The 144,179-nt window shown below is 38.7% G+C and overlaps 2 protein-coding genes and 1 pseudogene across 2 annotated transcripts; 2 read left to right on the top strand and 1 right to left on the bottom strand.

Moving 5' to 3' along the window:
- Positions 1-26,760: 26,760 nt before the first annotated feature.
- Positions 26,761-29,845, bottom strand: LOC149255754 (pyrophosphate--fructose 6-phosphate 1-phosphotransferase subunit beta-like; annotated as a pseudogene).
- Positions 29,846-33,757: 3,912 nt separating this feature from the next.
- Positions 33,758-34,504, top strand: LOC149255753 (uncharacterized). The gene has a single exon (XM_089455127.1). The coding sequence runs from the start codon at positions 33,758-33,760 to the stop codon at positions 34,502-34,504; it is 747 nt and encodes a 248-aa protein (XP_089311253.1).
- A 10,815-nt stretch (positions 34,505-45,319) lies between these two features.
- PGSIP6 (plant glycogenin-like starch initiation protein 6) lies at positions 45,320-137,772 on the top strand. Its single transcript, XM_089460561.1, has 11 exons — positions 45,320-46,132; positions 49,983-50,103; positions 50,269-50,454; positions 63,745-63,908; positions 94,935-95,042; positions 95,365-95,502; positions 95,815-95,949; positions 125,309-125,440; positions 125,594-125,759; positions 125,916-126,039; positions 137,401-137,772. Exons 1-11 carry the CDS (start codon positions 45,851-45,853, stop codon positions 137,540-137,542), a joined length of 1,698 nt encoding a protein of 565 aa, XP_089316687.1. The 5' UTR covers positions 45,320-45,850; the 3' UTR covers positions 137,543-137,772.
- Positions 137,773-144,179: the final 6,407 nt, after the last annotated feature.

The following is a 144,179-nucleotide window of genomic DNA, read 5'->3' as shown; positions in this document are numbered from 1 at the left end:
GACATACCGGAACTCCGAGAGCAATTTTGACAGGCTGGTTGGGAGTAATTTTGTTTCAGATGCGATGAGTATCACAATGGGGGTGATGCAAGCATTTTCAGAAGGTTTCGATGGGGAAAATGTAAGCCTGGCTGACATTTCTTTCCTGATTAGGGTAGAGTATTTCAGATCCAACTGACATGCATATTTATGGGGAACATTGATTTAAGAACAAAGCCCTCTTTGGCGTTGATATTCCTTTCTTCCTAAAGAATGAGCATAAAGATAAGCCATGGTGGTTGGGTGTACAAAGATCCTGGCTCAAAAGGGAAAGACATGAAATATTGATAGTAATATTTTACCCGTGAAGATCACTACCACATAATGGGTATGTAAAGTGTTTCAACTGTGGCAAATGGGTAATTATTCATCGAGATGTCCGATGAAGAAGAAGGGAGATGATGAGAAAAGGAAAGGAAAGAAGGTCGCCAGTGTTGCCACTTCAGCTGAGATAAATGATCTCACTAAGAGATTGGAAGAGGAGGACTTTGCCATGATTTCTAATTTCTCGTAGGGTATTGTTAATGAGGATGGATGGTACGTGGACAGTGGAACGACGAAGCATATGACAGGATCACATGAGGTTTTTGAGACTCTACTTGAATGGGACTCAAAGTTGCACATGGTGTTGGGTGACAAGAGTTAGTTGGAGATCCGAGGATTTGGAGTTGTGTCAATTAGAATGGAGATAGGACGTGTGATGTGGGTCCAGGATGTATTGTTTGTACCAGGATTTAGATATAACATGATTTCTCTCAACCATCGAGAAGAAGGGGTTTGAGGTGTTGTTCCAAGATGGGAAGACAAGACTTAGGCCTAGAGGCTATAAGTTTGATGGGATTGTACTCATAGTTAGAGAGCATGGTCTCTACAGGTTGACGGGCAAGCCTATGGATCATGGAAAGAATCAGGTGGAGCAGGGGTTGGTTCCAGAGAAAGAGCAGCATGTGCAAGCTTCAAAGGAGAAGGTACAGGTTCCCGAGAAGAAGATACACCTTCCCGAGAAGAAAGTCCAGGTTCTAGAGACTCAGAGGGAGTTGAGTACAAGAGGGACCTAGCAGATTCAGAGGGATACTCTGCAATCCAAGAAGAGTGTGTGGTCAGTGGGGAGCAAGGGTGCTCTTACAAATGCCAATAAGGAATCATGGAGAGAGTGGAAGATGTTAAAGGATAAGAAGAAGAAGAAGAAGGGTGCTTCCAGCAATGACAACGACACTTCCGAGAAGGGCGTAATTCACCGTACATGGATTGTTGCAATTGTGAGCGCCAGGAGTTGGGAAAGTGTTGGGAGGAGTGATGGTGATGATGAGATACTTCCTAGTCTTGGAAGTACCTCCCTCACTAAGAGGAAGTGTTGATTTGTGTATCTTGAGAGGTACTCCAAGCCCTAGGGTTTAGTGTTTGGAGGGAAAAGCACCACAAGGGTCACTAGTGGGCTTGGAACCAAAGGATGGGGTTTTGTACCTAATCGTGTTTGGGGCGCTTTCAGGAGCACATTTCTACATCTGATGACATGAGACAATAGAGGGCGGAAAGGAGAATCCAAAACTTCGAGAATCGTCAGATTCCGAGTTGTAGAAGTGGAGAAATGAATTTTTGAAGTTGACAATTAATTATTGGTATTCAAGTCATGTAGGCTTGAAGTAAAATTGTCCAATAGATGTGTCTCTTCATGAATTCATGGAGCCCCTTTATTGGTGTATAAATAAAGGGTGAATGAGATTCATTTTAGCATCCATCTTGTGCAATGCAAGGTAGAAAGAGAGCTTAAGAAACTTAGCATACCTTCCTTTGATTAGGCCGCAGATAAGAGACATTCCAGTGCGAAAGTGTGGAGGATTACTACTGTTTGGATGCAGGAATAGAAGCAGACCAACGAGGAGTTAAAGGACTATTTGGGCATCCTTTTGTGGTTGCGTGGGTTTGTTTTCTTCTTGTAGGAGGGCCGAGTTAGAGGAGCTAAGGAACAAGTCTGTTGGGTCATCGTTGAAGGGACAAGGAACAAGGTTTATGCTTCCTGGAAGCTATAGGAAGATTGTGTGTTAGGCTATAGGCCATAACACCACAGTCAAGGGTTGCGTAGGGGTGTTTGAGGGCTTATATATGTCGAGATCATTTACATAACTAAGGAGTTGTCTTGTGAGGTAATGCCGCAGAGTTTAAGGGTTAAGAAAATGTTTTCGGTAGTAATCACATAGGAAAAAGATTTGCCGACGCGTTTCGAACCATCCAGTGTGGTTCATTGTCAAGACAAGATGAAGAGGCTAATCATGGCATCAGATTAAATAGAGAGAAATGTGTTATCTCCCCAATTGGGAAGTTGGACATGATGAAGATGTAGTCCTACCTAGCTTACAAAAAAAAATATTGTGTTATCCCGCCCTCGATCAGGAAGTTGGACATGGTGAAGATGTAGTCATGCCAAGCTTACACAAAAAAATATTATTATAGAAGTTATCTTGGCTTAGGATCTCTACATTGCTCTCTATTTAAACTAATGCCATGATTAACCTCTTCAACTTGTCTTGACGATGAACCACACTGGATGGTTCGAAACGCGTTGACAAGTCTTTTTCCTATGTGATTACTACCAAAAACATTTTCTTAACATTCAATATGGATCACAGAAGCCTAAATTCAGAAAAACGTTTAAGGGTTGTTTTGATGATTGGTTGACGGATGTTACAACATTGTTTAGTGCCCTAACTAGTCACTGTGATGACATCAAAAAAGTAGACATGGTGTAGCATTGTTTGGTGCCCTAACTAGTCACTGTGATGACAGCAACAAAGCATACTTGTTGTAGTAGTTGAACTTCTGTTGGATTAAGGATTTTAACCAATTTTGGATCAGAGTATTGCAGCCTATGGAAGCTATGTATTAGAGTTGGCTTGGTTGTTGTGAAGACTTCAATTAGGAGCAGATTCCACAGTGGAGCATTGGGCATATTTGGACGGTTGGAGGGCATATGTGATATACTACTTTATATTTTCGCTTTGTAAATTAGTTTATGGTTGAGATTCTTGGTTTGGTAGCATCAATGATTTTAAGACTCTAACTTAGACCCAAGGTCGAGGAAATTCAACATGGTATCAGAGTGTGTTTAAGCTACTTTGGAAGTAAGTAAATTAGAGTTGTGAGTAGCGAAGTACAGCATGAGAGGGAGCAACTCTTTGGTATGAGGATAGGTTGGAGGGGTTGTCCAACCATAGTCCTTGGAAGGAAAGGATCAAGTTGGTCTTGCAGGTCAATAGGATCTGGGAGTTCACCGAGAAAGGGATCAAAAAGCCAACCGACCCTAAGGAGCTGGAAATATATGAAGATTTGGATGCGAGGGCGAGATTGATCATCCTAGATGGTGTGAAGGATGCCCTAATACCTCATTTATTTGAGAAGAACATGCACATGAGATGTTGATGGCTCTTCAAAATTTGTTTCAGAATAAGAAAGAGAACTGGGTACGAGTATTGGAGGATAAGTTGAAGTCCTCCAAGATGATAAAGGGTGAAAGCGTGACCTCATATCTCACGAGATTGTCTTAAGTCAAAGATGAGCTTGTTGCCATCGGTGTGACTATCTCAAATGGAGATATGATAAGGATTTCCTTAAAAGGGTTCATAGAGGAATGGAAGCCCTTCATCAAAGTAATTATTACGAGCGAGAAGCTACCAGACTGGGATAAGCTATGGGATGATTCATTCATGAAGGGTTGCACGATGAGGATCTTCATCCAAAAAATAAGCCTTTTAATGATGACGTGGCACTTTGCAGCATGAATGAAGGGTAAGAAAAAGAAGGACTTGAGTAAAGACAAGTGTTTCAATTGTGGCGGGATGGGTCATTATTCGTAAAGATGTCCAATGAAGAAGAAGGGAGATGATGAGAAAATGAAAGGAAAGTAGGTCACCGGTGTTGCCACTTCAGTTGAGATAGATGATCTCACCAGGAGATTAGAAGAGGAGGACTTTACCATGATTTATCATTTCTCGCAGGGCATTGTCATTGAGGTTGGATGGTACATGGACAATGGTGTAACGAAGAATATGACAGTGTCATAGGAGGTTTTGAGACTTTAGCTGAATGGGACTTGAAGTTGCACATGGTGTTGGGTGACAAGAGTCAGTTGGAGATCCGAGGATCGAGAGTTGTGCCATTCAGGATGGAGATAGGACGTGTGGCCCAGGTCAAGGATGTATTATTTGTACCAGGACTGAGATATAGCATGATTTCTGTCTCGATGATCGAGAGGAAGGTGTTTGAGGTCTTGTTCCAGTATGGGAAGGCAAGAATCAAGCCCAGAGGCTCTAAGTCTGATGGGACTCTACTCAGAGTTAGAGAGCATGGTCTCTACAGGTTGATGGGCAAGCCTATGGATCATGGAAAGAAGCAGGTGGAGTAGGTGTAGGTGCAGGCTTTAGAGGAGCGGGTACAGGTTCTCGAGAAGAAGGTACACCTTCTCGATAAGAAGGTACATCTTCTCAAGAAGAAGTTCTAGGTTCCATAGACTCAGAGGGAGTCGAGTTCAAGAGGAAGCTTGCAAATTCAGAGGGAGACTCTGTAGTCCAAGAAGAGCATGTGGTCAGTGGGGAGCAAGTGTGCTCCTGCAACTGCCAAGAAGGAATCATGGAGAGAGTGGAAGACATTACATGATAAGAAGAAGAAGCAGGGTGCTTCCAGTAGTGACAAGGACACTTTTGAGAAGGGCGTAGTTCACCGTACAGGGATTGTTGTGACTGTGAGCGCCAATAGTTGGGGAAGTGTTGTGAGCAGTGATGATGACAACGATATAATTCCTAGTCTTGGAAGTACCTACCTCGCTAAGAGGGAGTGTTGATTTGTGTAGCTTGAGAGGTACTCCAAGCCCTAGGGTTATGGGTTTGGATGGCAAAGCACCACAACGGTCACTTGTGGGCTTGGAAACCAAGAATGGGGTTTTCCACCCAATCATCTTTGGGGCATTTCTGGGAGCACATTTCTACATGTGATTACATTAGACGATAGAGGGCAGAAAGGAGAATCCAACGCTTCGAGAATCGTCAAATTCCGAGTTGTAGAAGGGGAGAAACGAATTTTTGAAGCTGACAATTAATTATTGGTATTCAAGTCATGTAGGCTTGAAGTAAAAATGTCCAATAGATGTGTCTCTTCGTGAATTCATGGAGCCCCTTTATTGGTGTATAAATAAAGGGTGAATGAGATTCATTTTAACATCCATCTTGTGCAATGCAAGGTAGAAAGAGAGCTTAAGAAACTCGACATACCTTCCTTTTATTGGGCCGCAGATAGGAGACATTCCAGCGTGAAAGTGTGGAGGGTTACTACTGTTTGGATGTAGGAATAGAAGCAGACCACCCATGAGTTAAAGGATTGTTTATGGTATACTTTTGTGACTGTGTGGGGTTGTTTTCTTCTTGTAGGAGGGTCGAGTTAGAGGAGCTAAGGAACATGTCTATTGGAGTATCATTGGAGGGATAAGGAACAAGGTTTATGTTGCCTGGAAGCTACAAGAAGACTGTGTGTTATGCCGCAGGACATAACACCACAGTCAAGGGTTGCGTAGGGGTGTTTGAGGGCTTGTATATGCCCAGATCAACAACATAACCAAGGAGTTTTCCTGTGAGGTAGTGTTGCATAGTTTAAGGGCTATTTTGATAACTGGTTGAGACTTGTTACAACATTTTTTGGTGCCCTAACTAGTCATTGTGATGACAACACCAAAGCAAGCTTGTTGTAGCAGTTGAACCTGTGTTGGGTCAAGGATTTTGACCAAATTTGGATTAGAGTATTGCAGCCTGTCAAAGCCATGTATTGGAGTTGACTTGGGTGTCGTGAAGACTTCAATTAGGATTAGATTCTGCAGTGGAGGATTGGGTATCTTTGAACTGTTGGAGGAAAGCATGTGGATGTCTAAAGTAGCCCTAGACTAGCAGTCTTGAAGTGACGAAGATAACTGAAGATTGGGTGAAGTTTGCAACCTTATGAGTAGCTCTTTGATGGATGAAAGGGGCTACTTGAATGTAGATTGGAGGTCGGGAATTAGGCCTACCTAGAGAGTAGATTTATGAGCTTGTGTACACTCTACAGAAGTGACTCGATGTGTTGTCCTTTGAAGGACTAAGGGGTAGCTAGTGAGTAGTACGGAAGCAAAGGACTGGGAGGAAAAGATACAACATAGAAGATGCAACGACGTTTGTCATTGAATCTTGTATACCATAGACTGTTGTATTATTCAGATTTGGTTTAATATAACAAAGATTGGGGTTGTACAATTTGTTTAAAAACGTGTATGTTTGTGCATATGTCATTTACAGCTTTATATTTATGTTGTGTAAAGTAGTTTATGGTTGAGATTCTTGGTTTGGTAGCGTCAGAGATTTTAAGACTCTAACGTAGACCCAAGGTCGTGGAAATTTTACAATAGTCGGATGGGACTCCTACACCAAACAGTGTGAGGTCTAATTGGGACCTCACATCGGGGAGATCCCTTGTATGTTGGTGGTATCTAGCAACATCAACAAGTAGCAAATGCAATGACAACACATGTGTGACTAATAACAAGAGATGGATCTTTATTCCCACAAACAAAGGCATCAAAACAACACAATCTCCATTTGGTTACTTTTGGGTTTATATTTATACATGGTACAACTTAGTGACAACAACGCAAGGTTAAAAAAGGTGATAAATACAAATTTGAAGAAAAAGTTGTGATTGAATCCTACCCTTCTTTTTCTCAACAACAAAACACTAAGGTTTGAGGTTTGAATCTCTTAATAATAACGTTCACTTAGCTATAACTGCCTTAGAATAATTGCTTCATCGACAAATAGGCTACCCAATATTTGAATCCCATGTAACAACAATTGTTTACCTACTACTTGAGATGGAACAAGCTAGGAGTGAGACTACCTGCCTACCTGCTTGCCTCGTATTATCTAGCCTCCAATGGAAAAAACATGGTCCTTTACTTGAAGACAAAGTGGACGAAGATAATTTTAATTTGACATTATTTATCATATATATACAACCGTGATCCTTAGTTTCAATTTTATTTAAATTAGTCTATCTTTATTCATGTTATTCTTTCCTTTCATTCTTGAAATAATGTCATGCAAAGGTAGAATAATGCACAAAAAGTTCCCCTTGACATACAATGGGATTCTCCACCTTTGGAAATTATTTTTATTAATCCCTCACAAGTATTTTTGGATGTATGTAGATTTGTGTGAATATTAATGAAATATAGTTTTAAGAAAAAACCACTGTGGAACATATCGTTTAACTCTTCATGGTTATAGTTTTCCTTATATGTATGTTTTAATATGGGTTACTAGAACAAATTTTCATTGTCAAATGTTGAAGTATGGGCAATCAATATAGTTAGATCGACGAGAATCATCATGACGAACATGCAAGTGATGTCTGATAAATTTTATTTCTAGATTGTCCTAATAAATGTTATAGCTTCATATTCAATGAACAATTTTATACTAATTTTAATTAAAATATTTTGCAACATTTGATAATATCTCTTAATGGGATTATATGATTTCTCTAAACTCATATACGGATGTTGAATTATTAGTGTTTGTTGTTTTTTAAGTTACATTTGCGCTCCATAACATTTATTCTCCTATTATCTTCATACTTTTATAATCCAAATATAAGAGGCCATAAACCATTTAATTACATTCATGTCTTGAATATTCTAAATTGAATTATGTGGATATATTGATTACAAGGAGAAATCATATGGAGATTGTTTGGTGCTTAATAGTTATCTCAAGTGGAAGGTTTTTCTTCATTCATCTATGGGTGAATTTGTAAGAACTTTAGATGGAACTCCATTCTCTAGAACTTGTCATTTGGAGTCAATGAGTCATTAGTACTGCAAATTGTTGGAGTGATGGCTTTCTAACACGCTTTGGACTATGTTGCTCATTTCAATTAGTGATTTCCAACCTCTACTTAAATTGTAATAGTGAACCATGAAAATGTCATGATACAATTGGGGTTGACCTAATGGTAAAATTAAATCTTGGGACCCCCCACATCACATTCTTTCATTGTATGTGCATTCACATTGAGCCCCGCTAGAAGACCTTTTTAAGTATTCATTTCACCAAAGAGACACATCTTCCAAACATTGAATAACATAATCACCACAATTCACTTATGTGTTTCCCTTCCCATGCTTTAAGGGTTGCCAATTTAAAATAGGTTAAAAGACATATCATTATAATCCTATGTAAATAATTTATATCGATGCAACAAATTCAATGCATATATGTTTTTTTTAACATTGATGAAGTATTTAAAAATGGAATTACATAAATAGGTAAATTCTATATATTTCATAAACATTAATGAGAGATTCGTAAATTCAATAAAAATAAAAATAATTATTTATTACATGTTCAAACATGTGGGTGATGAGCAGTGGTGTCCTCCTTTAATATTTTTGTCTTGGTGTTTTTTTTTGTGTGGAATGTTTAGTGTGAATGGTGGTGAGGGAAGGCCCTTTACCACCTTCAGTTGGTGCTTCTCCATTGCTTTATGCGTATGTTGTCATTCCTCATTCGATGCTTCGTTGTTGAAGATGACGTGCAGTGATACTTCTTTTCAGGGGAGCGGTCATAGCTATATTGGTGCATTGTTTTATTTCCAACCAACTTTTGAGCTATAGAGTTATTCTTTGGGGTGAAAGGGGTCTTGTCCTTTTGCATATGATTGTGTGGTTTCCACTTTCAATGTTTTTCCTCCTCAGGTAAGGAAATAAATCCATGTTTTTGACACTCAAGATGAAGGAGAGCGTTTATATCATTCTTATTCAGATCTAGTAGGTGTTGATTTGAAATGGAAAGGCATTTCCTATCTTGGAAATTCCAAGAGTAGGAAGTTTCATCTTTTAAATTATCTTGCTTTAAATCTTCAAATGTCTACTCTTTTGCGAATGGTATTCAAAGATAGGTAGGTGGACAACTACAATGTGTTCTCATCTTTGGAGGATATCAAACACATGTTATGAAATCACAAGTTTTGTATGGATAGCTTGGGTTCTCGTTTGGCTCGCATGGAGGAATTTTTTGTGAGTGACTTTGCCTCTGGGGACCTTACGGATCCTCCGGGATCTCGTACTTAGGCGTCAACTACAATCTCTTCTTTTGACCATGGTTAAAGATGGAAAATTTCAAAGTTTTTGACGACAAATTTGGGTAATCTTCAATGAGATTGACAAGGTATGGCCTTTTCAATCCTTGGACTCTTGGTTTGTACCGTCAATATGTTTCAATACTAGTGTGATTTGGTTGAAGAATTCCTCATGGATGATATGTGGCATAGTAATGATGAGGGATGCTTTTATTCTTAGCTTTTGGTTAGGCCATGGTTATACAATATTATTATGGCTTTGTGTGTTTATGAGGGTTCTCAATCAAGGTGTTTCTTCCTGATCACTTCAATTGAATATTGTGGATCTGGTTCCCTTATATATTTTGCAATGGCGGTGGACTGCATGTGTATTAAGGACATTTCCTATATGTTTTCTTTGCATTGTCTTGGTACCTCATGTCATCTGCTTTGTATCCTAGACAAAACAACTTCATACTCTGATGGCGGTGATACATCTTCTCGTAGTTTTGTTGGTTTAACGAGTGACGGGTATTGCCTAGATGGTGATGACATATCTTCTTGTTGTTTGTTGTTTTTGCTGGAGCTAGTATTTTATGCTATGGATATTAAATTTTGAAGTTTTACGAACGTTATATAGGTGTTGTGCTTGGCGAGTTTCGATACCAAGCATTGGGTATTCCCTGAAAAAATATCATTTATTATGTAGAAATCAACTTTTGGTGTTTCTGAGGTGCAGGAAGGGATATTTTGCTATGATATGTTGTTAATTGGCTTTTGGTTTTGCTGGTGAAATCCTGATCTTGTTGGTTTACTAGGGTTGGTATACTCTATTTCTTCTTGAGGAACTTGATGGATTTTTTTATTACTGCATTGTAACTTTGTAACTAGGGTTAAGGAGTTCTTATGGACCTGGTCTCATTTAGTCTTATTTGTTCCCATTTTGGAAATGATTAGTATAATTATGTCTAGATGTGCTAGATTGAGCTTTTGTCTCTCTGGCTTTGGACGTATTTGTGATTTTGGGTTATCTTGGTTTTTTGGTATACTGGATGGATCTAAATGACAACCTTTGTAATCTCCTTTTTCTCAATGAAATATAAGTTCAATTTACAATATATATATATATATATATATATATATATATATATATATATATATATATATATATATATATTCAAACATATTAAAACTACATACATTTTAAACTCATGCTTTCTCACATTTTCATTTAATATGTAAATAATTTAGAGTGAAAAAACACATACAATATATATACAAACTTTACTCTCATAAAAAATTACATGACCCCCAAAAAAAACTATGCATATACATCACTATCAACATTAGTTTTAACCCCCCACCATGGCTAGTGAACACATCTGCCATGCGTCTTAATCATGACATGGCCGAGTGATTTTTAAGCCTTTTGGCACATAACATCTCCCTCTCAGTAGGTTGGCATGAATGTATTAATGTGGGGGCAAGCACAATAACGACCAATATTTGGTTCATGTACTTCGTCTTTCCCATAGTCTACAACTTCATGATGCAAGCTCATCATTATTCGAAGCAACTTCTGCCGGAGTTGTCCAACGATGGAATCTTGACTGCCATACTTCATTCCTTAAGTCTGCCTATAGACATATTGTCTCACAAGAAAAATTGGTCCACTCTGTAAATAATACACAACACCCTGGGGTATTTGATTCATGACCACCATGCTAGTGATCTTTGTTATGTCCTCACTCCCATTGGTTGGCCCGTACTTTGGTTTCCATTAGTACACACATAATTGGAAGGTTTCCTTGGTCATCCTCCCATGGCTCAACAATATTCATCAACATGGATTTGTATAATGGAGCTTCAACTAGCCACCAAGAGTTAAAATGGTTGTTCGTCTCTTATAGAAGTCATTTTTACTATCAATCAATTGAAGATGGTAATTTTCTCTCAGGATCTTATGTCCATGGATGTAATGGTCTCTAGATGGCAACTGGGGGCATCATTTGGCTTGGCTGGTCATGAGATGCACTAAGGTGGTCAGCGTCTGGAAGCAGTCTTGTCTATTCCTATGGTCAAGTTTGGTAATTAGATTTGTGGAGAAACTTTTTTTTCTAGGTCATTGCCTTGTTTTGTAGCTCAACATCGTGGCACAAAGAGGGTTCCTAGTAATATTTGTTTCATTGAGGAAGTGCAACAGGAAGGAGTCATGACAACTCTCATTAGTTGTGTGGTGGAACACCCAAGGCCAACTCAAAATATGTTCTCGCAACTAAGGACCGTGGCCCAGGAATGGTTATTTGTGATCATGGTCTCATCAGGGAAGCGCTACAAGAACACTGTTACAATGTCTCATGCTGGCTACAATGGAAAGGTTGGGCACCTGTGTCCGACTCTAAAGATTCTTCAGGTCATTAGGTTTAATAATTAGTATGCTTTATCTATAATGTTCAATGCTCTTTTGTTTTGTCTAAGTTGTATCAGCTCTGACAAACAGAGCTCTCGTATTCATGCTCCTTGGAGCAATTTTTGGTTTTTATCTGTAAAAGTGTTAAAGTGGGACACTTTTAATCTCAAGACTTTATACCTGCATTACTGGTCTAGTTTCCCGATGGGCATACCAGTAACATAGAAAGCCACAACATGTAAAACTCTTCTTCAATTGATACATGGATCTTTTTCTTATAGATGTATGAAAATAATCACATGTGAAAATTGCAGCGTAACACATAAATCTAATGTGCACACATAAAAGAAGAAGGAACACATAAAGGCATGACAAGAAGACAACAAGACTCGATAACGAAGTTCGTCCAACTTGGACTACGTCTCCGGGCCCTGCTCAATCAATGGGGAGGCCTTCATTCATTAATGGCATGAAAAGAAGAGGATTACAATCATTAGTTTACATAAAAGGTGGCTTATACCTCCATTCTAGAAAACGCCTATGAAATGGAGACCTCAGATGGAGAAATGGACAACACCACTGCGTCCATGGCATTGAGAGGGGCTGAAAACATATAAGGTTTGTCCAATTTAGACAAAATGCACTATTGGCCCTCCTGTAAGCTTTCCTACCTCGAACTGCGTGTTGAAAATCCTTCTCCCCGTACTTTTTCCAAACATTGGGCTTTTATAATGTCTCTTCTGGCTACAGGCGCGCTTGAATTGGAGGTTGTCTGTTTATAATTGAAGTTGTTTCCTTGAAAGGGTCGGTGGGCCGACCGTCCGACCTTTCTATGCGACAAACCCCTTAAAAATGGCCATTTTCCGTCTACACGGATAACACATGCAAAACCACTAAAAAACTGAAATCCCGGACTTCAAATTTCCTTAAATCAAGCTTATTTTCCTGTCGGGTCTGTGTTGATCACAAATCGCAATGGCCCAAGGGTCTTTCCCTTGACTATGTCGATCGTTGATCGTCGATCGCCGATATCAGCGTATCGCATCGGCCCTTTCGCATTGGCATATCGCATTGCTGCTTACAGGGGTCCTGGTCTGGTCCTTTGGGTTTCGCCGACCCAATATCGCCGATTTATTTCCCCCGACTCCGATTAATCGGAGATCATTGATCGTGGGTTCCATTGCGCCTCCTTAAGTCCGCCCCTTTGGACCCTTCAATTGCGATTTTTCCCTTTAAAGGCTTAAAGCCACTTTTTAGGAAAAAAAGCCTCATTTTCTAAAGGAACAAGGCAACCTTCTTTCTGCCACAACTTCATCATCCATATTTGGATTGGAGTGTCATTCACACCATTGGAATTAGGGCGACGATCACTTCGATATGATGTCAGGATACTTGCTTTTTTGCCACTTTGAGTTTTGAGATTTTCCATGCCACTTTGTCCAAAGATCCACCTAGATTACTGGTCTTGCTTTTCTGCCACTTTGAATTCTGATATTTTCCATGCCACTTTTTCTGAAGATCCACCTGGATTACTGGTCTTGCTTTTCTACCACTTTGAATTTTGAGATTTTCTGCCACTTTGTCTAAAGATCCACCTGGATTCTTTGTGGGACACTTTTAATCTCAAGACTTTATACCTGCATTACTGTTCTAGTTTCTCTATGGGCAAACCAGTAACATAGAAATCCACAACATGTAAAACTCTTCTTCAATAATAGAAAGTCGAATTCAACAAGAAAAACATCAATTTTAACCATAAATAAATAAATTATGTAATAGTTAAGGTTTACTATACATATACACTTGAACATGTACATACTTTTATTTTTATTTTTGTCAAGTTGTTTGTGATCGTCAAGGCTTTTCCTGTGGCTTTAGAAACTGTGACCGAAGGGTATCTATTCCGTCAAAGTCACTCACGGATCACACCCACCCTGGGCCACACCAACCCTAAGCTGGCTCTATTTTTTAGCATGTCTCCTCCCCCTAGCATAGGCACAACCAACCATGTGAGGTTTGATCTTGGGTCGCCTTGCTAACGAGGTCCATCCTCAACCGGTTGTGCTAGTGGAACTTGAAAAACATGTACATACTTTTAAATATTGTAAAAAATGCAATAGTTTTGGCCATTAAAGAAATATGTTGTCATTACTTTAGTATTGTTAATATAGAATTATCTTAATCATGAATATATTAATCATATATATAAATTAATTTTCTTATATGCAAACTTTTTTTGAAGTGTAAAATTTGGAAAAAAATAAAAATAACATTTCAAAATTTTTACATATATGCATAGTTGACATTGAAATATTTTACTTAACATAGGCATTAAATACTATATTTATGAGCGCATTGTCCACAATATTTTCCCTCGGTAAGTGGACAGATAAATGCAAGGAATTTGAACTTCAAATCTTATGGTACATAACACTTCTTCATTGTCATGGAGATTGCCAATTGAGCGACCTCCCGAGGGCTTATGTTTTAGAGAAGGACATAGGGGGTGGGCTTTGCTCCACTTATGTGTGCATGAGTCATGAAACCATTTTTAATATAGTTTATCTAGGTACAACCACACATTCAACCACTACCTCAAGGTGCTCCCATGGCTCCAAGGTTAGGCCCTTAAGGGAATTGAACCTTGCCCAACTATGAAAAGCTTCTTGCTTTCCACCATTGCATCCAATCTCTTTGGGTTAAATACACCTTAATATATATGTTTTTTGTTAATTGCAATTTCTATTGCCTCAAAATATCATATTACAAAACAAGAGATGTCTGTTTAGACCGAGTCTTGTCGCAGTCTGCCACGAGGGAAACTATAATTGCTGACAATTAACAAAGGTCTAGGTCTATCAAAATGCAAATACTTGTTATTGCTAAATGCATAACTATTAAAATAAACTATTCTATTGAAAGTAAAAGGCATGATCCAAGAGGCTGAATGAAACATTACATGCTCGATGAAGTGATTGGGGTCAGAACTTAGGCACTTGTGCCTATTGGAGCTAGAGGCTTCAAGGAAAACCGAAGATGACCCTATATGTGGGTCAAACATGCATCCAAACTGATGAGACAAGAGCATTGACAGTGTTAGACTCACTCAATTTCATTTGGAAAGGAGATGATATCATTGTGGTCCTTGTCCTTATCCTTTAGGACCCTGCCCATGAGTGTCTTCATTTTCTAGTGAAGGGTAATATAATTAAGATATTGGCTTTGTCATCCCTTAGTATGCCTAGGGCCAGGAACCCAATTGGCTTCTTCGGCTTCAATTTTAGAATCAGAGTATGCTTGGTGGCCATTAGTAGTCAAGACTTTTAATTGGTGAATTTCCTCTTAGATTTATGGAGGAGTGGAAGAATGGAGTACAACCACAGTGTTGTGAGCTTGGGATTGAGCTCGCATTTGGTCTTGAAGGCCCTTGCGTCCAAATCCCTAGTGACAATTCATTTTAGATATCATTTTTTGGGATTCAATTGCGTTAAGTAAGTCATTCATCTATGGCCATTTCCATGAGAGGAAGTTGTAACTGACTAATTTCTCATGATTTTTGAATAGTCCACTTAGTACCCATTGAATCGGGTGATGCTAAAAGGGATGAATAAGTGGGTTGAAACTAGTGAAATGAATCACATATCGTCAATCATCGCTTCCGGGGCTTGCACCCGGTAACTAGGACTTCCCGGGAGGTCACCCATCCCAGATAGCCTTTAGCTCAAGCGCGCTTAATTGTGGAGTTTTCCCCACAAGCAAGCCCACTTAGCTTCCTACTCTATTTGCAAAACCTTAGCAAGTATTGTGCCTCATGAACCATTCAAGTAGAGTTCCCTTCACTCTTTTTTGTATTTAAGTATTGAGGGGTTTCGCAATGCATTATATTAGATATCATTTTTTGGGATTCAACTGTGTCAAGTAAGTCATTCATCTATGACCATTTCCATGAGAGGTAGTTGTAACTGACTAATTTCTCCTGATTTTTTAATAGACCACTTAGCACTCATTGGTGAGGCATGGTATTCTGAGATACAAAAGGGCATATTAAGGACGATCCCCAGTAGACAGAGAAACTAGTAAACCAGGATGAAGCTATCTCAATGGAATGGACGAAAAATCAACACTCAACTACTAGGAAGGTCTAAAGCATAATCCAGCAAGTTGTAACAAAGGATAAACAGGGAGAGAAGAGTTGTGGGCAGGGTCCAACAACCATAGGAATCCAGTGAAACCAATAACGATACACACCACCAAGACACTTTGTACACTATGAATCAGAGTTTGCCATGCAAAGACTAGCAAACTAAAAGAGTCGTAGAAATTAAACATAGAACAAACATAATGGTCAGCCCACTGGGCTTGGAAATGTTCTAGGTAGAGGATGAATCTTTGCCAGTCGCCTCTTGCCCTAACTCTATCCTCTTGTGTTGTCGTTGTTAACATCCTAGAGGTCACCTCTTCGTCTATTGTCACCTTGCTCTTCACACAATGGTCAACACTAGGTGCATGCACTAAAGACCAACTTCCCAAGAGCCCAGACCATCATTCAATACAATTCTCACAAAACTAGCACAATTGGAGAGGTATTCCCCTTGTACCAAAGACAAGCCACAAGGATTACCACAAAACACAAGTCCTCAACAGACGATTATGTACTCTAAAAAGCCAATGTCGTGGTGAAAACATCCTACCTACAATGAGAGAACGTCACAGGGGTTGCAAAAGAACATGGAGCCGAGGTCACCTAACCAAGAGCTTATAAACATAATATAAGTTACCATCTTAATGTGAAGGGAATGAATACTAGTTAACATGTGCGGCTCCATGGAGTGGGATAGCCATCCCATCGCCCCTATTAAATGTGATGGGAGGGAGCAAGGTGGCAGGTTCCCCCAACATCCTCCGTTGACACAACTTCCAAATCTCGATCGATGATAAATACACTTTAATATTACTTAACCTTGCACATTGAAATATTTTATTTATGACCACATTGAATATTTTTTATTATCATTAATATTTTTCCTTTACTTTTAATTACTTTAGCTCTCTCGAGTTGATATAAAATTATATTACTTGTTGGGTGGATCATTGCCCTTTTAAATAAGAAGAACCAATCTAACTCACACATAAATTTTCAATCTCGATAGATTTTTTCTTTCAAGGATATCATGCAAAATACATGCAAGAACATATGGGAACTAGCACTAATGGAATCTCAAAACCAATCATTATAATGTCACTCTTAACACTTAAAGTGCACTAACTGTCACACCCCAAACCTTGTTCATACTTGTAGAAAGAAAAGGCACACATTTGCAAAATAAATCACACTTTGTCATGCTATCACTCTTATTCAAAAGAAACAACACTCCTTGATACCACTCAACACTCAGGCAATTGTTAAAACACTCATTCAATGAAATAAACAAGCCAAGGAACTATAACAATAATCAAATAACTATCAAACAAATGAAGGGACCGATCCAATATATATGTTGTTAAACAATGACAGAGGTTATAATTATGCAACTACCCATTGCATGAATGAGATCTGTAACAATAACAAAACAATACACATGAATAATAATTGAGAGAAAATAAATACATAGCTACAATACCTCTCTAACCAATGATCCCTGCTATGAAGGACGGCCCTTCCTCCTTAACAGGGGTTGGTGATTCACACAACACGCAAGCTAATCAAGAGATATATATGGACCCACGAATGGTAGAGGTTTGCATTAATGAAAAGTTGCAGCATAGGATTACAATGTTTGTATTCCCCTTCTGGTCTTATCCATGCATGCCTCGCAAGCGAGGAGTACATTTTTTTATAATTTCAGAGTACAAGCCTATTTTAGAAAAGCAAGATCATGATGAGTACCTCTTGATTCTCATGTGATTTAAATCAAGAATATACAATAATTGTCTTACAACAAATCATCCTAGTTGAAATAGAGCTCTAACAACTTTTCTAAATTATAGTGATTTATCAATTAGGAATCCTACCTAATTAAACTGAGTCAGTTCCACTGTCCATGATTTCCTCCTTTCAATGATCAAGCTAGCTCTGATGAGTGTTTGTACAAATCAATCTTCATTATTAAACATAGGAGAGTAGAGCATCAAATGTGTATCAATAACGAAAACATAGCCTTGTCCCATCCTTGGCGGGGAAAAACTGGGGAAAATGTTGTTCCATAACAACACCTTAACCAGCCACACAACTTGAAATAACCTTTTGTCATTTTGTTAATAAAATAGCCTAAAGTAGTTGGCATTTCTGTCAAATTACAAGAAAAACTAGATAATAAGGATGATAGACAAAAGGAAACATGCTTTAATAAGTTATGGTTGTGAGAGTGACAAGGCATGGCTTTGAAAGTCAAAATAGTAAGGAAAATCACGAAAAATAGGTGGAAAAGGAAGCCAATTACGTGTCCCATCATTACTTAATATGTGTATCAAAACATTTTATTTATAGCTTTGAGAGTGAAAGTGAAATATTTTTACCACATCTCCTTCACATTAGGTTGTAATATTGACATTGAACCAAATGAACACAATGAAATTGGGATTATTGATGCTTTATAATGCTTTTAAATAAAAGTAACTAAATATGTATACTGATTTTTTTTTATAAATCAACATTTTTCTATTAATTCAAGAAAAATTTACATCGCAAGGAGCATAGCTTCCCAACACCATTGGTCTCACTCCTACCATATTTGTTGTCCAATTGGTAAAGAAAAAAATACAGAGACATTAACAAGAGAATATAGAGGACCAAAGACTAATTGCCCAAGTGGACCAAAATTGTCCGAGAATCAAAAGACATCCCACATTCATCCTTAAGCATTGATATTACTCAGATCCAAGTCGTCGAGGCCATCACCCCTTGGTTGGAAAAACACTCCATGTAAATGTGCCTCCATGTATGCCATTCTCGCTTCAAAGTTGTCCAATCGCTCCTAGAGTTGCTTCTGACCTCTATGGAGGGAGACTAACCGATCCCTCATGTGTCATGGATTATGTTAGAGATCATTCATAAAAACACTGATCTTGTTGTGGTCATCGTGTCGATCCATGTCCAGTTCTTCTACTACAGCTATCACCTAGCAAATTTGTGCTTTAAGTGAGTCAAAAGGCGAAGGAAAGTCTACATGCCCGAGGTAAATGGTGTTTTGTTGTTCCAAATCCTCCCCTTCATCTTGTTAGTCCACATGATGCACCTCCTCCTGGCCAAGAGGACCCGCCCCTCTCCAGGCGCAACCTTTTTGATGATGCATAGAACCCCCACTGTAAACCTTGCGCCCCACACCACCGATTCTAGACAATGCCCCGACTACCTAAATAGATGAGTCGCCCCCATGCCCAATAACCCCCAAGCCCTGACACACCTGCACACCACTCAAAACGACTGACGTCCAATACATTCCATGACATCACAATGTCAACCGCACCATATCTCAAAAGTGGCCAACTGCTAGCCCCTCGTTACGAGGTCGACCCACTAGCAAAACCACCAACCTCCCACACTCCTACAAGCTCTTCATCCCTATCGACAGCTCCCAACTACAACCACTGGAATAATTATGTCACCTACAACCAACCCTTCACCACTTTGACCCTTTAGAGACAGGAAACCACCACAGGTCAAATCACACACCACCCTAGAGTTATTAACATGAAAATTGGCCCCCCTGACCTGACCCCAGGTCACCCCACAGTCCTCTCGAGTAACACTACAACTCACCAACCAAAACGTAGAAACAAATAAACAAGAAACTGAGACCAACTCCAACAAGAGGTTAATTCGACCACTGCAAAGAGGTCCCCAGGACAAACTCCCCTCAAGCTGCCAACCTAACACTTTAGGATGCTTACCACATGTCATAGGTCACCCCGCACTCACCACAAAGACTATTCATTTTTTTTAATACAAAAATAAGTAGAAGTTACATTAATCCTGCTCTCCATCGCAACAAATACTCAGGTTATTACATTCCAAATTTCATCAGTGATCCATTGTCAAAAAGACCCCAGTAACCCATTATAAAACTCGTTGTAAACCCATATAAAGTGGAGATCAGATAAAAATATCACTGTAAAACATAGAGACCAAAATACTTATATGCACCAAAACTGAAGCCATATGCAACATAGATTAGTCATCATCAGAAGCCAGCGAATTCAGACCAAAATTTCTCTTCTTAGGAGGTACTAGTGATGTGGAGGTGTTTGAATTGTCATCATTCTTATGCTAGAGATCCACATATAATGTTGAGAGAGCATCCAATTCATCCTCCACCTTTGACATCTGTTGTTGAAGAACTAAAAGTTTCTCTAACCGCTCAACATGAAATTTGTATAATTGGCAATACTTGGTCTGCAAATCATAATCAACCATCTTCAAATCCTCATGAATTTTCATGCGGTGAGGATAATGGCTGGAAGCAAAAGAGGTTTCTGAACTTGAGTTGTTGTTCATTGTTTAAAGCACCCAAGGACCTGGACAAAGGGCAGTAAAGTGGGGTAGGAGCCAAAGCTCGAGAAGAAGAGGACGTGGAGGGAATAAAAGGGGTTCACTGACATTTACCAAATTCTTGCCAGGGAATACACTAACATCAGGAAGGACAAACCAAAAAAAAAGGGACGAAAAACCTAAACCCAAACCCATGAGCAGTGATTATTAACTAAAGGGTAAAGCCTTGGCCTAACCCAAAGAGAAAAAAGCCCAAAAATACCACCTTGATGAGGAGGGTCAACTCGAATCTTTCCAAAAAGACTGCCAGAACAAGCGCGCAAAAGCCCACTGATATGACCAAAAGCAGTCTCCGCAAAGAAATATGCCCAATTGTGAACAAGGAATTGAGAGGACTCTTTGGTCCAAGAAGCAAATAACTAGGCAATAGAATTAAGAGAAGGCTTAAGAGATACCGAATTGTTTTGAGAGCCTGCAAGGATGATGCACCAGAATTCCCACGAATAAAAGTGTTGAACCCACTAGAGAGCAATGAGACGTATTGATACCACAATTATGAGGCAAAGAAGCCCTTCACAGAGCTTCCCGCAGACCGAGCGGAAGGGAGCCATAATGAAGAATGGAACAAGCACACTACCTTCAAGCCACAAGGGTGGTGAAACAACCCATAGAACCATGGATGACATAGGAATACAATCATGATGGAGGAAAGATATATCTTCAATTCCCTTGCTTGACTGCACGCTTCCAGTTTTGCAACCATTTGTAATCCCTGTACTTCGACCGACAAACTTCATCTTTACCCAAAGCAAAGAGCACAACCCTTAACTGGGAAGGATGGAGATGAAATACCACCATGCGAGACAAGAGGGATATGAAATGAATGATAACTCACAATAAGGAGTGCCACATAATTCATACGTGTAATGAGCCATGAAATTGAGGAACTAGAGAAGGTCATAATGAAGAGGAGAGGAGTAGCCCGCACAGGGGGATGGGCAAAGAGAGGGGATGGGGAGAATATATAAGGGAAGGGGAAGGATGGGAGGCAAGGGTAAGAGGGAAGGGAGGGTAAAGGGAAGGGATGGGGATAATATATAAGGGAAGGGGAAGGATGGGAGGGAAGGGTAAGAGGGAAGGGAGGGTAAAGGGAGGGGAGCAATGAAACAAAAAAACTTAGGGAATAAAATATAAACCATAAATTTCATTTATCACATGTTTGGCCTCATCTAAGGTACAAGTTTTATTTGTAGACAAAACAACTTCTGCATTGTGAATTCTCAAGATATGATAGAGATAATTTGAATAGAATGAGTCAATAAGGCTTTTGATTCTTTAAGGAACCTGAGCCAAAAGTTTTCTTTTGGATTGCTTTTCTTAATGAGATATTGGATTAGACTTGGAGACTCTCCAATAATGATAATGCTAGTGATACCTCTGTCTTTGGCTATGCATAATCCTTGAAGGAGGCCATAAATCTCAACTTGATTGTTTGTTTTCTTTCCCAGCCCCCCAAGCATACTTAATTTTGATAATTTCATCACGACTAATGAGAATCATCCACCCTCATGCCACCCCTATTCATTTCTATTTTTTATATACACTACAATGTTTTATTTGTTTGTTTATTAATTTTGTTGTATATATTTTATTTTTATTTTAATAGGGACACGTGTCAACTTGAGGTTGAGCACAAAAAGAATTACACAACTCCCTCTTATTGGGCTACATAATGCACCTTTTGCCCAATTATCATTATATGAAGATTTTGTTTCACATTTCTCATCATTATGATCTAAAATTGCTTTTGCTTTGATTAAAAGTTTATGTCAAGGTTTATAGATCATCATTAAACTAGCTCAACCATATAAATTAAATGGTTGTAAATGCCCATTGATATCAAAAGACACTTATCTCATAATATATCTCACATTGCCAAAATTGCAAAAGATCATTACATAATGTTTAAAAGATTACTCATCGTATATGGAATCACGACCATTACAACATCAACGCATATAATAAAATCCAAGCTCATAAAAATCCCAAAGTACATGCAAATTCTTGATTTTATTAGTATGAAATTTTAATCAATAGAATGGCTTTAACCCACAATGGGACATAGACCAATATACATGCCATATACCACACAACCATACATACATTGCTGGAGCTAACACACTAGAAGTTTGGACCATTCATTGCTTCAACAACATTTTAGAGAGCTAGGCAAAAAAAAAAATTAGCTTTACTCACCCCTCCAAAAAATACTACTAATTTGGCAGTTGCTACCATGCTAACTTATCCTCTCTTTATTTAATGCTTTCCGACTTCTACAATATCTTACTACTAAAGTAACTTCGCGGCTAATTATATTTCAAATCTCTATATCGCGTGTAATTTGGCGGAATATTCCAATTGCATACCACGTATTTTCACAATTTTCAAGTGTTTATTGTTTTTATTTGGTCTTTGTTATGAGAGGTAATTTAATTTAATTGTATCGACTTTAATTGGTACTTGGAATTTTGATAATGATATTATTATTCTCTGCGTAATAACGCATTTTTTTTTTTTTTTTATTATTATTTTTTTTTAAGTAACGACTAATCTATTAATAATAAAAGGAAAAATATTTACAGAGAGGTCTTAACCTGTGAGGGGGCCGTAGGCTGCCCTCTGTCAAAAAAATTGTTGCAGCTATCACCTGGCCTTCTGTTTACAAAGATGAGAAACATAGACCCAAAACTCAATAGAGCCAGAGAGTATCGACACTTTGTTGTGAGCCGCCCTATTACAAAATGCAGTGCTATGTGGCTATTACAAAAAGCTAGAAAGCCAAAATCATAACCTGGAAGATGATAAAAAACCATACAGATAATATCAGAAGCATACCCACTGAGAAGTACATCCAAAAAACTAGCAATCCTGAGATGACTTGCTGAGGCAGAGGAAGTTAATCCTGAGGTGGCAAGTCTGTATCATTTTCATTTGCCTTGCTGGGAGAGCTGACCCAATGAACCATCACATTTTCTTCTACTTCCATCATGTTGCAGCCTGGAGGAGTCACAAGGTGCAGAACGCTGCCAGAGAATTGCGCCGGCGCACAGGCAATGATTTCCTCATGAGAAGATTCTTGCTGATGGCGAGAATCTTCTTGCTGCGCTTCTTCCTGCAACACAACGGGATTATTGAGGACATCACCCGCCCTGCTGCCTTGAGAGTCACTGGAATTTGGAGAGAGAGACCTTTCCTTGGAGGTTTCAACAGAACCTGTGAGCTCATCTTCCTCCTCTGAGAAGATGACTGTAATGATAGCAGAGATAATTGGCTTGTTGAGCCTACTTTTAAATTTGAAGCGGGATGAGTGAAAAGAACTGTTAAGGGACGGACCTGAGTGGTCTGAAGGCGGTGAGGCCGGCGAGACAGAGGCTAACGGGGAAATACGCCGTGGACCAGAGCCACCACGACCCCGAAAACCTCCACGAGCTGCTGAATAACTGCCCCGGCGTGAAATACCACGAGGCCGAACCATTGCAGAAAAGATTGACAAATTGAAAGTGCTAAAGGATTGAGGGAGAGAAAGAGACGACCCGCTACTGTCTGAAAGAAACTGGAGTAAACAGACCCCTGAAATGGAGACCCCAATGGAAAACCCAACCCAGAGTATGAAACCGACCACGAGATATAGCCCCGCCCTGACTGACTGAATTGAACACCCTACCCAGACTCCTTCAACAAAGACCAAAGTGAGACCACTTACAGAGATGGGCCAGAGGAAAACTGACTGACTATACCAGATATCTACTAAAAGAAGCAAAGCCAAGTACCTGAAGCTGGCTAAGTGCGTGCAATTGTAAAACCATGGAGGCTTCCAAGTGCTTTGCCCTGCGACGAAGTTCTGAGGACATAACCACCAGAGAATGTCCCTGCCTGAATACACCTGAGCGACTCTGCAATTGTCTGAAGCGGCCAGAGCATATGAACTGCGAAATAAGCTCACCATCCTAAAATTCCTTCCCTGCTTGCCTTGAACCCAATGCATCATAAATGCGAGTAGATGTCCTTCCACGAACCGCCTTACTTACCCACTGTAATGCCAGTAAATATCCTGCCACAGATCGCCAAACGAACCCGCGGACTTGCCAAGTGCCGGCGTCGCGTGCTCGAGCATTAACAGCTCATTAAGGCACCCGCATCTGGGTAACGCATTTAAAAAATATTGATGTTAACATTAATTTTAAATTTACCAAAAATTAAATGATCTTATCTAATGTTTACTATTAAACTCACATGGACAACAAGAGAGATATGAAAGATAAAACATGCAATACATTTTTTTATTAACATGAGATATACATTTATAGTACAATATGTGACTCTTGGGTTTCAGATCCCAAGGTCTCTTGGACTGCTTTGGTCTATTCAGCTTCCACACTAACCCATTTAGGATTAGGTGTCCAACATTCCCCCCCTTAATCCGAAGGGTTATGTATGAGTCCAAGAAGAGAGTTGTAATACAAAATGTGCAAAAAATGCATGGCAACACTAGGTTGAATGTGCTCTATGAAATGTTGGTATAAAGGGCAGTGGTTTAAGGATGACCACCAACACTGGAACGCTTAGTGCAGTTCCCGGAACTCTTCCAAAACTGGCAAGAAACTGAAGTTTTCTGCTAGAGGAAGTGATCCTATTGTTTTAAAGAGGGAAACCTTCAACCATAAAAGGGAGGTCTCACCCCGCATAAAAGGTAAAACTTCAACCTAAAAAAGGGAAGTCTCAACCTGTCATGGTTTAAGGATAACCAACAACTCTGGAATGCTTAATGCAATTCCTGGAACTCTTCCAAAACTGGCAAGAAGCTGGAGTCTTATGCTAGAGGAAGTGTTCTCAATTGTGTTCCTGGAATGCTTCCGAAACTGGCAAGAAGCTGAAGTCTTCTGCTAGAGGAAGTGTCCCAGATTGCCAACTGAAGGCATGTTCAGGGGCATCTTTGTCGCTGGCTACAACTTTGAAACTGGTGTGGCAGGTTGTGGCTCAGGCTCGCTTGATGTGACTTTGAAGCTTGTAGATGACCATCATTTCCCCCCCTGTCAGATACAAGGTGAGATGATGGAGAAAACTCGACTGCAAGACTGTTCAATATTCTGGAACAAGTTCTGACATGTGTTTGGAATATCTTCTTGGTTGTTGATGCCCATTGCCAAGAAGCGATCCATCCAAGATGAATCTTTATTCTTGCAGGACGTTTGTTTTTGAAGCATCTGTGCGAAGAATGGCTGGTTTTATGACAGTGCTTACATGGATGAAGATCAAAACAGTGATCTTTCAAATGGCCAACTCGGTCACAGTGTTGGCATTTCACGATCTGTTGTTGTTGTTGTTGCTGTGGAAGAAGGGCAGAATCTGGAACAGCTGGAGGTGAACTGTCATGAGGAGCAAGTGAACTGTCATGAATGAATCCAGCACTCTGAAACTGAATGGGCTTGGCATAGTCTGGAATATGAAAGGACAAGTCCTTGTCATATCCAAGACCAGTTATGTGCTTGTTGTGGACAAGCTGTTCCCAAGGTCTGATGATGGGCTTGGGAAGTGCAGACTGAGTTTCTGCATCTGCATGTACAATTGCTGCTTTATTTGAATGAACAATAACATTATTGACTTGCTGTTGATGGGTTGCAGTCTCAATGTTCTGAACAGAAATAGGTTCAGAATGATGTCTATTTTGATGTAGCTCTTCTTGCTGTAGCTGTGATTCAAGCTGCAAAAAATCAATGTTTTCTTGTGCATGTTGTAAAGATGTTTGAATATCTTTGAGAGTGTCTTTGCTGACTTTAACTGTGCTTCCATCAACAGATAATATTAGAGTGTTTAAAAACTCCAATAATCCATGAATTTTCTCCATTATTTAAACAATCAAATCAATAAATGACCACGTTTCCTACTTTCGTGCCAAACCAGAAATCTGACTTGTAGAGCTCCAAAATTTGTGTAGCCTCTATTAGAAAAGTTCATCAACCGTATAGCCTAAATTAAGTAAGTTGTTGTTTCCAAACTCAAGCTGCCGACCAGAAATAAGAAATCCTTTTTGTTTCTCCTGCTTAATGGCGTATGGAAGCAACCATAATTAAAAACACACGATAATGTGAGAGACCCTTTACATAGAGTCACATGAGACAGCGTTACTTAAATGGACAACGGTGGTATATGGACAGCGTATGCATATGGAGGTATGAGCAGCGCAATGTTATACAAGGAAACAAATAGAAAACAATGGTATGTTAATGAATGGAGACAGTGTAAATATCAATGACTAGAGACAACATATGGTTAACGCTGCGATATCACAAGAATGGCCTCAAACTCTGTCCTGCTCTGGGTTTCTTGATAACAAAAATATCAGTTGGAAATTCAACTAGAAAAACAAAACGCAGAACCTTGGTGAAGATGCAAATGTGCTACCACCAAATCCAGGTGGTTTATTACCAAAAGGAATGGAAGACGATGTAGCTGGTGTAGATGCAATAGATGCTTGACCGAAGGCAATTGTTTGACCACCTGAAAGTGCAATCATAAAATCGACCCACAGTTTATGGCAGCGTATGGCTCTTCTTTTAATGGCAAAATCGGCCCACAGTTTATGGCAGCGTATGGCTCTTCTTTTAATGGTTTATGGCAGCGTATGGCTCTTCTTTTAATGGCAAAATCGGCCCATAAGCCTCACAAAGTGATAATATTTTCCAGTTGATCTTGCATCAACCATCACATTCCCTATCATCTCTGCATAAATCTTACAAGCTGTGTCAAACCCAAAACTTGTTGGAACTTCCTTGGATTTAAGATCACCATCAATTGTTTTTGGACAGCCAATCACCTGTGTTTTAAACTTTTTCTCTCTGAATTTTTGTGCAAGAAGGCAGGCATTTGTACTTGAATCATCTCCACCAATGACAACAAGACCATCTAAATCAAGCTTCAGTACAGTCTCCTCCGCTTGCTTGAACTGTTCGGGAGTCTCAATTTTGTCTCAGCCACTGCAAATAATGTCAAAGCCACCCTGGTTGCGATATGGATACATAAACTCTTTTGTCATCTCAACATATTTACATTTCATTATTCCTGCTGGGCCACCTTTGAATCCAAACAAAGTGCTATCCTTAGTGTTATTTTGCACGTAATCGAACAATCCCGCAATGACATTGTGACCACCTGGAGCCTGGCCACCAGAAAGCACGACACCGATGTTCAATTTTCGGTCTGATTGTAAAGCCGCTGTATCGCTCGGCTCGAGATGGACCGATGGCTGTCCGTAGAGTTGCGGAAATAGTTTAGCAATGTCCTCTGGACTTCCAGCAGCGTGTATGGCCGTGTGGGTGTGAGAAGACGTCCAGCAGATCAAAATTCTACGGAGAACGAATTGCCATCGACCAGAAAGGAGACAACATCGACCAGGGCGAGGACGTACGACGCACAAAACAGAGACAAAGTTTCCGGCTTAATTACTCAAAATTTCCACAAAATATAGAAAACCGAAGAGAAACTTCGCATTGATGCTTGTACAGACTCCGAATCGTATCCAAAAAACATCTAACCATCGTTTTGGCTTCAGAAATCCAAATGGATCCAGAAATGAACCCGTTTGAGCTCGACAATACTTCGAAAACTATTCCCAGAAAAGTCGTTTTTAAGGCGTATAATTAATTCAGAGGGTACAATTTTACCGTGGAAGAGGCGAAGGCCAGCGTAAATACCCCACGCAGATCCATCTTCCCATGGCAGTAAAAACGCCTCCGGTTTATTAGGCTTGGGTTTCAGAAACGAAAATCCAAAGGCCACTCACCTTCGAAGTCCGCAATCTCCATGATAGAAGGCGCTGGAATTCGATCTCCTTCTCCTTCAACGCACACTTCCAAATTATTCAAATGCAAATAACGCTCAGTGCACTGCAGAAAACGAATAATGCAGAACAAATATAATTGCTTTTGTCAGACAACAAATTTTAGTGGAGCATCAGGATCCCTATGGACAGGACAACGCTCAGGTTATGACAGCGCTCAGGTGAACGTTTAGGAATAGGACAGCGTTCAGACTCTGTTAGGACAACGTTCAAGCGTTTCAATGTCAGGATGACAGCACAACAGAAGCGCAGGGCGCAGGTTTTGTAAAAGGTATATGGCAAACAGACAAACATTCATGGACAGATGCGTTATAAGGCAGCGCTGGAAAAGAATATGGCAAAGGGCCAGGACTGCTCACAACAGAGGAATGGCAGCGCTGATAGAGGTAACATCCTCTATTCTAAGAAATGCTCAGAAAAGTATCATCAAGAGGAGAGCATTGGTTTACAAAGGCCACACAAACAGGTGGCTCACAATGGAGCAGGGCAGGAGATCGCCCGCTCTGATACCATGTTAAACTCACATGGACAGCAAGAGAGATATGAAAGATAAAACATGCAATACATTTTTTTATTAACATGAGATATACATTTATAGTACAATATGTGACTCTTGGGTTTCAGATCCCAAGGTCTCTTGGACTGCTTTGGTCTATTCAGCTTCCACACTAACCCATTTAGGATTAGGTGTCCAACATTTACTTTTGAATTTTTATTTTTATTTTTTTAATTCTATTTTTTCTACACTCTGATTGGTTAGAGCCTTATTCTGTAATGATAATATGTACTTTGACAAATTAATGACAGTGTACAGAAAATCTTAATATAACTATGCTTTGATTGTGCATGTGGTTGTGATGACGTTTAAAATAAAATTAAAAAACAAACCATTGTCTTTTCCAAGGATTGCAATGAGGGTTGGCCTTTCATATAAACAAAATATAAAATATTAAATTAGACACAAAGATAATAATTGATTTACAACTTGCCATGTGTAAATTGTATGAAAACTTTGCAGTTGCAATTTAGTAGTGGAGCATTAAAGGGAGTCCTGAAAAAAGTACTATATGAATAATATATAAACCACGGCCACAGGAGGTCGGAAAGTGGCAGGAGTTATAGCTCTACATGTACCATGTAAAATATTTTTTAATATAAGAGAAAGATTTTTTTAAAATTTAATGGTATAGTGTAATAAAAAGTTTGTACAAATTATTATAAGTAGATTACAGATGTCATTTTTATATTTTTTTTCAAATTAATGTTTTATATGTTTTTTTTTTATTTCTACACATAGAAATTAAACTCCATAAAAATTGTCTTTTTAATATTCTAGATCCATCACAAAAGAAAGTTTTTGAATTTCAAATATTTACAAATAATTTTAATTTTGAAAAAATATATTTTAATACCGTGGAAGAGGCGAAGGCCAGCGTAAATACCCCACGCAGATCCATCTTCCCATGGTAGTAAAAACGCCTCCGGTTTATTAGGCTTGGGTTTGAGAAACGAAAATCCAAAGGCCACTCACCTTCGAAGTCCGCAATCTCCATGATAGAAGGCACTCGAATTCGATCTCCTTCTCCTTCAACGCACACTTCCAAATTATTCAAATGCAAATAACGCTCAGTGCACTGCAGAAAACGAATAATGCAGAACAAATATAATTGCTTTTGTCAGACAACAAAATTTAGTGGAGCATCAGGATCCCTATGGACAGGACAACGCTCAGGTTATGACAGCGCTCAGGTGAACGTTTAGGAATAGGACAGCGTTCAGACTCTGTTATGACAACGTTCAAGCATTTCAATGTCAGGATGGCAGCACAACAGAAGCGCAGGGCGCAGGTTTTGTAAAAGGTATATGGCAAACAAACAAACATTCATGGACAGATGCGTTATAAGGCAGCGCTGGAAAAGAATATGGCAAAGGGCCAGGACTGCTCACAACAGAGGAATGGTAGCGCTGATAGAGGTAACATCCTCTATTCTAAGAAATGCTCAGAAAAGTATCATCAAGAGGAGAGCATTGGTTTACAAAGGCCACACAAACAGGTGGCTCACAATGGAGCAGGGCAGGAGATCGCCCGCTCTAATACCATGTTAAACTCACATGGACAGCAAGAGAGATATGAAAGATAAAACATGCAATACATTTTTTTATTAACATGAGATATACATTTATAGTACAATATGTGACTCTTGGGTTTCAGATCCCAAGGTCTCTTGGACTGCTTTGGTCTATTCAGCTTCCACACTAACCCATTTAGGATTAGGTGTCCAACATTTACTTTTGAATTTTTATTTTTATTTTTTTAATTCTATTTTTTCTACACTCTGATTGGTTAGAGCCTTATTCTGTAATGATAATATGTACTTTGACAAATTAATGACAGTGTACAGAAAATCTTAATATAACTATGCTTTGATTGTGCATGTGGTTGTAATGACGTTTAAAATAAAATTAAAAAACAAACCATTGCCTTTTCCAAGGATTGCAATGAGGGTTGGCCTTTCACATAAACAAAATATTAAATATTAAATTAGACACAAAGATAATAATTGATTTACAACTTGCCATGTGTAAATTGTATGAAAACTTTGCAGTTGCAATTTAGTAGTGGAGCATTAAAGGGAGTCCTGAAAAAAGTACTATATGAATAATATATAAACCACGGCCAAAGGAGGTCGGAAAGTGGCAGGAGTTATGGCTCTACATGTACCATGTAAAATATTTTTTAATATAAGAGAAAGATTTTTTTAAAATTTAATGGTACAGTGTAATAAAAAGTTTGTACAAATTATTATAAGTAGATTACAGATGTCATTTTTATATTTTTTTTCAAATTAATGTTTTATATGTTTTTTTTTTTATTTCTACAAATAGAAATTAAACTCCATAAAAATTGTCTTTTTAATATTCTAGATCCATCACAAAAGAAAGTTTTTGAATTTCAAATATTTACAAATAATTTTAATTTTGAAAAAATATATTTTAATATGATAATTTTTAAGAAGTTTAATAAACTTTATAAATTGTTTCAAAAATTTAAGATGAGAGTTCAAAGCTTTTTTTGACTATAAATTGATTTTAATATAACTTGCTTAAAAGCATGTATAATAATGCAACTTTTGTTTTATATGGATTTGTACTTTAAATTCCATTTATTGCTAGTGGTACCAAAAACACTAAGGATAATAATTGAAGAATGTGTGGAATTAATGTGAAGTAAAATTACATTAGATTATATTTTTATTGTATTCACTTGCTATTGGGAATAATTTGTATTAGCAAGAAATAAAATGTTATATATGGTTATGTTCTTGTGAAGTAAAGTGAAAGAATTAAATATCATAAATATGGTTAGACAAGGAAGTCACGATAAAATGTTTTGTACTTGTGATGTTACAAATGGTCTCAACAATTTTTCAACCCAACAATACAAGTTTCTTTAAATGGTGGATTTGGTGAATTTTGTCTATTGTCAAGCACAGGTTTTCAACTAAAAGTAAAAGTAAGAAGGTGCAATGGGCTTAAGTGTCTCTCCAAATTCATGTTAAATATTTTGAAAATAAATAAATAAATAACTGAAAATTTTAATATGCCATATATTTTTAGTTTTTGTTGTATTTAATTATTTTGTATCTTTGAATCTTTATTTAATTGTTTTGGGAGTTGTCTATAATGCGACTTTTTGAGATTCCGGTGACGGAATCCGGCGGAAGAAATTGAGATGAAATCATGATTTGTTGCAGTTAAAATGGTTTTTTAACTGCATATTCGGATTCAGCACCCTGAAAAACCCCTGGGACGCTTTCATTGTGCAGAAATTAGCTATCAAACTTGGATTCCAATAAATTACTGCCGGATTTTCACCGGAAAAAATCGTCGGAAAGACTTTCAAAAAGTCGCGTTAAAGACTACTGCATTGTTTTGCATTTTAAAAATTACATTAAATTTCAATTTCTAGGATGATACAATTATAAAATTGTTTTTTCAGAATTATAAAATTGTTATATATACTATCAAATAACATATTACATCATATTTAAAAAAACAAAATACATCATATAAAAAATAAATTATCAAATAATAAATAATACATTTCCTTTTGAGAAATATGGAAATTATTAAAAAATTTAATAATTAGCTAAATTATTATTTTACAGTACATAGATTACATAACTTTTAATCTATGGGTTCTTGAAATACACCTTGAAATATCAATTTTTCACTGAGAAATATTTCAATCGTAATTATTTTCAAAGTCTTTGATATAATGGTTAGTTAAATTATAATTTTATATTGTTTAAATGACATTTTTAATATCAATTTTGCCAAATAATTTATTCAGTTTGAAATGTCATAAGATAATTAATGCAAATGTAATTTTTTTTTTAATATTTTTTACAATACATTGGAATCTAGTTATGTAAGTCATGGTCAAATTGTCACTAGTGAATTTTGCCTAAAATCAAATAAAAATTAATTAAAATATCTTTAAATTATTATGCATTCAAAAACACATTATTAAAAAAATATATATCATAATTTTGTTAAAAATTATATCACCTAAAATTAATAAGGTAATTGTGTCTTTATTACATAAAACATTACAATGTCAATATTTTCTTAATTTATTAGTTCATTTATTGTGTTTGATAAAAATCTCTACTTGAGTGTTCGTTTCACTTGTGTAGAACATATACTTTTTGTTCATATTTAGTATATTCATATATATATATATATATATATATATATATATATATATATATATATATATATATATTTGTGATGTTTATCTTGAGCATATTCATATGTATTCGAACAAATGTAATATTGTGTAAAAATAGAATTCGATGAGAAGTTATATATATGTATATGTTAGCAGTTTTAGGTAGCAGATTTCCAATGCAAGATAACAATATTTTTTTTACTACTTTTGGTAGAAACATTTTTTGGTTTGGAAGTATGGTTCTAGAATTTTGGTTTCAACGTTGGATATCAATATTTTTTTACCACTTTTGGTAGAAACATTTTTTTGTTTGGAAGTATGGTTCTAGAATTTTGGTTTCAACGTTCAAGTACTAAGTCTTAGGTCATTAGCAGTATTTTATGGCTACTAAAAACACTTTATTCATTTAAGCAGTCAAGAACCAAGTGAAATCAGAACTCCTCGAGATCCTCATGCTCCAAGAGACTAAAATAGAAGGCGAAGCCCTTCTGGAACTCAGCAAAGGAAAATGGAAAACAAAAGCTGGAAAAGCAGTAAGTGCCAGAGGTACATGCGGCGGGATAGCCACTCTCTGGGAGGCTGACAAGTTTCAGCTTGAGAGCTCCTTTTAGACGCAGCACTGGATTTACACCGAACTCCGACACCTCTCAAGTAAGATAAACTTTGCTCTCTTTAATCTCTATGTACCTGTCCTCTATGCAGAAAAGGAAAAATGCTGGCAAACTCTGACTGATTTTTCTGGAAGCATACTCCCTCAAGAATATAATTATTGCGGGAGACTTCAATCTAATCCTTGACCCAAAGGAAAAAAGAGGAGGAACCAACAGCAGGGACCGCTTTCTTCCCTTAGTGGAAAACCTGATTCAACAATGGGATTTATTGGACTTCAAGCCAAAAAAAGGGCTTTACACATGGACAAATAACAGAATAGGGGAGGAGCACATATCAGCCAGGCTGGATAGATTCCTTCTTCAGAGTTCCTTCCTCTCCGAGAAGATGATCATTTCCACAAAAATTCTGCCAAAGTGGAATTCAAACCATAAACCCATCCTCCTTTTGATGGAAGAAGAAGAAAACCTGGGGCCAATCCCCTTCCGGTTCAGCCCACTATGGGCAAACAAAGAAGGGTTTATGGATATAGTGAATAAGGCATGGTCCATCCATGTTCTTGGATCGCCCAGCTATGTTTGGGAGCAAAAGATAAAAGCCACCAAAACAGCCCTGAAACAATGGATAAAAAAGCCCACAGATTCTCCCACTACCCAACGAAAACAGAGCACAAAGCAGTTGTTGGATCTGCAAATGGGCCTGGAGATGCAAGACATTACCAGCGCAAAAATTCATAGCGAGCAAGAACACCAAATCAGCACCCTCCGGACATTCAGAGAGGAGGAAGAATACTTGAGGCTCAAGTCACACAATCTCTGGCTTGCGTCTGGAGACAAAAATACAGCCTTCTTCCACAAGCAAATTCGAACCCGTCTCTCTAGAAACCACATTGCTGAAATCACCTCGCCAGATGGGGTTGTTCTCAAAGGCACAACTCTGATAAAAGAGGCAGCAACCTCTCATTTTCAGTTGTTATTCAAAGAAGAAGGCGTGGAGGATGATGAGGAAGCTCATGACTTCCTCAAGCACGTTCCAAGGATGGTTAACGAGGAGGACAACACAACACTCCTGAAGCCATTCACTGAAGACGAAATTAGCAATGTCATATGGAAGATGGAACCAAACAAAGCCCCAGGACCTGATGGATTCTCCATACACTTCTATAGAATCTATTGGGACATCATTTGCACTGAATGATCAAAGGCTTCCTCTGAAAATCCAAAGTGAGAGGAAGCATAAACTCCACCTTCCTAGCTCTAATTCCCAAAGAAGCCAACCTGGAGGCGTTCGACTGATTTAGGCCAATCTCGCTATGTAATGTGTCCTAAAAAATTCTCACCAAGTTACTCGCAAATAGAAAAAAACCTTTTCTCGAAAAACTCATCTCACCCAACCAAGGAGGTTTTGTCAAAGGTAGGCATATCCTAGACAATGTGATATTGGTGCAGGAAATCATCCATTCCAACCATCAATGCAAAGAGCAAGGTATGCTCATCAAACTAGACATGGCGAACGCCTTCGATCGAGTAAGGCACTCTTTCCTCCTCCAAGTTCTTTCTGCATTTGGTTTCAGTTCTGAATTTGTAAAATTGATTAAAGCATGCATTGGAGAACCTTGGATAGCCCCTCTAGTAAATGGCAGGCCGACAGAATACTTCAAAGCTTCAAGGGGAATCAGGCAAGGTTGCCCTCTGTCCCCCTTCCTGTATAATCGCAGATTCTCTAAGCCAAAAGCTCACAACTGAGAAGCTCAATGGGACACTTCCTGGCATCAGGGCAATAACCAGAACAACCCCAATCAATCATGCCTTGTTCACTGATGACTCTATCCTTATGAGAGGAGCCTCCATTAAAATAGCAAGAGCCTTTAATAGAGTAGTCCAAAGCTTCTGCAGAGTCTTCGGATCTATGGTCAACAAAAGGAAAAGTGTAGTGTACGGTTGGGCGGTAGACCAACAAACTATACTTAGGATTGCCCAAGCCCTAGGCTTTACCGGCTATGTCTCTTGGGAAAAATTCAAGTATCTTGGCCTGCCTTTAACCTTGGGTACTAGTAAGGCCCCTCATTTGATGGAAATTATCAGCGAAATCAAGGCAAAAATGATTACTTGGGGCGGACAGTGGCTTACCACAACCGGGAAGCTCACTCTGGTCAAGTCAATTCTCTATCTACCAGGATTCATTCCTTTTAGCTCCAAAAATGATCACCGAACAATTAGCGAAACTGATTCACAATTTTTTATGGTAAGGAGGAAAGAGGAACCAAATTTTTTTTCATGTAGTAAGCTGGTACATAGTGAAAAGGCCAATATCTGAAGGTGGACTACAGGTAAGAGATCCTAGGTTGGCCAACTTGGCAATGGGAGGTAAGATCCTTCGGAAAATCTTTTCAAATCAAAGACACCCTGTAAGTCAAGTTCTAATTAAAAAATATCTGCACAAACTCTCAATAAATAATATGGAAGAAGGAGCTTCCCATAAAGGAACCATGTTGTGGAAGCTGTGCAGCCAAGGACAGAAGTTCTCTAAAGACCAGCTTTACAGAATACCAGGAAATGGGAAAAGAATTAGACTGTGGGAAGACAAGATCATGGGCCTCCAACCCCTAAATCTTGCACCGGAAATAGCAGACTTGCGTAACTGGCTCATCCAAAAAGGTATCCATAAACTTGCTGACATATGCACTTGGGATTTAGTAGGGAACTGGAGTAACTGGGCCCTCCATCGCCCCCCTGACCGGATGCTCCCTCAACTCCATCAATTACTAGCTAAACTCATTGGTCTAGCTCCTGTGCATCTCCATTTGAGGGACAAGTGGGGTTGGGGGAAGACCAGAGCTTACTCAGCACGGTTGGGCTTTGCAACTCTACAAGAACAACAACATCAGATCCATACTACAAAGCTTTGGCAGCATGTTTGGGACCCATTTGGACTCCCAAAAATCAACTTCTTCTGTTGGATTCTCATGCACAAAAGGACCCTCACTGGAGACAACTTAGAGAAAAGAGGAATCATTGGTCCCCACAGATGCCCTCTCTACTGCAAGGCTCAGGAAACAATCGAACACCTGTTCATAGACTGCCCCTTTTCTCAAGAGGTCTGGTTGCAAGCAATGATGGGGCTCAACGCCCAAATCCCTGAGCAGTCATCAATTGTTAGTCTCTTCGCAACTTTGAAAGAACGTTATCCTCACACTCTGAATAGCAAATCAACATGGACTAAAATCTGGAATGCAATCCCAAAATATATCTGTTGGGGAATCTGGTTGGCAAGGAATGAAGCCATCTTCAACAACATGCTTCAATCCACCAACTTAGTGACTGCCAGGGCCAAAGCTCTATTGCTGGAAACTTTTGAAAATATACCTCATAAGTCTGACAATTCCCTACTCCCTAAAGAGCTCAGCTGGCTAGGTGAATCCCTAAGACGGGCTAGCATAAAAAAGAATATCTCCTTGCCTAGTCACGATCCAAAGTGGCAACTTCGGATCTCTGAGGCGGATTTTAAAAAGTGGTGGAAAAATCAGGGCAAAGTCACAATATTCTTCGATGGAGCCTCAAAAGGAAACTCGGGGATATCAGGGGTAGAAGGAACAATTTACTCCGCAGATGGGCATAAAAATGATAGCTTCAGTTGGGGCCTAGGATAGAGCACCAACAACCAGGCCGAGATTCTTGGGCTGCTCAAAGCGTGTCAGCTGGCTCAGAGGAACAAAGGGGAAAACCTTCAAACCTTCGGGGACTCCGAAATACTGATCAAAATCCTTAACACGGGTGACCAACTCGATAGCTCTGCTCTAAACAAGACCCTTGAAAGAATAAGAAACATAACTCAAAATTTCACTTCCTACTCATTCTACCAAGTCTTGCGAACTCTGAACAAGGAAGCTGATATAATCACTAACAAAGGATGTCTTCTAGCCCAAGGTATGCTAGCAAAGAATGGTGAAGAAGCTGAAAGGCACCCAATTCCTTAACAGAAAAGGAGAGCTGAACAAGGACAGGTTAGACAAGGCAGTGGGCCTGATCCCTATGCATAAGTCTTGTCGCCTTGAAATTGCAAATCTTAAAGATCATAACATCCACCAAATTCGCATTTGAGTGTAGAAGAAATACACAGAACCAAGGCTCTGACACGCGTTGACATTCACTGACGAGAAAGAGTGGGAAATTGCTTGATGATTTAACATCGCGCGAAGTCGACAAGTAATCAATTTATCGCATGGGCCATCAGTGTTGGGTGTTTTAACAGGGCGCAAAATTGAATTCAAACAGAGGACGATTTTAAAGGACGCGGGGAGTGGTGAGCGGTTTTTATTGCATCGTTTTTGCTGTTGTGCAGTATTTCTCAATTGGATGCGATGTACCTAAGGGACTGACGCGTGGCAGGTCAAAACCGCCCATATCACGCACTTCTAATGTGTTAAAGTTTAGACGGTGAGGGATGCTAAAAGCGTTGGATCTGGGCGGGGGAAGATCTAACGGTTATCGCGCATTGAAAATGGTGGGGTGTTAATGACGCGGGGAGTGGTAAGCGGTTTACATCGCACCGCTTCTAGCTGTTGGGTAGTATTTCTTAAACGGACGCGATGTACCTTAGGGTCTGACACATGGCAGGACAAAACCGCCCATATCGCGCGCTTCTAAGGTGTTAAGAGTCGGACAGCGAGGGACGTGAAAAGCGTCAGATCTGGTAGGGGAAGATCTTACGGTTATCGCGCGTTGAAAATGGCGGAGTGTTAATGACGCGGAGAGTGGTAAGCAGTTTACATCACACCGCTTTTGGCTCCTCAATAGTAATTCTTAAATGGACATGATGTACCTTAGGGTCTGACGTGTGGCAGGACAAAACTGCCCATCTCGTGTGCTCCTGAGTTTTTAAGGGTCAGACTGCGAGGGATGCAAAAAGTGTCGGATCTGGGCGGGGGAAGATCCGACAGTTATCACGCGATGAATATGGAGGGGTCTTAACCTTGACGTGGGGTCGGGTACAGAAGAGCAACTTGATATAATGGAGGTGGGGACATGATATATATTAATATAGTTTAATATATGCGGGTCTGTATTATTTGGGTTAGGGATTAAAATATATGCGGGAATTATTTCAAGTCAGGAAAGTTTCAAAGCAACAAAGAAAAGTGAAAATGTAAGACATGATATTTAGAAGCCAAGAGCAAAGCAATGAACACTCAACCATTCCAAAAGATTCAAAAGCAACAACTAATCTCTGATACAAAAGCCAAAATATGAGGATTCTAAAAAGCCAGAAATCTCTCAATTGATTGTAATCGAAGTTGTTTGGCCATGCCCAATCTCTTCTTATAAATAAAACTCAACCGTTTGTGTTAAAAAAAAAACACTTTATTCATTCATTCATGTATGTCTTATTTGTTTCTTACTCTAATTTAAGGATACTTGAAATAAGTAAGAATATCTGCAAAGTAGCCATTGTTCAAATACAATAATTAGTTCATACATTTTAAAATTCAATAATTGAACTAAGCTGCAGGGAAACGCTAGCTATGCAACCTTGTTATGCCGACTGCAATTTTTCGTTGACTTGTTATTAGTTTTTCTTTGACTATTTTTTTTTTAAATCTATCCAAAATTTAACATTATTAAATTAAATTTATTTATATTTATCTCAAATATGATTGGTTGAAATGTCTCCCCTCTTATTGTGTAATGATGACAAGAATTGACTTTTGTGTACTCTATTATTAATTACTATGTACTATAAAAACAAATGATTTGTAATTAAATTAAAAAATTCCATTTTTCATTGGAGTAAAATATTGAATAGACAATTTTTATGGGTTTTATTTTTTAATTTACAAAAAAATAATTTAAAAAATATAAATTTGAAAAAAATATATGTAAAAATAACAAGTGTACAATTTGTCGCGGTCAGAAAACAGGAGCGGCGATAGAATGAAACTGTTGTGCAGAGACTAAGCCCGGATACCATCACCACCATCGAACAACGATTAACCTTCAACAACCAACACACTACTAGCACGGATCGTGGTTGGAGCACAGAGTCCATTGCACTGCAGATGTGAAATAACTGGTCCCGGGGAATATTGGAGTGTTGATTCTAGTGGCTGAGACCCAGTGCACGCTCATTAAGATTCTGTTTCAAACTTTAGAAAGGAAACCATACCTGGTCGATGATAAAAACTTCAAATTGCAAGGAGTTGTGGAAATCAAGCTAGTGACGCTCTATTATTTCACATTGCCCTCGGTAAGAGTCTTCCTTCTATTTTAAGGTTCAAAGCAGAGAACTTATTTATGGATAAATATAAGAAGTCGTTTTGATGTCAAGAAACATTCTGCCATTTCATTTTGATCAAATATAAAGACCTTTAACACTGGCGGAGCAAAATGTTGATCGAAGATAAAGACCTTTAACACCGTCCAAGCAGTGTGATCAGTAGCGAGAGCAGTGAGCAGTGTGAGAGCAGGGAGCTTTTATGCAACAGAAGTATCGTGCAACGAGTGAGGAGCAACAAATGCATTCAAACATGAGAAAAGAACAAGAAATTTTAGAACACGTGGAGACAAATGATTTAGGACAAGTGAAAATTGCCTCATCCGCCAAAGTTGGGAAGTGGGTTAGGGTCAATGCCAAACAATATCAGGGCATTTTAAAATGAATAATAGCCCGTCTAAAATGGGAGCAAACAAGGAAAAAAATGGTTTAAAAAGAAAATTACTCGAGCCCTTCGTAAAATGCACTCAAACAAGTTTCCTCTACAAGCACGTGGCAACAAGAAGTCCAGAGGAAAAGTCATTGATGATCCTGCCTTATATAGTCCCACATCCACACCTCTCATTATGTGAAAGAATTGTTAAATGCAAAACAAAGGTTGGAGGTTTTAGAAGCTAAAGGGCAGGAAAGAGATCATAAAATTCATATAATAACAACTGAGAACAAGGCTTTAGCGGAAAGCAATAAAGTTTTAAAAGAACAAGTGGCATCGCTACAGGAAGCTCTCCTGATAGGGAAGACAGAATGGCAACGCATGAAGGCGGATGTGCAAAACATAAAGAAATCTGTAATGGAAAGTACATAGGTGGTGAATGTGAAATCATCTCAGGATAAAGGGAAAATGATTCCCCAAATAAACGACCATGAAGAGAACGCAAGAGAAGAAACGAAAGGATATTCCACCAAAGTTTCCAAAACTTGGGCTCAAGTTATTAGCAATTTTGCTAATAAAGATGGAGAAACAAATATTCAGGTTGACAACATGCTAGATAGTGAAGGCAAGGAAAGACAAAATAGGGCAGCAAACATAATTATTAAAGGGGTGAAAGACTATGGGGAAAATGAATGTACTCTTGACCTTGCAAAAGACTTCTTGGAAGACAAATTGCTATGGCAAGGACAAATATGCCAAGCATGGAGAGTGGGTAAGTTTAATGGGGAGAGAGCCAGGCCCATAAAAGTCATTATACCTAGCTTGCGTGATAAGTATATCATTCTAAGCAAGAAACATCTCTTGAGGGGTTCTTGTTTTTTCCTAGAAGAAGATTTAACTGTAAAACAACAAGAGAAAAGAAGGGAGGAAATTTTAAAGGTTAGGGCAACAAGAGATGAAGGCAAGAGAGCATGGATTTATAAAGGCAAAGCTCTGATAGCGCAATTTGGACCTCCTTCCAAAACAGAGCAGCAAGATGGTAATAAAGAAGAGGCAACAAACTCTTCAACATGAAATTAGAAAGCAAGGTCAGTATGGGAAAGTAGGGACAAAGACTCAAATATGAGTCTTGCATGCCAAAATAAATACCAATCAAGTCATACCTAAGTTTCCTTATGATTAGTTTGTTGGAATTGCAGAGGTTACCCATGGAGACAAGGACTTGGGTTAGGGCCTATTGCGGAAGATAGAGACATAATTTGCCTCATAGAAACACATGAGCATGAAGGGTGCAAGACACCTCGGTTTGAAGGATATTGGAAGATGGCAGTGTGGAACAAGGCAACATGGAATGGCAAAGGGCACAAGGGTATCATGGTTTTAGTAAGGGAGAAAGAATGTCGTCTCATTCAGTTAGAAAAAGAAGACTCAAATAAGCAATTCATTTGGTTTAAAATATCAGAAAATGGAAACCACATCAGAAGTGCAGCATGCTATTTTGCGCCGCGGGTTTCAAAAATATACAAAGGTAGAGGGCTTGACCACAAAGATCCATTTGTAGCCTTAAAAGTGGATATTACAACATATCCGTGGCTAGGTGAAGTCCTTACAGTGGGTGATTTCAATGCTAGGACTGCAAGTGAGCAAGCTATCTTTCTTTGTTGTAGAGATGATTGTGACCCTATTTGGCTTACAGAAGAAACTAATCATCAGTGGGAAAGAATTTCAGAGGACAAGGGCTGCAATCTCTTTGGTGCAACTGCTTACTCTATGTGGGGCCTTTGATTTAGTCATTTGTAATGGCTTGATGGGCAAGGCCCAGTAATTTCACTTGCAATACTTACAATGGAGCAAATGTGGTAGATTATGTAATTTTCTCTCATGGTTTGTGTGAGAACATGGAGGAAGTTTTGATTGGAGATCAACTGTGGGACTTGAAATCAGATCACAAACCAATTTATTTATGTTTCTCTTGGATTGGAAAGAAACAATTAGAGTAAAAAAATTCAGCATGTCCAACAAAATCACCCACATGGTAGAATTCTTTTGACCCCAGAAAATTGTAATACCTTCAAAATGACGCTAGAGAGGCTCTTCGAGAAGGAGAAAATTACAATTCACAGCGTTCATAGTCATGAATTAACACATCTAATTCAATGCGCACTTGCAAAGTGCAAAAATTAAGAATTCTGAAACAAATAGCTTTCCGGTTAATTCTTGGTTTGACGAGTAATGCAAAAAGACAAGGAGAATGTGGAAAGAGTCAAACAAGGATAACATAAAACTCAAAGCCTAGAAGCAGTTATTAATCAAGAAAAAGGCCGATTTCATGGTTTCAAGGAGGGAAGAACTAATCTTCCTTGGGAAAAATAATCCCAAATTATTTTGGAAGGAGCTCCAACCGAAAAAGATACAAATTGGAATTAATATTACAGCTTCTAAATGGTTTGACTATGCAAGACAATTCTATGAGCAGGTTCCCAAGGTTGACCCTCCCCCCTGGTCAACATTGATACTGAACTCTTCACGGTACAAGAGGTAGAAATGGGTATCAAGAAGTTGGGTGTTGGAAAAGCAAAAGACTTAGCTGAACTCCAAGCAGAATATCTAAAGTGGGGCTCAAACATTCTTGCACCTCACATTACAAAAATCTTCAACAACATCACACAACAAGGGCTCCCTACAGATTGGACAACTAGTCTGGCAATACCTCTTTTCAAGAGCGGCGACGTCAATCATCCCTCCAATTATAGGACCATCATGATAAACCCTTTGTTTGCAAAGCTATTTGGAAGCATGCTAGAAAACAAAATTAGCAAGTGGGTAAAAGAAAGAGATAAGTGTGCTAAAGGGCAAGTAGGTTTTAGACCTAAACATTCCACAATTGATCATTGTATAACTTTAAGGCACATCATTGAAAAATTTTGGGATAAAAAGGAAGAAGTCTTTTGTTGTTTTGTTGATTTCAGAAAAGCGTTTGACTTGGTTCCTAGGGATAAGATTTGGCATAGAATAAAGGAACTTGGGGTTCCTAAACATTTGAGAGAAGTTGTGCATAGGTTGTATGAAGAGGTGAAAGTCAAAATTAGAATTTCAGCAGGCATTTTTGAAAGTTTTAGAAGCGATATCGGGGTCAAGCAAGGTTGCCCACTGTCTCCTACCCTTTTTGGTTTATATATTGACAAGCTTGAGGAGTGGTTAAATTCTCAAGGGGGTGATGGCATCTATTTGGGCAAGTTTGTTATAAGGCTTCTTTTGTATGCAGATGATCTTATTCTGATTGCTAAATCGACTCTTGGTTTGCAAGAACACTTACTATCCCTTGAGCATTTTTGTAGAAGTGTGGGGATGCAAGTCAATATCAGTAAAACGAAAGTAGCGGTCTTCTCTAAGAAAAGAAAACATAACTAGCATAAGTTTTATTTTGAAGGCAACATTTTGGAAGAAGTTATGGATTACAAATACCTTGGAATTGACTTCAACAAAAATCTAAGCAAGAATGGTTGTAGAAAGAAAAGAACTTTAGGGGGTTGGAAAGCATTTTATGCTTTTCAAGATAGGTGTAGAGAGGCAGAGTTACGAGACTGGAAAACCACTTAAACTCTTTTTGGGCTTTTAGTGATTTTGATGATTCTCTATGGTTGTGAACTATGGGCCAGCAATACATCCGACATGCAGTGGAGACAAATTGAGAAAATTTAGAAGTGTTTGATTACAAACAAATTTAAGATTAAAAGTGCAGTTCCTTATGATATCTTGTTAAGTGAAACATGGACTACTCTTATTGAAGCAATTGCTATGGTGAGAGTCATAAGGTATTTAAAAAAAATTGAGCAAATGGAAGAGGGTAGATGGTCTAAGGTTGTCTTTAATAATAGATTGTGCAAGAGCAAAAACACTTAGATGCAACAAAATAGCAAATGGTTTAGTAAATGGGGTATTGGTTTGAATGCGTGTCCCATAAACAACAAAGAGATAGAAGTTTTTGTTATGGAAAAGTTCTACAAGTGTATTTGGGATAAGGAGCCAGGAAGAAAGAAAAATTACCATATTGAAGTGTTTAATCCCACTCATAGTCATCAACCAAAAGCATACACAGAGGCCAATATCTCTTGGAGAGCCAAAATTCTTATTGCTTAGTTAAGGACTAATTCTCATCAACTCTGTTGTGAAACAGGGCACTGCAAAAGGCCAAAGGAAGTGTGGGAGGAAAGAGTATGCAGTTTTTGTTCTTCCGGAAAAGTGGAAACTGAAAAACATTTCATTTTAGAATGCGAGGCCTTCAAAGACAACATGAAAAGTTATGCAAATATGCTGGTAGTTAGTTCTTGGGATAATTTATTTAGCGAGGGGTTTGTCGAGAAGCCGGGAGCATTTATTTTGAAGCTTCACAGAAAAAGGGCCGAATACATGAAGCATATGAAGAAGCAATCTGTCCCATAGGCTATCTTTAGCCTCATGGACGTTAAAAATAATTTCTTTCTCTCATTATATCAATCTATACTCTAATGATATGACGTGTGTACTATAATATGGGCATTATATAAAAAAAAAATTCTATCATTCAATATTAAATAAATAATTATTAACTTGTTATCATTCTCTTCAATGTCAATTATATATATATATATAAAACCTTTATCTACCAAAAACATGTTTAATTATATTAAAAAAATTAATAAAAAAAAGTTAAACAAATATTCATATAACTCATTTTACAATTTTATTATTGTTTGGAGTACATACAACACATCATCATATTAAAATATTTTTATTAAATTAAGCGGCATGAACTACTAACTATGAGACTTTGTTTAATTTACATATTAAATTAAAATGATAAAAATCCTCGGAAAAATAAACACATATATCCATATAATTATTTTAAATAATAAAACCACACTTTTATAAACCTTAAAAGGGTAATTTTTCTTTTAAATAATTAGAATACTCTTTTATAAATAGAGTTGGCTTTAGTGCGATTTTTTGGAAGCTTTTTAGGTGGACTTTTCCGGTCTAATTTTTTTAAAATCCTGAAGAAATTATTGAAATCACAAGTTTCATAGTAATCCCTCAACAATCTAAGTGCCCTAGAGATTTTTGAGGGTGGTGAATCCATATATACAATGAAAAATAGTTTAAATAACACAAATAAAGATTTCACCTCAATTTTTTCCACCAATTCAAGTGCAAAAAAAATCCAAAAAATCACACTAAAAACAATTCATTTATAAATACCATTATTTTAAATATTAGTATTTTTTTTTAAATAACTAAATGAGCAAAAAGTTTTGCGCTATTTATTTAAAAAAAAACCAAACATTTTGCCATGTAACAAACTTCAAAATATGAAACAAATTTGCAATAAAAATATCAAAAAAGCTGATATTTTGCACGTCCCTTCTCGCGTTTCTGGACGAGCATTTATGTTCTCTGTCAAACTCTGTTCGCCCTACGAGCACACGTATAACCCATTCAAATTATTGTCGTTGGTCCCCGTACGCCGGGGAAATCCAACACAACTCCGGAGGCATTCAAATTGCCTGTTCCCTCGTTGAGATTTTGGTTTGCCTATGCAACATGCGTCAAAATAACTGTCAATTCGGCATTCAACCTGCCATACTTCTGTGACCGTCGCACCAGCGCACCACTGTGGAGAAATTTGTGTCTGACCCGTAATGAGTTTCATTAGAATAATTGAATTGCATTCGCCATTTTCTGTTTAGAGATTTTGAGTCAAATCATTCAGTGCCTGTATTTTCTGCGAAAAAAATTGAAACCCAGACTCAAATTCGAGGGTTTCAAAAGTTTCGCGCCCATAGGATCTAGGGCCTTATACCCGACGATCCAGGGCTCCGCCGATCTTGTACCATCCATTAGGAGGGAATCTTGTTTTGAATATGAAGCCGAGGGATCTCTTGTGTTTTCTCGTGGCAGCGGTGTATATTTTGGTGCGATTAGGGTTTGTAGTCGAGAGTGTCCGTTTGGGCGATGGCGGTGTGAAGGTCCAGGTGCCGCGATCGCAGCAAACTTTGGAAGCGTACGCGACTCTTCTTTATGGAGATGAATTTCTACTGGGAGTTCGCGTGCTCGGGAAATCCATAAGGGAAACGGGCACCACTAGGGATATGGTGGCTCTTGTATCAGACGGCGTTTCTCCTTATGGTGTCCAGCTTTTACAGGTATTTTTCTTTTCTCATTTTTCTAAACATTAACGTCCGATGGTTTATGTGTAGGTTTTATTACCGAATTGTCACGGGGTTTTGACTATTGCTTTCCTGTATTTGTACTGATTGTATTGGTGAAAATTGATTTGCTCGTAGCTTAAATGTTTACACCATGTGATTTGAACCTTTGTGCCATAATGTTGAGGCATTTACCTTAATGTGATTCCTAGAGGGTTTGAACCTAGTTACACTTTTCAACATTGGGAAAAGTGGATGGGGACTGTAGCACTGCCAATGGACGCATTGGGTACTGTTGTACTCCCTATGTCTAGGATGCATGGTGTTTAACAACTTGTTCTAGGATCAAGTGTGATTGAAGTTCTACATTTGGACTGACTTTTCACAGTCAAGAGTGGTAAGGTCTTGTGACTCACTCTCGATTGATCTTTCTTCATTATTCGTATCAGTGTTCAGCAGAGCTGAGATGAGATGAGATTCAAAAATGGTACATGACAATAGGATGGAATGATAATAAATGGATTGGCAGGTGGAATTCTCCCTAGTTGAGAGGAAGTGTTAAAATTGGCAACTAGGGCCAAATTCTCTTTTTGGGAAGGTCTTTTGAAGAAGATAATAATGGCATTGAATTCCTCTTTTCGAGAGGACCAAAATCAACCTAAAGATCATCAAATTTGGACAAGGAGAAATGGGTTTTGAATTTATGTAAAATATTAATGTCGACCTCTCCTCTATGTCGGCTCATTATACCCAATAGACACGTCTCTTGTTCCCCATCGAATTATATAAATAGAGGTGCCTTCACCCTCATTTGGACACATCCATTTCTCATTATTCTCTTTGAATTGGACCACAGAAAAGGAAGACCTCCAGCAAAGGTATCAAGGGAAATTTTGTGATCTCTTTAGCCTTCTTCATGAGCTGAGTTCCTCAGGCAGGAGGCCGAGGTTGTTTAGAGGAAGTTTGGGCTTGTATAATCTGTGTTTAAGGGCTATTTTGGGCTGGGTCCATTTCCCTTGCAGGCCACAGTCCCTTAATGAAGATTAGAGGAGTTGATCATGTGGATCTGAAGCCTAAATGTTAACATAGCTTGAACCACACCTACGACGAGTAGCGAAGTATTTTGAAGATATTCTCATGTGTCTGCTGCTATAAGTTAGGGCTGATTTGAGCCCTAACCAGAGTTGAAATTCTGCCTCGATTCAAACTGTCTTGGGAGTTTTATCTTCAGCTCAAAAGGCCGCATTTATTGATTCAGGTTTGAGTCATCTTTGTAGCTGCTTCAACGACATTGATCTCTGGTTAGGGTTGAAGACTGAAGTGGAGATTTGTCTGGGCTATCTCCTTTGTAATTGGACAGTTCTATTTTGACTATGATTGTACTGTCTCTCCACTTCTTTGAACATGTGATATTTATAATAAAGAAGATCGATCAAGGGTTTTCCCCATCTTGGGGTTTTTCCCTAGCTTGAGCCATATCTATGTGTACTCTTGTCTTGAGCCATATGTATGTGTACTCTTGTCTTGGCTTGTCTTCTGCACTTTTGTCTATGTTCTTTCTTTAGTTATTGTCATGATAATAATGTCTTATGTGATTGCTAATGGAAAATTGGGCTAATATGGATCTATAAAGTGACTGTTTTATGCAAAGAACATGTTAACTTAAAAATTTACAATTTCTCTACTAGATGTAGCGAAATAGGAACATAAATGAAAACACAGTCACACAATTCAAAAACACATAGTTGTCCAGTGTACTCAACTGGGAAAACTCTCTGCTTGATGAGAATTTTAACTCGCTCTATCTCTTATATTTTCAACTTCAACCTTAATCTCCTTCTCAATGGCTGATATTAAATCATGATCAATCGATGAGATTAAATCATAAGTTAACATAGGAACTTTTACTTTTTCCTAAGTCTAACTTTAGGAAATAATTAAATTAATATTCTGCTAAAGTGGCAGTCTTCTGTGTTCTTTTGCTAGTCTCAGCACTTAGACAAGAAGAACACTTCTTCTCTACTCCAATCAACAAGATCCTCAGAGGAAACTGGTGTTGAAAAATCTAGGGCAGCTAGATTAGGGTGATTTCTCTTACTTTGATAACTGTTGTGATGTTCTTTTAATTCAACTTGTAGAATTTATAATTAGCTTCTTCTTCTCTTGATTATTATTGTGTTATTATTATCAAACAACTACCAAAACATGAAGATCAAATTGTACAAGTGGACACAAAATGTTGGCTGCAAACTAGGGCCAAAACCTTTCAAAGAGAGGAAAACCCACAAGAATTCTTCTCTTTTTGTAGAACTTTCAAATGACGAATTCCAAGACCTTTAGACCCAAAAACAAAGACCCCTCCAAGACCAAGTCTACCTTCCTTTAGATGAGTCCTTTTTTTCACTAAAGTCAATAATAGTCAAACAACTTCAAAACTTCAAATTTTGGCCTCTATTTCCGAATTTTAGCTACTGCTTCAGGTCTGCAACTTTTCAGCCTCTACTGCAGTTCTGGTTTTCACACGTGTGAGTGATTTTAGGACAGAGCAAGGTCCTTTTGTTCCCTCACTTGGATTGCTTCTTTAGGGCAGAGCAAGCGCCTTTAGATGACTGCAATTTGGTCCTTGCTGCAACAAAGTTTGCCCTAATTTCTTCGCACGTGTGGGATAATGCGGCCCAAAATCAGACTTCAAAACTTTGACTCTCTTCCTTTAGTTCTCCTCTTCTTTGCGAGCTTTTAGGCTTCTTTTTCTTATCTCCTTTTGGAGCTTAATGGATGCTTCTCAAATGAGGTCGAGTATCTTGTATATATACACTTTTTGGGAGTACAAATTGTCATCATGAGGCCGACTTCATGCTTTGTAGGCCGACTTGGTCTTGGAGGGACTTCTGTCACAATTTGACTTAAATAAATTCTTTTGACTTGATAGAAAATGCCCAATAGGGTCTATTACATGTAACAATGACTCTTTTGACTCCTCGCCTCTATGACATAAACCTAGAAGCACTCAATGGGTGCTTTGACCTAAAACAAATTGACCTAGAGCATGAAACCCATGCTATAAATAACAATAATACATTTTCTTTCTCTTTTACATCAAATTTTTTAAATTAATAGTACATGAGATATTATGAAGACTGAACCTCGTTACATATTTCAACAACTGGAAGCAGGGCAGTAGAAGTTCTCATAGAATTTGAGGCTGCCAAGAAGAATCTCATAATAGAAGTCTTGGTGCTAGACAAGGATCGTTGGTTGATCCATGCTGAATGTTGATACTCCTCCATGGCCTTGTGAAGCGGTCTCTATTGCCTTTGAATGGGAGGATGCATGTGATTTCATTGATCTGGTAATATATGTATAAAAGGCAGGGTCTTCTGTACGGTCCTTACTGCTACCTGCAGATGAGATAATCAAGATGGAGGTAATCCCTGCCAAATGGGGTTGGGCTTGGGTGAACCTTGTAAGGTCTGTTGTCTGTCATAGATTGTCTGTCTCAGTAAAGGATCTACCTCCTTTCTGCAGTTACTTTGTTTCGGATTTAGGGAGGAGATGCTCTATGCACTCCTAATTTTTTTACTATTACTTCTCTTCAAGTCCGATCAACCTATTTTGGTCATCAGTGGCCTTTAATATAATTTCTTACTTTCTTTCTACATTATTTTCCCTCTTTATATGAGAAGCTGTGTTTAAATAAAGACATTATAATTATATTATACTACTTTATCAGGAAATTATAGAGGACATAAATTTCCATCTATGATAAGCGTTTCTTACATTTTATTTTACGTCCTGTCTTTAGTAACAAATTAATTTGTTTACTGACTGTTGAATCATAATTGCACAGGCTGATGGGTGGATTGTAGAGCATATTGGTTTATTGGCTAATCCAAACCATAAAAGGCCAAAGAGATTTTGGGGAGTTTACACCAAACTAAAAATATTTAACATGACCAACTACAAGAAAGGTTTTGCCCGTTCACTATCTTACAAATGTATATAGCTATTGATAAAGATTTTAAAATAGCATAAAATCATTTAATAATTATATTTGGAAATCAAGAGACGGATTAGATATGTTTATTACATTCTGGTTTTGTTTTCTTTGTTGATGATTTGAAACTATTTTACAGTTGTCTACCTCGATGCTGACACCGTTGTCCTTAGAAATATTGATGATCTCTTCCAATGCCAAAAGTTCTGTGCAAACTTGAAACATTCTGAAAGGCTGAACTCTGGAGTCATGGTTGTGGAGCCTTCTGAATCAGTTTTCAAGGATATGATGGATAAAGTTTCTACGTTGCCATCTTATACTGGAGGTTTTTACCTGTCCGAAATTTCTTATATTTGTTATTGATTCTATGATAATTGCTTGTTCAAAATTACTACTTCATTGTTTTTTGAAATTTATGTATTATAGTTGAAGCTGCAAAGAACACACGGAAGTAAAATGATAAAGACTGTTTGAGAATCCGCAGATTAGCAACTGAGATGCAAATTAAAATAAAATGGAATAATACAAATCGGGGCTGAGAGAGTTCATGGTAAGAGAACGATGAAAATCTAGTGAATGCCCTCCAGAGTTGAATAATAATGACCATGTTTTTGAGAACAATTATAAAGAAAAGGCATGGCATTATTCATGTGGAGCTTGATGCTGTTTGTGGAAAAAGATAGGACCAATTGTTCTGTAGTGTTCCAATTGATGATTTAGTTTATACTTATAGTGCATTGATGAAAACATTGACATCGAGGATCCGGATATGACCCAACAAGAACATCAAATAATTACTGTGGCACATAAATATATAAAAATAGTTGGTATATAAGATGTAATGGATGCCAAACATCAAAATAAAAAATGAATCCTGATAATTGTCCAATCAAGGACTCACTTGAATTGTTAATAGAAAACGACATCAAATATATGTAAATGTATCACATCATCATGTGTCATTTACAGTGATCAGTCTAGCAACTAGCTTTTGATTCTCTCCAACCCTTTTAGGGAAAATTGAATGGCTTGTCTGCTACAAGGTCCTACAATGCACACCTTGACAACCATTGGTGGGTGTATGAGTATCAATCTGTATAGAAGGTCGTGCTGACAGTGCACATCACCTCAATGTTGACATCCTCCTCTGCCCCTGATGACTAATGGCCATCCTCTCTTGCCCCCTGTGCCTACTGCTGTTTTTCCTGTTGAAGCTTCTGGTAGCTTTGTGTTGGAAATGTAACTAGTTTCGGTCTTCATAATTGTTGTTGTACTCATTTCAATATGTATATCTTATGTAACAAACAAAAGAAGAAATAATTTGTTAGGTCATGGGATTTATTGTGACGAGTCAAGAGAGTCAACATCATGAATATAAGACCTTTCCGGGCAAAATGTACCTTATAATTTTTTTGTTGTTGTTGTCTGAGTTTAGAAAGTCCTGGAAACCTCCAAAATACAAGTTGGCCTAAAGTAGGGAATTCAACGTTTTGGAAAGGCTATAAATACAGAGAACTTTGACCTCATTAGTCACTCGATATCTCTCATGTAAAAAGTTCAACCTGAAGCGAGGAGCAAGAAGAAAGGAAGAGCGAAGGTCTTGAAGGCAAGGAGAATCCAAGAAGAAAAAAAATAAAGTTTGTTTTTGGGTTCTATCTCTCTCACACGTGCGAAAACTAGGGTTGTTGTAGCTTCAAGGAAGGCCAAAATTGCAAGAGATCAAGTTCTTGGAAGAATGAATATTCTGATTTGACTTCGTTGACCTTGGAAATACATTATCTTGCTCAAAGGAGGGTCTCTTGAAGAACTATCTTGTGCCAGAATTAGGGTTTTCACAACAACTACAAGATCAAAGTTGCAAGGTTGAAGTTTTTGAAGCTGGACGCTGGTTGAAGCATGATTGAACCTTATTGATCTAATCCTATTGGAAGGGCTTTTTGGAAGGCTGACTTGGTGCTTGGAGGAGGACTTGGTCTAAGGTTGGGTCTTGGTTGTCTCATTTGAAGCAAATTCTATAAGAAGAAGAGATTTTTCTGAGTTTTTCCCATTGGAGGGATTTTTCCCTAGCTTGGAGCCTAATTTTTGTGCGCACTGTCTTTACTATTTTGCTCTTGATAATTGTTTGATGAAGAAGAAATAATAAAGAAAACACAAAAAAATAAATAAAGTTTACAAGCAATTATTAAGGTTAAGGAAAATTTGAATTAATAGTTGCCACATTGCATTTTCCAACTTTTCGTAAGGTCTTTTGCATAGGCTTGGTGTCTTAGCACGTGGGAGATGATTTATTGCCTCTTTAGGTGCTTTCTTGGTGGAGTAAGTGATTTGTCTCTTCTTTCCTAAGTCTAATTTAGGAAAAATACAATAAGTAAATTCAATTAACTATTATTGTGGACTATTAAGGCATTTTCTAAAGATAAGTAATTTAATTATTTGAGTGACTTGGAAATAATCTCAACCATTGATCTCCAAGATCTTCTAGAAGGGAGATTAAGGTTAGGGATTTGGGCTTAATGAATATTATAAAAGAGGTTCAGCAAAGAGGTGAAGACACACAAGAACTCAAGAGAGCGAGTCACAACAAGAGAGTGCAAGTGCAGAGTAGGAGAATTACGGGAGAATTTGAGGGTAAATCCAGTAGGCTGTAGGATAACCACCCGGAATATCTCAAAAAATCCCATGAAATTTCTGAGTTTTTTATAGTTTGGTTCACTGTGGTATTTTCATAAACAGTTTGCATACAAGAGCTGTAGGTAACCGTTTGTGAACAATATTCAACATATGCCCAAAAATAAAGCTTCAAATAACATGGACTGATTTGTCTTGAATTTCGGAATATATATAGTGCTGATACAAATTATATAATGGTAAATATAAATATGAACCACCACTCTACCAACTGGACATAAGAGTACACAGGGAATAGTAAGAAGAGATAGAACCTGGAAATTATTTCAGAACTGTAGACATTGTATACCAGATACACAAAGGGAATAATATCAGCAGTATAGAGTCCAAGTATATACGCTCCAGGCTGACCGTAGCAGTGGCTTTGAAACTGATGTACAACTTAGAAAATGACTCAGCAACCTGCACCGATCACTGTAGCAGAGAATCATGCCCCATCAACTCCCAAAATAACAAACAATACTGTAGAAAGGATTCAGCAAATGAATGGGAGTAATGGCAGCTTAAGGAGAATGGCTCACTGCCCAAAATAACTCTGGAACTCAGTCGCCTTTTTAATGCGTCCAATCACATCCAATAGAAAGGAGATATACGCAGCCCATAAAGGGAGTAACTCAACCGTTTCTCAGCGAATAAACTCAGGCAAATAATGAGGGTGGCCTGTGTCCATTCCAACAAGGAAAACTTGGCCCTTTCTCACACTAAACTTGACCCTCTTTCAGTGTCAAACTCGGCTTCATACAGCAGTCAGGAATCTCGATTTATCACCTCAGAACTTTGACGCACAGACTAAAAATGACTTTGGCCTCTATGGCAGTGAAACTCATTCCTTCTTCAGCTTGGAATCTCCTTCTTTCAATGGGTATGCACAACCTGTCCAAGAGATGAGGAAAAACCCAAATTAGAAGATAAAATCAAGTTGATAACATGGTTACCTCTATTATCTTCTTTGAATCTACTTCTTCAATGAAGCCCAATGGCGAACTCTGAGTGACTCTGCTCTCCAAGTAGCGAGGGTGTATAGTTTCAACATCCAAACTAACAATATGCAAGCAAGGTTTCCAAAACCCTAGTCTCTTTTCCAAAAGCTCTCCAAAATTTCATTTTCTCAAATGAAAAAAGACTATAGTGAGGACCCCCTTCATTTCCCTTTTTATAACTCATCTGCCACTTTTGTCACCATTTTACCTTTTTCCCCTAATTAAATAATAAAAACACTTTTCCCTTCTTTATTTAGTAAAATGACTTTTATTAACTAATTAAAGGCAGTATTAACGGCGAGAAATGCTTAATTCGCCTCCATGATCACACCAACCACCTAAAGCCCCTTTTTATCATCTTGCCATGTAGATCTTTTTGCTCCAATTCCAACGAGCTATTACACTATGGGGGCCGAGTTAGAGGTTCTAGAATCCAATTATTGTAATTTTCTTTGTATCTTTGTGGGTTGAAAACCTAGATTTTCCAAATTAGTAAATGACGAAGAATTGTTGTGGGTGAATTATTTTTGCAATGTGTGATTGATCTCTCTCATTTAAATTCCGCTTCATATATATATTTTTAGAGGTTAAAAATACCAATGATTTTATTTTTTGGTAATTCAATATTTAGTTTGCTAAATAAATAAATCGTTGGAAATAAAATTAATTGCCATAAGAAAATAAATCCGGATTGATATTTAGAAATTTAACATTTCCTCTGAGCACTCTGGTGCCTCTGCCATAATAGTAATCAATGAATGAATTGAATTGATTTATATGAGCAAATGAAGCTCAATAAGTAATACACAGATATTTACAGAAATAGAAACATCAAGTTTCTATTAGGAAATAGAAACAACCAGTTTCTTCTAAGAAATTGCTAAAAAGATAAAAAATTAAAATAGAAACAGCTAATAAGAATGAGCATTAATCACTAAATAGCATTTTCTAATATCCTCCATTAATGCTCAATCTATTTACAACACTGATAGACCCTTTGAATTTTACAAACTTATCAGGACCAAGAGGCTTAGTGAAGATGTCGGCGGGTTGCTCTGTTGTGGGAACATATCGCAACTGAACGGATCCGTCTTCAACAAGTTGGCGATTGTAGTGACAATGGGTTTCTACATGCTTTGTTCGTTCATGAAAGATTGGATTCTTGGCAAGTTTGAGCACTCCTTGATTATCATAGAACAAGGGAGTAGGACTTGTTTGGAAAACATGCATATCCGTAGACATACGTCGAAGCCAAACTGCCTCACAAGATGCCTTAATTGCTCTTCGATACTCTGCTTTTGTTGAGGAAAGAGCCACTGCCTGTTGCTTCTTACTAGTCCAGGTGACAGCACCAGATCCTAGACTAAACACATACCCAGCTGTAGATTTAATGTCATCAACCGAACTGGCCTAGTCAGAATCTGTGTAACCACTGAGTATAGGATCGGAACTTCGAGTGTACAAAAGTCCATAATCAGGAGTGCCACGCACATAACGTAGCACACGCTTCGTTGCTATCCAATGATTAGCCTTAGGAGCTGACATGAAGCGGGAAATGTAGCTCACTGCAAAACTGATGTTAGGTCTAGTGGTAGTAAGGTAGATGAGGCTGCCCACTAATTGCCTGAATAAAGTTTCATCCACAAGGGGTGAGGATGACTGAGCTAAAAGTTTGAGCCCTGGTTCCATAGGAGTCGTGGCAGGTTTGTAATCCTGCATTCGGAATCTGTCCACAAGATTTCTAGCATACTTGAACTGAGAGAGAAAGATGTTGTTCTTAGTTTGCCAGACTTCAACCCCCAAACAGTAATGAAGAAGTCCTAAATGTGTCATATCAAAAGTGCTGCACAAATCCTGTTTGATCCCATGGATCAAATGTGTTGAGCTGCCAGTAATGATAAGATCAACCACATAGACAACCACAAACAGAATATCATCACCAGTATGCTTGATATACAGGTTTGCATTAGATGGACTCCGCTAAAAACCATGATCTGTGAGGTACTGATCAATTTTCATGTACCAAGCCCGAGGAGCTTGTTTTAGACCATAGAGTGCTTTGACTAATCTACAGAATTTCTGTTCTTGATCGACAACCTTGAATCCTGGAGGTTGCGTCATGTAGACTTCTTCCTGTAAGTCACCATTCAGAAAAGCACTCTTTACATCCATCTGATGGACTTTCCAATTGAACTGAGCTGCTAAGGCAAGGACAAGCCGTATGGTACTCATCTTGGCTGTAGGAGCAAAGGTCTCCTCGTAGTTAATGCCTTCCTTCTGTGAGAACCCTCGAGCAACAAGGCAAGCTTTATACTTGTCTAGGGTTCTGTCTGCTTTGTATTTCACTTTATACACCCATTTGCAGCTAATGGGCTTTTTCCCTGCAGGAAGATCAGAAAGGGTCCAAGTGTGATTCTTCTGAAGACTTTGGAATTTAGCTTCCATAGCTTGTTCCCACTCAGGTGTACCCTTAGCCTCAGAATAGGTTAGAGGCCCAAAAATACTGTGCAGGTTAGCCATAAGAGCAAAATTTACTGTAGACTGTTGTTTGCTCTTATGTCTAGATGTTCTACCTTTAAGGAGCTCATTATCCCAGAGATCACCAATGGTTTTAGCCCACCATTTAGGCTGGAGAGTAGAGGAACCAATATCAGGAGGAGATGGAGAAGGCTCAGGAACAGTAGGAGCAGCAAGAGGAGGGTTATTTTCCGGAGGAAGCTCAGGTAGTGCATCATCAAATACTGTTGTTGCATCATCCCTCCCATCAGGTGGACCTATCGGAAGAAAAACATTGTGAGACTGATCCTCAGAACATTGCTTAGAAGGAGGAGACTGAAAGAATCCTCTGTCTTCATCAAATACTACATCACGACTGAAGCTAAGACGACTGGTGGCTATATCTATCAACCTATAGGCCTTGTGATGATCACTGTACCCTGTCATCAAGAGTTTTTGGCTTTTGGAATCCAACTTAGAGCGCTTAGCAACTGGAATCCAAACATATGCAACTGAGCCAAATACTTTGAGGTGACTGATCTTAGGCTTACGGCCAGACCAAACCTCTTCAGGAGTCTTCCCCTTAACAACCTGAGTAGGTGATTGATTAAGAAGATAGACAACAGTAAATACTGCTTCAGCGCAGAATTTGTTCGGAACATTCCTGTGTTGTAACATGGAACGAGCCATTTCAACAACCGTACGATTGCGACGTTCGACAACATTGTTCTACTGAGGAGTGTAGGGTGTAGTTAACTGACGTTTGATGCCATGAGTATCACAGAAGTTGGAGAAAGCAGAAGAACAAAATTCCCCCCGTTATCTGTCCTAAGAGTTATGATATTATAGCCAGACTCTTTTTCAACTAAGGTTTTAAACTTCTGAAAAATACTAAATACATCAGATTTATATTTTAGAAAATACACCCACATCTTTTCTACTAAAATCATCTACAATAAGCAAAAAATATTTGCAACCAGTAATAGAAGATGTATGCATAGGACCACAAATATCAGCATGAATTAACCGGAGTACCTTAGATGCGTGCCAAGATTCTCCATCCTTGAATGAAGACCGATGTTGCTTGCTAGCTTGACAGGTGCCGCATACTCCCAACTGCTGAGTTTGAATATCAGGTAACCTTGACACAAGTCCCTCCTGAGAGAGCTGAGAGAGATACTGCATGTTTAGATGCCCATATCGTTGATGCCATAGAGTGCTGATGGGAGAAACGCCAGCTGCTAGAGCTACTTTTGGAGAATCTCCAGTGTCAAGAAGCCTGTATAGACCATGATCTTTTAGGCCAACAACAACCGTAAGACTAGTGTCCCTGTCGATAATGGAGCACTTGTGCGCACTGAACATTACATCAAGCTGAGGAGAGTTTCTCGTAATCTGGCTGACAGACAACAGATTAATTTCCATACTAGGAACGTAGTACACATTCAGGAAGATGAGTGTGCGCCCACCAGACTAGATCTGAACTGTACCTTTGCCAACTACTGTGTACTTTCACCTTCGCTGAATACTACTGAATCACTGAAAGGTGAGAAGTCAATAAACCAGTCATGCCTGTGAGAGAAATGGCGTGATGCACCAGAGTCAATGTACCAGGCCGAAGACGGGATATGATCTGAAGACCTTTTAGCCATAAAGGCGTAAAACGCAGATTCTGTCTGCTCGGAATGTTCTGCAACATTCGCTGTCTGATGGGGCTCTCCCTGTTTCTTCTTTTCAGAAGCAATCCTTTGTCGGCAATCTTTCTTCATGTGGCAGAATTTGTGACAGTAATTACACTGCACATTTTTCTTCCTAGCAGGATCAAAAAACTGAGAAGAACCTTTCTGCTGAAAGGACTGAGAGGATTGATATTTGGCAGCAAAAGCATTTTCTGAGGAGGCTGATGAAGCACCACTACCAAACTGTTGTTTCCAACGATCTTGTTGCATGAGTTTGGTGCATAACTCCAGAAACTTCAGATCAACATTAGTGGAGGTAATGTTGAGTGTTTCTATGAAGTGCTCATAATATTTTGGTAGACTTTTCAAAGTGATGACTACCATATCTTCTTCCTCCATGGCCCGACCAATGGCTTCGAGCTATCTCGAATGTCTTTAATCTTGTTAAGATGTTCCTGTAAAGACATATGTTCGTCCATCATGATGGAGAACAACTGATTCTTTAGAAAGAAAGCTCTGCTCTTGTCAGATGTTTCATGCAATTCCTTCAAATGTTGCTAGATTTCGGCAGCTGTCTTGCCAGAAGGGATCTGTGGTAACTGCTCATCAGTCACAGAAAGTTTGAGAAGCATAACAACCTCTTGATTTCGATCATCAAACTTATTTTGATATGTACCAGGTGTACCAGGACGGAGCTATTTGCCCAAAACAAGTTGGTCAAGACGCCTATATTAAAAAATGGTCAACATTCTCTGTTTCAGATGTTATAATTGGTGCCATTAAAGCGTTGATTGCCTTCTAACATCAAATTGGTTAGCGAGGCCATCTGCACGTTTCACAAGATACAAAAAACAATAAAGCGGTCCAACACGGATTTCAATGCAGATGCCGATTGATCTAGACAGAATCTAACAGGTGCTGGAAACAAAATTCAAATCCTGCTGACTCGAAAATCGAGGCACGGAAAACGATACACCCAGAAAATTCTAACGACTACCTAGTTGAGATATCACAAAACCCACATCAAATCTGTAATCGGAAATTTTTTTCGATGAATGAAAAAGTAAAATACCTTGGTCGAAAAAAAAACGAGCCACGAAAAAAAAATCACCGCAATAATGGACGAATTCTCGAGCTGGAGCCATCGGAATGATAATTTCTGTTTCATTTGAATTCAAAGGAAGTGAGACAGGAGTTGCGTAGATCTCGAACCCATGATCGAGGTTCGAATTTATTGGCACGACCGGGACTTCTTCGTCCTTGATGAATCCGAAGAACGCCGTCTCTCAGATTGAAAAGCAATTCCGTGATCCCGCCCGCAACGTTCACTTTCCGCCGGCAACTTTCACTTCAAAACCCTTCGTGAACTCAACAGAGCCTATTAGCAGCGATCAGAGGAGAATTTCCTTAGAAGGATGGGAAGTTTGAGCCAGTCGTTTCAAAGAACGTTGTCCACTACGTGCCTATTGGCTGTCGTGAAATTCCAAAAGCAGGAGGTTACCTAAATGCTGTACACGCTGTATACTTTCCACGCACGCTGTATACTTATGGGAGAGGAAGATGAAGCAACAACCATGCCACCCCCACCATCTAGTAGCAGTGCTCGAGTTCCAAGTCTTGCTCCTTTGCTGTCGCCGCTTCCATGTACATCCTCACGTGGAGGGCATGTGCCCTCTGGTTCTGGTCGTCAGACTATGTAGGAGGAGACTCATAGAAGACCACCATGCCCTGCTCATAAATTAGACATTATTCGTGGTGCCAAGAGGAAGATGTAGATGATAGATTTACTTGTCTTTTCTAGTTTCTAGTAGTTTTTATAATTGTTGACTCTTTCATATTTATTATGATATTTTTTGTAAACAATATATGACAATTTAAGTTTGAATTTGAAGTTGGCAATTATAACTCATTGGTAATGAATTATGAATATGATGCTTCGTGAAAGTTGAAAGTTTTCTCATTTCATTTCATTTTATAACATTTCATTTCATGTTAGATATTGTTTGTTGTAATGGTTACACTTAGCTTACAAGTAGGTGATCAATGATGATAAATGTTATATATTGAATTTTGAAGGCTTGAAACTTTAAGATTGATGAATCTTGATTCGTGAGACTCAATATCTTGTATGTTACTAACTTGTGGACGTGGTTGATGAAGATTATAACTTCTAGATGATTGTTGTTATATGGTTCAATCTATGTTTTTTTATATCTAATTCATCATTCTACGTGTTTTTGTTAACATATATGCATCAAAATATAAAAAATATACATCTGCGATTCGCTCCCAAACCGGGAGCTTCTGAAAATGTCGCTCCCGCTCCCAAGTAACCTTGATTTACACTTCACTGAGAATAATTGATGAAGTTTCAAGGTTGCAAGATGCAAAATAAGTCTCTAGGAACATTAATTCATCATTATCTATGAGTAATGCATGCAATACATTCAGTAATCCCAACGTTCTCATAAATTCACATTATATTAGGGCACATTCATGACCGTGACATGATATTCCATGCATTAGACATGTAACAATGTAAAATATAGCATTAAAGGGTACTTACAAGACAAGATAGCGAAATTTTCCACAAACCAAAATGCATCCAAACATCCAATTTCTTCCAACAATTGCAGGTCTGAATTCTTTTTACAAGAGATATCGAAATCCAAGTGATGATGAAAGATCAAACGAGCCCTCTGTTATTTATATGAGGCTCCTCAAGGTCATTTTGGTCCAATTTAGCGTAATCAAGCCACTGATAATATTTTAACTACTAAAGTGAATGATAAGCCATACAAAGAGGTTTGAAATAGTGCAAAATGGAGTATCCAATTAGCGATATCAAAGTGTGCCTAATGGTTAAGAATATGTGCTTCCTCATAAGAGGTCACATGGTTAAATCAATGTTGAGAAACCAAGTGCTAGTAGAGAATGATTGATTTCTCTATCTTGATAATTACTTGTGAGTGGTTGTTGACTTCTTTTTATCTATATTATCTTCCCCATCAAGCAATTATACAAATGTGCAAACCATAAAGATCACAAAGAGACAAAGAACACCAAAAATTAGGATCCAAGTTAGGGTAAATCCCCACAGGGGGAAACCAAACAATCCTCTTCTTATAGAAACAAATCAAAGTGAGATATCCAAGACTCAAAGACCAAGACCAACATTGCCGAAAGACCCAAATTAGCCCTCCTCCAATTCTTCTCCAACAACACAAAGTCAACAAAGGTTAAAACTAGTCATATTCTTCTCAAATCAGGTCAAATCATAGAAAAACTCGGACCTGCAGTGAAGGTCGAAGTTTGGCCTTGTAGTAGCCTCAGAAAATTACAGATTTTTTGCACGCGAGTAAAATAATAGCAGAAATCGTGATTTTTTTCTCTCATTTAACTTCGACTCTCTCTTCTTTGGCTTCGACTATCTTTTTTTTTCTTCTTGGCACAAATCCATGTGTGATTGATGATGAGTGAATGTGTCTTCGAGAGGTCGAGTTGACTCTAAATATACATGTCCAAGAGGGTTGAATAGCTGCCTCTAGGGCTGACTTGTCCAAGGAGGGCCGACTTGGTCTTGTTGAATATTTGACTCAACATAAAATTCTTTTCCTTTTTCTTTCAAAAGTCCAAATGCGACTTGATTCAAATAGATTTCTTTTGACTCACAATAAATTCTCTTTTGACTCTTTTGACTCTGAAAGCATGAAGAACATGCTTTCACTAATAAATAAAATAATAATGAATATAATAAATACATCAATGATACATTTGAATTACATTATGAAGATCGACACTAGTTACATTTTCAACAATCTAGAGCGGGGTAGAGTAGGTGGGTCTCACTATGTGGAGGTGGGTCCTTTGCCCCATAAACAAGGGGGTCTCATACACCAGTTTGGTGTTTGGCTTGGCAGTGCCCTTAAAATCATATATATATATATATATATATATATATATAGGAATCAACAATTGCGTCGGTTTTGTACTTGCATGACATAGGGTTGATTCCAACTGCTACCACTATAACCTCTAGGTGCCTATATATGCCCCTTCCGCATACATGGGTTAATGAATAGGATTTCAACCTCAGATCTCATTGTTTACATAATACTTCATAACACAACCATTGCCCATTGAGCACACCCCTAGGGGCTCAACTTATATATATTAATAATATTGTATATATAACTTATATATGTGTGTATGTATAATAAATTTTATTATAATTTTTATTTTGTGTAATATATATATATATATATATATATATATATATATATATATATATATATGTATAACTTCATGCCTTATACAATAGGTTTATATTTAATAGGACTATATAAGTTATATTGTGTATGAGTAGATTTTTCAAAATTTTTAAATATTTTTTTCATATCTATTATTGATGCTCCCAATTTGTGGCTTCTTGCAAATTTGGGCAAAATTTCTGGGCTCTGGCCATACCAAATACTCATATCCCTGCTTCCAACACTCCCATGTTTGTGATCTTGTGCAACATGACTATTTTGTCATGCACCTGCCCTGATCAATGACCCCTTCGATAAAGGCTTTTAAACAAAATTTATCTGATTTTGTCTTTAACATGTGTGCAAGCGGATTTAACAAACATTGTACTGCTGGGACAAGGTGATGAGAAACTAAGGAGGGTCCTGCGCTACCCATTCATCCAACCATCAAACATTATCATGCAGCTAGTGTTCCCCCATGATTTTGTTAGGTCCTCCAATCTAGTATTCATATCAACCGTTTCCTTTTGAAGAATTAGTCCTTGCAACTCGTCATAGGTATGGGCTTTGTACCTTTGGCCAACAACAACGACAACATCAACATTCATTGGAAGAACAGAAGAAATTTTCAACTCCAAATTTCAAGGGTAGGGAAAAATAAAGAGAAGAAATGAAGATGGAATGATACTAGTAAAAAAGAAATAGATGTGTAAAATTATAAATTGTTCTATGACCCTTGAAAAATCGATAGTAAGAGGCAAGCAGCATGCTCTTTGAAGTTTGCATATCCTTGCATAATATCGAAAAGAGCTACTCAAAAGGTGGAATTTTAGCAAATACCTGGGAATATGAAAATTGTATATGGAAATCAATACCTACTCCAAGATTATTTTTTAACTGCAATGAAAATGATTGCATTGCCATCCTAAGATTGATGGGTGAAGATGATAAACTCCTCTCCCAATCTACAATGACTGAAAAGGCAAATAACCCCAAAAAATTGATTTTAACCCTTTATAGGCGCTTCTGCACAGGATGGTGATTTTTGCTTGGTCAGGATGCAATTTTTGCTATAAATTGCAATCTCCCATTTTGTGCAAAACAAATTTTCGTTTTTGAGTTGGAATTGCTAAAATGTGCGATTTTGGCAATAAATATGCCATTTTTACATTTATGGTTTATACTATATGGCATATAGAAAATCAGCTATTTCCTAGCTTTTCAATTCTTGAGACACTATCAAAATCTTTCAAATTGAATATCCTTCTTTCTACCCACTTTGTATTTCTCTTATTATCGTAAGTGTTGAGTACGATGGTTCCTAAATGAGCCTTGTGGTTTTATTTCATGAGCATTAAGACCACCTCTGGGTAGATTGTTTTCAACCTAGTAATATCATGGTTGGCTACCTATGTGCTTAATTGGAACATAAAAAATTTACAAACCTTTGATTAGTATTTTTGATTTCTTGTATAGGCTAAGGATTTCTTTATCCTAACTTTTATTTTCTAATATTTTGCAGGAGATCAAGGTTTTCTTAATTCATACTATGCAGATTTTCCCAATGCTCGACTTTTTGAACCAAATTTATCTGCGGATCAACTGAAATCTAGACCCGAGCCTTCCATGGAACGACTATCAACACTGTATAATGCAGATGTTGGTTTGTACATGCTGGCCAACAAGGTATTTTAAATGTTTAATATTTTTCCGTTTGGATTTGTCAGTTGCGGGGAGGAGAGAGTTGCAACAAGAGAACATCACTTTCTTGCATGCGTGTTCAGATCTTTGTGGCCATTTTAGAATGGTTGTTGTGATGAAAAGTCTTGAAACACTGGCTGGGTTTTGGGGAGTTTTTGAAATTAACATGGGAAGGGATGAATCATGCTGCCCTTATCGGATTGGAACCTTTTTTGGCTAGTAAAAGAAATTATAGTAAGGATTGTACGGAAATTACAAACTGAATAAGCAGGGGAAAGGTTGCTGCTCTGAATTCTGATTGTCTGTACAGAGTTTTCAGACAAGCATTCAACTTTACAAAAATGTTTCATTCTAGTATTGACTATTTTAACTTGTCAAGCTAACAAACACGAAACAATACTTATCATTCTAGTATTAAGCCAAGTTAGTCTTTCTGAGACGGCTTGTCTAGGAAGTCTTCATTGTACATTACTGATGGCTGAGGAGTCTTTGAATATGTGCCTTTTGGATGAAGTCTTCATTGTACATTACTGATGGCTGAGGAGTCTTTGAAGTTGTGCCTTCTGGATGAATTACTCCCATTTCTTTCTCTGGTGTAGCTTTCCTCCTGCAACTTTTCCTGGCATTTTCTTGTAGTTGAGGCATTTCTGGATTCCTGCCTGCCTGCCAATCATGTACATTAGGAGGTCTTTGTACCCTTTGTTGGTTTTCATACCTTTTTTTAATTATTCACTTTCCCAGGCTCTGTAAACCTGCATGAATCTCTTGTTTGATTTCATATAGTACTGAGAATATGTTTCTTCTAAACCCGGACTCATTTGTTTCAGTTCACCTATAGATTTCTCCTTTTTCGTTGCAGCACTGGCTGCCCTTTTACTATCTGTTCATACTGTCTCCTTGATTTTGAGGACTAAGAGAATCCATCTGAGACATAATACCTTGGTTTCATATAATTCTCTATTGCTGGAAGATTTGTTTTATCATTCCTTTGTTGTTTTGCTTTAGCATTATCACTGGTTGTTGGGTGCCCCTTCTATATCTATGGCTTTCCTTTTTCCATGGTCTTTTGAAATATCTGCGTGTACTTTGAAGTTTGGAATGAACCTTATTTCCTCATTCACACCTTCAAGTAAATGGAGCACTTGTATCTCAATTACTTGCTAGCAAATCTTTGATTTGTAGCTTATATGCATTTTTTGTTAAATCTCTTAACATCACAACAGAACATTAAATACCATGGATTAGTTAAAACCCACAATTTCTAGATGTGAATTAACAGATAGAATAAGTCAGATCGGAGACCAAGATATATGGTGGAAAACCTTCATGGGGAAGAAAACCCACTCCAAAATGCTCTGTTGCAGTGACTAAATGATTTCTCTGTACATAGAAACCCTCTTCAAAATGTTCCCTTGCATTGATCAAATGATTTCATAGTACATAATTTCAGCTGCTAGCAATTTTCAACTGTAATTCTAAATCACTGCGAGCCACTGGTAGGTCAATAGTGGTTTATGCAAGACAAAGGAAGTTTACTGGGTCCAACCACATTATAGAGCAGTCTTGGGTTTGTCAGTGCACAAGCAGCTCTTATTGTCCATGATATTGGGCACCCTATGCTTACCCAACCAGATAGGAGCTAGTTTTCCTCCATGATAGCTGTTGTTATGCTAGTTATCAGAAATCACTAGTCCTTTCTGCTATTTTCTGCTGCTCCTTGCCACAGAGTTGGGACAAGTGTTGTGCTAGTGAAGCTGCCTTCTACCTTTCCTCATCAATAATCCTCTACGAATGGTAGGATCCAACAATCTACGTAGGGTTGAAAACCAAGGCTTAATCTCAGATTGGGAGAGCTGATCACCCAAGACAAGAATGTGCGGACCATCAATCATTTGCTAGAACCATAATTCATCACCACCCTCTCTCCTTAAAGAGTATGTATTCATAGCCCAAGCTAATTGTTGTTTTTGACAAAACACGATTTAAAGAATGTGCTTTGTCCTCTAATAGAAATGGTCCTGTGCGTAAACTTGCAACTCTCTTTCCATATTAACGATTGGATGTGCATAAGCATACAAGCTCTCTCAAATTATCATTTGGATGTGCATCTCCTTACAAATTCGATGTGGATCATTGGAGCCTGTTGCTGCTTGTCCACTCATAGGCCCCTCTATCTTGGTTACCTTCCTAGGCAATCATTGTGCATTATTTTATCATTATGCTCAATGGTCTTTATTTTTGGTTCAAAGATGTATTGCACTAAGTGTTTTTTTGGTTATATGCGCTCTTGCTATATATATGTTAACTTTTGCGCATTCGTGTATAAATATTTTAGATTGATATGGTAGCACATGAATATACATATGTTTTTCTTTAAAATTTGAATCTTTTATGTATTTTTTGGTTGATTGGTTTTTTTTATTTGGTTTTCCCGATTTCAGACTTGTTCTCGGTTTGGCGGGGCCGATTGGTTTGATGATTGGTTAAGTTTTGATTACATTGATCACTGGCACTCACAGAGCTGCATGGCTCACTCAAAGTCACCAATTCTCACACGTAAGCACGAAACTCACATAGAGTCACAACTGCTTACGCAAATCTACAAGGCTTGTTCATAGTCACCAATGCTCACACTGAGCTACAAGACTCATGCAGAGTTGCCAACAAGTACAAAAAGATGCCAACACACCTTGTTTAGGATGCGAAAAGGTTCCATTTGTAATTTTTCCTTTGGTTCCACGTGAATCATGTTAGAAAATCAGAAAGGCATACAGATTCTCTTATATTGATAATTACTTGTGATATTCTTGTAGTCTTATTATCTTTTCTTTATGTTTTTTCTTTATATATTTGTTTCATCAAGCAATCATCAAATCAAAACATGTAGATCAACGATACTAGATGTAGGCACTCAACCATGCTAAAACCCCTCTATAGGGGAAAACCCAGTCAAACTCATCCACAAGTAAATCAAACTGGTCTTCTTGTCCAACAACTTTACCCAACAACAATCTAGAATTTTGACCCCCAACTACTTCAAAATTTCGGCCTAGCAACAATACTGCAATTTTGGCCCTTCCAACAACCTAGTAACTTCGCACATGTGAGACAAGTAAAGAGAAAATTTGTCTTCTTATGCTTGACAAAGTCTTCCTTTTCTTTTGCTAGGGTTTCCTTTCTTTTCCTTGAATTTCACTCCCTTTTTCTGCCTCCAACAATTGCAAATTGAACTTCTTGTGGATGTGCTCGAAATGAGTCGAGTTGCTATCCTTTTATGGTGGTTTCTTTCTCTCTAATTAGGCTAACTTGTCCAGGTTGAGGCCGACTTGGTGGAGGACGCCTAAATGACCTATTTTACATAAAAATAAGTTTATTTCTTGATTGACAAATCCCAAAAAAGGCCTTTTACATTATGACATGGACAAGGACACTTGACATAAACCCTAGAAGCCTACAATGGAGGCTTTGACCTAAAAATCATTGAACCAAGCATGAAACCCATGCTTTAATAAGTCAATTTCTTTTATAACAAAATTTCTTTTAACAAATACATTACACCATGACTCAAATACAATTATGAAGACCGATACTAGTTACATTTTTCAACACTCCCTCTTAACTAGGGAGGTATTCATAATTACATATGTCTAAACTTTAAAGGTACATGGAAGATCTCAAAATGATATACTCTATGAAGATTCACAACACACGCAGTGCTACAAATAGATACCTGACTAGGGTACTCTAATCGAGTGGGACTAAGGTGTACTCGAGTTTCAGCCAGTCTAGGTACCATCAGGGTTTTTTGCTTTAACACCAACCCAAGGATCAAGGTGCGTATCCAAGGTCAGAGCTCCATGACCAACGCCACCCTCCCTACTTCAGGATCTAGACATCAACACATAGGCAAGCCAGATGTCCTCTTAAGCATCTTGTTGCGACAAGATGCATCATCTCTCCTTATCAACTAAATCAGATATATATCCACCACTCCAAGCATGCTTCAAACGTTTAACCTTTTTACAGAGAGATCTTGTATATTCACGACTCCAATTAGTAATAAACCTTCAAATATATATACAAGTAAACACAAACTTTCGGGGTCCTTAATCATCCTAATGCTACTTATATCATCATCAAGTTATCCAAATACAACTGGTCCAAAACTTTCTTCTTTCACTTCTTCAGTAGTACCAAATACAACTTCAATATTTCTCAAGTATTTTTCATGAACATCCAGTTGTAGTTCTTTTATTCTTTCTTTGGTTTCATTCTTTCTTGAATGTATTTACTTATGAGTGTCATAATATGTCCTCCCTCTCAACTGGGGAGGTATACCTTTTCTTGTATCCAAGCTCCCTTTCAACTTAGGGAGAACAACAACATGGAATATACTTCATGTCTTCAAGGTCGTCTTCATCATCATCATTCTTATAGCTTCCTTCATCATGCTCATCGTTATTGTCATCTTCAATTATGAATGTCCACAACATTTTGAACATTATGTACCTGCAAAACTTTAATAGCAAGTACAACAAAATACAAATATACAGAAGCATGAAGTCAACTATATCAAAAATCATGTTATTACAAGGGAAGCGTCAACACATTCAACCTTTAGACATCAAATACCTAAACCTAGTTAGGTTCACATTTAGCAAGGGTCACATATTTTATATTCAGGACTTCAAAAAGTTGCTAGGGTTTTGTCACAAACCCTAGATTCCATCATCAAGATATAAAGCAACTCAATCAAGATATCAATCCAATCATAGCAATATACATCTACGGCTTCAATATTATGTCCTAGAATTCATAATAGATTTTACTAGGGTTTTGTTACGAACCCTAGATTCTATTGATCAACAATCAAGTTATCATACTCGCATACACATATCTAGGATTTCATTATCATGCATTGGCATCTCATATCAATATCTACTAGGTAAACCCAAGATTAATACATCAAAGTTAGTTCTACAACAATTTTGACCAGGCTAGGGTTTCGATCATACAAATGAATATACACCTAGGGTTTCATCCCTAGGATCTTACTTTAGTTATTACAAGGGTTTTGTTCATAAACCCCAAAATTCTAGTGTTTCATTAACAACAAACCCTAAAGGACTAAGGTTTTTACCATAACATTATCAAAACCCTAAACTTCAAAAGAATAGGATTTTTAGACTTTATCAACCCTAGAGTAGACTAGGATTTTATTATTAACATCGACACACCCTTAGCATTAAGAGGCAATGGCTTTATAGTGAACCCTAAAGGTTATGGTTTCGCAAAAATGAACAAGAAACAATATAACAAGGGTAGATTCAATCTTAATGATTAATCACTCTAATAAGAATCTTTATGAGTCAAAACCTTAGACATAAAGATATCAGTAATATAAAGCAAATTTCAAAAGAAGAATGATCATACATTTTGTATAAAGAAACCTTGCAACAAATCTTGTAGTCTATGACATACCTTGAGTTGTTCTTTAACAAAGCTTGCAAGACATCAATTCTTGAAGGGCATCCTTTGCAACAAAACTTCTTTCATGACTCAAGTCTTTCCTTTGTGTATTCTACAAGCTTTCCTACCAAGGAAAATATAAAAAAAGGTTATTAGTATACAATACAAACAAATTGTGAGGTGAGGAGGAAACCAAACATAAAGAGGAAACAAAGAACAATATACTTATCTTTTGGTGAAATGGTGAAGACTCTCTCTTAATCCAATCTTTGTAAGGGATACCTACAACTTATCAAAACAACTTCAAGAATTTCTAACAAAATATATTGAATCTATCAACTATGAAAATCAAAACATCAAATAAAAGATTGCAAAAATTTAAGTAGGATATGCAAGGGATAGTATCTTTATGAGTCTCTAGCTAATAAGTCTTTGATTTCGAATTCTTCTGTCTTGTTCTTCTTTGGTGGAACTTCATCAACAACATTCGCATGTTCTCTTTCTCTCCTTATTCCTTGGATTTTTAGGACAATGACTTTTGTAATGGCTCATCTTATGACAATTGTAGCATTCAATCTTGGCTAGGTCAACTTTCTTCCTAGGTCCTTTAAGCATCTTAAATACACTCTTCTTCTTGTGTTGAGCAGTGTAGGCCTTTGAAATGCTGTCTTCTTCATCCTCCTTGTTATTTACTAATGAGATGCGACCTTATTTTTGACTGCATGCATTCCACATTTGTTCAAAGGTAGGAGTATCTTTCCAATTGTTGATCCCTGATGCAAAAGCACTCCAAGATTTTGGTGTACCCTGTAGAGAAACAATCATGAGTTTTTTTCTAATACAACTTCATCTATAGCTTGGAGTTCATCTCTTATTCTAGAGGTTTTAACAAAATATGATGAAACTGTATTATCTTTAGTCTTCTTTATTGTTCTTAGTCAATCCCTGAGACTAGCTATTTGACCAATGTTCTTGATGGTAAATAACTTGGAAAGGGCGTCATATATTTCTTGAGTGGAATCTATATTGGATATGTATGTGATTAGATTGTCCTTTACTCTATCTACAATCAGATTCATGGCAAAGATGTCGGTTTCCTTGAATTTCTCTTTTTCTGCATCATCTGTAGGTTTCTTAACTTTTCCTTGAACTTGTAGTTTGAGGTTCCTTCTAGCTTGTTTTCTGTCTTCATTGACATTGTCATAGTTTCTATAGATAATAGGCTTCTCTTCTTATACGATCCTTTCCCTAATGACATTCTTTTGTTCCTTCCTCCTTAACCCTTCTTTCAATTGACGTTCAAGGTGCCTTTTCCTTCCTTCTTTACCTTAGTTTTGATACCATGTTAGAAAATCAGAAAGTCAGAAAGATTCTCTTATATGGATAATTACTTGTGATATTCTTGTAGTCTTATTATCTTCTTTTATCTTTGTTTCATCAAACAATCATCAAATCAAAACATGAAGATCAACGACACCAGATGTAGGCTATCGGCTAGGGCTGAAACCCATCTATGGGGGAAAACCCAATCAAACTCTTCCTCTAGTAAATCAAATTGAGATAGACCAAGACCTTAGACCCAAAAGAACTTCCTCCTCCACCGAGTTAGCCTTCCAAGATGATTTAGCAAACTCTAGTAGTCTCTTCATGTCGAACAACTTTAGCCCAACAACAATCTAGAATTTCGACCCCCAGCTACTTCAAAACTTCAGCCCATCTACAATACTGCAATTTTTGGCCCTTCCAGCAACCCAACAACTTCGCACATGTGAGACAAGGAAAGAAAAAAATCGACTTCTTATGCTTGACAAAGTCTTCGTTTTCCTTTGCTAGGATTTCCTTCCTTGTCCTTGAAATTCACACACTTTTTTTGCCTCCAACAACTGCAGATTGAACTTCTTGTGGATGTGCTCCAAATGAGTTGAGTTGTCGCCCTTTTGTAGTGGTTTCCGCCTCTCTAATTAGGACGACTTGTTCAGGTTGAGGCCAACTTGGTGGAGGAGGCCTAAATGACCTATTTTACATAAAAATAAATTTCTTTCTTGATTGACAAAGCCCAAGAAGGGTCTTTTACATTATAACATGGACAAAGATAGTTGACATAAACCCTAGAAGACTACAATGAAGGCCTTGACCTAAAAATCATTGACTCAAGCATGAAACCCTTGCTTTAATAAGTGAATTTATTTTATAATAAAATTTCTTTTTCTTTCTTTTGACAAATACATTATACCATGACTCAAATACAATTATGAAGATCGATACTAGTTAGATTTTTCAACAAATCATTGCTAACAAGTACAAAATGCTGCCAACACACATTGTTTAGGATGCAGAAAGGTTCCACTTGTTTAACTGTCAACACACCTTGTTTAGGATGCACAAAGGTTCCATTTGTTAAAGTTGCGAACACACATTGTTTATGATGCACAAAGGTTTCATTTGCACCTTTTCCCTTGGTTCCACTTGAATCATCGATCATTAAAAAAACGTAGTGTCAAATGCATATTTCTTCACCAAGGAAATATGAAAAGCATGAAATCATCAAGTGCAGTCTTCACAGATTCATGAGATGATTTCATGGAAGTCCCACGTGTTTTAATCTGAAAATTTCATTTCTAGAATTCTATATGTTGAATGTATGTTTATGGGAAAGGGCATTTAATTGAATGGGATTGATAAGGTGAAATTAAAACGGGTTGGGATTGTAGGAAAATTTTTAGTCATCAAATTTCAACATGATATAAGAGGCACACGCTAAACACTGCAGTTTGAACAGCAGACAATAGTTTGGGACAACAAACAGTGGTTTGGACGACAAACAGTGGTTTGGACAACAAACTAAATATTTGGACAGCAAATTCGGTTTGAACAACAAACTGATATTTTGGGACAACAAGGCGAAATTTCACACAGACTGAACTTTTGGGACAACAAGGTCTATTGGAAAGTTCATGTCTCCATTTTTTTGGTTTTGTAAATTTTGGACAGCAATCATGGCCATGTTCTTAAAGACAGAGGACAGACTGGATGGGATATCCAATTATGCCATTTGGAAGGACATAATTTAGACAGTGTTTGAGGAGGCAACAGTTTGGGACATAGTGCGACAAGTGGTTGTACCTTCTACTGTTGCAGATGAACTTGCTGAATTCCCAAAAAAATAATGCAAAGACAAAAAGGTTTTGATGGACAATCTAAATGATCATGTGGTTCCTCAGGTGAGAGGAAACACACATGCATATCAGATGTGGACAACTCTAACCACTCTTTATCAGAGTACCAATGAGAGCAGGAAGATGGTACTCAAAGAACAATTGAAGAACATCAGGATGACAAAGGTTGAAAGTGTAGTTCATTATCTTGGTAGGGTCAAATAGGTATGTGATGATTTGACTGCTATTGGTGAGGTAGTTGCACCCACAGAGTTAGTTAGGATAGCTATAGCGGGACTTCCTAGGTCTTGGGAGGTCTTTGGAGATGTTGTTGCCTCTAGGGAGAATCTTCCCAATTGGGACAAATTCTGGGATGATTGTGTGCAACATGAGCTATGGAAGATTGGAAATGGTGGGGTGAAGATAGCAGATGAGGAGGATGTAGCCTTGAAAGCCAGGGGGAAGAACAAAGGGAAGGCCAAGAAAGGGGCCATCATCAGATGGGGCTAAGGGAAAAGAGAACAAGAAGAAGAAAGATACAGATATGTCCAAAGTCAAATGTTGGGCTGTCAGAGGATGGGATGCTATGCTGCTACATGTCTTGAGAGGAAGAACAAGGGGAAGAAGGGTATTGCAACTTCAACAGAGGTGGAGTAGTTTGCTTCACAGTTGGACAAGGACTTTGCATTTATTACTTCTACATCTAGTAGGAGTACATCATCCGATGTGTGGTACATAGACAACGGGGCTTCCCGCCATATGACAAGTGCACGAGAGTTCTTTTCAGAGCTTGCAAAGAGGGCAACTGATATTAAGATTGTATTAGGAGATGACCGTACTGTGAGAGTTGTTGGTGTGGGGATTGTGACCTTTGAGAGGGAGTCTTTGCCTCCTTTGAAGGTCATGGATGTTTTGTATGTTTCAGGGATGAAGAAGAACTTGATTTCAGTGTCTTCTATGGAGGAGAAGGGGTTTGACGTCACTTTCTCAAGAGGGCAGTTATTGATGCATCCCACAAGAGCTTCCATCACTTCGACCAAAGTGATTGGAGTCCGCTCTTGGAAACTATACAGGTTCAGTTTTTAGTTGGCAGGAGCATTGGTGAGTAACACATCTGGTAGCACTCACACTAATACCACCAACGATAGAGACTTGTGCGAGTTATGGCAACGTAGGATGGCGCATATGCATCATGGAGCTTTGAGAGTACTGAGGGAGATCATTACTGGAGTTCTTGATTTCAGTGTCGAGCATTTTGAGGTCTGCAGAGGGTGTGCTTTGGGAAAGCACACGAAGTTACCATTCCGAGCGAGCGACAACAGATCTATAGGTATACTAGACTTGATTCATATTGATGTTAGTGGTCGTATGTCTCATGTGTCTTTGGGTGGTTATGAGTATTATGTTATATTCATTGATGACTACTCTAGGAGGACTTGGATATATTTCCTGAAGACCAAGGGTGAGGTCTTCAGTCGCTTTAAAGAGTTCAAAGCTCTTGTGGAAAAGCAGACAGGTAGGAAGATTCAGGTCTTGAGGTCAGACAATGGTGGTGAGTACACCGATGGTGGGTTTTCTGACTTCTGTGCACATGAGGGCATTAGGAGAGAGTTCATGGTTCCTTACAACCCCCAATAGAATGGGGTGTTTGAAGGGAAGAACAGAGCTATTGTTGGGGCTGTTCGAGTGATGATTCATTATCAAGGGTTGCCCTTATTTTTGTGGGCTAAGGCCTGCAATACTACTGTTTATCTTCAGAACAGGAGTCCTCACAGAGTATTGGGGAATATGACTTCGAAGGAGGCTTTCACGGGAGAGAAGGCTCACGTGGACATCTTCATATCTTTGGATGTCTCACATATTCTTATATCCCCAAGGAGAAGAGGATGAAATTGGAACCCATGGCAGAGAAGGGTATCTTTATGGGTTACAATGAGACTTTGAAGGCCTATCAGATCTTCATTCCTTCTAAACGAAGAGTGGTGATTCGGAGGGATGTGAAGTTCGAGGAGGAGAGGGCCTATTGGAGATCATGGGAGTATGATGAGAGAGAGTCACAAACTTCTCCTCAGCAGTGAGGTCAGGTATAGGGAGCAGGACCTCAGGGTTTTGGATCGATTGGTACAGGGGTACTTCAGTGTCAGTGACATTTGGGCACCAATGGTGAGTTCACCGAGCACTTCTTTAGGGAGTCCACTGGTACAGAGTTCACATGGCACATCAACTGACATAGGAACAGGTTCTTCGAGGACAGGGGCTGGTACAGGCACACCAGAGTCAGTTGGCAGACCTTCAGGTTCACCAGACTAGGGGACAGAGGATGAGGTTCCCTATGGGGAAGCTTCTTCAGGGAAGAGGAGGCCCAAGTGGCTTCAAGACACCTTGAAGGAAGTGGAGTCTGTTGGTCCTCCGAAGAGGGTGAACAGGGAGAGTGTGCCACCTGAGCGATTTTGCAGTTATGTAGCCAAGGCTACCAACATTGTTGACTCTGAGCCTACTATCTATGAGGAGGCTGTCAGCCAGGAGGTATGTAGAGAGCCTATGGTGGAGGAGTATGCCTCTATCATTAAGAACAATGTCTGGGAAGTGGCGGCTAGGCCGGAGGGCAAGTCAGTTGTGACTTCCAGGTGGCTCTACAAGATCAAGCATGTTGTGGATGGTAGCATTGAGAAGTTCAAGGTGAGATTTGTGGCTAGAGGGTTCTCACAAATAGAGGGAGTTGACTATGATGAGACCTACGCTCCCATAGCTCGGTACACTTCTATCCGGTCCCTTATTTCTATTGCTGTAGAAATGGGTTAGCAAATCCATCAGAAAATCCATCAGATGGATGTGAAGACCGCATTTCTGAACAAAGTTATAGAGGAGGAGGTGTATGTTGAGCAGCCACAGGGCTTTGAGGTACTTGGGCGGGAGACCCATGTATGCTTGTTGAGGCGAGCACTCTACAGACTTAAGCGAGCTTTGAGAGCTTGGTATTCGAGGATTAATACTTACTTGCAACAGATGGGTTACACGAAGAGTGATGCAGATCCGAATCTATACTACATTGTTGTAGGGGATGATATGCTCATTCTTGTGCTGTATGTTGATGACTTGTTCATTACTGGGGCAAAGAGATTGATTAGTGGTTGCAAGGAGGATATTGCTATGGAGTTCGAGATGAAGGACATTAGGCTGGTGCATTACTTTTTGGGGCTTGACGTGTGGCAGGAGGAGGGGCATATCTTTTTGGGGCAGGGGCAGTATGTTGTGGATGTGTTTGAGAAAATTTCACATGGCAGACTATAGACTAATGTTTACACCTATGATCACCAGTTGGAAGAAGCTTCATGCTTCAGATTCTAGTTTGGTGGATCCCACATTATATAGGCAACTTATTGGGTCCTTGATGTATTTGGTCAACACTAGGCCAGATATATACTTTGCAGTGAACACACTTAGCAAGTTCATGGCTGAGCCCAGGAGGGTGCACTGGGTAGCTGCAAAGCACATTTTTTGCTACGTGTAGGGGATTGTAGATTATGGTCTGGACTATAGGCAGGGAGATGGAGTGAGGTTGGCAGGTTACACGGATTCAGATTGGGTAGGCTATGCTTCTGACAGGAAAAGCACTTCAAGGTGTTGCTTCGGATTGGGTTCGGCAGTTGTGTCGTGGTTCAATCGAAAGCGAAAGTCAGTTGCTTTGAGCTCTTCTGAGGCTGAGTATATGGCTGCTAGCCAGGCTAGTTGTGAGGCCATCTGCATTCGCAAGTTGTTGTATGGTCATTTTGATCAGGGGTTGAGACTGACGGTTATTCATTGTGATAATCAGAGTTGCATTAAACTCATGGAGAATCTAGTGTTTCATGACAGGTCAAAACACATTGACATCATATATCATTTCATCAGGGACTATGTTCAGAAGGGGGCAGTGAAGCTGGAGTATATATCAACAGGTGAGCAGGTGGCCGATGTTTTCACGAAGTCCTTGCCAAGAGGCAAGCATGTCCATTTCAAGGACAATATGGGCGTGGTGAGTAACACTCTCCTCGGTAAGAGGGAGTGTTGATTTTTAATGTACCTTGGACAAGTGGTTTCCCATGGGTTAGTCTCTACCTAGGGAAAAGTGTCCAAAATAATTCTTTTCCTAAGTGTGACTTTATAAAGTGAAAGTGACTTTATAAGTGGTAAAATCAATGTTAAATTATAAAGTGAAAAGTGACTTTAGACATAAAGTACAATGTGGGTACTTTATTTAATGGCTGAGTTAAAAAATAGAAAGTGAGAATTAAATGCACATTTATTCTCATCCCTTGATCTAAATGAATCTGAGCCATTAGATCTTAGGACCCAAAAGTCATTTAGGGAAACAAAAGAGAGGTTGCATTCATTCTTCATGAGCAGATTGAAGAAAGGAGACTGAGAGTTGGAGAAAAGTTATCAAGGAGCAATTTGTTGCAGCAAGCTGAAGGAGTGATTTTTGGGTAAAGTTGGGCACGTAAATCAAGGCATAGAAGACAACAGAAGGTACAATACAAACAACATTTAATGTTTACGAGAGATTTTTCGGTGAAAATCACAAGATAAATCATTTGTCGACGCATTTCGAACCAACCAATGTGGTTCATCGTCAGGACAAGTTGAAGAATCAGATCCAGCTTTGCATGTTAAATAGTTTGAGCAGAGCCTCCAACGGCTAATTAGACCAATGACTAAATTTGACTTGGGACCTGGGTCAAAAAACCAGTTATTTAATAAATTAAAAGGAAGTTAGTTATAATAAGGGACCTTACCTTAAAATAAATATATAATTTTAATTTAATTGGTTGTTAATTAATAGATAGTTAAAAGGTATTAACTAATTAATAAATACATAGAAAATATAAATATTAGAATAAAACGTATAACTAACTAGTTATAGAGGTATAACTAACTAATTATATATATATATATATATATATATAAATTATATGTATAAAGAATTAAAAAATAGGTAGTTAAGTTAATAGTTAGTTAAAATATATATATATATATGTATATATATATATATATATATATATTAGAATAAAATAATATTAAGTTAATTGAATATCAAAAAAAAATCTGTATAAATGAATATACCTACAAGATTAAACTACCTTATTAAATTTATAAATATAAACATATAATATAAAATAAATAAATTAATTAAGATAGTAGTTAGTTATAAAGGCACTAATAGTATAAAATATTAAAAAGTCAAGGGGGGAATGGAATAAAGTATTGTAACTTAATCAGATAAAATAATTGTATATGCTAAATTAACTTATTATTATAATAATATATTAGATAAAAAAAGATGAGTCAAAAAGCGAGGGGAGGGGGAGGGGGAGGAGCGGAAAGGAAGAAGCGAGGGGAGGGGGGGGGAGGGGGAGGGGCAGAAAGGAAGAAAGTGACTAGGAAGAGAGAGCTGGGACCCAACACCTACTGATTTTCCAGCCATCCTCTCTATTGAGATTGCTCATCCTCTTTTCAATCTCAAGAGCTTCCCTAAATTTCCGATGATGGAACTGTGAAACTTTCGCAATGACACTAGCCTTTAATGTTGTGAGCTGCACGTCGTTTGAGAGAAGTTTTTGAGTTTTTTTTTGAAAAAAAAATCTGTATAGTCTATATAGAATCCGTACATTACAACCCGTATCTGTATAGTACATCCCATATCCGTACAATACATATTTTCAGCGTCAAGTGGGCACAAAAATCGAGGCAAAGTGGGGCATGGTTTTCAAGGAGTTTTGGGCTGAAGAGATAAGTTGTATTTTGATATTTTGTTTTGTCTGCAAATGTATTTTTCTTGAACTTGAAAGATAAATAAATTTGAAGAGCTCTCTAATAGGTCTTCCCTGGAGAACATTGAAGGGGTTTTGCCTGGGTCTAAGTTGACAAAAAATCTGTGTGTATTTTTATGTGTATTGTTGGTTTGTTTATGTCCATATTTCTTTTCAGCATGTGTTGACAGTCCCATGTGTTTTAATCTGAAAATTTTATTTCCAGAATTCTATATGTTGAATGTATGTTTATGGAAAAGGGCATTTAACTGAATGGGAGTGATAAGGTGAAATTAAAACTGGGTTGGGATTGCAGGAAACTTTTTAGTCATCAAAGAGAAGACACACCATACAACGACACTAGTCTTAAGAGGAGGAAGAGTGTGATACTCCAGTGTGCCGGGTCCGAGGAAAGAGCACGAAGCAACAAATTAGATTTGCATGAGTAATATTGTAGCTTTGCTATGAGTGAGATACACAGTGGTGCTGAGTTTGAAGAAGGAGCAGGGAGGAGGAAAGGAGATCTAGATAAGCTAGATCGAGGATAGATCTAGGGCTTGATCCACTGGATCAGATCCAGGGTAATTGTTCTATACGTTTTTTCCTTGAGGGCCATTATCCTAGTAAGGGAGCCCGAGTAGGCTGTGCGAAGAATCTCAGAATTTAATGAAGCACTGTTGATTGGGCAAAATTTGGGTGTAATATGTTTACTATGCATGATCTAATTGTTGATTTTATAAGTCTTATTGTGGATAATTTATTTTTGGTTAGACACATTAGTGTGTTTTAGTTCATTTGCTGTGTAAAGTTAATAGGAAGCTATTGCTAGATTTGGTGTGTGTGTGTGTGCATTGAGTCTAGCCACCAAAAATCTAACATATTTATTTTGTGACATGTATATCTTGATTTTAGGGCTAGATAGTTCTCTGCTAATTTCATTTTTAAACTTTTCAACAATTTACCCATTACATTCACCCCATATCATCATAAGCAATTATGTAGAGAGTACACTAACATCACCATTGCGGCGGAAGAGTAAGGAACACTAGAAGAAAACCATACATAATAGAGACACTAGGATTTAGGCCAGAGACTAGGGAAAAGCTCCACTAGTAGGAAAACCCAAAAATCAATTCTTCTTCTTTATATATTCATTAAATTTTCAACTGAGAGACAATGTACAATTATAATGAGACACAAGTCCATCAACATCACTCACATTAAGCCTCCCAAGACTAACCCTCGATCATGCAAGATTCTCATGAGATGGCAACAAACAAGTATATCAAGGAGGCATTCACAAGCCTTCCACAAGATCCTAGTGATCAATAGATGAAACCATAAGGCTGCCTTCATATCACGGTCACAAGTAGCATGTCTCTGTCAAGTATTTTTGACATCAAAGTCATAAGTATTACTGCCATACATCATTGTCATAAGGACATTGCCATACATTACTACCATAAGAGCACTGCAAACTTCACTGTCATAAGAGGATTGCAAACATCGCTGTCATAAAAGTACTGCGTGCATCACTGTCATCAAGACAAGTATCACTATCCAAACACAAAAGAAGACCTTTGCAACTCCATTAAATAGGGTATCCAAATCTGCCCTCACACAATCCACAAACTGACATGATCCACAACCAATAATTTTGCAATTAGCCTCCTCAGATTGCACAAAATTAGGGATTTCTAGTTTAGCCATTAACAATCCATACATAGTATTCTTAAGCTACCCCAAGCACTGTCCAAGCCCAAACATATCACTTAGCAAACCTTACGTAGAACAACAATCATACATACCTCTTTAATGTGTCTTTTAGCAGACTTGATAGCTTGGTCCTATGCACTTTGCTTCCTGGGGTTTTTGGCTCTCTTATTAGGGCATCTTGCAATGTTGTAGATTTGCTCCCAATGCAGCCTCAAATTCGTCCAATCACTGTGCTGATCACCTTCCTTTGAGCCATTATACATGCACTTGATCAATAAGATATCTTGGCCCCTATTTAGAAGTATGCTCTATGATAATGTGACCTCAGATCTGCACTCAATTAGGGCTCAGATCATTGGTTTTTCCTTGAGGAAACTTGGTCTTGTTTAGGGCACCAAAAAAATCCATGTCAATCTTGAATTTTGGCCTCAAAACCACCTCTAACCTTTCTCCCTAAGTCTTGTCCTCCTGCGCTATCTTTCCAAGACTCTCGGCCCCTTTTACACCATACATATGACCTCTTTCCAAGCTTGAACAAAGGCTTAGCCTTTCCAGAAAACACAGAGACAAGTCATGTATCGTTCTCAAAAGAAATAACTCCAACATATGCACAGAAAATTGTCTATAACTTGTCCTCCTCTACTCGACCAACACTCTACCAAACTCGACCTAGATTAGTCAGAGAAAAGGCACTAGGACAATCCTCCTCTCCACTTCGGCTAGACTAGATAAGGTTGTGGCTACCTCAGATGCTATCTCTCCAAAGATGTGTTGCACACATGTGTGTCTTGAATGAGCTCCAAAGGCTCTATATTTATACAAATTGATGGAGGAGTCAAGGGGTGCCATACGTGCCAAGCAACCAATGTGACCCTTCAATTAAGTGAGGCTGACTTGATAAAGACCCACTTGATTTGCTATTTTGGTGGATAGAAGAGAGGCCGACTTGAAGAACATGATTGCTCTACCAACATTGGTTTGAGTCACATCAAATAATAAAGAGAGAGGGGTGCCAAACACATAAATAATAATATTTCTTTTATGCAAATTAAATCTTCTTTGGGGCAAGATGGTTTCTTCTTGGGGTAGTTCGATTTCTCTTGGGAAAATTCATCCCAAAGCTGCCCCAAATTTCAACAGTGTAGATGACTAATCCAGGACATGGATTTACTTCTTGAAGGCCAAGGATGAGGTCTTTTGTCGATTCCAAGAGTTGAAAGCTTTGTTGAAGAACTAGATTGGGAATAAGATCAAAGTCTTGAGATTAGACAATGGGGGCAAATATACTTCTAATGATTTAAGGATTTCTGCAAGGACGCATGAATCAATAAAGACTTGACAATGCCCTACAATTCGTAGCAAAATGAAGTGGTGTAGAGGAAGAACATGACTATATAGTCGGAGTCGCAAAAGCAGTGATCCATGATCAATACTTGCCTATGTTTTTATGGGCGGGGGCTTGTAGCAAAATAGTGTATCTATAGAACATGAACTGTTATGAACATAAATTATGTTATAAGAGATAAAAATAGATAATAAATAATAATCATAATAATATAAATATAATAATAAATAATAAGTAAATTAAGTAATGGTTGGTTAGTTAATAATGGTAAGTAGTGCAGTTGCAGGGCTATATAGGTTCAGAATGGGACGTGAGTGCAATGGATAGGAAGAATACATCTGGATGTTGTTTTAGCTTGGGGTCAACAATGATCTCGTGGTTTAGCAAGAAGCAACACTCAGTGGCACTTAGCTCAGTAGAGTTTGAGTACATGGCAATGAGTTTGGCGAGTTGTGAGGTCATATGACTTTGCAAATTGTTCTCAGGGTTGTTTGGTCATGAGATGGGGCCTATGGTGATTCACTGTGATAATCAAAGTTGCATCAAGCTTTTGGAGAATCTAGTATTTTATGATAGGTCCAAGCACATAGAGATCAAGTACCACTTTATCAGAGATAGGGTCTAGAGAGTTGCTATGAAATTGCAGTAGATTTCCACAGGGGAGCAGGTGGCAGATACTCTCACCAAGCCTCTAGTGAAGGGGAAATTTGTTTTCCACAGAGACAAGCTAGGGTTGGTGGAAAATCCCTTCCTTGTTGGGAGGGAGTGTTGATTTTCTAGCTTCGAAGGGTCTTTTGCATAGGCTTTGTGTCTAGCATGCATGAGAAGAAGTTTTCTTTAGGTGGTTGTTCTAAAGGAGCAACTAATATGATCTCCTTCCAAGTTTTTACTGAGGAAACGTACCTAGATTAATTATTTAATTAATGTAGAGTTTGGGATAATGTTTGTTTAAGGATAAATATTAAATTATTTAACTGACTTAGATCTAATCTCCACCGTTGATATAAGAAGACTGGGATTTAATCTTAGCTGTTTATCACTTCAAATGTTAGGGATTTGATCCATTGAGAAATTATAAGGTGAACCTATGGCAGAGGATGAAGACACATTACATTACTATTGTTGAGAGATTGATTTTCCCAAGGAGCAAGAGACTCCATGACTCTGAAGAAAAGGGAAAAGGATTGCAACAAGAAAAAGGAGTGTGAGCCTAGGAGAGAGGCCAAATTGCTAAAGAGGAGGTCTGAGTATGGAGGAAGGCCAAAATATCTGTTGGAAAATGTAACTAGATTCGGTCTTCATAATTGTCATTGTACTCATGTCATTATGTATATTTTATGTTACAAGAAAAATAAGAAAGAAAAATATTATTTTGAGCATGGGTTTCATGCTCCATTTTTATGGTCATCTAGGTCAAACATGTTCTTCATGCTTCTAGGGTTTTTCATGTCAAAATAATATTTTTCTTGAGTCAAGAAAATCCTTATTATTTGTATAAGACCCCATTGGGCAAGTTGTAACATGTAAATGACATTGATTATGAGTCTAGAAAAGTCCTTCAAGCCTCCTCCTAGCACAAGTCGGCCTAGAGAGGGGTATTCGACCTCATGAGTCATAAGAAGGATATAAATAAGAGGAGCTCAACCTCATTTGAGAGACCAATCAACAAGTTCGATTTTCAATAGAAACAAGAAGAAAAAGAGAGTGAAGGACAAGAGTTAAGGAGAAAAACCATAGCAAAGGAGAAAAAGATGAGATTTTGGTATTTTCAAGTCACACATGCGAAAGGATTAGTGTTTCAGATCTCTTGCAAGAGGTAAAAAATTGCAAGCCAAAATTCTGAAGCTAGTGCAGGTTCGAAGTCTTAAAAATGCAAACCCGAAATTTGAATTTGAAGCAGAATCAAGCTAGGTTGACTCTAGTTGAATTGAGAGGATTTTTTACTACTTGGAAGGGTCTCTTTGGAGGATTGACTTGTTGCTTGGAGGAGGACTTGATCTAGGGTTTTGGTTTTCTCATTTGAAGTAGATTCTATAAGAAGAGGAGATTTTCTAGGTTTTCCCCTTGGAGGGGTTTTTCCCCAACTTGGAGCCTATATTTTGAGTCCATTGTCTATACTATTTTTCTCTTGATAATTGTTTGATGAGAAAGATCTAATAAAGAAACAGAAAAAGATAAGTAAAGTTCACAAGCAAATATTAAGGTTAAGGAGAAATTGAATTAATAGTTGCCCTATTGCATTCTCCAACAATATCTAGAGGCAGATTTTTCTCAAGTGCATAGATGCTGAATGAGAGGTGAAGGAGGGGCTAATTCGCTGGTGAGGGAGGCGAATCCTCCAAGGGTTGAAATCTTCTAAGAGGGCTGATTTCTAGTTGGGTTGAATTCCTTGAGGCTGGTTTCCATGTTCCAAGCAACTATCCGTTTTCTGTGTATTCTTTGTTGGTCTAGGCCCTAATTTTCCTGAGTAAGCTAAAGAGAAGGAAGATTGTTTTGGGCAGAACTTTTCGGTTGGGTTGAATTCCTTGAGTTTGGTTTCCATGTTCCAAGCAACTATCAATTTTCTGTGTATTCTTTTTTGGTCTAGGCCCTAATTTTCTTGAGAAAGCTAAAGAGAAGGAGGATTGTTTTAGGCAGAACTTTTTGGTGTTGTGTGATTGATTTCCCTATTTTTATTTCTGTTGCAAATTTAATTTTTGAAAGTTAAAATACGAGGGAATTTATTTTCTAGCAATTTTTTAGATTTTATCCAGTAACTAATTTCTGGGTATAAAATAATTGTTGAGGTGGAATCTACTCTCAGTCTCTATGATGGAGAAGAAGGGGTTATATGTAGCATTTCATGATGGGAATGTACTAATTAGTCCCAGGGGATCTAGCTCTGATGAGGCACATGTCATTCGATTTAGAAAGAGAAACTTGTATAAGCTAAAGGACCAACCTATTTGATTGATGGCATGAAGCATAATTATGACGAAAGACAAGGAGAAGGAAGCTCCGAACAATGAGCATCTCAGAGGGAGTCGACCTTCAGGTTCAGGTGAGGAAGAGCTCTCCATAGGTTCCTCCAAATTTGTCAAGAAGGTTTCTTGGTATGAGATGACCTTACATGATGTTCAAGAGCAGGAGGCTTCCATGAACCAAGCCAAGAGGAGCAGGACATCATAGATGTTTCCAAATCAAGTGGCAGAGAAGGCTTTCCAATTTAGAGTGAGCAACCAAAGGAAGCAGATGCAGTTCAAAGATCGAAATCAGTTCCAAGTGGCGGAGGTACATCCCTCGCTAGGAGGGCTAGAACATGTACTTCTGCACATGCCTAAGTGTTTAAGCATGCAAAAGTCACCCAAAGTGTCCTTAGACCCTTGATCTAGTGTGAGCAAGTTGCATTTGTAACTTAGCCTAAATCTAACTTAGGAAAAACACAATTATTATGTTGGCTTGTTGAGGTAAAGAAACAATAGAAAAAGTAAAGTAAATTACTTTATTCATTATGTTTTAATCTTAGCTCTCGATCTCAAGTGAGGTGAGATCTAATCTCTGTTGTCAATCACTTTGGAGATTAGGGTTAGGGTTTTTAGCTCAACGAAGATTTATAAAAGCAAGGATAAGGAGAATGAGAAGATGCACCATACAACACAAGATTGAAAGAGGCATCTCATTAAGGGGTGGAATACTCTAGTGTGTTGGGATCGAGGAAGCATGCAACAAGGAGATCTACATCAACCAAGGAGGGCTTGATCAAATAGATAGATCTAATGTTGTACATGTATTTCCTTTGCTGGGCCATTTCTCACAGATGTGAGCTCAAGTAGGTTCTAAATCAATTTAATGGTGAATTGATTTGATTGGGCATAATCTGTGTTCTTTTGTTATTGTTATGTTTGTTTCCACCGATTTAAGTTAAAAACCTAGTTATGCATTCATTCCTTAGATCTTTAATTTGCTAGGTCATTGGATTGTCGGGTGCTAGATGGAGTAGATTTAGTCCAACTGAGAGAGAGAGAGAGAGAGAGAGAGAGAGATATGGAGAAAACAAATGCATACGTTCAATTAACTCGAGAGAAAACCTCATAGACTCTCCATGCTTGCATGTGACTTAGTTAACTAAAAAAGATGCCAAGTCACGCCTAGACCCATGCATGTGTCCCAATAGAGTGAATCTGTCAATTGATCCATTTGACTTACCAACATGCCTAGTTCAACTCAGATAACTTGCTATCTCACTTTGGCTCATGCATGCATCTAGGTATTGCCATGTGTCAATCTCACAATGTTTTGTGTTGTAGCCAAATGTTGCCATGTGTCATCACTATAGGTTGCCGTGGGTCACGCCTCCATGACCACTGCTAAAAATATAAAATTGTCTACATGTCCACAAGATTGTTCTCGCCGAACTCAATTTTTAGTGAGGATTCTTGATTACACCATCAGAATCGAAATGCAAAACTTGATAAAAAAAGAAATATCTCACATTTCTATGAAACCACCCCCACTGGACTCAATTTTCAGCGAGGAGTTTGAATATGTGACCTGATTTGATAGGCAATCTCTTCTAAAAATAAGCTTGTCTTGCATGTCTCCGAAAGTAGCTCATTGGAATCATGAGTTTGCAAGGATTGATAGGCAATCTCTTCTAAAAATAAGCTTGTCTTGCATGTCTCCGAAAGTAGCTCATCGGAATCATGAGTTCGCAAGGATCTCAAATATACCATCACGAGTGACATGTGAGTCTTTGAGCTGGAGTTGTCATAGCAAGTATCATGCATGTAATTTGGAAAAGGCTCATTAGAGTCTTGAGCTTGTGAGCTTTCTTAATATAATTAGTACTTCCACGTGGACCTTCAAACTATGTCTCCTAAAAGGTAGAAGAACTGCTACAAATAGCAACTCTCGAATCAATGAAAATCTATGCAAAATCTGTTATTGAACAAGCATAACATCATTGAATCAATATTGTACTTGAACTCCTTAGGAACCAACCTCTGTCTCAAGCAAAGTTGTATTTGAATATGTCTTTGAAGCTCCAACTTGATGAAATGTGCTGGTCTTCATCCGTCTAGATTTGCAAAATGACCTCATATACATAATAGTTAGAACACTTTCAGATGTGGGCCCCAACCCTGAGTGTGGGACCTTTAGGACCCCCACTAACACTCACGTGGCTATAGGCCGACCACTAGTAGTGTCTAAACATAAGACTGGCCATTAGGTGCTCCTCAACAAAGTACATTACGATGGCAAATTAGGTGACATTATGCTAATAGAAAATGTGTTATAGAAATATTGCCACTCTTCCAAAGTTTTCAAATCTACTAGGGAAGATTGAAAAGAGCGATCAAACTCTCAGATAGTCTAGACAGTCTAGAAGAAAATTGTAGAAAACAGTGAGAAAATTGAGTGAAAAGTCACTTATATTTGTATTATTTCCTTGGTTGAATTGTATAACGAGTCTTGATGAAGTATGCCAAGTTTGTCCAAGTGTGCTGACTAAAATGGTAGAAAAAACTAAAAGCGAAAAGATTGAATGAGATGTTGAACACATTTGCATTATTTCCATGGTTGACTTGTATAGTGGGTTCTATGCTGACTTTGTTTGAATATGCCAAGTTTGCCAGAGTATAATCATTTCTAGTGGAGTTTGTCCATGTTTTGACAAGTTTAACCATTTCTAGTTGAACTTGTTGAGTAATTTTCAATTTTATAGCCCAATAAATATAGTTAAACCAAGTTTGCTGAGACAAAGCTTTGACAAAGCTTTGGCAGAGGTGACTTAGTTGACTGCGTTTTGCTTGAATGACTCATATTTTTGATAGCAAATCGACCTAAATCTTATTAGAATAAATGCTATTTTAGTGTTTAATACTCATTCGGATAAGATCGTATGTTATCTTATCAGCAGTTTCTTAGAAGAAACTAGCTGTTTCTATTTCTTAGTAGAAACTTGCTGTTTCTATTTTTGAAAATACATTTGTATTATTTATTGAGCTTCATTGCTCATTGGAAATTAATTCAATTCATTCCTTGAAATCCATATGCGTGTTTTCGCACTATTTTATGGTATCAGAGCTTGGGTATTTTTTTTCGAAATAATTTTTCATTGTTTGAAAAATTTCGTGCTTCATTTCGAAATTGCTCTCTACTGGATCGATACATTATTATAGCAGCAGAGAATCCACTGTTCCTGTGCGTTTCTGGAAACATCATCCCAATTTTTTTTCGAGGGTACCTGTTTCTCGAATCTAGGATGTCTTCGACTACGGCAGCGCGTTGTTTGGTGCGTGGTCTAATTTTATTCTGGAAGAGGCTAAGCAGGAGGGTTCCTCCATCAGGTTTTCCAGCTCAGCTGCTGAAAGCTCTCCGGATCTCTTGTTCATATCGATGTCTGCTTTCCCTCAAACGAGATTAGCGAAACGATGATCGATACCCTTAATGGATGTCAATGCAAACATTATCTTCTAACGTCCATCGACATCGGTGTTGAGAACACGGAGAATGTGCTGAAATTCTTTGTTCGCTACGAGTGACATTTTCTTCGTTGTCTTCGGGCTGAGGATTTACGTAATCTGTTGGCTGGATCAGTCTTCGACATTTTATCTGAGATCCAAATCGATCTAGGATTTTCTTTGTAGTGTTCCTGCGGGGAGAGTTTTTCGAGGCAAGAGATTCAATAAGGCTAGTTCCCTCTGCCCCTGCGAGTTCCGCTGGGATTGACCGCGTGAGGAAGCTGTCGGGCCTACAATTAATTTTGGAAGCTGCCAGAAGGCCCCTCTGGTTTGACCGAGGGTTTCATCTTCGAGAGTGCCGACATTGGATCACTGCTCCATGTACATAGAGGAGGCCGGGACTGCTGTGAAGGAGGCCGGGACTGTCGAGGAAGAGGTTTTTTGTTGTCAGGCCGCATATTGGAAGGGAATCAGAGCTCCTTGATTTCTTGATTGAGCCACTGCACCGATTTCATTGAAGCGGCCTGCGGGTTTTTGTTGAGGGTGTGATTTGCTATGTGGGTGCTGCTGCTGCAGCATGTTACAAGGATTGTTGTTCGCGTAGTTAAGGACGTGGGTGCTGCTGCAGCATGTTACAAGGATTTATCGGGAACGAGTGTACATAAGGCCGACGAGAAGCTATGTGCTGCCGTGATATTGTCATCACAATGGTTCTTTTGGGAATTAATTGGATGGTTCTTCCGCCTTCATTTGAAAGTCACAAATGAAAGTCACGGTGATTTTTTTTCGTGGTTTGTTTTTATCGACCAAGGTATTTTACTTTTTTCATTTGTTGAAAACTTTTTCCGATTACAGATTTGATGTGGGTTGTGTGATATCTCAACTGGGTATTCGTTAGAATGTTTTGGGTGCATCGTTTTACGTGCCTCGATTTTCGAGTCAGCGGATTTAAATTTTGTTTCGAGCACCTGTCAGATTTTGTCCGGATTAGCCGGCATCTGCATTGAAATCTGTGCCAGAATCCTTTGTTGTTTTCCATGTCTTGGGAAACGTGTAGATGGGCTTGCTAACCAATCTGATGTTGGAAGGCAATCAACGCTTTAATGGCACCAATTATAACATCTCGAGAAAGAGAATGTTGACCATTTTTGAATATAGGCATCTTGACCAGCTCGTTTTGGGCAAAGAGCTTAGTGCTGGTAGACTGGTGCTGATCAAGATAAGTTTGATGATCGAAATCGAGAGGCTGTTATGCTTCTCAAACTCTCTGTGACTGATGATCAATTACCACAGATTCCTTTCGGCAAGACAACTATCGAAATCTGGCAACATTTGAAGGAACTGCATGAGACATCCGACAAGAGCAGAGCTTTCTTTCTCAAGAATTAGTTGTCCTCCATCATGATGGACGAACATATGTCTTTACAGGAACACCTTAACAAGATTAGAGACATTTGAGATCAGCTCGAAGCCATTGGTCAGACCATGGAGGAAGAAGATATGGTAGTCATCACTCTGAAAAGTCTACCAAAACCTTATGATCACTTCATAGAAACACTCAACATTACCTCCACTAATGTTGATCTGAAGTTTCTGGAGTTATGCACCAAACTCATGCAGCAGGATCATTGGAAACAACAGTTTGGTAGTAGTGCTTCATCGGCCTCCTCAGAAAATGCTTTTGCTGCCAAATATTAGTCCTCTCAGTCCTTTCAGCAGAAGTGTTCTTCTCAGCCTTCTGATCCCGCTAAGAAGAAAAATGTGTAGTGTAATTACTGTCACAAGTTCGGCCACATGAAGAAAGATTGTCGACAGAGGATTGCTTTTGAACAGAAGAGGCAGGGAGGGTCTTATCAGCAAGCGAATGTTGCAAAACATTCTGAGCAGAAGGAATCTGCTTTTTACGCATTTATGGCTAAGAGGTCCTTAGATCGTGCCCTGTCTTCTGCCTGGTACATTGATTTTGGTGCATCACGTCATTTCTCTCACAGGCGTGACTGGTTTACTGACTTTTCATCTTTCAGTGATTCCGTGGTATTCGGCAGAGGTGAAGAGTACACAGTGGTTGGCAGAGGTACAATTCAGATCCAGTCTGGTGGGCAAACACTCATCTTCTTGAATGTGTACTATGTTCTTGGTGTGGAAATTAATTTGCTGTCTGTCAGCCAGATTATGAGGAACTCTCCTTAGCTCGATGTGGTGTTCAGTGCACACAAGTGCTCCATTATTGACAGGGACACTCGTCTTACGGTCGCTGTTGGCCTAGAAGATCATGGCCTATACAGGCTTCTTGACACTGGTGATTCTCCAGAAGTGGCTCTAACAGCTCGTGTTTCTCCCATTAGCACTCTGTGGCATCAGAGATATGGGCTTCTAAACATTCAGTATCTCTCTCAGCTATCTCGGGAGGGACTTGTGTTAGGGTTACTTGATATTCAGACTCAACAGTTGGGAGTGTGTGGCACCTGTCAAGCTGGCAAGCAACATCGGTCTTCATTCAAGGATGGAGAATCTTGGCGCGCATCTAAGGTACTCCAGTTAATTCATGCTGATATTTGTGGACCTATGAATACATCTTCAGTTACTGGTTGCAAATATTTTTTGCTTATTGTAGATGATTTCAGTAGAAAGATGTGGGTGTACTTTCTAAAACATAAATCTGATGTATTTAGTATCTTTCAGAAGTTTAAGTCCTTAGTTGAAAAAGAGTCTGGCTGTAATATCATAACTCTTAGGACAGATAACAGGGGGGGGGGGGGAGTTTTGTTCTTCTGCTTTCTCCAACTTCTGTGATACCCATGGCATCAAATGACAGTTAACTACACCCTACACTCCTCAGCAGAACAATGTTGTCGAACTTCGCAACCGTACGGTTGTTGAAATGGCTCATTCCATGTTACCACACAAGAGTGTTCCGAACAAATTTTGGGCTGAAGCATTGCTTACTCTTGTCTATCTTCTGAACCGATCACCTACTCACGCTGTTAAGGGGAAGACTCCAGAAGAGGTTTGTTGTGGCCGTAAGCCTAAGATCAGTGACCTCAAAATGTTTGGCTCGGTTGCCTATGTTTGGATTCCAGCTTCTAAGAGCTCTAAGTTGGATTCCAAAAGCCAAAAACTCATGATGACAGGGTACAATGATCACCACAAGGCCTATAAGCTGATAGATATAGACACTGGTCGTCTTAGCTTTAGTCGGGACGTAGTATTTGATGAAGACAGAGGGTTCTTTCAGTCTCCTCCTTCTGAGAAGTGTTCTGAGGATAAGCCTCACAGTGTTCTTCTTCTGTTAGATCCACCTGATGGGAGGGATGATGCCTCCTCTTGCTGTTCCTGTTGTTCCTGAGCCTCCTCCACTTATACCTGATATTGGTTCTTCTACTCTCCGACCTAAATGGTGGGCTAAAACTATTGGTGATCTCCGAGATAATGAGCTCCTTGAAGGTAGAACTTCTAGAAATAAGAGCAAACAACAACCTACAATCAATTTTGCTCTTATGGCTAACCTACACAGTGTTTTTGAACCTCAAAGCTATTCAGAGGCTAAGGGCATACCTGAGTGGGAACAGGCTATGAAAGTTGAATTCCAGAGTCTTCAGAAGAATCACACTTGGACCCCTTCTGATCTTCCTAAAGGGAAGAAGCCCATTAGCTGCAAATGGCTGTATAAAGTGAAATAGAAAGCTGACGAAACCCTAGACAAGTATAAGGCTCGCCTTGTTGCTCGAGGGTTCTCACAGAAGGAAGGCATAGACTATGAGGAGACCTTTGCTCCTACAGCCAAGATGAGTACCATAGGGCTTGTCCTTGCCTTAGCAACTCAGTTCAGTTGGAAAGTCTATCAGATGGATGTAAAGAGTGATTTTCTGAATGGTGACTTACAGGAAGAAGTCTACATGACGCAGCCTCCAGGATTCAAGGTTGCTGATCAAGAACAGAAAGTCTGTAGATTAGTCAAAGCACTCTATGATTTGAAACAAGCTCCTCGGGCTTGGTACATGAAAATTGATAAGTACCTAACAGATCATGGCTTTCAGCAAAGTCCATCTGATGCAAACCTGTATATCAAGCATACTGGTAATGATATTCTGTTTGTGGTTGTCTATGTGGATGACCTTATCATTTTTGATAGTTCAGGACATTTGATCCATGGGATCAAACAGGATTTGTGCAGCGCTTTTGATATGACAGATTTGGGACTTCTTCATTACTGTTTGGGGGTTGAAGTCTGGCAGACTGAGAACAACATCTTTCTCTCTCAGTCCAAGTATGCGAGAAATCTTGTGGATAGGTTCAGAATGCAGGATTGCAAACCTGCCACGACTCCTATGGAACCAGGGCTCAAACTTTCAGCTCAGTCAACCTCACCACTTGTGGATGAAACTTTATTCAGGCAATTAGTAGGCAACCTCATCTACCTTACTGCCACTAGACCTAACATCAGTTTTGCAGTGAGCTGCATTTCATGCTTCATGTCAGCTCCTAAGGTTGATCATTGTATAGCAGCGAAGCGTGTGCTGCGTTATGTGCGTGGCACTCCTGATTATGGACTTCTGTACACTCAGAGTTCTGATCCTACACTCAGTGGTTACACAGATTCCGATTGGGTCGGTTCGGTTGATGACCGTAAATCTACAGTTGTGTATGTGTTTAGTCCAGTGTTTTTAAAACTGGAACCGGTGATCGGACCGGTCCACCTAATGAACCGGTTTACCGACCGGAACCGGTCTAACCGGGACTGGTTTGGTCTAAACGAACCGGTTTTAGAAAAATACATTAAATAATTATTTTTTAATGAAAAAAACTATTTTTAAGATTTAAAAGCATGATTCCAAGCCAATAGAGACAAAATATGCAAAGATTGCTCATTTATATACATGTAAAGGTGAATATATCAAAATGGCACCGAGTGCAATACATATCATCGACAAAATACATAAGCAATGAGGCTCTAAACCACTAAGAAGATATTAATATCACAAGTAAATTTCATCTAAGGAAAATGTTAGGTTTAATATGTTGCCCTAACCATTTTCCAACATGGTATCAAAGCTATGGTTTGTATCCTTGGTAGCTGGAAATATCACTATTTCATCTGTAGCTTGATCATTTGGAGATCAAGTATAACAAGACTAGCAAGAAGCTTATACAAAAGAAGAGAACCAAATGACAGACAAAAAGTCTGCCCCTAAATTAAAATAGGTCTGCATAGAGGTCCAAAGTCTGAGGTGTTTCAGAGACACGAGAATCATAGAGGTTCAAAGTCTGGTGTATTTCAGAGACCCAAGAATCACAAAGATCCAAAGTCCGGAGTATTACAGAAACCCAAGAATCACAGTAACTTCGTATAGAAGTCCGAAGATTGTAGGCCTAATAACATTGCAGAGGTACAAATCTTCCTTGGTTAATAGAGGTCCGAAACTATAATGATACTAAAGAAGGTCTGAAGATTTCAGTGGATTACAAAGGTCTGAATTACAATGGTATTTCAATTTTCCCGAATTGCAGTGATATTTTAAGAACTTAGAAAATTGTAGTAAGGTTTGAGAGATGAAGTATCTAGAACATGTATCATTCCTATTGATAAAGTCATGAAAATCATAACCCCTAAACCACTAAACCACTAAACAACTGCGTTTTTTGTCATGTTTCAATGGGCTGTCCATAAACCGGCCGGTTTAGGACAAAACCGGCCGTTAGCAATAAACCGGCCGGTTTTGACCTAAACCGGCCGGTTTTTACCGGTTAGGTCAATTTTCCGGGCACATGGGGCTTCTAACCGGGTTTTTTCACCGGTTCTGACCGGTGAGCCTCCCGACGGCCGGTTAGGCCGGTAACCGGTTGGACCGGAACGGTTTTTAAAACTATGGTTTAGTCTGGGATCTGGTGCTGTCACATGGACTTGTAAGAAGCAGCAGGTAGTGGCTCTCTCCTCGACAGAAGCAACAGGCAGTGGCTCTTTCCTCGACAAAAGCAAAGTATCGGGGAGTAGTGAAGGCATCTTGTGAGGTAGTTTGGCTTTGACGTATGCTTGCAGATATGCGTGTTTCCCAGGCAAGTCCTACTCCCTTGTTCTGTGATAATCAGGGAGTGCTCAAACTTGCCAAGAATCCGGTCTTCCATGAACTAACAAAGCATGTGGAAACCCATTGTCACTACATTCGACAACGTGTTGAAGACGGATCCATTCAGTCGCTGTATGTTCCCACAACGGAAAAACCAACAGACATCTTCACGAAGCCCCTTGGTCCTGATAAGTTTGTAAAATTTAGAGGGTCTATAGGTGCTGTAAATAGATTGAGCATTAAAGGAGGGTATTAGAATAAATGCTATTTTAGTGTTTAATGCTCATTCGGATAACATCGTATGTGATCTTATTAGCAGTTTCTTAGAAGAAACTTGCTGTTTCTATTTCTGTGAATACATTTGTGTTATTTATTGAGCTTCATTGCTCATTGTAAATTAATTCAATTCATTCCTTGAAATCCATATGCGTGTTTTCGCACTGTTTTAAATCTACTAGTTTAAGTAGTACTTGTTGAGTCCTATTACTATTTCTAACTCCCCTGGCAGATATAATAATCCAAATCGAGCTGGGTCATGATCACTTGGGAAACTCCAAACTTACTTATTATGGGTCTGTAATTTGTTCTCTCATATTGTTATAAGCTTAATAAATACCTATAGGATAAAGCATGAACTATGTTAGTGTTTACCACTGCTTTGGAGGTTACTCTTTCATGATAGTTTTTGTTGGACAATCACATTGGAAAAGTAGCATGGGCTGTTAAACAAATGTCATTTTATATTGTTTGTCCTTGGGCCAGTAATTATCTATCTAGAAATAGTAGTTGGAAGATTAACAGTTGGACCTAATATATATAGTTGGATGAATTACCCATCTATATATTTACTAGTTAAGAGTAACATTTTTAGATTGTTGGTTGGTCTAAATGGTAGAATTTAGTGACTTGAAAGTAGTCTACCTAATAGTTAGTGATTCAATGCATGGGATTGGTGGCTGGTTAGTACCTTTTGTGTATTTGTGAAATATTCAATTTAGTTCTTATTCCTAAATTACATGGTGTATGTAGTGGATGGTGGATGGAAGTGAATTGCGAGTTGTTCATTACACACTTGGCCCACTTAAACCTTGGGATTGGTGGACAGCTTGGCTGTTGAAGCCTGTTGATCTGTGGCAGGTACTATTTCTAATAATTAGGAACTGAGGAATCTCTCTTATCAAATTCATTTTTATATACATTTATTCCTGCTTTATTTCTTGTTGCTCTTAATTGTACCTAAATAGGTTTTAACTAGAGATGCTTTTAGGTACTGATTTTGATATACTCCCTTATGCTGGTTTTTGTGTGTCCCTTTGTCTTTTTTTGGTCATTTTAGATGCTAGTATGTTGTTGTATTTCATTTCATGTTATTTCAATATCTTATATGAGTGTATTATTTACCAGGGAAAAAAACCCTTATTGATTACTATTTTTAATATTTACCATATTTGATTTACAGAGTTTTAGAGTGAAGCTGGAGGCATCTCTTCCTGGAACTGAAGGAGGAAATGATCCTCATAAACAACTTGTAGTTAAAATTCTTTTTGTTCTCCCTCTGTTGATTACTCTCTTCTATGGACGGCGATTTTTAATTCAGGTAATTACATAATCTGTTTGGTCTTATTGGATTTTGAATTTAGATAGTACTCTTTGGGCAATATATTGGAATTTATCTTGTGAACATTCCCAATCCTGTGTCCTTAAATTAGATTACTGAATTGGAATTTCTCACATTCAATTAGCTGCTTTGGCATCATGCAGTGTCATGTTTAACTAGAGTGGGACATTAGTTGATAAATTGGATGATGCAAATGAAGGGGTTGAGTGGTAAAGAATTATAGTACTATATTAGACAATTTACAATCGGAAGATTTTAGGTTGGTTTTTCAAATCTACTGTTGATGTGCAGGTGCAGCAAGGCCTCCTGTGCAATGGGTCCTTTTTTGGATATGTCAGACAACTCTATTACAAATACAAGTCTGGTAGTAATTTGCCTATCTACTCAACAGTTGGAGTCAGCTCGTCAGCTAGCACTAATCAACAGGTTTTTACTAATTTTTGTTGTTTTAGTTTTTTTTTGGTTCTACTAATGGCGTAGAGTGAAAGAGGTGTTAAATCTCCTAATACCAGCCCAGATTTATTTTCTCACGACAATTATTTATTCCCAACAATTAACCAAATAAATTCTGAATTACCAAAAAATAAAATCACCGGTCTTTTAAGTTTTAACCTCTAGAAATATATGCAGCGGACAATAAAAATTAGGAAAGATCAACCACACATTGCAACGGATAAATGCCACATCAATTTTCTGTCATTCATTAATCTGGAAAATCTGGGTTTTTTGACTGAGAGGGGATTACAAGGAAAAATGGTAAATACATTTATTATAACTTTTAACTTGGCTAAAATTCGGCCTCCTGGAAATCAACCTCTGAAGCAACTCAGCCTGGAGAATTTCGGCCCAACAATTTGCAAGCAAATTGAACCTGTGCCTTCCCTTCGAGCTGCCACTTCGCCTTGGTAAATTCAGCCTTATAAAATTGACTTCTACAATCAAATTGACTTCCCTCTCTGTTCAGCAACTTGACCTTGCAGTGTCCAACAATTTGGTCTCGTTGATACGTCCTGGAATCCTCCTGTAGTCTTCCTCCTCTGTACTTCAGTCTACTGAGCCACTTGCACTAAAGAAAATCATTTTCTCTTCTTGTGTGTTCTCTCGCGTGTCTTCACCTCTCCCTTAGGCTTATTTTTATAATCTTCAGTAAGCCCATATCCCTAACCCTAATCTCTCTTCTAGAAGATCTTGGAGATCAACGATTGAGATCATTTTTAAGTTTATTGAAAAATTAAATTATTTATCATTATTAAATGACTTAACAGTCCACAATAGCTAATTGACATTAATTATTGTACTTTTACTGAGTTAAGTTAGGAAGGAAGACATAAATCACTTACTGCACCAAGCAAGCACCTAAAGAGGCAATAAATTATCTTCCACTTGCTAAGAAGCCAAGCATATGCAGAAGACCTTCCGAAGCTACTATAAGGTTTAACAAAAGGAAACTTCACTATGCTATTCTTGAATGTATATCCGGTATTGTTTTGTAACTTGATATAACTGCTAGCCTACGAATATACTCTCATGTATAAAGAACAAATTTTCACTCTTTTGAATTGCATTTGCTAGTTTAGGGACAATAGCTAGATTCCACTATTTTACACTATCCTTCTTCGATTTTTCAGAGGCTTCTAGGATGCCGAACATTATCTGCCGGTTCTTTTTTTTGTTATTGTTTTAATTAAATTTGAATTTTGTACCTGTTCACTTTAGTACTCTATGCAGGTTAATTGTATTTATCTACCATTATAAACGTCAACTTTGTCTTAATTACCATTTTGACACAGCTTGGGTTACTGCCCACTTTCAGGAGGGGTACATTGAATCTTATACTTCCGGGTTACTTCCTCATTCTGTCTTTCAAGATGACTGTGGCCAAATGCAAGCTTCCCTAAGTCCCATTTCCGAGGTTTCCCTTTGTTAATTTCTCTAACCCCAACAACCTGGCTAATTATTTGCTAGCAGATTCCTTGCTTTGAATTACTCATTACGTTAGATCTACTGAATAAAAAGCACAGCTGAGATTTTAACATGTAAATAAAATGGATAATAGTGGAAGCAACATTAACCAATCTCATTCACGTGCACACATGGATTTCTGCCCATCAAATATGTGGTTTCATTAATATTAATCTACAGCATATAAGGGCTCCCTTCCAAGGATAATGGCCTTGTGAGGAAAAAATACAAATACAACGAAACCCTATAGTTATACCAGTTGATCAAACCCTTTGCAGATCTGTCTTTCTATCTTGCTTGGCTGATCTGGATCCTTCTCCCTTGCCGCCCCATGCACACTTCCTTGAACTTTGCACACTTGGATGAAAGTCCTTCTCCAACCAATGTTTGACATCTCACTATCGCATTGTGTCTTCTTCCTTAGCCTAACCTTCCTTTTGTAGGTTTGAGTTATTGACCAAATCCACTGTTGAGAAAAGATACCAAGGAGGTGTTTCCTAGTGCTTTTGCCTTTTTTCTTAGGAAAACACATGAGAACACCTTTTTAGTAAGTGACTTTATGAGTTATTAAAGTCATGTGACTTAAAAGTCACTTTATGAGGTACTTTAGTACTATATATTATTAAAGTCACTTTATGTTTTTAAGTTGAGTTTATGTGAAAAAGGTACAAGGTACAAAAACAACATTAAAGTGACTATGGAGGCTCTTAATGAAGGGGGGACATGGAAAAGGGGGTCAAGTGAAGATTAGATCTCCACCATTGATCTATGAGAGCTGAGATCAAATCTCAGCCATAGATCAAAGGGTTAAGAAAAAGGTTAGTGAGCTCATTCATTCTTCATGTGCATTTGTGGAGGAGAAGAGAAGAGTAAGGTGAAGGAGAGGGAGCTTGTGTTAGCCAAGTGCTGAAGGGAAAATAGAGGTACAACAGCTAGGAGAAGTGTAAACAAGCTTGAATCCCAAGGTTGGGAGGCAACACACAGGTCGAGGTAGTAGGGAAGTGGCACACAGGCTGAGAAGGTCACAATAGTCATTTCCAATGCTGAAACTGAGGAGAATCTCAATGGGTTTTTTGAGGGACTGTCAGGACAACAACCTGAAATTGTGAAGAAATTTCTGGGCTGATTGACACGCTCTTCAAGGAGAAATTTTGTCAGCAGAAGCACTCAGTTTGTGACAGAGTTTGCTGACTGCAAGTGCGATTTTCAATGGCATTTAATGCTGGTTGGAGGCTCAGATTTTTAGGTGGATATTCAGGGCTGAGAGCACGAAAATCTGGGTTCGAGCTTGCTGACAGTGGCACACATTCCTGCCCAGAGATTGCTCGAGTGTGCACTGAATTCCAGACAATGGTACAAAATTCAAGGAACTAGGAAGAGATCTAAAAGGGAGATAAGTACCCTTGAGTTTTATTGCTGTGTAAAACTTTCCTGAGAAAAGCATAATAAAAATCTCGTTCAAACTAGTTTTCCTCTTGTGGGTTTTTTGCAGGGTCAGAGTTGACCAAAAATACTAGTGTCTCATTTATGTGTGTGCATGTTAAGTGTTTCATATCAACTGAAAAGTGAAAGAAAAGTAGAGCTAGTCCCATAATGTTTCTTTTAAAATTTGCATTAAGTTTATATATATCAGCATGATGTGGGACTGTGGGCATTAAAATATATGCAAAGAAAAATGAAACTGGTGAGGGCTACTGGAAACTAAAATTTCTACATCTACAGCCCTAATCTCCAAAGTGATGACAGTTGCTATTAGATGCCAACTTTATTTGAGATCAATGTTTAGATTCATCTAATTCACTAATGTTGCATTTCATTAGATTAACTTACTCTATCTTATAAAATCCAATTACTTCAATATTTAATGTAATTGCTATGGTTAAAGGTCAATTAGTTGATTTCTGCACGCCTAGACATTTAAACCTGTGCAAAAGTATCTACCTAAGCTACAAACATCAAGATCCTTAACTCCTACCCACATACCATCTGACACTGAACATGTGAATCCACACTTAGCCTTTGCCTTGTGAACTTTTGCTATGGTGACGAATGCAAACTCTATCATAGACACGTTCATGTTCTCTCAAATGATTCCCACTCCATTCCCCGAATATAGAGATATTGCAAAGGTTTCCTTTGTCACATCAAGTGCAATATTCATGCTACAAGGAGGCAACCTCTCAAAGCCCTCTACCATTCACTTTACTGGGATCACCAGTCCTTGTTCTACCATATTACCTCTCTCTACCAGATTGAGATTATCAATTTTTATACATACTTGGGGGTATAGTTCTCAAGCTCTCATTCCAGTTTGAGGCATGCTCTTGAACCTTGTGTCAACAAGGGTAGATGTCCTTGAGGGATTTTTTCCAACAATTTCTAGGACATTTCATGGAAGATGGTTTTCATGGACTTCCTTATCTGGCCCATTGTTCTTTATGGTTCAGAGATTTGGGTGCCTTGTAGTTTAGAGTTTGATTGGGCTTGATAATCACTTCATCACTCATTTTTAGCACTAACAATTGATATTTGCAGGTTTGATCATAATTTATAAGGGTTTGAAGTGGTTTCTCTCTGAAAGTTTGTCATTGATCCATGAGGGTTTGAGTTTTCTTGGTTAACTGTTGGTCTGGCAGGGCTAAAATCCATTTGGAAGAAGTTTTTGAGCTGAAATCTTGATAATCTCTTTAAGAAGATTTTAAAAATTAATCCTAATAAGCCTAAGAACCTAAAGGATTAACTCTTATTAAGTAAAGGCTTTATTTATCATTGTTATAGTTTACAAGTGATTATTGGGACTCTTTTCATAATAGCAGTGGGCTCCTTTGATAAGAGCATTGGTGTATTAGTCTCTTTGTGGTCTTGAGCATAAGCTAACTTTTGCATCGTTCTCTTTGTATCTTTGCATTCTTGCACCATTACATTGTGTTTCTCTTTTTGACATCCATAGTTAGTTAGATGCACTTGATAGTCTCTTCATACATTGCATATCACTGTTAGCAATCTCATTGTTCTATTGGTGCTTGTTATTTTTCTTAAAGAACATTGAAGTTTCTCTTGTTCCTAATTGTTTCATAACATAAGTATAACAGGGCTAAGCCTCTTGAATCATTGAGTAATAAGTATTGCTAATCTTGTTTCATTGAGATAAAGTGTTCTCTAAAGTGCTTCATTCATTTGCTATTGTCATCTTGTTATCTTGTGTTGAGAAGTAATATTGTAAGCATCTTGATTTCAAGTGGTTTAATATTGTCATATTGGAGCATTTAATATATTTGTAATCTCATTGAAGCAATCAATCATTTGCATCCTCATTCTAAGTTAGAAGTGCATATTTAAAAGTTACCTCCCAGCATAAGCTTCGTTGTGAGAGAGACACCTTCTTCAAACATTTTAAGAAGTCTAGACCCTCTTCCGCAGTTAACATAGGTGACCTTGCAGTTCTCTTGTGGGCTAGCTTCAAAATAATTGAGAGGAAGCATTCACCTAGACTAGGCGTCTAATTAAAATTTACCAAGATCCTGTAGCTCACATTAGATTAGGTTTTGCACTTCATTTTAGGATAGATTTTACATCTCGCAGCAACTGTTCATCCGGTAACTTGATCTCTATTGTGCAAGTAATTAACTCTAAGGCATTGGTCTATCACTCATATCTTAAAGAAATCTAATCTTGTTGTGCTTAATAAACTTGTCACTTAATTTTAATTCAAGCTGCTAGGCCATTTAGTTGTATCTCCTGGACTTGTTGGTTCCCAACGAGTCTCTCATCATCTCATCCATAGGGACTACCCTCCTTAGCCCACATTTAGGGGATAACTTAAACAGAAAGGGCAGGGATCAGAGTGACAACCCCTTCCCTGAGTGTTGTCGCATAAGGTGTACAATTTGGGCTACAACAAGACCTTCCCCATTATCAGAAATATAGGGTGGTAGTCTCCTTAAGGACCCCCCCATGAAGATTCTTCTTTAAATCAACACATCATTGTTCAACTTATGATCAGAGGAGACAAGTTGAGACAAGATGTGATGATATGGATATCTTAGTGATGCAATTGAGATGAAGGTCATGAAACATGACCTAAAGACTAGTAGGGTTTGGACGATCTCTACCCCTTGTGGTAAATTGATCTCTCGTATTGTCAATTGTGGATTATTCTTCTTCTATGAGATGAGATGAGAGTCGAGACATGATGCAATAGAAATGTACATCCGAGATGAGATTTATGATGCATATGGAAATTCCTTCTTAGCTGAGAGTGAGCGTTGAAAATTGGGGCAGCTATGGGACGAATTTCCCATGAGAAACCCTATTGCTTCAAAGGAAAGCCCATCTTTCCCTAAGAAGAATGCAAATTGGATAAAGGAAAATTGTTATTATTAAGTAATGTAACAAATTTATTTGGGGCAAGCCATCATCAAATCCATATTTGTGAAAAATATATTTAAGGATTTTATTATTACGAAATGGGCTATATAGTGAAAAGATCACGTCGACCTCCTTTTATGAAAGGGTCACATTTAACCTCCATTGAATTTTATAAGAGGAGACCCTTGGATCTCATTCAAGACATCGATCCTCACATTCTCTAATTTGTTTGGTGGCTCATCAATTCCATGTGACTCTTGCAAATCTCTGTGGTTCGTTTATATTCCTGGATTCACATTTACAATGACACTCACGTCATACTAGCTCGCATATATTTACGCTCTTCACTCTATGGTTCTTAGTGGCACACATTTGTTGTTTGGCTCGTAAACAATGAATCGCATCCTCACAGTAGCTCGCATATATTTCTGGTCTCTTCACTCTATGGTTCACAGTGACACACATTTTTTTTGGCTCATAAACAATGGCTTGCATCCTTACAATAGATCACATATATTATTAACTATATTACTGTGGCACGCATTTGTTGTTTGATTCATAAACAGTGGTTCGCATTTGTCAAACAATGACTCTGGCTCGTATGTATGTTTCTATACCAATGCCTTGCATTTGTTATACTCTGTGAGGCTCGTATATAATGGCTCACATGTACTCTGTAGCTTGTATGTATTGGCTCACTTATGATCCTTTGTGGCTCGCTTTGTATACCTCTATGATTCATATTCGTCCTTTGTGTCTCACTTTAATTTCTTTTGGATTACACTCATTCTTTGTAGCTCGTTGTATTGTATGGCTATGATCTATATGATAATGGGAATGTGATCTTGATTTATGTAACTATAAGGTAGTGATCTATATGACAAAGAGATCGTGATCTATATAACGGTAAGACTTGGATTTATATGACAGTGACAACAACAACAGACAATGATCTACTTGACATTAATAGTGACCCTTTTACATAACAATGACTCTGATGAATGACATTAATAGTGACCTTGCTCCATGATGACAACGACTTTGCTATTATGATATATGATGATAGTGAGATATATGATGATGATGACCTTGCTCTTATGATAAATGACAATAATGATGATACTTGACAGTGATGATGTTCCTTGATAGTGAAGACTCTTGATATTGATGACAATTCTTGCAGTGACATGGATGATGCAACTTGAGACATTGATATGATAACATCTCTCTTGGACTTGTTTGATTATCAAAGATCAAATCGTTCAGTTCACAAATGTAGTTGTGAACTGATTTAGGTTGGCCCTAGGAGGCTTGATGTGATTGATGTATCTTATTCTTAATGTACTTTGTATTTCAACTGAGCATTTGATGAACATCTAATAGAAGAAGAATCTGGTTGGGTTTTCCCCCTTGTGGGGTTTTGCCCTGGTCTCTGACCTAAATCTTGGTGTCTCTATTTTGTATGCTTTTCTTTGTTTTTCTTCTATTGTTCCTTTCATTGTTAACATTATTGTTCTCTCTACATAATTGCTAATGATCACATGATGTTATGGGCTGAATGTTATATGTAAATGTTGAAAAAGTTTCAAAATGAAATTATCTACTATGTAGAAAAATCTAACACTAAAAATTAACAAAAATAGGTGCACATGTGAGTAATTTTTTACGTCGCTAAAAAACAGCTGCACATTAAGATGTCCATTGAAATTTTACTCCCTTCCTTTATAAGGCTATAATTGGGTGCTTGATCGCTAAAAAGTATTGACTGAATTGTCGGTAATATTCAGTCAACCCTATAAAGGATCTAACCTCTGTGACATTTCGAGCAGTGGACTTGCATTTGAAAGAACTCACACTTGCTTAGTATATAGTTTATGCTCCCTCAGTAATTGCAATACTGCTTTTAGATGTTCTTCATGCTCTTCGTTGGTTTTTGAGTAAACTAGGTTGTCATCCACAAAACCTATACAAATTTGTCTAAATACAGGCTGAGGATGTTGTTCATCAAACACATAAATGTGGCTGGTCCATTTGTGAGCCCAAACGACACCACCACAAACTCATAATGCCCATAGCTCATCCTGAAGGTTATCTTATGGATGTCTTCATGTTTAATTTGTACCTGATGGTACCTAGACCTCATGTCTATCTTTGAGACCACCACAGCTCCTCCCAATTGATCAAACAAGCCATCAATCTTGGGTAGCGACTACTTCTTCTTTATCGTAGCTTTCTTTAGTTGTCGATAATTAACACACAACCATAGCGTGGCACCCATGTTTTTCACGAACAATGCCGACCCTCCCAAGGTGGTACGTTGGGTCTAATGTACCCCTTATCCAACATTTCCTTCAACTGCGTCTTTAACTCCACCAGCTCAGGTGCACTCATATGATATGGAGGTTTCGAGGCTGGCACTGTCCCAGGGATTAACTCAATGGTAAAGTCAATGTCCCTCCTAGAAGGTAATCTTGGCATTTCTACTGGAAATACATCATTGCGCTGCTTTAACAACAGATGTATTTCCTTTTTGGCCTCACTGCTTTCTGACTCGCTAGTCATTTGTATAACATACAATGCACATCCCTTCCTGCTACTTCTTTTCACTTGCATTGCTCTTATTTGCTTGATCATAATAAGCTTCTTTAACCCCTGTAGCATCACTTCCTTACCATCATCACTAAGACACTCCAGAGACTTGTTGTATCGATCAATCTTGGTTCTATGGGCCACTAACCAATCCATGCTGATAAGAAAGTCATACAAGCCCAATGGTAAATGATTGAGAGCGAGTAAAGTATACATGTCGCCTATTATCACGGGGCATGACTCCACCATCTCCATCACTTTCCTTTTGATTCCGGTTGCCAGTTGAACCAACCGTGATTTCTCATGGGTTTTCTTTTGCAGAGCACATCTCTACCACTTTTGCGCTGATATCGTTGAAATTAGAGCCTAGGTTGATTAAAATTGAAACATGTTGGTTAACGACCATACCTTCCATCTCGATTATTAAAGCTTGATGGTTTTCATGCATTTTGTCTAATGTAGCTTAGATTCAAGTCATATTTTGAGCCACATCGTTCACTGGTGTCACCTCTTGTACATTGTAAAACTTTGTGCTGTTGTGTTCTTGTTGAGGGCAATTTCTCTGCAGATGGTTTTCTCCACATGTTGAACATTGCACAAGTCCTTTCCTAAACCCCTCAACCTCTTCTTTTATTGGTTTAGTGGGTTTGTTTCTAGTGACAATTGTGGATTTTTGCTGATATTCATTCTTGGTAGGAGTGGTGAACTTCCCATTCATCCCTCCTTGCTTATATCCTAAAAATTTCGCTCCTTTTCCCTTGAAGCTGCTCTTATCCTTCTTTTTCTAGTCTGTTCAGAACTCAAATTTATGTTTGGACTGCTCATAGCAATATTAGGGCTTTCGATTAGTGTTCTCTAATGTTCTTGGCTCTTCAAATTCAATCCTATCTCGATAGGCCTATGATAACCCATTGAGGTACCTTTGAATTTTTACCTTCTCATCTCTGATGTATGGTACATGCCTCATCAACTCCAAAAATATGTTAGTGTGCTCATTAGTAGTAAGCCACCCCAACTTATGCTTGTCGAATTCTTTAACCTTATTGTCATAGTACCTCTTAGACAAGTACTTCTCTCGAAAATATTTCTTAAATCTCCTCCATGAGAGTTCCTTCTGCCTAATGTCTTTAATGTTACTCAAATCTTCTCACCACAAATAAGATTTCCCCTTAAAGCCAAAAATGGTTACTTGGGCCTTCATGTTCTTAGAGTAGTCATGCACCCTGATGTTTTTCTTCATCCCCAACAGCTATGCCTTTGCCTCTTCAACCTTCTTTATCTCTCCATCGAAGTCAGGGGGCTTTGCTTTCTTGAACTCTTCTAGCATTGGGTTCTTCTTACTTTTCCTTTGATGATGGTGTCTTTTCACTTCGGTATCTTATGATCGGTTAGGGCTGCTTGACTCCTTTTCAGGAGTGCTGAGTGGAATTTCTCCTCTCATTGTGTCTTCATCTGCTTGCTTATGTCTTCTTTGTCTTGTTGCTTTTTGCCCTATTGGTCTCCAATTTTTTTTGGACCTCTGATGGGCTAGGTTTTGACTTGTGCCTTCCTAGATAGCTGGCACCGAGCTCCTGTTGTTTTTTCCTTTGTAGGCCTGACAACCTTTGCAATATTACTACATTTACCTCTGCTTTCTTTTCTTGTGCTCTAACAGTCTTTTCATTCTTTGACTTGCAGCTTCTCAACTTAGCTCTCAAGCTCCTGAGAGTGTTCTTCCAATTTGGAGAATTCTCCTTCGACTTCTTCCTAACTGAGTCCTCTTCCTGATTTTGATGGGACATGTTTGTGCTATACTAAACCATTATGCTGCTCATTCATTTATTTCTTTGTTGCAATTGTGTCTTCTCATGTGTCGTGCCACACACATAATTGCCAGTTACATCAAACATGGACAATTATATATATAACCTTATCATCTTGGTGTACTTTTAGTCGACATGTTGATATCTGTATACGCCAATGAAACTAGTAGATTAAATGTTTATCCTGTGCGCATGTGTGTATGAGCCTCTTTAGATCCAGAGTTGAAACTTCGCCCTGTTACCACTTTGTAGCACTCCCTTCCACCCCATTCGTACCATCTTGGGTTGTCACAGGTGTTACTTTTTAATTAACTTGACCTCCATGGTCTACTATTAAGATGGGATTGCGAAACTCCTTATCCCCCAAAATTTGTAGAATTAATTTATGATATTATCATTGTACATAGCTCGTCAAAAGCTTTCTGGCAATATAAACTTTACCTCCATTCAACCTTTGGATTGAAAGATATGCTCATTTGAAATTTGGGCAATTAAATCTTGCCAGGTCAGCAAGAATTGCACGTGGCATCCACGTGGTCCCACCAAGCGTCTGTGGCACATACCACCTCTACCCAAGCTATCGGGTCCCATAAGGCATGGTCCCTTCACGCTTCATTACCTTTCTACGTTAAATCCGACTCATAGGAAAAATCCGATGTGCATACAGGTGTGCACCCTTGAGACCATAGTTTTCAAAACCGTTTTGAAAAACCGTTTACTGGTCTAATCGGCCGGTTAGCAAGGCCGCCGGTCTAAACCGGCCAAAAAACTCGGTTGGGAAGGCCATTTCGCCAATTTTTTGCCCTAACCGGTGAAAACAGGTTGGTTTAGGACAGAACCGGTCGGTTTGTATCAAACCGGCCGGTTCCATCCTAAACCGGCCGGTTTTAGGCACGCCCACCGTAACTTGCAAAAAAGCGTATTTCTAATTGTGGTTTAGGGGTTTTGGGGGGGAACTAAGGGTGTTTTCCCTCCAAAAACACCCTCTCCAAGCTTATAAGAGGCCCCTCTCACTCTCATTTGTCTCACACAACTGATTTGGAGTGTTTGTGAGTTTGTTTGTGAGCTTGGAGAGTGTTGAGTTTTTGTTGAAGTAGTCATCTTGGAGTTGGAGTTGGAGCTATTTTGGAGATAGTGTGTAGTTGTCAGTGGAGTTGCCATCTTCAAGAGGAGGCTAAGGAAGCTAATTTGAATTTCCAGGTAAGGATTTGCACTTGAAAATTCCTCATTTGAGTCTGCTGTCCATGATTTTTTTTTTTTTTTGTTATGTGCTATAAACTTCTCACTTCTATGATCTATCATCTATGCTATGCACTCTCTAGCTCTATGCTATCAAATTTTGTAGCTTGCATGTGCATTTTTTTTCCTACATTTATCATTGGTTTTCCATGTTCCTTAGCTGCAATTTTTTTTAAATGGCAGATTTCTTTGCAAATTGTTATTATTTCAAGCAAACATGGCTCCAAAAGGAAAGGACAGTGCATGGGCTCATGGTGATGTAATTGATGGAAAAATGATATGCAAATTATGCCATAAATCTATTGGAGGTGGGGGTATTCTTAGGTTGAAACAACACTTGGCTGGGATAAGAGGCCAAGTAAAGCCATGTGATGCACCAAATGCACTGTTAGGTCCTATTAGGGCAGAATATATTTTCAAGCTTGAAAAATTCTATGAGGATAAGGCTAGGGAGAAGGCCATCCAAGGTGACATTGCAAGGAAGAGGGAATTATTAGAAGCCATGAAAGAGAGTGGGTATGATGATTACTCCTCTTCTATCCCTTCCACCAATGACCCCTTTCACTATGTTCATCCTTCTATTGGCCAACCATCAAAAGGAACAAAGAGAACAAACATCCAAAGTTATTTCTCATCTTCTGCCAACATTGCCTTATCTAATCCCACTTCCTCCCAACCAAGTTCTCAACCCACTTTGGATCAACATTGGAAAAGACAATGCAAAGAAACTTCTCATCAATACATTGCTAGATGGTGGTATGATTCAGATATCCCATTTAATGCTGCTCGTTCACCTTATTACCAAGCTATGTGGGACTCTGTTATAGCTGCAGGAAAGGGCTTCAAAGGCCCTAGTTTGCATGACTTGAGGGGAGCTCTTTTGCAAAAAGAGATATCTTACATTGATGAGTATTTGGTTGAGTTTAAAGATTCATGGCTCAAGACAGGTTGTTCCATTATGTCAGATGGATGGACCGATGGAAAGAACCGCACTATCATTAATTAACTTGTTTCTTGCCCTCAAGGAACCATGTTTTTGAAATTAGTTGATGCATCTGATAAGGTAAAGGATGCAACCCTTCTATTTGAGCTTTTGGATAGCTTTATTCAGGAAGTTGGGGAGCAACATGTTGTTCAGGGCATCACTGATAATGCCTCAAACTATGTTCTTGTTGGAAAGATGCTTGAGACCAAATATAAGACCATATTTTGGACTCCATGTGCTGCACATTGCATAGACCTCATGCTTGAGGATATAGGCAAAGTGGAGTGGGTAAAAAACACTATAGGGGCAAAGAGCTTGTTAGGCCTGCAATTACAAGATTTGCAACTCACTTCCTCACGTTGCAATGTCTCAATGGTCAACATAAAAACTTGCAGAAAATGTTTTGCTCTGAAGAATGGTCTGAATCTCGGTGGGCTCGTAGACCATATGGAAAAGACACCAAAAAGAAAGTGTTAGACACTTATTTTTGGAAAAGGTCTCTAGAGCTTGTGAAAATTACTGAGCCCCTTGTTAAGGTGCTAAGGTTGGTGGATGGGGAAAAATTGGCCATGGGCTACATTTATGAGGCTATGGATCAGGCAAAGGAGCAGATACGGGCAGCTTACAAGGACATGTTAGCTAAATGTGGTCGTATATGGGAGATCTTTGATAACAGATGGAACAATCAACTCCATCATCCTATACATGCAGCTGGGTATTTTTTGAACCCAAAGTATCACTATAAAAATCGGCTAGTAAATCTGCATGATGGGGAGGTCAGAGCTGGATTGATTGATTGCTTGGAGTGCATGGTCCCTAGCCATGCAGACCAGTTGGAAATACATAGACAACTTACTGTTTTCAATATGGTAGGTGGTACTTTTGGCAAAAACTTGGCAAAGATGGCAAGAGATGTGGACCAACCAGGTAAGCAATTCCAATTTCCATTTTGTTTTTCTTTTCAAGTTAAAATTGTTTACGTTCTTTACAATTCAAATTATAAACTAAGTTACTAATTAATGTCTTTTTCTTTGCAGCACATTGGTGGGAGTCATTTGGTGGCCAGTGTCCTCAATTGCAAAGGTTTGCAATTAGAGTCCTCAGTCAAACTTGCAGTGCTTTAGGTTGTGAGCGTAATTGGTCTGTTTTTGAGCGCATACACACGAAGAAGAGAAACCGTTTGGAACAAAAACGGTTAAATGATCTTGTTTTCGTGCAATACAACCTTCGACTGAGGAGGAACCAAATGATGAGCAAAACACCTGATCTAGATCCCATTGTGTTGGACGATATTGATCCAACATCAGAATGGGTGGAGGAGACTGAAGATCCTGTGTTTGAGGCTGATTTTGATATCGACATGGCTTTAGCGGAGGATGAAGCAGATTATGTGGCGGCATCAGAACCAGGATCAGTAGCGGCATCAAGGAAAGGCAAAGAACCAATGCAAGGCACTAGTCGTGCAGGTCGACAAACTCGTGCTTCCATTAGGTCCACTTCTATTGTCATTGGTGGCATTGATACTGAGGTTGCAAATGAGGCTGAGGCATCCTTAGACACTGAACCAGATGATGTCTATGTAGCTCCTGATGATGATCTTGTGTCTAGTAGTGGTGATGAACTTGATGGTTGATCATGTGTACACTGTAGACTTGTAGTAGGCCAATGGCCTCATAGCTTGTAGCATTGTTTTTCGACTTTATAGGCCATTTAGAGCCTCATTTCTTATGTATTTTGCTATTTTGTTGATGATATGTATTACACTTGGTGATATGTATTACATGGTATATAAATGAGCAAACTTTGCATATTTTGTCTCTATTGGCTTGGAATCATGGTTTTACATCTTAAAAATAGTTTTGTTTCATTAAAAATTAATTATTTGATGTTTTTTTTAAACCGGTTCGTTTAGACCAAACCAGTCCCGGTTAGACTGGTTCCGGTCGGTAAACCGGTTCATTAGGTGGACCAGTTCGGTCACCAGTTCCGGTTTTAAAAACTATGCTTGAGACACACCTGGATCCCCCGGAAGTCGAATTACTCTCTAGCCATCATAGATATTTGACTCTGTGGTTATTTGTCGTCGCAAACATTTGCGACATTCACAAACACTCGAATCCTGGATTTACTCGCCAACCATCATAGATATCCAATTCTGCCGACATCCGACATCACACACATTTGCACCATGCTCAAACACTCAAATCTCAGATTTACTCACCAAAAGAAATAACATTCGGCTTTGCCCACGCCGGGCCCCCACAAGATATTGCCACTCTAATAATGCACCGTGGAAATCCAAATTATTTGAAATTCGATGCACTTCGAAAGTACACATGTTCTTAGCAGATGACTTCTTGGATTTTCAGATACATTTGCTAGTCCCAAATACATTTGCCCCTTTTCCACATCCGGATGCATTTAGCGACAAAGACTTAAAACAATATCTGACCAGGGTACTTGGTCCATCCAAGATCCATCCAATCCTGGATACAAGTGCAAACCTATGCCAATACTTAAAACTTATAAAATATGAAATATTCAAGGGATTGACTAGAGCTTCCGTGAGGGAGGGCGTTGCCCAAAACACTAATTTTATAGGGATGAAACCCTTATCTAAGCACTGAACATTCAAGACATCATGACTTAACCATAATACATTCACTGAATCTAGCGACCTATCTAATCCAAGATACTAAATAAAGCTATCACTGATAACTCTTTGTGAATTTGAAATGCTACAACATCATGCATAACCACAAAATTGATCTCAAAACAAGTACTATCAAATCTAATTGATTTATCATACAATACACAACACCTGCCATAGCCCTTTATCAAGAGAGACAATCTACAACCTTACCCATGCTATTTACAATACATTAGATAATTGAAATCACACTCTTTAACAAATTTGCTGAGTTAGAACAAGGAATCATACATCACCGTGTAAATAGCTCTACAGCGCATGAGAACATAAACAAACACACATAGACCTACAAATCCCTCATAACCATGAGAACACACAATGAAACATTCATCATAAGCAAACAGGAATATCACATTCCTCCATTAGTAGTGTTGATACATACACCATCATATCACATACTAGAGATTATTTATCATTCTATATAAGTAAATACACTTATCTGATTATCTTCAATGGCTAGCTACTGAAGGAGGGACCTCAACTCTGCACCCAACCATAGTCCAACTACACCGTAGTCTTTCTTGTAGCTCACCACCCTCGAGCTAGATCCAAAGTTCAAAGGGATGCTCACTCAGGGAATTCACCCAAAGTTCAACTGGGGTATTGCTCAGTTCTAAGAGTTTGGTTCTACAATTTGGGTGGTTTATCAATTGTATTTTCAAGGCAAGCACTACAGGAGTCTATAGCCCACCGTCAAGGTGGGTTATCATCTTACTTAGCAATTACTAAGTGGTTTATTAACTTACTCAGCAAGCACTTAATGATTTATCAACTCTTTTCAACAAGTACCATAGTGGTTTAGCTACCCTTTCTAGTGGTTTACCAACCTTACAACAAGTGCCCGAGTGGTTTATCATCTCTTACATCAAGCATTTGTAGTCCAATTCTACATTGATCCTCCCACTGACCATCCTGGATTGGACACTACAGTCCAACAACCTCAATGTACCATTAAAGGGGAAAACACTAAAGTTTTAGAGCGCCGAGCTGTATTGCCTCTCCAGTGCTTGCTTCTATGCTCCCAGTCTAGTGGCCCATCGTATCAACACAGGGAATAACAACCCAAATGTCTGAGTAAAATCTCAGTTGCAATTCTTGCTTTTTTCTTTTTAACTGAAGAAATCACACCTGTAGTAGCCCTTAGGCGTGCATAGTCCTGCCCGGGATTGGACCGTGGGACTTGTGGGGACCAAACCTCAACACGTAGTTGTTGGACCACAACCTCGGGACTAAAGTCACAACTCTTGCTTGGTCCCATGTTCATGCTTCACATTTCCCCTCGAGTTCTCTGTTTTCCCTCTTGTTCTCTTTCCGATTTTGCTTGCATCTTGTCTTTTCCTTGAGGCCCCTCGTCTCCTATGACACTGCTCAACTTCCATTCACTAACATCGTGGAAACAGGAAAAACATTGGCATTTTCTTTGCCCAACTATTTCTTGCCAGCTATTACGTGGTGCATTGTTTTGTTACGCTAGCAAACATCACTCTTCCACTTCTCCACTCCCCCTCAAACTTTGGTCCGTGTGTCCCCTCAAGTGTTGGAATTTTAAAGATTGAGGTGTGTACTACCTCTCACAAAGAGAGTAAGGTATCTTTGGTTAGGATAGCAAAGAGGGAAAGGTAACGTTCGAGTATCAAGAATACACAATGATATCTACTTTTGATCTCGTATTATAGGCAACATCAGAAAATGAGATGTACCTTCACCTCTGGCTATTATAGATGGAAAAGTTGGTTGATCTTGTCTGACTGTGGAAGGTGGTGGTTGATCTCCATTGAGAGTCCATGAGGACCCCCCTGGCACTAGTCTAGGGGTTCTTGAGGGTATACATTCAATGTTTGTGTGTAAGGAAGGTGGAAAAATAAAGCCAATCCTTGGCATCATAGAGTGCTCCATGTAAAACGCCAGACCACAACCCTTCTAATGTGTTATCCAAGTTGTTTGAACTTTGGACTATGTATATACTACCTATAAATATCCTCTTTAATAACTTGATTAAGGTCTTGCTTAGATGACAATAGGTGATACGTGGTATTAGTGAATGCTTGAAATGAGGTAGATGCTTTGGAGAGATGGCCAAGCATTGAGGAAGTCAAGAAGTGTTAAAATTGGAAACAAGGGCCAAACTCCATGTGGGTCATCTTATTTATGGCAGCTGATATTTTTCTCGGAACCCTCTCACCGAGAGGTGTAGGATTGATCTAAAGATCATCCGATTCCGATAAGTATTCATGGAGATATGAATTTATTTGTGTTATGGGACAATTCGTCAAGGTCGGCCAGCAACCAAATAACCCCCTCTTGTGCTCTACGTTTTAGTATAAATAGAAGAGGACTTTAAGGTATTTGACACACTCACTCTTGTGATCTCTCTTCTTCTTGTTTTGGGTTTGATGAAGATGAGATCTAGAGGGAGTGCCCTAGGATATACGCTGCCCTAAGAAAAAATGCCCTAGATCTAAATGCAGTGATGGGAGAATAGGCTCTACGTTGCTCTAATGGAGAAACCTAATGCAACCATGGAAGAAGCCTTACTGTTATCATGGAGAAACACCTACGCTGGCATGGAAATAAAGCCCTAACGCTGCTTAATGAAGAAGCCTCCTATCACAGTCATGGAACAAGGGTTCTAACGCTGTCATGCCCTAAACGCAGAGAGACCTAAACTTTGTCCTAGAGAAATCTTGGTTACAGCCTAACATTGTCATGGATGACCCTATGGAGATGACCTTAACACAGTCTCCTAGCCGCAACACTTAAGGAAGTGTCTTAGCCACAATATGGCCGCTGTCCTGGCCCTAGAAGCAGTCCCCTATCTGCTGTCCTGAGGAGAGGTCTACACCCTGGTCTAAAAGAGACCTAGCTGCAGTTCTCTGTAGCCTTAGTCACAGTCCGGATGCACTCTAAATGCTGGCCTTATTCTGCAGGAAAAGAAGGGCTCTACGTTGCCCTAACCGCAGTCCTCCTAGGAGATATAATCCACTGTCATTAAGGGTTCTATGCAGCAAGAGAAGGACTCAAACACGCTGGAAATAGGAGATCTTAAATAGCTCTAGACACAGTCAAAAGGAAGTGTATTCAAGAGTGCCCTAGCCGCAGTCATACCATAGCCTTATGATGCATAGGGACAGTGTCAAAGGAAGGTCTACACCCTGGTCTAAAAGAGACCTAGCTGCAGTTCTGTGTAGCCCTAGTCAAAGTCCGGATGCACTCTAAATGCTGGCCTTATTCCGCAGCAAAAGAAGGGCTCTATGCTGCCCTAACCGCAGTCCTCCTAGGAGATATAATCTGGCATCATTAAGGGTTGTATGCAGCAAGAGAAGGACTCAAACACGCTGGAAAGAGGAGGTCTTAAATAGCTCTAGACACAGTCAAAAGGAAGTGTATTCAAGAGTGCCCTAGCCGCAGTCATACCATAGTGTTAGGATGCACAGGGACAGTGTCAAAGGAAGGTCTAGAAGTAACTTGAATGACATGGTGAAGAGTTTCTCAAGCCGCAGTAAGGAGGCCTAAAGAGGCCCTAATCTGAGACGTGAAGATGCTCTCATCCGCTGTCACATCTAGCCACAACTACAACTATCTCACTGCCGGTCAAAAGCATGAATGAGGTACGTTTGGGAGCAGCTGTTATTAGATTAGAAGTCAGAGGGCTAAGTTGCTATCTAGGGTCTAGTTTGGGACTGCTTGAAGAAATCTGTAACTATAGCCTAGCTGCTTTGCTAGGCTGCAAGCCATAGCAAGCAGCTAAGGCTGATATACATTTGCAGCAAAGTGGACGTTGTATGATAAGAGCAACAGAAGTATTGCAGCAGCATGATGTGAGTAGCGTAGCAACAAGGTATTGCATCATGATGATGATGATGTATTGAGTATGCCTTGAGTGTATGATTGGGTGTAACACAGTGACAGGTGCAACTGATGATGAGGTGCAGATCCGTGATGAGAACAACAACATGAAGTGCATAGCATGGTCACTAGATCCAACACTGTGATGATGAGTGCAACATGGTGCAGCACGGTGAGGTGCAGCATATGGATGAGATGCAACACAATGACAGGTGAAGGAGTCACCTTGGAGAATCAGTTGAAGCAGCACGTCTTCAACTGATCTCATGTAGAGATGATTGATTCTCTTATCTAGAAAGTTGAAGTGTTGACTTTTGTTGTAAATGTACTATCTCTCTCTCTCTCTTTCTCTCTGCTGAACTATTGAAGAACATATAAGAAGAATTGATCAAGGGTTTCCCCACATTGGGGTTTGTCCTTGGCTAGCGCCACATCTTGTGTCCTCTTGTCTTGGCACGTCTTCTGCGATTTATTTTGATGTTCTATCTGCAGTTTACTTTAATGCTGATGTGATTGCTAATCTGGAAAAGATGTTGAGCTAACTGTGAAAATTGAAATAAATTGCTCTAAGCATAGAACATACCTAAAATTAACAAGAAGCCTTTGACAACCAAACACTGGTATGCTAATGGGGGCTGGACGAGGCGATATCCTTGAAAGAACAAAGTTTGAGATAGGGATAGCGATCCCTCCTAGACACCATGTTCCCGAATATCAGAGCTCTATGAAGAAATGACACTAGATGGAAATTGACCTCGAGTTCAAAGGGGTGGGCTTTAAACTTTGCCTAGATAGTGTGGTAGGAGATGGCTCTTTTGCATCAGATACTAGAATATATCAAAGAAATATATAAAAGTATGTCCTAAATGTGGTGAGTTTCGTTCATACGTGTCCAATGCCTTGCACAATGCACAAACTTCCCAACATATAAAAGAAATATCAATCCAATATGAAATAAAAAATGTATTAGATAATATCAAGAAAGAATACTTTCATGGGAAATGGTTGTTATGCGTGTTCTTCCCACTGCACATGCTTGCACCACAGATAAAACAAATATGGTAATAATATCAAAACAGTAATAGAGATATATAAACAATATTACATTAATATTGATGGAAAATTGTCTCTATTTTTTTAAACAAGTCTTTGCCTTGGGTGTGGCTAAGTGCTTGTATGTGGGTGGATTGTGGGCATATGCACTATATTAGGAAAAAAGGGAATCAATGCATCGATCACAATCAACAACTACCCCCATGTGCATACTTACATTGCTATTGTTTACGAAGTATTTTCTATTATTACTATTAATCACACATGAGAACATTCAAATAGTATAAAAAACAACTAATCTTACAATAGTAGAAAAAAATACTGAATTTAACTTAACAATTTCATGGAAAATCGTCCTGTAATAATTTCTAATACTAGTGGTATTTCAATCCTGGTAAGTGTTTGCCGCAAATTGGATTTAGTGCATGCATGGTTGTGGTTGTGTTAATTAGAAGGCACTTATCTGATTGCAGCTCTTGTGCATCTTTCCCTACAAAAAATGTTTAATATGTTTTGATAAACATATGTTAAAATTATCAGGCTAAAATTGTTATGGGGATATTGTCAAGGGACATTCTCCCTCAACTTGTGCACTCTTTTGACTGATGAAAGAAAGGTTCACCATACTCTGTTGCCCACCCCTGGAGGGATAGGTAGGCCTATCTATCTATCTATACCTCCTGGGGGCCAACAGAGAAGGATGAAGCATAAGCTTCTGTCTATGTAAATCTATCTTTCCCCAACTCCATTGGAATATGAATGAGATCAGAAACACCATCATTAAGGCAGACAATGCAATAGCTTGGGTTAAATCAAACCTTGAAATGGTGTGAACACAATAAGCTCTCCCTCATGGTAGAGAGAGGAAAGATGACTTCTCCTTTCTGTAGAAATTTTTGTTTTCCCACCCCGGTTTTCAGTTTCTCTTTATTTCTCCCATGTAGTTAAATGCCCTTTCCCATAACCATACATTCAACAAGCTGGAAAAAATAAATATTGCTGAAAACACAAATTCTGGAAATTTTACAGAATGCTGGAAATTGCAGAATTAAAAATCAGCAGTAATAAACAACCATTAAAACACATTTAAACACTGAGATTTTTGGTCAATGTGACCCTGGAAAAACCCCCACAACTCTTGGGGAAAACCAGTTTGAAAGCTCTTCTTTATTTATGGAAAATGCCTTTTTACAGTAAGAGAAATATTCAGCAAAAATCAGCAAGCAAACTTTTACAACTTATCTCAGCCTTGCTGAAACTCAGCCTTGCGGAAACTCCGCCTTGCTGAAACTCCGCCTTGCTGAAACTCCGCTGTACAAACTTGCAGAAACTCTGCCCTGCTGAAACTCCGCTCTGCTGAAACTCCGCAGCTCACTATCCAGAAATCTCCCTTGCTCTCTTGCTCTCCTTCTCTCAATCTGCTCATGAAAGAATGAATGACCTTTTCCTCCTTTAATCTAACCCCAAGTGACTTTTGGGTGATCCCTAAATCCAATGGCTGAAATAGATTGAGATCTAAGGCTGAGATTAAATGCTCATTTAAATCTCACTTTTTATTTTTTAATTCACCCCACTTTAATAAAGACCCACTTAGTCATTTATTTCCAAAGTCACTTTTCCTTTCTAATTTTTCATTGACTTTATAAGTCACTTTAAAATTAGACTTAGTAACTTTATCACTTAAAGTCACTTTTAAATTAGATTTAACTTTATAAAAATTATAAAGTTACTTTAGGAGAAAAAATTAATTTTTTTTGGACACTTTTCCCTAGGCCAAAGATCAAAGCCTAAGGGAACCACCTGTCCTTCGGTACCAAATTTCAACACTCCCTCTTACCGAGGAAGGTGTTCCTCACCACACCCATCTTGTCTCTGAAGTAGACATGCTTGCCTCGTGGTAAGGCTTTGGTAAGAATATCTGCAACCTGCTCATCAGTGGAAATATACTCAAGCTTCACAACTCCCTTCTGAACATAGTCTCTGATGAAATGATATCTGATCCCGATATGCTTTGACCTGTCATGAAATACTGGATTCTCCGTGAGTTTAATGCAACTCTGATTATCACAGTAAATCACTGAAGGTCTCAACGACCGACCAAATAAGCCAAACAACATCTTGTGAAGCCAGATAGCCTCACAACTAGTTAGACTGGCTGCCATATACTCTGCTTCCGCTGAACTCAGTGCTATTGACTGCTGCTTCCGGCTGAACCATGACACTACTGCTGAACCCAACCCAAAACAACACTCTGAAGTGCTATTCCTATCAGAAGCACAACCTGCCCAATCAGAATCAGTGTATCCTGCCAATCTCACTCCATCTCCCTGCCTGTAGTCCAGACCATAATCCACTGTCCCCTGCAAGTACCACAAAATGTGTTTTGCAACCACCCAGTGAACCTTCTTAGGCTCACACTTAAACTGACTCATCGTGTTGACTGCAAAACAGATATTTGGTCTAGTGTTGACCAAATACATCAAGGAACCAATCAACTGCCTGTACAATGTGGGATCCAACAACTCTGAATCTGAAGCATGAAGCTTCTTCCAGTTGGTGATCATCGGTGTCGACATGGGTCTACAATCCTCCATGTGGAATCTGTTAAGGATGTCCACAATATACTTCCCCTGCCCCACGAAGAAAGGCTCATCCTCCTGCCACACCTCCAAGCCCAAAAAGTAATGCATCAAGCCGACGTCCTTCATCTCAAACTCCGTCGCAAGATCTCTCTTGCAGTGCTCTATGAGTCTCTCTGCACCTGTAATGACCAAGTCATCCACATACAACACCAGAATGAGAGGCTCCTCATCAATCACAATAAAGTAAAGGTTCGGATCTGCCTCACTTCTTGTGAAACCCATTCCCTGCAAGTATGTATCTATCCTGGAGTACCAAGCTCTGGGAGCTTGCTTCAGGCCATAAAGGGCCTTCTTCAGTCTGCACACATGGGACTCCTTCCCATGCACCTCAAAGCCCTGTGGCTGCTCAATGTACACCTCCTCCTGTATGAAGCCATTGAGAAATGCGGTCTTCACATCCATCTGGTGGATCTTCCAACCCATCTCTGCTGCTATCGATATAATGGAGCAGATCGAAGTATATCGAGCCACGGGAGCGAAGGTCTCCTCATAATCAACTCCCTCTACCTGGGAGAACCCTCTAGCCCCAAACCTTGCTTTGAATTTCTCAATGCTGCCATCTGCAACATGCTTTACCTTGTAAAGCCATCTTGAAGTAACCACGGATTTGCCCTCAAGCCTCGGCACCACCTCCCAAACATCATTCTTCATGATAGAAGAATACTCCTCCTACATGGCCTCTCTCTAGACCTGCTGGCTAGCTGCCTCCTCATAGCTAGAAGGCTCAGAGTCAAGGATGCTGGTAGCCATTTCCATATAGCTACAAAACCTCTCAAGTGGTATACTCTCTCTGACCGGCCTCTTAGGCTCAGCAACAGATGTGGCATCTCTCAAGGTGTCCTAAAGCCACTTGGGCTTCCTTTTCCCTGAGCGTACTTCTCCCATTGGAGAATGAAACTCCTCCTCCTCATCATCATCAGGAGCCTAAGCTCCTGACTATTTCTCTGATGTCCTCTTGCCTGCACCTGAACCTGTAGAAGCTGAGGTACCGTGTGAACTGTCCATCAGTGGACTCCCTAGTGAACTGCTCTGTGAACTGCTATGCATGCTACCCGGAGCACCACCCCTCTGGCTCGGCGAGCCACTGCTCACTAACGGACCTGACATACTCATAGATGTACCTCCGGATCCTCCTGATCCCTGCCCACTGGATCCCTGTGATTGACTCAACTGATGCTGAGGGTCTGGCTGATCCAGATACTCTAACTCCCGTGATCTCCTAAAGGCCCTGTCCTCCTCGAACTTCACATCCCGCCTGACAACAACTTTCCTCTATGTAGGAATGTAAATCCGAAAGGCGTTTGAGGTCTCACTGTAGCCCACAAAGATACCCTTCATTGCGGTGGGCTCTAGTTTGGTCCTCTTCTCCTTGGGTATGTAGGAGTATGTAATGCACCCAAAGATACGAAGATGACCAATATCAGGCTTCTTCCCAGAAAAAGCCTCCTCCGGAGTCATGTGCCCCAAGGCACGATGCGGGCTCCTGTTCTATAAATAAATAGCTGTGTTGCAGGCCTTTGCCCACAAGAACAATGGCAACCCCTGATCATGTAACATGGCTTTGGCAGCCCCTCCGATGGATCTGTTCTTCCTCTCCGCAACCCCGTTCTGCTGGGGGTTGTAAGGAACAATGAACTCCCTCCTAATGCCTGCCTCAGCACAATAGTCAACAAAATCTCCAAGGGTGTACTCTCCCCCATTGTCTGACCTCAGGGACTTGATCTTCTGACCTGTCTGTGTCTACACAAGAGCTCTAAACTCCTAAAACCGCTTGAAGACCTCACTCTTGGTCTTCAAGAAATAAATCCAGGTTCTCCTGGAGTGGTCATCAATGAATAAAACATAGTACTCATATCCACTCAAGGAAACATGAGACATCCGACCGCTCACATCGGAATGAATCAAATCAAGAATCCCAGTCACTCTGTTGTCACTATTGGGAAAAGGGGATTTGGCAAACTTGCCCCTCAGGCCTCGGCACCACTTCCCAAACATCTTTCTTCATGATAGAAGAATACTCCTCCTGCATGGCCTCTCTCCAGACCTGCTGGCTAGTTGCCTCCTCATAGCTAGAAGGCTCAGAGTCAAGGATGCTGGTAACCATTTCCATATAGCTACAAAACCTCTCAGGTGGTCTACTCTCTCTAACCAGCCTCTTCGGCTCAGCAACAGATGTGGCATCTCTCAAGGTGTCCTATCTTTCTCAGCATGGTGTCCTGTAAACTCCTGAGTGTCTGTCACCTTGTAGAAGCTTACCGTGTGAACTGTCCATTAGTGGACTTCCTAGTGAACTTCTCTGCATGCTGTCTGGCTCGGTGAGCCACTGCTCACTGACGGACCTGGATCCTCCTGATCCTGTAGCCCACAAAGATATCCTTCTCTGCGGTGGGATCTAGTTTGGTCCTCTTCTCCTTGGGTATATAGGAGTATGTAATGCATCCAAAGATATGAAGATGACCAATATCAGGCTTTTTCCCAGAGAAAGTCTCCTCCGGAGTCATGTGCCCCAAGGCACGATGAAGACTCTTGTTCTGCAAGTAAACAGTTGTGTTGCAGGCCTCTACCCACAAGAACAATGGCAACCCCTGATCATGTAACATGGCTTTGGCAACCCCTATGATGGATATGTTCTTCCTCTCCGCAACCCCGTTCTGCTGGGGGTTGTAAGGAACAGTGAACTCCCTCCTAATGCCTGCCTCCGCACAATAATCAACAAACTCTCCAAGGGTGTACTCTCCTCCATTGTCCGACCTCAGGGACTTGATCTTCCGACCTGTCTGTGTCTCCACAAGAGCTCTGAACTCCTGAAACCGCTTGAAGACCTCACTCTTGGTGTTCAAGAAATAAATCCAGGTCCTCCTGGAGTGATCATCAATGAATAAAACATAGTACTCATATCCACTCAAGGAAACATGAGGCATCCGACCGCTCACATCAGAATGAATCAAATCAAGTATCCCAGTCGCTCTGCTGTCACTGCTGGGAAAAGGGGATTTGGAAAACTTGCCCATCGCACAACCTCTGCAAGTATCAAGTGATCAGTACTGAAATCTGGCACACTTGTAGTGATCTCCCGCAATGTCCTCAAGGCTCCATGATACATATGTCCCATTTTGCGGTGCTAAATCTCACACAGCTCAGAACTGCTAGCTCTGCTGTCGATACTACTGCTCAATGCCAAAAGGGGCTGGAATGCAAACTTGTACACCTTTGCATGGCGTACACCTATCAGTCTAGCTGAATCAGCTGGAGTGCCCCTGGGATACATCAACACCTGTCCTCCCCTGAACAGTACCTCATATCCTTTGTCCTCCAAAGCTGAGACAGATATGAGGTTCTTCCTCATCCCTGGCACATAAAGAACATCTGACACTTTCAAAGGAGGTTTGGACTACCTCTGAAATGTCAGTGTCCCCACCCCGACTACTCTAACAACTATGTCATCGCCGAGTACTACCTCAATATCAGTGCCACTCTCTGAAAGCTCTGAGAAGTACTCGCGGACTCCTGTCATATGATGTGAAGCCCCACTGTCCACATACCAGATACTTGAAGATGCTCCGCTAATTGAGGGAAAAGCATGCTCCCTCTGAACCTGTGTGGTAGGTGATCCTGCACTAGAGGACGCACACGTAGTGAATGCAAACTCCCGGTCAAAACAACCTGCAAAATCCTCAATCTCTGCTGAAGTTGCCACGTCTTGGTTCTTCCCCTTCTTCTTCTTTTTCTCCGGACACACAATTGCATAGTGTCCCATCTTTTGACAATTCCAACACTTCACCTTGGAATAGTCCTTCTGTGTGTTCCCCTGTTTACCTTTACCTTTGCCTTTGCCCCCGCCACTGCTTGTGGAAGCCCGCTTCTTCCCTTTGCCTTTCTTGCCTCCTGAGTCCTGCCACTAGTGCTACATCCTCATCTTGCTCAACTGGCTTGGCTGCCCCAAGCTGATCTTTCCTGATCTTTGTCTGAATGCAATCATCCCAAAACCTCTCCCATGTGGGAAGGGTCTCACGTGCACAAACCCCATCAGCAAAGTTCAACTATGAACGAGGGATGCCATTCACTGCAACCTGCACCAACTCAGTGGGTGGAATGGCCTCTCCAATTGCTGCCAACTCATCTCTCACATTAGTAATCTTTGTGAGATATCCAGCTGCACTATCATTACCCATCTTAATGTTCTTCAGCTTTTCCTTCAGGACCATCTTCCGGTTCTCATTGGTACTCTGGGAGAGATTGGACAATGCTGTCCACATCTCATGGGCATTGCTCTTTCCTCTCAAATGAGGAATGCAATGGTCTTTGATTCTGTCTAGAATCAGCCTCTTACCCTTGTTGTTTTTTTTATTATAGGCTGTCAACTGAGTAGCATCAGTAGGCACAACAACAGGGTTCTGTGTGGTATGCACCATGATATCCCAGACTTTTGCCTCCTCAAAGATACTCTGCATTCTCTCCTTCCAAACGCTGTAATTTGTATGCCCATCCAACCTATCCTCCACTCTCAATCCTAATGACATCTTGCTGTCCTAAAACTGAAAAATAGCACTGCTGTAGTAAAGATAAAACTGCTGTTTATGAAAAAATCAGCTTGCTGGAATTTTCTGAGTGAAAAATCAGCAGCTGTAATTTTCCCTTTTGCTGTCCCAAACTGTCATTCAACATTCAAGCTCTGATACCATGTAGAAATTTTTGTTTTCCCACCCCGGTTTTTAGTTTCTCCTTATTTCTCCCATGTAGTTAAATGCCTTTTCCCATAACCATACATTCAACAAGCTGAGAAAAATAAATATTGCTGAAAACACAAATTCTTGAAATTTTACAGAATGCTGGAAATTGCAGAATTAAAAATCAGCAGTAATAAACAGCCATTAAAACACATTTAAACATTGAGATTTTTGGTCAATGTGACCATGGAAAAACCCCTTACAACTCTTGGGGAAAAACCAGTTTGAGAGCTCTTCTTTATTTCTGGAAAATGCCTTTTTACAGTAAGAGAAATATTTAGCAAAAATCAGCAAGCAAACTTTTACAACTTATCTCAACCTTGCTGAAACTCCGCGTTGTTGAAACTCCGCCCTGCTGAAACTCCGTTGTACAGACTTGCAGAAACTCCGCCCTGCTGAAACTCCGCTTTGCTGAAACTCCGCTCTGCTGAAACTTCGCAGCTCACTGTCCAAAAATCTCCCTTACTCTCTTGCTCTCCTTCTCTCAATCTGCTCATGAAAGAATGAATGACCTTTTCCTCCTTTAATCTAACCCCAAGTGACTTTTGGGTGATCCCTAAATCCAATGGCTGAAATAGATTGAGATCTAAGGCTGAGATTAAATGATCATTTAAATCTCACTTTTTATTTTTTAATTCACCCACTTTAAAAAAGACCCACTTAGTCATTTATTTCCAAAGTCACTTTTCCTTTCTAATTTTTCATTGACTTTATAAAAGTCACTTTAAAATTAGACTTAGTAATTTTATCACTTAAAGTAATTTTTAAATTAGATTTAACTTTATAAAAATCATAAAGTTACTTTAGGAGAAAAAATTAAATTCTTTTGGACACTTTTCCCTATGCCAAAGATCAAAGCCTAAGGGAACCACCTGTCCTCTGGTACCAAATTTCAACACTTTCTTTTTTGATGGCCACCTGATAAATCGTGAGTTCAAGATACCCTTCTAATAAACGGCTAGCATACACTAGGTTGTTACTGGAGAGTAGCCTTTGGGGGAAACCCTAATCTCTTTTGGTTCAGCCTAGTGCTTAAGGAAAGGGAAGGAGAATTACTTTAACAAGCCTTTTGTACATCGTTGACCTTCTTATGATGGATGCCTACTTGGGTGAATTAGAGAGCATAGAAACTACCTTTCTATCTATGCGTACCAGGGAAACCACCTTCCCCATACCAGGCTGCCACCTACCTTGCTATTACTTAACCTTACCAGCATATGCCCAAATAAAAGCCTATTCTGTCAGGCTCGACTATTTCTGGCTGAGGGGCAAATAAGCACTTTCCTGTAGGGGAGGTAATTTATTTCATTTCTTGGTCTCCCTAAAGGGCCTATCCCAAGTTTCCTTGACTGGGGCTATAACTTATTTCATTTGTCTGTCTCCCTAAAAGCCGATTCTGTCAGACCTGACTATTTCTGACCAAGATGTAAAATAAACACTTTCCTATAGTGGTGATAACTTCATTCCTCAGTCTCCCCAAAGGGCCAATCCGAAGCTTCCTTGACCAAAGGAGAAGCACATCCTAGGGAAATTTTGAATGCCATGCTAATATGAAAATAAAGAGAAAATTAAAACTATATGAAAATAATATTAAAATGATTAAAAACTATATGAGAGTATCAATACAAATATTTAAATATATCAATGGAAAAGTATTTCATAGTAATAAAGTATTTAATTTTGTTTGTAACTTTGTTCCCTTGTAATTTCTCTTATTGACATATAAATGACTAATGCATGCTTTATGACTTTTCACTTCATCTGGAAGCTTTGGCAAGAACTTTAGGGATGAAATTTTCATTGTTGAATACTGTTACTTTGTTACAGTAGAACTAGATACTGAATTGTTCGTTCTTATGCAGTATATAAATGGTTTGGGAGGCTCCACAAATGCTCATAAGCTACCACCTTATCTTGGTGTTTTGTCGATATTTGTTTCCTTTCTTGCTGTAGCAGTATCTGTTGGCATAGGAGCTTTCCTTGTACCAAGGCAGGTATGAACTAACAGATTTATCTTCCTATAATTTGTTATAAGACAAGTTGTTATCGAAAACCTTTTCATTTAGTTTATGGATTAGAACTTAAAAATCCTGCATATGCAACAATGGACTAAACTAAGGATTGATGTCATCTTGTTTTTCTCATAGGTAATGCCATGGACTGGAATTGTGCTAGCTTATGAGTGGTCTTTCTTTCTTTTTATGATGATTTTTGGCAAGTATCTGGATGTGGTTAATGCATGGGGAAAAGCGTCTGCTTCTGGTACATTTACTGGGGGCTCTTCTGATTCTCCCGAATACGATTCTGGTAAAGGTGTGTATTTGATATTTATACATGACAAGGACATTTGTACTGGATACGTGAAAATGAGCTCTATCTGTTTCAGTTTTTGAGAACATATAGGGTATTTCGTCAATTGCTTATTTGGCTGTAAGTTTACATGGCTTCTATGATTTAAATGGGGTACAGGTCATCAACGACACAATTCTAGTTGTGATGCTGCAGCATTTTATTTTGGAGTGGGAATGGCAGTATTGGCTATGCTCATACCTAGTTTGCCATTTATCTTTGGAGTTACAGCACTGTTTCTGCGGTAAGTGGATATATTTGATGCCACGTTTATTTTTTTTATTTAAGGTGTGATTTTTTTGGTTGCAAAGCTCAGTTTCTGTAAAGGGAAATCACATATTGAGTTTAAAATGTCATGGGAAATGCAACATGACATTTATTTTTTGGAAGGAAAACCTTGTGGGAAATTCCAAGAGATACTTCCATACATTAGTGGATCACATCCTTAGTAAACTGGTTGGTGTGGGATATGTACCTCATCCAAGGAGATTCAAACATAGCACCTGTTGGCATGGAATTAGGTGAATGCCCAGCAACATTGGTGACAACTCGTCGAGCTAACCCTTTGGGCTAAAAGCAACAAGGAATTTGTGTAAAAAATGTAGAAGATATTACAAATTTGAAATTGGCAGCTTGCTTAAGGCTGTGCTTGGATTTCTGTATTCTAAGATTTGTATATTCTTCTATTTGGAAAACAGACTTGTTGTAGACAGATGTGAATTGCTGTGATTATTTGCTTGTGTATTCTACTTGTTTTCTGTTATGAACAAAGTTTGTTTACACTTTGGTACCAATGTTACGAACAGGGTTTGTATACACAGCGGAATATTTTGAATCTCTGAAATATATAAATATCCATGATAGGACAAGTAATAATTATATATACAAATGTTGGATGTACAGAAGGTATGATGATGATACAACTGAGGGCCCGCTTATATACCTAGGCAGTTGCCCCTTCATGAATGGTTATGTCCTTAGAGACATGCCTCTTTTATACCAATCACTAATTAATCATTATTATTTTGTTATTATATATATATATATATATATATACATTTTCTCTATATTCTATGATCACCTAGTGCTCAGAAAAGTCTCTTATGATTAATTTGGATAGAAAAATTGACTCGAAATTTAATGCTGGCTCAACTGGGTGATTTATGCAATGCTTACTCTTGATTCTCTTCGTTTGGATGGATTAATAGTTTCAATGTTTATATTTTTGGCTTTGCTAGTATTCTTTATGCAATTCAGAGGGAGGGTATCGACGAGCTTGAAAACATAAAAACATAATGCCCTTTGGAGAGATGGTATTGGTGAGCTTGAAAACAAGATACCATGGGAGAGTTGTGTGATGTGTAAAAACCTTGACAAAAAGGTTTACATTGTAAAATTGGAAAATCTTGTCGGAGTTCTGAATAATTTTAGGTGACAAAAATAGGAGTAGGGACATCATTTTTGATACTTTTAATTTCCTGGCCCCAACAGTTTTCTAGGATAATGCTTGAACTTCTGAATTTTAAATGATTTCAAATAATAATATTGAAGCTTGCTGAACTTCGTAGTGAGCTTCAAGGTAAATTCAAATTCGAACATGTTTGCGATTAAATTCGTTGTAGTTCGGCTGGAAATTGTTAAAAATTGTTGAGGTTCGTTTTTTTTGGGGGTTAAAAAAAAAGAAAAATGGAAAAATAAGAGAGCTAATTCTAAATCCAAACCTAAACCATGTGCAGTCCATTCTTTCCTTCCTCTTGCCTAGCATTGCATTCCATTGTCCAAGTCTTCTCACTTTGGCCACATCCATTGTTTTCTCTCCTAGCTCATAGTGAACAGAGACTAGACCAGACGACTCTTGTCATTCATTCCCCTCTCATAAGCCATAGTCACAGACTCAGACCAGTCTTGACTCCTAACGCATGTTTGGCTTTTGTTGATGTTTGTAGCTCAGGTAGGTACTTCTGCACAGGCCTATGTGTCTGGGAGCATAGAAGTCTCATTGTCTCCTTAGGTACTTGCTAGTGTGAGCAAGTTGCTAATGTAACTTAGCCTAAGTCTAACTTAGGAAAATCACATATTATTATCTTGGCTTATTGAGCTAAAGAGACTTTGGAAAAGTAAAGAAAATTACTTTAGTGAATATGTTTTAATCTCAACCGTTGATCTCAAGTGAGGTGATATTTAATCTCGGTCGTCAGTTACTTTGGAGATTAGAGTTAGGGATTTAGCTCAATGTAAATTTATAAAAGCAAGGCTAGGGAGAGGGGAAAGACACACTACAACAACGAAAGATTGAGAGTCTTCTCAATGGGTGTTGGGTTCGAGGAAGGGCAGCAAGGAGATCCAAATCAACCAAGGAGGGTTGATCAACTAGATCAGATCCAGGGTTGTTTGTTATTTCTCAGTTGGGCCATTATCCTAGGATGAGAGCCCAAGTAAGTTTGAAGTATTAATAAAAAACTTTTATTGGGCATAATTTATGTGTCATTTTCTGAGATTAGTTATTTTGGTTTTTGCTTCCAGTGAATGTTAAGAACCTAGCAGTGTAAGTTATTCAATAGATCTACAATCTGCTAGGTTAATAATTACCAGGTGCTAGGTTTAGCGGAATCTAACATGGCATTAGAGCTAGATCTTTGAGAAGCGATCTCAAGGTTCTAGGTTCGTGGTGGGTCGCCAGGGCCAGGTTAAACTGTGATCGTACAAGCAAAATTTTTGAAGTGACTGAAATCTTGACCATACAATGGTATGCACGAGATAGGGGTCCAAGTTCGATTTTTTTAATTTCTTAATCTTTTTATTAGTGTGGTTTGTAAACGCAAAAAAGAAATTAAAAAATATTAACAAAAATAAAAGAAAAGAAAAGTGAGTGGGGGTTGACTATGTTGAAATTTCTAAGTCTGATAGATTAGAAATCCCTATTGCATTATCTGGTTTATTATCTCCTACTTGTTCTTTCCATTAACAAGTTATTTATATATATAAATATAGAAATAAACACAAATGCAGCCTCAACACATATACAAATCAACAACTGAAATAACTGAGACAATCACATAAGGGACACCGTTATTTTTGGACAATTGTCCTCGGAAAAACACAATGCGGGAAAACCGGTGCAACAGATATGAGGGTTTTATTATTATGCAGTTTTATAAATGCAACTAGGGTGCCAGAAATGGCTCACCCTTCAGAGAATTTCCTTGGCAGAAGTACCTCTCCTCGGAGACAAATATTTCGGCTGATTAGCTACCGGATGATTGATCCCACAACAACTTTGACAATTCCTTAGCTGGATAGCGAAAGCTGCTCCAAGATTCTCTGGAACTGTGTCACCCTTTCTTGCGTTGTGTCTGCCTCTCAGCTCCCAGTTTGCCCCACGAAAGTTCCTCAACGTTGCCTCTTCAACCCAGCATCAACTCTGCTAGCCTCTGCTGCTTCTGCGTCACCTGCGCTGGCCTCCTCAGCGTTTGCTTCAGTCTTTGTTGCCTCTGCATCAACTTTCCAAGGCCCTACACTGTCTCTCCGACACTTTCTCTGCCTCTCTGATATGTATTCTCGGCCTTCTGCCTAATTGCCCCTTGTTGCAACAGATCACTAACTCGATTTCTTAGCAAACCCCGTCCCAGAAAATCGAATTCTTGATCAACTTGGTATCTCTCCAACTGACCCTCAAGCCTTCTCTTATACTTTTCCTGTTGACGATTCAACGAGTGAGATTAAGTCCCTAATCAACAACTAAGATTAGATTTGGCTTGATCCTTGTTATTTAAAACTTTCTCACCCATAATTTTTTTACGTTGTGGTTCACAGACACTGGGTGGCCGTTACATCCACGGGAAAATTTGGGCAGATCGACCCCGAAGGGAATCTTTTAAAGCCCTTTGGCCAGACTAGAAGGGCCTAACCCCAAGGGCGTTGAGGAGAATTGATCCTGTGACCTCCCGATCGACGAGGCACTTAACAACAGGGACTTAACCAGTTGAGGTAACCCTTGGGGCTAGAACTTTCGCACCCATATTATATTAATACACTTTAATATTTTAATTTTCCTAAGTTTAGACTTAGGGTCACATTAAAAATATTAATTATTTTAATATCTCTCCATCTGGGTGGAATTTCTCAAAACGATTTCTGGGTCTTGGATATCTCATGCGCCTTAGGCTCTCCACCAATTTTCATGGCTAGAGCACATCCGATACTACCAAAAATCAACAGACTAGGTGGCCTATAGGTCTGACGACCTACCTTGCTGCCACAAGCAACCGTTGAAATGGAGTTGAGGTGGGGGGCGGAGGGGAGGGTGGGGAGTTGGGAGTGCTGTGACAGTTGAGGAACGGTGAAAGAGATAGCAGGGGCATCGACCGACAAAGGAGATTTAGCTGTTGAGGTTGGCTACTGCAGAACACTGTCGACCAATTGGCACAGGTGCACAAGAGGACAACACTGCAGGGGACAAAGCTGAATTAGGCACAAAGGGTCAAGATTTGGTCGCAAGGAAATGCTATTGTGCAGTCAGATTAGGCATGGGCTGTGCAAGTTGAGGAGTAAGGTCGACAGGTTGGAAGCTTGCGTTAGGAGCACAGGGCGATAGTTGACACTGTTGGAGTTTGCAAAGAAAGCATTATACAGGGGAAAATTTTAAAAGAAATAAAAATAATAAATAGTGGGGCTAGCAATTGTGGTGGAGGATAGGCTAGTTGCTGGCTGAAAATGGAAAATAAAACATTGGGGGTCATCAAGTAGTCGAGTCAGGCCGGTGAGGGTGCGACACTGGTGGTAGGGAAATGTGTGGAAACATAGAAGGCATGGAAATCAACATGCAAGGGTGGTCATGTAGGGCAGTTGTGCTGTATGGGTTGAGGGCCAAGACCGCTAGTTGACAAAATTTGCATCCACCACAGTAGGCAGTCGCACAAGAAGCGACACAGGGAGGTCTGTGCGAGGCAACCTGTAGCAGAAGAAGTGGACCACAAAGTGTGGTCGTAGTTGGGTCACATACAAGCTTTTACTAGCTGTCGCAAGTTGACCATGAGTAGGGCTGTAGGGCGCATTGGTGCATAATACGAGCTATGGATGGGCCAGTCACAAAGGGAGTTGGAGGGTCTAGTGCATGTAGTACCACAAAGTAGAATAGAGAATCTTGTTGCAGGCAGAGTGCTGCGGTGGGCATGATCAAGTAGTTGCAAGATGCAATGGCCAACAAGAAGTCATTGGGCAAGGGATTTGCTGTGATAGTCACGAGCTGGTAGTGGCTGATAGAGCATGGTATGAAGGATAGTACCAACACGGTTTTCCAGTAGGTCTAGTAAAGGTCAGTTCTTAGAGGAAGAGAGGAGATCGTACCAGTGGAGGATATGGCAATATAGTTTCGTGGATGTCTCTAAGTGTTGAGATTGATCCACAAGGGAGATCTTAGTGGATCTATAAACCAACATATTTCTTGAGCGTGCTAGAAGGACTTAGCATAGGGAGAAGTAGATTAGTGACAGAAAACAGGGTGCAGGTTGCTTTGAAGGTTGAGAAGTTTAGAGGTAGTCAACCTTTAGGTTAAGGAGGGGAGGAGTGGTCTACAGATTCCCCCAAGTATGTGAAGGTGGTATTGTTGTACGAGATCACCTCATAAGATGTTCAGGAGCAGGAGGCTTCTAAGAACAAGTTCACAAGGAGCTTCTCTTCATGGATGATAGAAGGAAAGTCTCTTCTAGTTCAGAGAGAGCAACCATCGTAGTGGATGCATGTCTAGGATCAGAGCTAGTTCTAGGTGGTAGAAGTACATTACTCGCTAAGAGGGAGTGTTGATGTTTGTAGCTTAGGTAGGTCCTTCTATATAGGTCTATGTTTCTAGGTGTGTAGAAGTCACCCATAGTCTCCTTAGGCACTTGCTCTAGTGTGAGCAAGTTGCTAATGTAACTTAGCATAATGTTAATTTTAGATAACAAATGGTATGTTCTATGCTTAAGAGCAATTTACTTCTATTTTTCTTATTAGCCCAATATCAATTTCCAGATTAGCAATCACATTAACATGATAGTAAACGTAGATAGAACATAAGCAAAAAGCAGAAGACAAGCCAAGACAAGAGCACACAATATTTGGCGGATGTTAGGGAAAAGCCCCAATATACAAAATTCACTTGCCCTAACACAGTCAAATCTGTCCAGTCAAACTACAGTCAACAAGATGCCCTAACCAAAAAGTCAACGCAGGTCAAATCAACAGAATTATTCCTCCAAATCAGCTTGGTCAAACCAAGTCAATTTGGCCTCAAAAAATAGTCCAAATCAGCCCAAAATAGTCCTAAAGAAATTAGTCAAACTTGGTCAACGCACAGTGAAACCTGTGGTCAAACTTGTTGCGGTCAACGGTGGTCAAATAACATAGAAAATCTCGGTTTCTCTGTCGAAGAATGCAGCTTGGCCAAACAGAGATAACCCCACAAAAATCGCAATCAAACAAGGTCAAACGCTGCCAGGTCAATGATGCTCAAACCTACTGCAACTTGGTCAACGCAGAAATCAGAAAACCCTAGTCAAACTTTCTTACGTGTGGAGGAGAAGAACACTACCCAACAATTCGTACGACCTAATTAGATGAGGAGAGAGAGAGAGAGAGATGTGTGAGATGATGAATGTCCAAATGAGGTAGATGCTCCTATTTATATGCAACGTTGAGGGTGAAGAGATGTGACTTTTGGGCTTCTGAGCCTACATTAGATTGCTGACCGACCTTGACAATTTGACCATAGAAGAAACAAGTTCATAATTCCATTTATACATGTCAGAATGAGATGATCTTTAGATCAATCCTACACCTCTCAGAAAGAGAAATCCAACAAAAATATCATCTCCATCATATGAGTTGTCCAAGGTGGAGTTTGGCCCTAGTTGCCAAATTTAAAACTCCCTCTCAACTAGGGAGAACTCCACCTGCCAAACCATCTAACAATCTGTACCATCCCTGTCATCCCTGCTTTGCTCTGCTGAACTATGAAGAAATAATGAAGAAGAATGATCGAGAGTGTATCATACCACTCTCCACTGACTCGAAGTCAATCTCCATTGATCTCAGATCAATATCAAACATCCTAGCATAGGGAGTACAGTAGTACATGATGCGTCCATCGGTAGTACTATGGTCCCTATCTTCATTTCCCAACTCATTGGCTAGATGAGAGGTACATACCATGAGTCCCAGACTACATGGGTAGGATGTATTGACAAGAGAAGGTGAACCACTCATCCTGCTCATATGCCATTGGAGAAGGTGAACCACTCATCCTATGCATATCTCAATCATCATGAGGTATCACACGGGAAGGTGAACCACTCACCCTCTACACAACGCACCACTAGGGGAAGGTGAACCACTCACCCTATGGTCGCTCATCGCTCCAAGTACCCCAAGCTCCCTTGGAGCTCCCAGAGCTCAATATCCAACTCAAACGAGACCCTCATAAGAGGGTCTCTCCACTACTCTAAGTCGTTCACGGAAGGTTAAGAATTTGACCTTCCCCAGGGGTTTCTTAAGAATATCTGCAACCTGATCATCAGTGCCAATGTGACGGAGCCTTATTGTTCCCCGTTGTACCATATCCCGGATAATGTGGTACCTAATATCAATATGCTTGGAGCGGTTATGAAACACAAGATTCTCAAAAAGACAAATCCCACTTTGGTTGTCGCAGAAGATCATGGTGTTTTCCAGTGCATGTCCAACTATAGTTTAGTAACATTTATAATTTCTAATTTAGTAACATTTCTAATTTCTAATTTAGTAAAATTTCTAATTTCTAATTCCTAATTTAGTAGTCTTTCTAATTTTTAATTTATAATTTAGTAACATTTTTAATTCCTATTTTATAATTTATAATTTATAATTTAGTAGCATTTCTAAATTCGTAACATTTCATATTTTTAAAGAGCTTCCTCAACCAAACGACTTCATAGGAGGCCATACTACCAGCAATATATTTGGCCTCGGCGGTGCTCAAAGTAACCGATTTCTGCTTCCTACTCGTCCAGGATATCGAAGCAGAACTTAGTGAGAAGCAACATCTCGATGTGCTCTTGCGATCCCACTGCTAGCCCAACCAACAACATAATAACCATGGAGCTTCACATTCCCGACATTGTATCTCAGTCCATAGGTGATTGTGCCTCAAAGATATCTCAGAAGATTCTTGACAGCAATACAATGTATGTGATGAGGCTCGACCAGAAACTGACTCAATGTATTCACTGCAAAGCATAGTCCGGACGAGAGTTCACCAAGAACATCAGGGCCCCCACAAGTTGGCGATACTTAGAAGGATTTCCCAAATCGGGCCCAACAACACTTCTGCATAACTTCTTGAAGTTAAGTTCCATCAGAGTAGTCACAGAGTTGCAATCCACCATCCCAAATATTTCAAGTAGCTTCACAATGTATTTTCCTTGAGAAAGGAAAATATCACCTAGCTTTTTGCAGACCTCCAACCCTAGGAAATAATGAATTAGTCCTAAGTCCTTCATCTCGAACTCGGAAGCCAACTCCCTCTTTCATTGATGAATGAGAGGGTTTGCACCTGTCAGAAAGAGATCGTCCACATAAAGTACCAAGATGAGAGGTCTGCGATTCTCAACCTTAAAGTAAAGGTTCGAATCAACTTCACTTCTTATAAATCCCAGCTCATTAGATAGCTATCAATTCTTTCATACCAAGCTCGGGGAGCTTGCTTCAACCTATAGAGGGCTTTCTTTAACCAGCATACATGTGTCTTACGATCTTGAACTTCGAACCCCTCGGGTTTTACATAGACTTCCTCCTTAATTGAACCATGTAAGAAGGCGGTTTTGACATGCATTTGGTGTAGGTTCCGTCCTTGCGAGGTAGCAAGGGCTATAATTGAACAGATGGTGGTATATAGGGCAATTGGTGCAAATATCTCATCGTAGTCCACACCTTCCTTTTGAGAGAAGCCTCGAGCAACAAACTTGGCCTTGAACTTTTCAACATTTGCATCAGCTCCATGCTTGATCTTGTAGAGCCATTTCGAGGTGACAACGGATTTGTCCTTGAGTCTAAGGACCACATCATTCTTCATAATTGACTCATACTCTTCGTTCATAGCATCCTTCCAAACTTGGTGCTTCACAACTTCTTCAAATGTGCAAGGCTTAGTTTGAACAATGGTGCTTATGGTAGCTAAGTACCCTTGGTACCTATTCGGCTTCTTACTTTCACGAAAAGTTCCCCTTGGAGCAATATGATTCTCAACATCTTCGAGAGTTTCCCTAAGCCATGAGGGTCTCCTTTTTGAGGAGGAGGGCTTATGAGGAGGTGGATCAATGGGATCCATTGGTCCTTCAACATCGGGCATCGACACATCTTGCGGTTCTCCCTTCTTTCATGTGTCTGCTTCTTGTTTTTGAGAAAGAAGACTTGGTTTGCATTGCTAACCTTGAACATGCCAACCAACCTGTCGTACATCTCCTTAGATGTGTTAACACTGGAGATGTATGCAACCAAATGCTTGTTAATAGAATCCCTGATGATCTTCTTAGCTTTGGCTTCACCTTTCTTGTACTTTGTTTTAGCGGCAACCGATGCATTTGAAGGAGGTTCAGTAATCTTTCCTTGCACATAGTCCATAACACCCTGCTCTTCCAAAGTGAAATCAAGAGACATCTTCCATGCATGATAATCAGACTTATCATTGAGCTTGTAATCAAGTTTGAAGTAAGATGCAGAGGCCATTGAATCTTGTCCTTGTCCAACAAGTCTCAGTGATTGCTCTTCTCAATGATTGCTCTTTTCACTCTTGCTTGGGCTTTGTCTTCACCTCAACTCTTATACCATGTTAATTTTAGATAACAATGGTATGTTCTATGCTTAAGAGCAATTTACTTCAATTTTTCTTATTAACCTAATATCAATTTCCAGGTTAGCAATCACATTAACATGATAGTAAATTCAAATAGAACATAAATAAAAAAATGAAGATAAGCCAAGACGAGGACACAATATTTGGCGGATGCCATGGAAAAACTCCAATGTGGGCAACCCTATTATCAAGTCTTATTATTCTTCAAAAGTTCAGCAGATAGAGAGAGTACAATAAACAAAATTCACTTGCCCAAACACAGTCAAATCTGTCTAGTCAAACCGCAGTCAACAGGATGCCCTAACCAGAAAGTCAACGCTGGTCAAATCAGCAGAATTATTCTTCCAAATCAACTCGGTCAAACCCAGTGAATTTGGCCTCCAAAAACAATCCAAATCAGCCCAAAACAGTCCTGAAGAAATCGATCAAAATCTTTGTCAACAGATACATATGGAAAGCAGGGCTTTTATATTGGTGTCAGAAAATTAACATCTTGCTATCAGAATTGAGGGCTATTCGGAATTTGCCTTAGAGTACTTCTGATTGCTGGAAAAATCTGTCAAGACATACATATTGAAATCAGGGCTTTTATTTTGGTCTAAGAAAACTAATGTCTTGCTATCACATTTGAGGAATCTGCATGAGAGTACTAAGTTGTAACTTATATGATTGGGACAAAGCAGTAATAGCTGCCAAGAATTCTGTAATTGAAATATTCCCTATGTGAGGTGATATGTTAGTGTTTAAGCTATGGGTGAAGCTTGGGTGAAAGAGAGGTCTGGTACAGTTTCTCAATTAGAGATGCTTCGTCTTGGAGGCGTTTATGTGAAGAACCAATACCCAGGTCAAATCTATATGTTGAATCTATAATCAGTTGAAATCGAATGGCCCATTTTCTCAATTCATGATGGCATATAGCTGTCAAGCATGTGGATATGAAGTGTTATCCAAACTTAGTAAGCTCTGAACTAAATTACCAAGCTTTAGAATACTCTTTAAAATTCGTCCTGCTATGCCTACTTCGTCACCCATCCCAAATGTATGTTTAATTCATAACTGGTTGAAATAGAGGGCCTCTTTTATCAATTCACAATGGCGTATAGTTGTCAAGCATGTGGGGATGTAAAGCTTTTCCCTGAAAAGGTAAGCTTTTAATTAAATTCCAAAAATTTAAGATTATGAAGTCGTCATTTCCTTAAAATGCTTCCTGTTATTCATCTCTTTGGTTAATGACTTTACTGTATTGAGATGATTGCTGAATATTTGATGAAATGTTAGTGCTCTTTGGAGACTATAATTTGAAATTATTGTGATAAGCATGCAGTTACATAACCTTTTCTACAACGGTGAGCTTTCTGTATATTGTATTACTTTCATGGAAAATGTATGGTTTTGCATCACTGCATATAGTGCAAGAATCAATCTTCTTTTTCCACAGATCACATTGTGCAGAGGAAGCCCGGGTGCATGTTTACTTCAAATCAATCCTAGTTAACAATAACACCACAGTACAAGAGATGCTTGGCTATCAAGTGTGACAGTTGTGAATCTTCTCTTTACACGGTGGCCAAATGTATACTGTATTTTGGAATTCGTTCCTTATTTTGGGTTTTCGAGTTTCAATTGACTATGGCATGTTTTATTTAGCATTTACTATTCTCATTTACTTGCAATTGTTTATACTGTAATCTCTCACACGAGCCGGGTGAAATATAATGGTTCTAAATTTGCTCTACACAGATTGGCTATGATGATAGGAGGCGGCTTCGTCTTAGTATCCTTCATGACGTATGCTTCAGAACATCTGGCAATTCGATCATTTCTGAAAGGGCGCGAGGACCGGAACTTGCTTAATTCAACACATCTGTGTTGTGGATTTTAAAAATGGAGGCTTTGTAAATTGTAATTTATTGTATTATTACACATTTCAAGTGCTGAAATTCAAATTGACATTATTTATATTTATATTTGTGCTAATGTTCCTCGCACTAACTTCAGCTGATAAAATTAAAACATTTGTATTGTCCTTTTTAAGGAACATATAACTCTTCGGTGCCTTGTTTAGCTCAGATCCATTTTATATTTTTTAAGCCAAGAATGGCGCGGTTTGTATCTGAGCATTTAAGTTAATTTTTTTAAAGAGTAACTTACTACGGTTGCCATCTTCCTTTAACCACGTAAGAGCTTCGACTTTATGGTGCACTATGCGTTAAAATAGTTTGGGGTTGTGGAAATATGGTTATGGTTGCTCATGGTTATTTTCTTGTTTTTAGCTAACCCCAAGTTCATTGCAAACTTGTTTTAGGACTATCTTAACTATCTTAGATGGTTACATTAATATATTTTTTATCCCGAAATAACGATAGCCATGTGACATATATATTTTTTTTCAGCACGAAAAAACTATATAATTGTATTTATAAACAAAAATTGTTTTATATACAGTGACAATATTACTGCCAGGAAGCAGCAAGCTTGAAAACATGTCCCATCTTGAAACTGACAAAGTAATGTAATTTCCAGAAAAACATGCCCGGAAGCTGAGAGGATATCCAGGTGTAAATAGAGCTCCATTTGTTCATTTCGCCACAAGTGTATGATGCAAAATAAGGAAAGAAACTGAAACAGCTGGTACTGTAGAAGCCTTCATATGTGCATAAGACCTTAACAAAACCAAAATTTCTACCATAAGTAATTGCTATATGCCCTGAAATTGGAAATCCTGGATCTGGTAGATAGTGCTGTTCGCCTTTATCTGCAATCTCCATAAACCTTGGGGCAAGGTTAGACCCCTTTTATATGTACCAAGTGGGGCTTGACTGGTTAGTCACGACAATCGCCAGGCATGTTAGGCATTGCAACTGATTGGTTTATATATATATATATATATATAGTGCGCTTTATCGAGAGTAAAGGTTATTAATTTTAGTTCTTTTGACTTAGTTATCGGAGAATCCACACTAAAAATACCATTTTCCGTCAACGTTTCAAATCCCAACTAGGATCCATCATCAGAGCTTCTTGAATGTTGATAGTAGAAGAGCTTGATTTAAGTATTTAAATAGTTATGAGAGTAGATTTTGAGGAAAAGATTAATGTCGATTTGTTTTAATAATATTAATTGTAGATTTTTGAATAATCTTTAATTTTAATAATTAATATTAATAACTAAGGTAGTAATCATTATTATAAATATTTAGTAATTGTTATACTAATAATTCATATAAACATTTAACATTTAATAAGTGTTAGTATAATATTATTAATTTTAAATTAGTATGTGAAATATTTATTTTTTATATATTAGTATTTAATGAATAGTAATATTAGTATATTGCTTGATAAATAATATGCTTTAGCTGGCTACTAACTGATGACTATCCTTTGCTTTGTAACCATGTTTAATTGTTTTGTCTTTAAGCGAAGAGCGCTGATTGTAGCTTTAGGATTTTAGTGTTTGTTTAGAAATAGTACTAAATATTTGATAGCCATTCATAGCTCTTCACCCTGCTGGCCTTTGATGCTTATTGGGTGGGGGGCGTTGGTCGAGCCATGCTTTGCATCCTCTTCATGTAATGCAGAGCCAACTTTGGTGCTAGGGGTTTATATGAGTAATATTATATTGTTGTGAAAAAATAATGCACGTGTGAATTTGGTTGTCACAATTTGAACAAGGCTGTATCATTTTATTTTTTCAATTTGTAAGTCATAAATGTAGTAAATCTTGGTGGATAAGAGATCAAATACGAAAGATAAACTTTGAAGTTTAAAATAATTTTTTGATTTCAGAAGTACCAAAATACATTCACACAAAAATAGACACAATAATTTGGTTGTCACAATTTGAATAAGGCTGTATCATTATATTTTTTCAGTTTGTAAGTCATAAATGTAGTAAATCTTGGTGGATAAGAGATCAAATATGAAAGATAAACTTTGAAGTTCAAAATAATTTTTTGATTTCAGAAGTACCAAAATACATTCACACAAAAATAAACACAATAATGTTGAGAGAACTTTTAAGCAAGGGTAACACCATCAAATACTCTTCGGGGAAAGGATTCACTCCATTAATGATTGTCACAATACAATAACCATCATTCAACACTTGACATATCAATATAATGATATTGAATGAGTATATAAACTTCCTAATAAGTATGCCTTTGGGTGTATGTCAACTATGCTATATTATTATATTATTTCTTTCAATTGCATAATATGTTTTATTCTACGATAATGATCACATTACATTTATTATCTCCTTGGGTACTTTACTAGGTACTCCAGATTTTTCTTTTTAGATACATAACAACAATTGATTGGCTAATGCTATTAAATGTGCAATAAAATGCTGCATTATTTTCAGCTATGTTTGGTTTGATGGCTCATTCTTGTTTAGACATTATTGTTGCTTTGGTGAATAATGTTGGAGTAACTTGGAGTTGTTTGGTAGAGGATCTCTAATGAATTTACCCTATGCAAAATGTCCATTTTGGTTTGATGGTCCATTTTTGTTTTGAAATTCCCTAAGTGCTTTGGTGAATAATTTTCAAGTATACATTGAACATCATTTAGTGAGCACACTCTTTTGTAAGATGCATTATTATTTTGGTAATCTAATTAATTATAGTTATATTGTATTTTTTGTGATCATAATACATATTTGACACTTTGAATTTTATATGCACATGTACCATGCCTAGTTAATTGTTTGAAATATTTGTTGCATGCAAGGAGTTCATTTGAAATGAAGAGTAATCACAAATATTCTTGAGCATGTGATTAGCGAAATTTGGAGATGTAAATACACTTTCTTGGATTTAGCTCTTTCAAACTATGATGAACGGTGTTTGATGATTTGTGATTGATACAACTTAAATTACATACCAATGTGAATACTAGGTGTATCCTTATAGGATAAATATCACAAGGAAACTACTCACAAGAAGAAAAAAAATACCAATATACCAATGTATTACGTGGTTACAACCCTCGAGAGGAAAACAATTCATGGTACAAGTCAATGTGACAATAAAGAATTTATTAATGTAAACAAAAAATAGTGCACATATGAATATTTCATAATCAATAATTAATAGTTGGCCCTCTTTGCTTTTTAAATATACGCCATGGACTAATCAAGTGTCAAACCACAAATTAAGTATTGTTAGTATTGAGGTGATGATGAATCACTTGTTCATTTAATGTTGAAAACATAATTATGAACATCAAATTAGTTAGTTACAAAAGCACACTAAAGAAACACACTACCTAAAGACATTATATGAACTTGATTTCATTTGACTTCCTAAGTTTTTAAAATAATATCTCCCCTAAGAACAATTTGAGATAATATTGAACCATTTGTAATTGTGATACAATAAGGAAAGAAAGAAGACAATATAGCTTATCCCTCTTGATGACAACCTTTTGAGCTTCTAACATTGATTGAAGTTCATCATCACTTAATTTGCAAACAAAAATAATACTTATATACAACATACAATGAAGCATATTTTGCATACCATCAACACTTAATTTGTCCAATTTTATGAAATAAGTCAACAAACAACCTGATTCTCCTTTGATTGGAACATCATGGACACATTAAGGGTGCGGGCAAATTGATATCAGTAGGGTCCTTCATGGTAAAGAGCAACTCGACTTTGGATCAATAGATGCATGTAACTCACTTTCACCTCGTAATGGTTAGAACTGAAGTAAAATGGATTAAAAATAAGTAACTTTACCACAATTCCCTGCAAGAGAATGTGCCAGGAAGCTTGTCCATTCAAGGATAATTTCGTCCACACTTAATGCCCAACCTGGCAAAGGTCATTTCTTTCAAGGTTTAGAAATCCTACATTTGATATATTGAATATCAAGAGACCACCATTATTGAACCCTGTCTTCCCTCCTGGAATTTGGCGATGGAACCAAATCACAAACGACAAGCCGAGTGGCAGAAACTTGATATAATGATCTCTAGTAGTAGTTCCCTTCAACGCGGATAGTATCAAGGAGTTATCGATGATGTCTAGAGTAAAAAAGGCAGAATCAAATGGATTCTCCTTTTTCGATTGGCTTCTCTCAAATCTCATGTAACCAGGGTGTATGGAAATCTCATGGAAAGATCCACAAAGGTATTTCTAATCGCTTAAAAGAATGACTAGGATCAAGATCAATCTACTCTACTTCATCATACCAAGTCACCTGTGTTGCCACCAACCATTCCATGATGGCTTATGCTATGATGAATTTCTTATAGATGTGAGACTCCTCAAATCTCTTGAACTAGCAACCATATCATTTTTTTTGTTTTCCACGTCCATTGGCTATACAATGTGTTACACAAAGACCATTTCAAGGCAGACTTATGCATTTGGAAGATAGTTGATAAACTAGTATGGGATGTGGCAATATGTTGGCTTCCGAGTCTCGAACGGATGATTTATCCAATGAATTTCTTCCTTCATTTAGTTTCTCCTCTCCTTTGTCTTTGACTCGTTCTCTCATTTGTGATGTATATCTGCACGTTGCTCTTGTTCTGGCTTGTGGATTGATTTGATGCATAAAAGTTATTCTTCGATAAAGATCAAGGTGGACAAACAACCACTCCTACAGAGAATCACACATGCTATCAACTAATTTAATCTACACTCTATATCTACAGCAGATCACTCTCCCATTATCCTAGGCCTAAGGGAATCTTGGATCTAATTCATTTTGATGTATGTGGGTCGTTGTCTTTTGTTTTTATTTGGGAAGCTAGCAATAAATAGGGTTCATTCCCTCAATAAGGGAAAAGAGGAGTAACAGAATTTTATATTCAGTTAAGTGAAGCTATGAAAGGATGCTCACCAGTCTTGAGGAGACATTCAGAAAAGGATTCTCTTAGCAAGAGAATGTAGCCATGGTCAATCTTCATAATGCCATTGTTATCTTTGTATTTGGAAAAAACAATTTATCATATTTGTCACCAACATGTTTTTCATGTTTAATTTTGATCAAAATATATTCTTGTAATTCATGTTCTTCATGACAAGGAAAGAAGATTTATTTTATTTTATTTTTATTTGTTACATTGTCTCAATATCCTCCACAAGTGCTAAGTTGACCAACATCAAGATCATGTCGACTTGCTTCCTCATTCACACCCATTCAAGCCACTTGATGAATATATATACACAATTCGCTTCACACATAAGCATCAATTCAATTCAGTCATCTAATGAAAAGGTTTCCAATTGGAACTACAAATACTAGTCTTTCTCAAATTCATTTATGAATGCCATCCGAAGTCATCTGAAGATAGGAAAGTATGTTTTACTATCTACGAGAAACATAGGAGTATATCAAAATAAAAGGAGCTTGTTTGTACTAATCTGAGTTCATCCGAAGTCTGGAAAGAAATTTGAGTTCATCTGAAGTATCAAAGGAGATTCAAGTTTACCCGAAGTTTGGAAGAAGTCCGTTGAAGCATCCAAAATTACAAGAAGCACAAAATTACCATGAGATCTGAGGTCTATAATAATTGGTGTACACAAAAGGAATAAAAATCCTAAAAGTCTATCATAGAAATCCGAAAATATATACTACATGAGTTTTGTTACAATACAAAGATCATAAGTCTTGCTAGAAGAAGTTCGAAGTCTTGAAGAATAGTGATCCAAAGTATTTTGAAAACAAGAAGTAGGAACACTCCAACATTGTCTTGAAGGAATTGCGAGAGGACTATCCTCTTGATGATCTCAGTGGACCGGGTATTGAAGAACTAAAGAAAATGGCTTAACACTTGTGGAGGACTACATTGAATTTGATTTCTCTTGTTGATTTGAAGATTTCTATGAGAAGAAGGTTGTTGGGTTTTTCCCCACAGGGGATTTTCCCAGGATAAATTGTTGTCTCTCTTCGTGCATATTGTGATCTTACACTTTTGGTAATTGTTTGATGAAGAAAAATTAAAATAAGAACATAATATTCATAAGTAATTATCAAGTGAAGTAATTTCATCATCTTCCTTGAAATTCCAACATGGTATTAGAGCTTATGGTTGAAAAATTGTGGAGGAAGGGATAGTGAGATCAATATCTTTTCTTGGAGACTAAATATTAATAGAAGAGATAATATTATAATCTGATTTATACTAATGGCATCCTCAATGAAGTCATAAAACGAATTACAAGGAGTTTCAAATTTTAGAGCCTGGAAGACAAAGATGGATCTTATTCTTGAAAGATTTTATTTTTTGGGCATTGTGAAAGGCAAAATCACAAAACCATCAGATGATTGCAGGGAAAGAAAGATTCAAGGAAAATGACACAATTTCCATGAGCCTCATTGTGGATTCAATCAATGACAATCTAATTCCCTATATCTCCAACTTAGATACTTCAAAGACGATGTATGATGCTCTCTCTAAACTGTTTACAATAAAAAATATTGGTCATGTAGCAAGCTTAAAGAATGAGCTTTGAACTATCAAGATGACAAAAGATGACACCATGTCTTCATAT

The sequence above is a fragment of the Pinus tabuliformis genome, chromosome 7, assembly GCF_031772625.1.
Source record: "Pinus tabuliformis cultivar Carrire ecotype Pingquan chromosome 7, CPIR1, whole genome shotgun sequence".
NCBI lineage: Eukaryota > Viridiplantae > Streptophyta > Pinopsida > Pinales > Pinaceae > Pinus > Pinus tabuliformis.
Note: the sequence above shows the minus strand (reverse complement) of the source record. Positions and strands in the feature narration are given on the sequence as shown.

Excerpts from the sequence above, each read along its gene's own strand:
- LOC149255753 (XM_089455127.1), top strand. The coding sequence starts at position 33,758 with ATGGAAGAAGAAGAAAACCTGGGGCCAATCCCCTTCCGGTTCAGCCCA.
- PGSIP6 (XM_089460561.1), top strand. The coding sequence starts at position 45,851 with ATGAAGCCGAGGGATCTCTTGTGTTTTCTCGTGGCAGCGGTGTATATT. Across the intron at positions 46,133-49,982 it reads ATGGTGTCCAGCTTTTACAG|GCTGATGGGTGGATTGTAGA; the intron begins GTATTTTTCTTT and ends ATAATTGCACAG. Across the intron at positions 50,104-50,268 it reads CATGACCAACTACAAGAAAG|TTGTCTACCTCGATGCTGAC; the intron begins GTTTTGCCCGTT and ends ACTATTTTACAG.